The sequence below is a fragment of the Thamnophis elegans genome, chromosome 14, assembly GCF_009769535.1.
Source record: "Thamnophis elegans isolate rThaEle1 chromosome 14, rThaEle1.pri, whole genome shotgun sequence".
Lineage (NCBI taxonomy): Eukaryota > Metazoa > Chordata > Lepidosauria > Squamata > Colubridae > Thamnophis > Thamnophis elegans.
This window is the reverse complement of record NC_045554.1, coordinates 17,468,418-17,612,596: the sequence shown is the minus strand read 5'-3', so window position 1 is coordinate 17,612,596 and position 144,179 is coordinate 17,468,418. Positions and strand designations below refer to the sequence as shown.

At 44.9% G+C, this 144,179-nt stretch overlaps 1 protein-coding gene across 1 annotated transcript; it reads left to right on the top strand.

Annotated features, from left to right (window-relative positions):
• Positions 1 to 63,757: 63,757 nt before the first annotated feature.
• Positions 63,758 to 139,900, top strand: HS3ST6 (heparan sulfate-glucosamine 3-sulfotransferase 6). The gene is made up of 2 exons (XM_032231036.1): positions 63,758 to 64,146; positions 139,282 to 139,900. Exons 1-2 carry the CDS (start codon positions 63,758 to 63,760, stop codon positions 139,898 to 139,900), a joined length of 1,008 nt encoding a protein of 335 aa, XP_032086927.1.
• The last annotated feature ends 4,279 nt before the right edge of the window (positions 139,901 to 144,179 follow it).

The following is a 144,179-nucleotide window of genomic DNA, read 5'->3' as shown; positions in this document are numbered from 1 at the left end:
ATTTCCGTCAGATGGCAGTCTAGTCCCTTCTGGAAAGCCTCCAGTGATGAAGCTCCCACAACTTCTGTTCCATAGGTTGATTGTTCTCACTGTCAGAAAATATCTCCTTATTTCCAGGTTGAATCTCTCCTTGTTCAGTTTCCATCCATTATTCCTTGTCTGTTCTTTCGGTGCTTTGGAAAATAGCTTGACCCCCGCCTCTCTGTGGCAGCCCCTCAAATATTGGAAGACTGCTATCCTGTCTCCCCTAGTCCTTCTCTTCACTAGACTAGCCATGCCCAATTCCTGCAACCGTCCATCATATATTTTAGCCTCCAGTTCCCTAATCATCCTGGTTGCTCTTCTCAGCACTTTTTCTAGACTCTCAACATCTTTTCTATAGTGTGGTGACCAAAACTGGAGGCAGTATTCTAGGTGTGGTCTTTGTGATCTGACTAAGGCTTTACAGAGTGGTATTAGTACCTCACTTGATCTTGATTATATCCCTCTGTTAATGCAGTTTAGCTGGATCTTGAGCCTATCATCTAGGGCAGCGATTGTGAACATTTTTTGGCTCACGTGCCATAAGCTGGGGGAGCACAGGGGGGGTCATGCGTGGGTGTGCTGCACCCATAATGCAATGGCGAACCCTCCCCCAGCACGCATCCGTGCATGACAGGTGCAACCCCACATTTTTTTGCATTCTTTTTTTGCCCTTCCCAGGCTCCAGAAGCTTTATAGGAACCTGGAGTGGGTGAAAACAGCCTCCCCACCTCCGGAGGCCCTCCGGAGGCTTCAGGAGCTTCCGTGAAGCCTCCCAAGTGCAAAAACCGGCCCTATGGGCAAACCGGAAGTTTGGGAATGGACTTCCAGTTTGCTCATAGGGCTGGTTTAAGCCCTCCGGAGCCTTCAAGGGCCTTTCGGAGGCTTCCCTGAAGGCTCCGGAGGACGAAAAATGACCCTACAAGCAATGACGACCCTGAAAAATGACAACGTTGGGTCATTTTTCGTCCTCCGGAGCCTTCAAGAAAGCCTCCAGAAGGCTCCGGAGGGCTTAAACCAGCCCTACGAGCAAACTGGAAGTCTCCTCATGTGCAGGCTCCTATAAAGCCTCTAGAGCCTGGGGTGGGTGAAAAATGGCTTTAAAAAAGGCTGAACTCAGCTGACAGGGCAACGTCTTGTGTACCCTGACAAATGGCTCTGTATGCCACCTGTGGCACTCGTGCCATTGGTTCACCATCCCGGATCTAGAGTGTTGGTTTGTTGTTTCTTCCTGAAGAGATTTTCTCCTGCCCCCATTCTAAATGATTAGCAAAAAGCATTGAAACAAAATCTTCCAAACAAACCCCCAAAGCGAGAGCTATTCAAGCAGTCCCAGTATTGCTTTCCCTTGTAAAAAGGAATTGCAGTTAAGTGGTTTTGCATCCATCTTCATTCTTGACTCCAAGTCATTTTTCTGTCTTGGCAACTTCGTATGGAGCAATGCTTTAATTGATCCCAGATTCTCATAGTTCCTCCTGACTCCTCTTTCCAAAATTGCTTTCCCTCCTTGTCCTGACCTGCATTTAGCTCTACCTGAAGGCAGATTACCAGAGTTGGGGGGGACCTTATAGGTCATCTAGTCCAACCACCTACCCAAGCAGGAAACCCTACATCACTTCTTTTTTTATTTTTTTATTTTTAAACAAACAAAAACACATATAACCTTCTTCCATTTCATATAGCATGTTGTTTGGTTTCAATATTTTGTGCATCCTTTCCATGGTCACCACTTACAATTATATATCGAATCACAAATTGTTCATTAGATAAACATAAGTACATTATTGTTATATGTCAATTTTTCACCTGTAATTATTATTCTTTAATTTTAAACAAGATATTCTAAATGTTGAATCCACACATACAACATCATTTTGCATCAATAGTTCAACTCCAATTATTATTCCTACATTTTAAACAAAATATTCTATGTATTGAAATCATACATACAACATCATTCCATTACATCGTTCTAATCTGTTTAACAGTGCTAAACCCTTATAGTATTGCATATATCATTCTAGTATTCTTAAAATATAAAAAGTTCTTCCACTTTTTCCATTACCATGATTTTTTATCTAACCATTGATAAAACAAATCCCAAACTTTGTAAAATTGTTCACTTTCTTGTTCTCTAATTTCAAATGTCAATTTACTCATTTCCGCACATTCCATAATTTTTTGAATAATTTCCTCCTGCATTGGTATTTTCTCATTTTTCCAATTTTTTGCAAATACAATTCTAGCTGCTGCTAAAACATTTACAATCAAATATTTCAAGTCTCTATTATATATTTCTGGTATAATTCCCAATAAAAAAGTCTCTGGTTTGAAGTCTATATGTTTTTGGATCTTAGTCAAATATCTTTTAGCTTCTGTGCAAGTCCATCAAATATGCTAATATGAACCCGGTGTCTGATGACATTTCCAACACTTTTCTGATTTATTCTTGAACATTCTTGCTATTCTCGTCGGGGATAGATGCCACCTGTAAAACATCTTATACAAATTTTCTTTATATGCTGTTGACATTGTCATTTTGCAATTTTGAGACCACAATTTCTGCCACTTCTCTAATCCAATCCCATGCCCCAAATCCCCCCCCCAAGCTATCATAGTTCTTCTTTTAACAACCACTAGTAAGTGTCCATAAAGTTTTTTAATTACTTTTTCATCAGTACCCATCAAAATCTTAACTAACTCAGTCATTTTATCATAAAAAAGTTCCTCTTTACGGTCCTTGTCATATCTAGATTGTATTTGCACATATGAAAACCAGTTCATCTTTATACCTTCCTTTTCCAGTTCTTGCATAGATTTAAGTTCACCCTCTGCATTCAATATTTCACCATATCAGTTTCAGTTTCAGTTTATTAAACTTGTATGCCGCCCTATTCCCTAAGGGACTCAGGGCGGCTAACAAACCGATAGGGAAAGGGGGGAATACAAAGAAAACAAAACAAGACAACAACAAAATACACATCTAACTGTTTGTTCCTTTTTGTATATTATTGCTTATGAAAAGGCTTCAATAGTTGATAGCCAGACTGGAAATTTTAAATAATATTGTCTTTTAACCTTCTCCCAATTTAATAGCAAGGCCTCCCGTAGGTAATGTCTTCTAAAATACCCCTGTGTTTTACTTCCCTTGTACCATAAAAAGGCATGCCATCCCAGCAATAGATCACGTCCTTCAAGGGTCAATAATCTGGTATTCCTTAGTGTTATCCATTCTTTAACCCACATCAAACTTTCCGCCTGATAGTATAGTTCCCAGTTGGGCAGGCCCAGTCCTCCTCTTGTTCTTGCATCTTGTAACAGTTTTAGTTTTATTCTTGCTTTCCCCCCCTGCCATATGTACTTCAACACTATTTTATTTAAGTCATCAAAATATTCCTTCCCCAGTCTAATTGGAATCGTTTGGAACAGATATAAGATTCTAGGTAAAATGTTCATTTTAATTGTAGACATTCTCCCTATCATCTATAGTTATAGATTTTCCCATTTCTTCAGATCCATTGCAGTCTGTTGTTTAAGTTTATAGTAGTTGTTGTCTTTGAGAGCACTTCATCTTGCTGTTAAGTGTATCCCCAAATATTTAACTTTATTCGTAACTTGCATCACCAAGGTTTCCGCCAATTCTTCCTTTTGTCTTGCTAATATATTCTTCGTTAAAATCTTTGTTTTGTCTTTATTTATTTTCAATCCTGCTACTTTTCCATATTCCTCTATTATTTCTAGGAATTTAGGTGCTGTTTCTAATGGATCCTCTAGAATGAAGACCAAGTCATCTGCAAATGCTTGTTACTTATATTCTTCCTTTTTGATTTTCATTCCTTTTATTTCTTTTCCTTTTCTGACATTTCTATTTAAAACTTCTAGTGTTAAGACAAAAAGTAATGGTGATAATGGACAGCCTTGTCTCGTCCCTTTCTTTATTTCAATAGACTCTGTCAAATCTCCATTTATCATTATCTTTGCTGTTTGTTTGTAATATATAATTTGTATGGCTTGAGTAAATTTCTCACCAAAACCCATCTGTTCCAGTTGTAACAGCATGAAACGCCAACTCATGTTGTCAAATGTCTTCTGAGCATCCCAAAACTTCAAAGCCAATTGTTTTGCGGGATGTGCCTTGTAATATTCCAAAGTATCTAAGATTATCCTCATATTATCTTTAATTTGTCTCTTTGGCAGAAACTCCTACATCACTTCTGACAGATGGCAGTCCAGTCTCTTCTTCAAAGCTTCATCCAGGGATGAAGCTCCCACAACTTCCCACGTCAAGCTATCTTCCAAAGAACCCGAAGGCCAGAGAAGGAACAATGGATGGAAACTGAACAAGGAGAGATTCAACCTGGAAATAAGGAGGAATTTCCTGACAGTGAGAACAAAACCCATGGAACCTTCAGAAGTTTTGGGAACTTCATCACTGGAAGCTTTCAGGAAGAGACTGGACTGCCATCTGTCAGAAATGGTGTAGAGTCTCATGCTTGGGCATGGGGTTGGACTACAAGGTCCCTTCCTAATCTGTAATCCCAACTGTAATCTGTAATCCTGTCTTGAAACATTGCTGGGGAAGAAAAACCCACTGTCTCCCAAGGCAGCCTGTTCTACTGCTGAAGAGTTTTTATCATTAAGAGATTCTTCATAGAGTCCGCCAAAATCTTTTTCCTGGCACTCTGTCCTAGCGTTCTAAATCCATTAATTTTCTTCCCGTTTTTGGGAACAGTTTTGAACAACTCTGGCCCATCAATAGCCCTTCAGATATTTGGAGAGAGCTACCACGTCTCCCTGCAGTCTTCTCTCTTCCAGGCTAAACAAACACAATTCCTCCATCTGATATTTGTACAATTTCCTCCCATCTGGGCAGCTCAGCTGATGAGATTTTCCATCAGGCCAATGCCTGCGGAGAGCTGAAGGTAATATTCTAGGTGTGGCTTGGTTTTTTCCTATCCAAACCAGAATTTGTCCAGTTGAAATTCATTGGCCTTGTTTCTACCCATGGATCCAGCTTCTCAATACAGGTAGTCCTCAAGGTACGACCCCAACTGAGCTCAAAATTTATCTGGCTAAGTGAGAAACATGTTAAGTGAGTTTTGCCCCCATTTCGCAATTGTTAATGTTTGTTAAGCGAATCACTGCAGCTGTTAAATTAGGGACACAGTTGTTAAGTGAATGGTTTTCCCCATTGACTTTGCTCATCGGAAAGTGGCAAAAAGATGATCAGATGACCCCCAAGGCACTTCAATCGTCATAAATGTGAGTCAGTTGTCAATCATCCAAACCACGTGACCATGGGGATGCTGCAACAGTCATAAGTGTGAACAATGTGGTCCTAAGTCACTTTTTTCAGTGCCATTGAAACTTTGAATGGTCATTAAGTGAACTGTTGCAAGTTGAGGAGTACCTTCATCCTCCTGAACCTTGGTACTGTCATCTTTGCTATCCCATCCACTTTCTTCATTCATCTATAAATTTGGTCATCTTTTTTTCCATAGAACATACAATAATAGAGTTGAGAAGGACCTCAGAGGTCTTCTAGTCCAACCCCCTGCTGGAGCAAGAGATCTTGGACCATTTCTGACAAATGACTCTCCAGTCTCTTTTTGAAAGCCTCCAGTGATGGAGTCCCCACCCCCTCAACCTCTGAAGACAAGTGATTCCACTGGTTGATTGTTCTCACCATCAGGAAATTCCTCCTTAAGTTCTAGGTTGCTTCTCTCCTTGGTTTGTTTCCATCCATCGTTCCTCATCTGCCCTTTTGGTGCTTTGAAAACTAGTTTGATCCACTCATCTTTGTAGAGCCAATCCCTCACTCGTGTCATTAACAAACATTGGAACAGCATGGGGGCTTTCTCATACCACTCCACACCTCTCTCCATTTTGTCGCAGAGCCATTGATGTACACAGTGGTGGGTGCAGTGCTTCAACCAGCTTTGAATTTGGCCTAGAGAAATGATGATGATCATTTCATCACCAAGATGGTCAAAGGCCTGGAGAGTAAAACATATGAAGAACGGCTGCAGGATTTGGGTTTGGCTAGTGTAAAGGAAAGAAGAATTAGGGGTGACAGGATAGCAGTATCCCAGTATTTGAGGGGCTGCCACCAAGAAGAGGAGCCGAGGTGGCGCAGTGGTTAGAGTGCAGTACTGCAGGCCACTTCAGCTGACTGCTATCTGCAGTTCAGCGGTTCAAATCTCAGCGGCTCAAGATTGACTCAGGCTTCCATCCTTCCGAGGTGGGTGAAATGAGGACCCAGACTGTGAGGGCAATATGCTGACTCTGTAAACCGCTTAGAGAGGGCTGAAAGCCCTATGAAGCGGTATATAAGTCTAACTGCTATTGCTAAGAGGGGGCCAAATTATTTTCCAAAGCACCTGAGGGCAGGACAAGAAACAATGATTGGAAACTAACCAAAAAGAGAAGCAACCTGGAATTAAGGAGAAATTTCCCCACAGTGAGGACAATTAACCAGTGGAGCATCTTGCCTTCAGAAATCATGGGTGCTCCATCACTGGAAGTTTTTAAGAAGAGACTGAACAGTCACTTGTCTGAGATGGTGTAGGGCAGTGATGATTAACCTTTTTTGGATCGCGTACCAAAAGCGGGGGGAGCACAGGGGGGGTCATGCGGGGCATGCCCACACCCATAATGCTATGTGTGCGACCCCAGCTCGCATGTGCATGTCCCCCCACACACACACATATGCTCCCCCCATTTTTGGAACACTTTTATGCCCTCCCCAGGCTCCAGATGCTTTCTAGGAGCTTGGGGAGGGTGAAAACAGTCTCCCCGCCGGAGGCTTCAGGAGCTTCCGTGAAGCCTCCGGTGGGTGAAAATCCAGCCCTATGGGCAAACTGGAAGTTCAGGAACGGACTTCCGGTTTGCTCATAGGGCTGTTTTTTGCCCTTCAGAGCCTTCTGGAGGGTGAAAAACGACCCTACAGCCGTAAGAAGCCTCCTTCAGGAAGCCTCCTAAAGGCTCCAGAGGGCAAAAAACGGCCCTATGAGCAAAGTCCCTTCCAACACTGTTATTATTCTTAAATATTATAGATTATACACTGAGTAGGGAACTGGAAACTGATCACTCAAAACCTTTCCACCTGCATCATCTTATCATAGAAAGGGGAATCTGGTTTTAGATTTTATATATAGCAATCCCTCCAGGATGTAAGTAATAGCATTATTACCCTCAATTTAAACTCCAGTTCTGCTACATTTTTTCATAAACTCGCACACAGTGAGAACATGAATAACAACTCTGAACTATTGATGTTTCCATTCTGTCCTCACCACCAACAAGGTTTTAACAGCTGCAGAACATGTGTGTGTGTGTGCGTGCGCGTGTGTGTGTATGTGTGTGTGACTCACTATCTCTCAGCTGCATTTTACTACTGATCTGTAGTAAAGTTTGGTTTTGTTCTCCTTTTTTTCTAAAGGCACTTGCCCGTATCTTGCTACCTGTCTTGGCTTGTCATGAGGCTTCCATCTGAATCAAATCGTAAAAGCGGGCTTGTATGCAGTGATAATGCAGAGGAGGATGGAGATAGCTTTGAAGTAGGAATTGAACAGCCATTAAGTAAACACCAGCTTAGATCTGAAAGGGAGGAATAAGAAAGAGTTCAGACCGCCCCAATTTACTTCTTTTGAATTTAAGAGGGAAGGAAGAGAATCTCTGACACAGTTTCAAGGTTCTATGATTAAACCCAACACAATAAAGCCATATTATGATAGTTATTGTGCAGTCTGTCCCTTGGTCTACCTCAAAATGTTGTCAGTTAAGGATACAAGAAAAATCAAAAGTACACATATAGACTGGGAGAAACCAGGTTTAATAGCAGTGACTGTGAGAGGGATCTTGGAGTCTTAGAGGACAACCAGCTAAATAGGAGCCAACAGTGTGCAGTAGCAGCCAAAAAAGCCAATGCAATCCTAAATTGCATTAACAAAGGGATACAACCAAGATCAAGGGAGGTACTAATATCTCTCTATAAAGCGTTAGTAAGACCACACCTAGAGTACTGCATCCAGTTTTGGTCACCACACTATAAAAAAGATGTTGAGATTCTAGAAAGAGTGTAGAGAAGAGCAACCAGGATGATTAGGGGACTGAGGCTAAAACATATGATGAACGGTTGCAGGAACTGGGCATGGCTAGTCTAGTGAAGAGAAGGACCAGGGGAGACAGGATAGAAGCCTTCCAATATTTGAGGGGCTGCCCCAGAGAGGAGGGGGTCAAGCTATTCTCCAAAGCACCCGAGGGCCAGACAAGGAATAATGGATGGAAACTGACCAAGGAGAGATTCAACCTAGCAATAAGGAGGAATATTCTGACAGTGAGAGCAATCAACCCATGGAACCAAAGTTGCCCTTGGATGTTGCTGGAGCTTCATCACTTGAGACTTTCAAGAAGAGATTGGACTACCATTTGTCAGAAATAGTTTAGGGTCTCCTGCTTGAGCAGGGGGTTGGACTAGATGACCTATAAGGTCCTTTACAACTCTGTTAATCTGTTAGTAAGGATGAAGGGAGACATGATAGCAGTGTTGCAATATTTGGGCTCCTACAAAAACGAGAGGGTCAAACTGTTTTCCAAAGCACAAGAAGGCAGGACAAGAAGCAATGGACAGAAACTAAACAAGGACAGAAGCAACCTGGAATGAAGAAGAAATTTCCTGATGGTGAGAACAATAAACCAGTGGGGCTTCTTGCCTTCAGAAGTTGTGGGTGCTCCATCACTGGAGGCTTTCAAGAAGAGACTGGACAAACATTTCTCTGAAATGGCACAGGGTCTCCTGCTCGAGTGGGAAGTTTGGTTTAGAAGATTCCAAGGTTCTTTCCAACTCCATTATTTCTTTGTTCTTTTCTGCCAAAATAGGAATCAAGCACTTTTCTAAGAGAAGCTGCTCAGCTCTTCATTTCAATCAGGAAAAAGATTCACATTGGAACAGTCACCAAATTGGTGCTTATAAAAGCAAATACCGGGGCTATGCAAAGCTTTAATTTAAAATAATTTGATCCAAATTGCTGCTTTCATTCCATCCTTTAATTGAGTCACGTGACTTTAAATTGAACCAAGGATCTTTTAAGCCTTTCTACACACCTATTGATCAAATGTGATTGACCGTTCAAACCAAATTCCTTTGGTGATTTGAATCCAAACTTAGTTGATTTGTTCACCCCCTAGCCTTTTCTACAAAGTTTAAAATAAACTAGAATGCAATATTGCAGGCCTTCCTTCTTTCCCTCTGTCCCAGTGGTTAAAATGCAGTATTGCAAGTTAATTCCGCCCACTGCCAGCAGTTCAATCCTGACTGGCTGAAGGTTGACTCAGCCTCCCATCCTTTTATGGTCAGTAAAATAAGCACCCAAATTGTTGGGGGCAAGAGGCTGACTCTGTAAATCATCTAGAGAGGGTTGTAAAGCACAGTGAAGTGGTATATTTACCCACCTTCCGGGGGAGGGGGTAAAATGAGGACCCAGATTTTTGGGGGGAAAGAGGCTGACTCTGTAAACTGCTTAGAGAGGGCTGTAAAGCACTGTGAAGTGGTATAGAATCAGAATCGGAATCAGAATAGAGCTCAAAGGGGCCTTGGAGGTCTTCTAGCCCACCCCCCTGCTCAAGCAAGAGACCCTATACCATTTCAGACAAATGACTGTCCAGACTCTCCTTAAAAGCCTCCAGTGATGGAGCCCCCACAGTTTCTGGAGGCAACTTTTGTTCCACTGGTTGATTGTCCTCACTGTTAGGAAGTTTCTCCTCAATTCCAGGTTGCTTCTCTCTTTGATTAATTTCCATCCATTGTTTCTTGAGAAGACTAAGATCATGGCATCTGGCCCTCTCAACTCCTGGCAAATAGATGGGGAAGAAATAGAGGTAGTGACATATTTTACTTTCTAGGGCTCCAAGATCATCACAGGTGGAGACTGCAGCCAAGAACTTAAAAGACAGTTGCTCCTGGGGAGGAAAGCTACAGCAAATCTAGACAGCATACTAAAAAGCAGAGACATTACCCTGCCAACAAAAGTGTGTCTAGTCAAGGCTATGGTTTTCCCAGTTGCAATGGATGGCTGTGAAGAATGAAGGCCTTTGAACTCTACTGCTGAAGAAGACTCCTGAGAGTCCCTTGGACTGCAAGGCCATCTAACCGGTCAGTCCTAGAGGAGATCAATCCTGACTGCTCTTTAGAAGGCCAGATCCTGAAGAGGAAACTCAAAGACTTTGGCCACCTAATGAGAAGGAAGGACTCCCTGGAGAAGAGCCTCATGCTGGGAAAGATGGAGGGCAAAAGAAGAAGAGGATGACTGGATGGAGTCACTGAAGCAGTAGGCGTGAGCTTAAATGGACTCCAAGGGATGGTAGAGGACAGGAAGGTCTGGAGGAACATTGTCCATGGGGTCGTGATGGGTCGGACACAACTTCACAGCTAACAACAACAAATTGTTTCTTGTGCTGCTCTATATGTCTATTGCTATTGCCATGTCTCCCATTCAAAGTGTGTTTCAAAAAATCTCCAAAGTTTGGGAAATTCTGCTCTTGAGGAGTTGCTCCCAGACTCACCTCTCCCCACTCCTTTCCATGCACCTGTGGGAGAGATCAAAGCTCCCCTCTTCAATCTTCACCTGCTTCCGCAGCCAAGTCCTTCTCAGTCTCCAGGTGCTCAGGGAGATCTCTGAAATAAAGGCCATCATTCAACAGATAAAACCTCCATCTCTGGGGCTGCTAAGACTTGTTCAATCCGGGGTTGGCAGAGACAGATGTTTGCTCTTATCATGAAGGAAATGAGGCTCTTTGAAGCAAAGGCTTTGGTGACTCCCAGCAAGGTGGGCACTGAAATCAGTTATAGGAAGAGTTGAAGTCAAGACAGGTAGATCTCGGCATATGATCCCAATTGAGCCCCAAATTTCTGTGGCTAAGTGAGACATTTCTTAAGTGAATTTTGCACCATTTTCTTGCCACAGTTGTTAAGTGAATCATTTAGAATCACAGAGAGGAGGGGGTCAAGCTATTCCCCAAGGCATCCAAAGGCCAGACAAGGAATAATGGACGGAAACTGAACAAGGAGAGATTCAATCTGGAAATAAGGAGGAACTTTCTGACATTGAGAACAATCAACCCATGGAACAAAAGTTGCTTTTGAAAGTTGTGGGAGCTTCATCACTGGAGGCTTTCAAGAAGAGACTGGACTGCCATCTGTCAGAAATGTTGTAGGTCTCTTCCTTGCAACTAGATGACCTACAAGATCCCATCCAACTCTGTTAATCTGTAATGATTAATCTGGCTTCCCCGTTGACTTTGCTTGTCAGAAGGTGGCAAAAAGATGATCAGATGACCCTCCCCCCGCAAGGCATTGCAACCGTCATAAATATGGTGTCTGAATGTCTGAATTTGGATCACATGACCATAATGTTGCAATGGTTGTAAGTGTGAAAAAACGGTCATAAGTCACTTTTTTCAATGCTGTTGTAACTTTGAACCGAGACTAAATGAACTGTTGTAAATCAAGGACTACTTGTATAGGCTAGTACATAGTCATAGCACTGGCTGATAAATTGGTTTTAAATAAGTTCTGGTATCTACCGTAATTTTTGGACTATAAGACGCACCAGTGTATAAGACGCACCAAGATTTTGAAAAAGTATGTAAGAAAAAACAGTAAAAATTGGAGCGTTTTTGCCTTCCCCCAGCCCTGCTGAAGCCTACAGAGTGCTCCTAGGGGCCAGGGAAGATAAAAGCCCGTTTTTTGCCCTTTTTTCACAAAAATGGGATGCGGGGATGGGACTTTGGGGGGCCAAAAATGGCTGTATTTGGTGTATAAGACATACCAACATTTCCATGCTCTTTTAAGAGGGGGGGGGAGGTGCGGCTTATTCTCCAAAAAATACAGTACATTTCCCATCTGGTAAAAATTGGACACCCTGAGGCTGATAACCTATTTTCAGATCCATCATTTTCAGTTTGGCGTCACGCTGGCATCTTGCCATCAAAAGGCTGGCCAGGGGGAAGCATGAGAGAGAACCAAATGGGCCGCAATAAACTTGCATGCATTTTTGCATAGGAATTTCGAGGGATGGGTGACAGAGGAGGAAAAGCACATCACCATGGGACCGGTTCATACCAAGGCATTTTCAAGGCCATTTAGTGTGGAAAGTTACCAGCTGAAACACCTTGGAGTTCCCAAAACATCAAGGTGACATCGCATTGGCTGGCTTTGGACTGGTCGTTGGGAGGAGGAAGACAAACCTGAAGAGAATAGTTTTTGTCTTTTAGCATGGGAACTCAGATTCCACCTGATTTTCCTGCAATGAGCCTCTCTTAGTAAAAGTGCCTTTCACTTCAACTGAATGAAGTCGAGGGTTTTTCTTCCCTAAGGGATCGAACTGGGGCAGGTCTGACACCTATAGAGACTTTTTGCAAATTCAGCCCACCTCGTATGCCACAGTTGATTTCATAGAATTCATACATTTTAGGGGCAAGAAAATCAACACCATCTTTGACTGCTAAATGCTGACATCTTTTTGCTAAGACTTCTGACTGCTGACAGAAATTTCCACATTTTGAAGCTTTCGGTTGTGGAAAAAGATGCAATAAATGGCATGGCTGCAACCAGCTAAACCAGCAGAACTAGACATAACTTTACAAGATAGTCCAAATGTTATTATTATGATCATAGACCAGTACAAATGCTGGTTCCAGCGACCCAGGCTGCCAAACCACTACCTGTTTGGCTGAACCAGTCCAAACTGGTAGGAACCCACCACTGACAAAAGAGAACAATTGCACAGGGCTATCCTGGAGGGGAGCAGAGAGATGTGAGCAGAATGAAGTAGGTCACTCCCAACTTTCTGGAGATCCCAGAGGGGCAACTCCAAACACAACAGCTGTTCTCCTCCTGTATTTTTCTGGGAAGACCACCAAACTCAGTGGTGTTTTGAAGCAACCAGCGGTCCATTTATCATGACTGCCATAAAATCATCGTGTAGCCTGACTGATGGACTAAAAAGGACAATTAAAAGAAAAACCGTCTTTCCATTAGTACTTTCCCCCTCTCCCACTGAGCTCCCACCTGTCAAGAGTGGATCAGGAAAACCCTCAAACATCTGGATGAATTTAGCATCGCTGCTTGTCTGCATACTCTCTTTAACAACTTCATCTATCTTTGTTTCCCAGCTCAAGCACACCCAAAAGGATGTGCTCACCAAACGGGGATGGAAGGCCAGTCCACCTCACCCAGTTTCGCTTAATCAGGGGGAAATCTACTTGAAGTGTGTGTGTGTTCAAGGCAGTGAGATATTTGTTTTTATCCCACACTGTGTGTGTTAATTAGGGAGATAATGACTAGCCCGGGCCTGCTTGGAAAAAAATGTTTGCCTGAGGAAGATGGATCAGTGGTTTTTTCTCACCTAGCCCTGCGGGGCTGCAGAGATTCGGCTTTACGAGATCGTTAGAAAAATGTATTTGTTCATCCGTCATACTTTAAAAAAAAACTTCAAGGGGATGGTTAGTTGATGATCCCAGCTGCAGAATTTAACTCAAGCCATGGATGTTTTCTTGAAGGGTAAATATCTAGAAGAGTTGTGTAGGAAGTTAGCGCTCACCCCTCTCCTAGGAAAATGAGATATTTTAGGAAATATTAAAAGGGCAGAATATTTCCCCTAAAAGGGAGGCAGGAACTCACCCGCTCCCCACCTTTATCAATGGGCCATTAAGGTCTGAGCCAGTCTATTCTACATAACAAAGATCTACCTCCTTCAGGCAGAGCCATAATAGGAATTGCCCAAAGCCCTTTCATTACATCATCACCCAGCAAGAATCAATCAAACCTGGGACTCAGGACAGGCTACAGAGTTGCCCCTGCATGGCCCCATGGGAGTCTGACAACTAATCAGAATACAAGCTCAAATTCAAAAGCCTAGAGAGGGTATAAAACTCAGGCACTCTCAGCATCTCTTCCCTTTTCTTTTCTTCACCCAACATCTTCAAGTCATGTGATCCTGTCCACCATTAAACCATCTTTCCAATCATCCTCCATTGTCTTTCTCCCCACTTGGGGCAACTGAATCCAGAAGGACATTTCTCTCAACAGTTGAAGTTGCCTCATTCAAAATCCGTGCATTAAGTCCTGGTACGTCCTGGTGGCATCACAGTGACAACGGTGAGTCCCTGAACTACACTATGCATTGCTTGCTGTCAGCCTGCCATATTCAACCGGGGGGGGGGGGGGTCTGTGGGGTGGAATAAGGGAAGTGTTAGTGTGAGGAATCAAAACTATGCATCGCACCATCCCGTGAGAATCACTGGCCGTTCCAAGGTCAAGCAAATGAATGCAGAACCATCCAGCCCGCAAAGATAGGGACTGTCACCCAAACAATTTGTAGTACCTAATGGGAGTACCTTTGATAACCAGGAAGTGGATGGGAACAAGGGAAACTTAACCATATGTTTTGGGTGCGAAAACTCCAGATCCAGTTTTGCTTCTTTAGTAACCACTTGGCTTCAGTAAAGTATACCTTTGGCTAAACATGGAACTTTAAGTCTTTCTTTTCGAACTCAACAAGTTGGGAGGTTGACAAAAACAAAGTGCAGAATACAGATAATGATAGAATAGAATGGAATAGAATAAAATAGAGTCTGGAATGGAGTGGAGTAGAGTAGAGTAGAGTTGAGTTGAGTCTGGAATGGAATGGAAAGGAAGAGAAGAGAAGAGAGCTGGACCTTGGAGGACTTCTAGTTCAGCCCCCTGCTCAAACAGGAAAACCTATACCATCTCAGACAAATGATTGTCCAGTCTCTTCTTAAAAACCTCCAGTGATGGAGCATCCACTATTTCTGGAGGCAAGTTGTTCCACTGGTTAGTTGTCCTAGCTATTAGGGGGTTTGCTGTCCAGAAAGCTTCCCTCTGCTGGAATTATGCAAACAGCTGGGGAAGATGGAGTTGAATCTGGCACTTAGATTGGATTCGTGCTGGAGACATTTTTTTTTATTCAGTACGTGGATAAATACATTAACTTAGCATCAATTTGCAAGAGTTAGGTTTTCATATGCATTCCAGCCTTTCCTTGACTTTCTTAGATAACACCCTCCTCACAAACACGCACACACAGAGACTTTTGGGGATGTTGCACAAAAGATAGAAAGACACTGGGGAAAACAGCCTCTTAAGTTGTCCTCTTGAAATCCGTGATTTGTTGCTTGTAAAACCGCATTGATTCATTGCAGTTTAGCCTCTTGGTTTCATGTCTTATCATGTTTCACTTGACAACAAAAGAACATCCATCTTTTCTCCTGAAAAAAATAGACTTCAAAGCCAACAGCTCTTGCATATGAGCAGGACAAACCCTGGGCAGATATTTAAGGACAATCTGTATGGCATTAATTTCCATCAATGGAGATTTCTGGGCAGAAGTCATAGCCTTCGCCAAAAAGTGCAAAAAGCACAGAGAAGAGCAACTAAGACGTTTAAAGGTCTGGAAACTAAAACACATGACAAACGGTTGCAGGATTTGCGTTTGGCTAATCTAGAAAAAACAAGGACTAGGGTGACATGATGGCAGTATTCCAGTATTTGAAAGACAGCCACAAAGAAGGGGGGGGGGTCAATTTATTTTTTAAAGCACCAGAAGCAATGGATGGAAACTAATGGAGAAATTAAGGAGAAACATCCAGTTCTATTCTCTAATAAATATATGCACATTTTAAAATTGGGGGTTACTTGTTTTCCCTCCAAACTAATAGTTTTTATTTTGGGGAAGTTCTTCCATTAATAAAAACCAGTTTGGTATTTCTGTTAAGACATCAAGCCAGAGACTAGGAGACTAGGAGTTCTAGCCCCACCTGAGCCATGAAGCCAGCTGGGTGATCTTAGGCCAGTCATTTCTTTCAGCCCTAGGAAACAGGCAATGGAAAACCACTTCTGAAATCTTGCCAAGGACATTGCAGAGTCTAGTCCAGGTAGTTGTAGGATTCAAAACTGACTCACACAAGTCCTCCCCCACCCTTCGACTAAAATGTTGCATAATCCCAATGGTGAAATTAATCAATGAAGCTTTTGCAAAGCGATTATGAAAGAGTGAAATTGTCAAGCTGTATATTTTGTGTAACTCCCTTCTCTTCCCTAAGAGGGTCAATTTATTATCAAAAGACCAGAGGGAAGGACTAGAAAGAGTGGATGGAAACTAACCAAAGAGAAAACCAACCTAGAATTAAGGAGAAACTTCCTAACATTGAGAACAATTAATCAGTGAAATGGTTTTCCTTCAGAAGTTTCCTTCAGAAATGGTGTTTCATCATTGGAGGCATATGGAGATTCTCAGTCATCCAGGTCCTGGTTGTCCCAAAGGTGCTTTTTCAAGAAGTTTTGTTTTGGAGACATTTCGCTTCTCATCCATCTCGTCTTCAGAGCTGAAGCAGCTTCTTGGATGAGAAGCGAAACGTCTTCAAAGAAAAACCAGAAAGTCCAGTTGCCTCTTGAAAAGGTTCATCACTGGAGGTTTTTAAGAAGAGACTGGACAGCCGATTGTCTGAAATGGTATAGGGTTTGAGCAGGGGGTTGGACTAGAAGACCTCCAAGGTCCCTTCCAGCTCTCTTCTGAATTGAATTGAAGGCTGTTTTTCTCCAACCCCTTTCTTTCTTTTATAGATCAGAGATTCATCTTTCACGTGATCAATCCCTGCAGTGTCTTCTTAAAAAAACTAGCTTTTATGTATCCGAATGTTGATGGTATGACTTTAGGAGAGCTACTGAGATCCGAGCGAATGTGAATTTGTATTTTTTTTCTTTCTCAAACCAAGTTCCTCTTAAAAGCATTTAGAGCTCAGATCTGGGTTAACCACCAGGCTGAGTCAAGCCACAGAGAGGGAGCTAAATTGATCGGAAGCAGATTGTTTTTAATTGCTTCAGGGTTCATTTTGGTTTTGGTTTCTCTGCTTAGTCTTTTTATGTCCTTTCTCCTCCTCTGCCATGTTTTGTTGATGCTCTCTTTGGGCTTCAGAAAAGAGAGAGTTAGGCAGAATTAAGTGGAAAGGGACAAAGTTTGTGTCCTGATAGAAACTGTCCCAAGTCTAAAGTGCTTCTAGTAAGCTCAGCCATGGAGAGATGAAATCTGGAGACAATTTTTGCATGAGGTTCAGGGAGTTAATTTAAAACAACGAGCAGCAGGTCAGTGCAAAGCAAACAACCAAAGCATCAGAAGTCAAGACAAGAACCAATGAATGGAAATGAACCAAGGAGAAGAACAATCTAGAACTAAGGAGAAAGTTCCTTACAATGAGGGCAATCAGTCAGTTGTACAACTTGCCTTCAGACGTTGTGGGTGCTCCATCATTGGAGGCTTTTAAGAAGAGCCTGAAACTAGCCGATAACCTGGTATACCCAGGGTATTTGTTTATAGGGGGGAAATGTCTGGACCAAATGTAATTTCTAATGTTGGATTTTCCCCCTTACCAGAAGGAGCCCCCTTGTGGAGCACTGTGATGCCATTACCATGGCAACTACACTGCGTTGCACAGTAGAAGTCATTTTACAGCAGTACGGTAGAAGCCATTTTGAGGCACAACAGGCTGTATCTTAACAGAACAAACACCCCAAGGGATGTTAGGGGTGTCTTATCCCCACAGCATTTGTTTCCAGAGAGTAAGTCATCTGTGCACCAAGTTTGGTTGAAATTGCTTGAGGCGTTCCAGAGTTATGCTAGAACATACACACACACACAACCATAGGTAGGTAGGTAGGTAGGTAGGTAGGTAGGTAGGTAGGTAGGTAGGTAGGTAGATAGATGATAGATGATAGATAGATAGATAGATAGATAGATAGATAGATAGATAGATAGATAGATAGATATGGTATAAGATCTCCTGCTCATGCAGGGGTTCGACTAGAAGACATTCAAGATCCCTTCCAACTCTGTTATTCCGTAAATCAACTACAAGAAACCAAAGAATTCCTCAAAGGAAATTTATTTTGCTGGCCTTTCCAATCATTCAGTTCAAGAAAGAGCAGGATTTTTTTGGGGGGGAGGGGGAGCAGCCACCACAGTTATAGGAAGGGGGAGGAGACAAAACTCTCAGCACTTGATTTGCTTGTCAGAGGTAGACTTTGGTCACTGACATTTTCTGCTGGACCTCCATCCTGATGGCTCAAGAAGGTTGACCTCCCATGATCTAGCGACTCCAAATCTCTTAGAGCATAATCTTTAGTGGTCTTGCTGGCCAAGAAATGATGTCAATCACAGACAATGGACTGAGAAGGGAAAAAGGTCAGTTGGTCAAAGTGAAAAGCAGCAAAGGTTTGGCTCTGAACACAACAATCCCTCGGGTTGTTTCCTAAATCGAATAACTCTGTTATCTGATAACCCTCTTAGTAGTAAGAAGGACTAAGGCAATGGTGGGATTAATTTTTTTTTACTACTGGTTCTGTGGGCATGGTGTGGCTTGGTGGGTGTGGCAGGGGAGGATACTGCAAAATCCCATTTCCCTTCCCCCACCACTAATCTGCTTTCCAACTCCGTTCTCCTGTGCCGGGCAACAAAAGAAGACCCAGCTGAATAGCTGGGACTCGGGAGGCAGAGAATAGATGGGGGCAGCGCCAACCAGAGGTGGTATTTACCGGTTCTCTGAACTACTCAAAGTGTCCACTACAGGTTCATCAGAACCGGTCAGAACTGGCTGAATACCAGGGTATCTGGACCAAGGGTCAACCCTGCATCTCCAAGTTGGCCTGGTACATGCTCTGCTCTCTTGGCTATCTACAGGAAACAAATGACAACATGTTTGTGATGACATCACCATGCAAATGGCATAAATTATGGATCTGTATCAGATGTTAGAACATAGAATAATAGAGTTGGAAGGGACCAGTCCACACACACACACACCCCGCTCAAGTAAGAGATCCTATACCATTCATGAAAGCCTCCAGTGATGGAGCACCCACAACGTCTGAAGGCAAACTGTTCCACTGGTTAATTGTCCTCACTGTAAGGAAGTTTCTCCTTAGTTCTAGATTGCTTCGCTCCTTGATTAGTTTCCAACCATTGTTTCTTGTCCTGCCTTCTGGTACATATTTAATTGTAGACTTTATATGATGCATTTCACACACGCTGACATTTAGATATCATTGTACAGATATACAATGTACAATGTACAGATGACTTATTGTAAGCCGCCTGGAGTCTTTCGGGAGTGGGCGGCATACAAAACCAATAAACTCAAACTCAACTCAAACTCAGTGCCAGAGATGACAGTAGCAATATTAAAGATAAAAGTTCCCCCACACATGCATGCTAATCATTTTCCAGTAGTGGAAAACCTGGGACAATTAACGGGAGCTTACCCTGTTAGGCAGCGCTAGGGATTCGAACTGCTGAACTGCCGACCTTTCTGATCGACAAGCTCAGCGTCTTAGCCACTGAGCCATCACATCCCTGTAGCAATGTTAGGTATAACCTAATGCCTATTTAGGAGGTTACACAATGCACCCTAGTTCAGAATTAGGCAATTCTCTATCTGAAAGCACCAGATATTTCCAGTCACTTTTCTCGGTACCCATCACTTGACTTTTTAAAGCATGATCTCATTTTAAACAATAGGAAATTGCACGGCAGCATAACTGGCTTGTAGCATCGTCTGCGTTTGCAAGAGAGCCTTTTAGTGCCACAGAAATCCCAGCAAAAGTAGGCTGCTTTTTGCTTCGTTGATGTTGCATTGTTGGGCCTGGCACACTTTGTGAATGTGGGGAAGCTGCCCACATAAACATCCATAGACATTGTGGTAGCATCTAAGGGGCATCTGTTGTGTCTGCTCACAGTAGCCATTTAAGAAAAAGCAGATGCCAATGCTTTCAAACTTTCCAGTGTACTTTTGGCTCAAAAAGTGGCCTTCCTCTATTCTGTTTATGGAAAATTTATGGAAAGAAGGGAGTTGAAGGACTTCATCTTATCTTTGCAACTCTTATTCTACACACAGATACAGATTAACAGAGTTGAAATGGACCTTGTAGGTCATCTAGTCCAACCCCCACCCAAACAGGAGACCCTACATTATATCTGACAGATGGCAGTCCAGTCTCTTCTTGAAAGTTCCCACAACTTCTGAAGGCAACTTCTGTTCCATGGGTTGATTGTGCTCACTGTCAGAAAATTCCTCCTTATTTCCAGGTTGAATCTCTCCTTGGTCAGTTTCCATCCATTATTCCTTCTCTGGCCTTCAGGTGCCTTGGAGAATAGCTTGACTCCTTCCTCTCTGTGGCAGCCCCTCAAATATTGGAAGACTGCTATCATGTTTCCCCTAGTCCTTCTCTTCCCTAGACCAGCCAGGCCCAGTTCCTGCAACCGTTCTTCATATGTTTTAGCCTCGTCCCCTCATCATCCTGGCTGCTCTTCTCTGCACTCTTTCTAGAGTCTCAACATCTTATTTATAGTGTGGTGAACAGTGAGGGGGGGTGTGTGTTTTTTTAAAAAAAAAACCATAATCAGAGCAAAGTGTGAACAAAAGCACTGGCTCAAAATTGCAAGCTTCTTTGGTTCTTTGTCCAAAGCTTCTGCTCAAAAGTATTTTTGGTTGAAAACAGTGGGTTTTCTCTTCCGCTGCCTCTGGCCCACCCTCCTTTCTACAATGGATGATAAAACTCCGATTCTGGCTTGGAGCAATTCTGTGGCTGCAGAGTTATTGAAAAAAGGCCATGTCTTCTGCTGGGTCTATTAAACAAAGCGGAATGTTTTTGATCATACCAGATGACATGAGTGTAAGCTTTGGACCTGGATTTAATTAAAAAAAATATCCCTCTCAAACCGACAGCAATTAAAAACAGTAGAGGGAAGAGCAGGCCTGGCCCTTCATCTTCACACAAAGCCGAACAGTGACAATAATTTCCCCAACAGATGATTCCAGGTTGGGGGAGAGCGGAGTGTGTTTTCCATGTGTGTAGTAGGCTTGTGTCCTTATGTAAAAGTTTCCATGTTGGGGAATGGCCTGCAGGCAACTCAATAAAATCCCTCCTCTTGGGCCTTAAATTCTTTGGACAGGATCACATGCCTTGAAGTTGTTGGGTGAAGGAAAAATGGGAAGAGATGCTGAGAGTGCCTGGGTTATATGTCCTCTCTGGGCTTTTGAATTTGAGCTTGTATTCTGATTGGTTGTCAGACTCCCATGGGGCCATGCAGGGGCAACTCTGTAGGTTGTGTTTTGAGTCCCAAGTTTGGTTGAGCCTTGCTGGGTGATGATGTAATGAAAGGACTTTGAGATTCCTATTATGGCTCTGCCTGAAGGAGGTAGATCTTTGTTATGTAGAATAGAGTGGCTCAGGCCTTAATGGCCCATTGACAAAGGTGTGTGGGGGGGAGGCTGAGTTTCTGCCTCCCTTTTAGGGGAAATATTCTGCCCTTTTAATATTTCCTAAAATTTCTCACTTTTCTAGGAGAGGGGTGAGTCAGTGCTAACTTCCTACAATTCTTTTACAGATACTCTAGTAAATAATCGGTTGAATTTGGCTTCTTACAAAAGCATTCCTACTGTCAGTCAATGCAGTCCTACTGTAGGACAAGCAATTGTAAGATGAGATTATTTCTCTTCGGTTTTGATTTTTTCTTCATGTCAATTTTTTTTCTTTTCTGAAGTAACCAGGAATATTTGCATTTTATCATTATTTTGCTCTCAACTGTTCTTGGAGATGTTTTGCTACTCCTGGGAGAATTGGTGGCTTTCATTTAGTCTTCTGCAAGGTAGTCAGTATGTTTTGGAAATGATGGTAAGTATATGGGAAATATTGCAAACATATGGGATGGGATGGGATGGGATGGGATGGGATGGGATGGGGCAGAACAGAACAGAACAGAATAAAACAATCGATGGAATAGAATAGAATATTGGAATAAAGAATGGAGTGGAGTGAAACGGAAGGGAACAGAGCAGAACATTGGAGTGGAGGAGAAGAGAAGAGAAGAGAAGAGAAGAGGATTGAATTCTTTATTGGCCGAGTGTGATTAGACATAGAAGAAATTTGTCTGTGGTGCATAAGCTCTCAGTATACATACAAACAGCAAAATAATATAAGCATAAGATGATGAGGACGACGATGACGACAACAACAATAACAACAGCAGCAGCAGCAGCAACAACAACAACAACAACAACAATAATAATAATAATAATAATAATGGAAACAACAATATCCAGATTCAAATGTTAGTGAACAACGACTAGCAGATCAAAAGCGATTTATTATACGGAATAAAGTGTTTAGTGAAGTTGAACATGAGGAAATTCAGGCAAATTGCAAAACCCAAAAAACAATATCACAAGCGGAAATAACTGATATTCAAGACACAACTAAAGACATTATAGTAGAACTCCCAGAAGAAGCTCTCGGGGAGGAAATAACATCACCACCACTAGAACCAGTTATCACTGAACCAACTGATGAACTAACTCAAAAACAAAAAGAATTGAAGGATAAGATCATGGAGCATTTTCTGCTTAATGAGGAAAGGCAACGTCACTAAAAACTGTGCCTAAGAAAATTTTGGCCCCTATCATGAAAATGGTTAATGCAGTGTTTTCAACAATTGAATTGGGATCCATCTTGGAAACAAACCAGTTAATGTACAGCACAGCTGTAATAGTCACTAATGAACTAGGCATTAAAATTAAAGTACCTAGTCACACAACAGAAAAAGCATCAAAGCCAAAGTGGAAAATCCGTTTAGAACAAAAAAATCAAAAAATTAAGAGCAGATGCTAGTAACTTAAAGAACATGCATGAGCAACGGCTCAAAAACAACAAAATCATAGATCGGCTAATCAGAAGATATAGATTGGATACAAGAAACATCAATGAAGCTGTAGAGATTGTAAAACAGCAGATAACAGCAACAGCTAGAAAAATTGAAAGATATGAGGCACGAATCATCCAATATAAACAAAATCAGCAATTTCAATCAGACCAACGGCGTTTTTATCAAAGTCTTAATGTGAATGGTGACACCAAAAGTGAAAAACCAGAAAAACAGGCCACAGTTGAATTCTGGAAAGAATTGTGGGAAAATGCAAAGGACTACAACAAGGAAGCAAAGTGGATACATGACTTTGAGAAAAGCATTGGCAACAAACAAATGCAAGTATTAGAAATAACAACTGAGATGGTCAAAAATCGAGTTAAAAAGGTAAAGAATTGGACATCACCTGGAAAGGACCAATTACATGGTTTCTGGCTCAAATATCTGACCAGTTTACATGCAATATTGGCCAGGCAACTGAATGAAATTTTACAAAAGGGCCAAATTGATGAATGGTTGACAACTGGAAAAACATCCTTGATTCAGAAAGATGCAACTAAAGGAACAACACCTGAAAACTACAGACCAATAACATGCTTGCCAACAACCTTCAAATTACTCACAGGCATTATTGCAGATAACATGATGGATTATTTGGAAACAAACAACATCTTGCCAGTAGAGCAAAAAGGCAACAAAAGAAGGAGCAGGGGCACAAAAGATCAGCTTCTAATTGATAAAATGAGATTAGAAAATTGTAAGAACAGAAAAACGAACTTGAATATGGTCTGGATTGATTACAAAAAGGCATTTGACTCACTGCCACATAGTTGGATCATAAAATGCTTAGAAACAACTGGCATTAGCAAAAATATTACATCCTTTACTGAAAAGGCGATGAAACAATGGAGAACTGAGTTGGCGGTAGGGAATGAGATCTACGGAATGGTTAATATCAAGCGAGGAATTTTCCAGGGTGATTCACTTTCACCTCTACTCTTCATCATCGCAATGATCCCACTATCAGTAATTTTAAAAAAAATGAAATTAGGCTACCAAACAGCCAAAGAAGCTGAAAAAATTTCGCATTTACTATATATGGATGATTTGAAACTCTATGGAAAGTCAGAAATAGAAATCCAATCATTGACAAACACAGTCTGAGTATTCAGCACCGATATTTCAATGCAGTTTGGCATGGAAAAATGCGCCACTGTATCCATAAAAAGGGGCAAAATCATTGCATGTGAGGGAATTGAAATGCCCAATGGCCAATTAATTAAATGCAAAGAAAATGAAGCCTACAAATACTTAGGCATTCTGCAGCTGGATAACATCAAGCATGGAGAAGTAAAAACTATTGTCAGGCGAGAGTACACCAACAGAGTTAGGAAAATTTTGAAATCTAAATTGAATGGTGGAAATACAATCAAGGGCATTAATACCTGGGCAATACCAGTTATAAGATACACAGCTGGTATAGTTAACTGGACACAAGCTGATTTGGACCTTTTGGACCGAAAAACCAGGAAACTAATGACAATGCACTACAGTTTACATCCACGTGGTGATACTGATAGACTATATCTGCCCCGAAAATCAGGTGGCAGAGGATTATTACAAGTGAAGCAAACAGTTGAAGAAGAAAAACATGCACTGGCTGATTATTTAAAAGAAAGTCAAGAACATCTATTAATCGAAGTAAAGAACAAAAATCTACTGAAGGCCCAACAGACGAAACAAGAATACAGAAAAGATGTGATAAAATCAAGAATGGAGAGTTGGCAGAACAAAGCACTGCATGGCCAATTTCTGGAAAAAATAAAAGATAAAGTGGACAGTGAACAAACTTGGTTATGGTTAACAACAGGTACATTAAAGAAAGAAACAGAGTCACTAATCCTGGCTGCGCAAGAACAAGCTATCCGCACAAATGCCATTAAGGCCAAAATCGAAAAATCCTCTGATGATGCCAAATGCAGACTTTGCAAAGAAGCTGATGAAACTGTTGATCACATACTCAGCTGCTGTAAAAAAATCGCACAGACTGATTATAAATTGTGGCACAATTCAGTAGCGCAAATGATCCATTGGAATTTGTGCAAAAATTTTAATATTAAAATAGCAACAAACTGGTGGGAACATCAGCCTGAAAAAGTCACCGAAAATCAGATGGTCAAGATCTTGTGGGATTTCCATATACAAACGGACAAAATACTGGCGCATAATACACCAGACATCACACTGGTTGAGAAAAACAAGGTTACAATCATAGATATTGCAATACCAGGTGATAGCAGGGTCGCCGAGAAGGAACATGAAAAAATCGCAAAATACCAGGACTTAAAAATTGAAATTCAACGACTATGGCACAAACCAGCAGTGGTAATTCCAGTGGTAATTGGCACCCTGGGTGCTATTCCAAAAGCACTGGAATTACATTTAAAACAGTTAAAAATTGACAAAATCACCATCAGTCAAATGCAAAAAGCCGCACTGCTTGGATCTGCACGCATATTACGAAAATACGTTACGACGTCCTAGGCCCCTGAGTGGGGCCTGACTAGTAACCAATGCCAAATCCAGCGAAACAACTGGCCGCTGTGATACAATTGTATAATAATAATAATAATGCCCTACTACATGGATAAACATCCTTAGACCTAAGACAGTACTATGGGAATTAGGTGTCCAGCTGAATGATAGCATGAGGGGGGAAACCAGAGGTGGGATTCATCAGGTTCTGACCAGTTCTGGAGAATCGATAGCAGAAATCTTGAGTAGTTGGGAGAACCAGTAGATACCGCCTCTGGCTGGCCCCGCCCCCATCTATTCTCTGCCTCCCGAGTCCCAGCTGATTGGGAGGGAATGGGGATTTTGCAGTACCCTTCCCCTGCCATGCCAACCAAGCCACGCCCACCAAGCCAAGCCCACAATAGTAAAAAAAACTGACTCCCAACACTGGGGAAAACGGCACTCTCGCAAAATGGTTTTCACATGAAAAGTCTTACACATAGCCATAAATGTCTGCCATCGGAGATGTAGCCAGGCATAGGTGCCTCCATATGCAGTGGTGTTTGAATGGGAGCCAAGATGGTGACCCTGACTAGGCAGCCAAAGATGTTGCCTTGACTTTTTGATCCTTCCTTCCAGAAGGCAAATAGTTAAAATCAATCCTACCATCTCGGTTCATCTTCTCCCAAATGCTCTCTTAGTAGGCCAGTTTACTTTTGCCTTTTTAAGTGGCCAGATAGATCCATTAAATCAAACTGTTGGTCTGTAGCCAATCATCTGTTTTGGGTTGGAAGAACACCGGGGGGGGGGGGGCATAGGGGAGGCCCGTAACCTCATCTGTGTATAGATAATGCTACAGATCAGAGCTTTTTCTGTATGCTGGGTTAACACCGCTTCCCCATTTTACTAAAAAAAAAAAAGGTCAGCTCCATTAATAAAATCATTTAAAAAAAATTATGTGAGTGAACCTACGTCCTGGTAATACTGAAGTTGGGGTAGCCACTGTCTTCAGGGATATTTCGGGATATTAAAGGCTGCGAAGGTGAGGGGAAGCATGTACAACATCTGTTGGGCACAGGTTGCCCAAAAACTGAACTGGAAATAAATCTAGGCTCTCTGTCCCTCTTCATATTTGCTCTCCTTTTTCACACCGGCAAACATGTAGGCCCTTCGTTTAGATGGCTTCCAGGTAGAAAGGAGACTATACAATCATTTCAAGGTGGACTCAGCCTTCCCTCCTTCCGAGGTGGGGTAAAATGAGGACCCAGATTGTTGGAGGGGAAGAGGCTGACTCTGCAAACCACTTAGAGAGGGCTGTAAAAGTACTGGGAAGCAGTATATAAGTTAGGTGCTATTGCTATTGCTCTTCCTTCCTTCCTTCCCTCACTCCCTCCCAGGGGTTAAAATGCAGTATTGCAGGCTAATTCTGCCCACTGCCAGCAGTTCGATCCTGACCAGCTCAAGATTGACTCATCCTTCCATCCTTCCGAGGTGGGTAAATTGAGAACCCAGATTGTTGGGGGCAAGAGGCTGACTCCGTAAACTAGTCAGAGAGAGCTGCAAAGCACTGTGAAGCAGTATATAAGTCTGAGTGCTATTGCCCTTCCTTCCTTCCTTCCTTCCTTCCCTCCCAATGGTTAGAAGGCAGTACTGCAGGCTAACTCTGCCCATTGCCAACAGTTCAATCCAGACCAGCTCAAGATTGACTCAGCCTTCTCTCCTTCTGAGGTGGGAAAAATGAGAACCCAGATTGTTGTGGGCAAGAGGCTGACTCTGTAAACCGCTTAGAAAATGCTATGAAGCACCGTAAAGCGGTATATAAGTCTGGGTGCTATTTCTATTTCTTCCAAAGCCAGACCTCCTTATTCCTGGGCTGTTCCCAAGAGCACACAGAAGGCCACCCATCAATGGAACGTGTCCTTTCCAAACCCCTGTGCCACATCTCCTCTCTCAGCATGTGAGGAGTAGTCCAAAGATGGGACAGAGCATTTTGAAGGAGGGCTCTCTGCCTGTAGCCATGAAGCCATGGCTGCTGGTTCTAATGCTCATTCAAACCTGCCTGGCACTTTCAGTACACTTTCCCTCTCCTGTGAAAGAGGCACTGCTTGAGATTTTATTTCTTCATGACCAGTTCAGTAGCGGGAGCGTGCACATCTGGACATGCACAGAATCTTCTGTGCATGTGCAGAAGGTCCGTGATGATGTCAGGGTGGGTGGGCAGAGCCTAGCGGCGGCACCACTACCAGTTCACCTGAACTGGTGCGGACCGACAGCATATGACCTCTGATATACCCCCTTATCCTTCTTTTCGCTAGACTAGAGGAACCCAATTTCTGCAACCATTCTTCATAGGTTTTAACCTCTAGCCCCTCACTCTAGAAAGAATGCAAGAGAAGAGCAACCAGGATGATGAGGGGACTGGAGGCTGAAATATATGAAGAAGGGTTACAGGAACTGGGCATGGCTAGTCTAGTGAAGAGAAGGACCAGGGGAGACAGGATAGCAGTCTCCCAATATTTGAGGGGCTGCCACAGAGAGGAGGGGGTCAAGCTATTTTCCAAAGCACCTGAAGACCAAACGAAGAATAATGGATGGAAACTGACCAAGGAGAGATTCAACCTGGAAATAAGGAGGAATTTTCTGACAGTGAGGACAATCAACCCATGGAACAAAAGTTGCCTTCAGAAGTTGTGAGAGCTTCAGCACTCAAGACTTTCAAGAAGAGACTGGACTGCCATCTCTCAGGAATGGTGGAGGGGCAGGGGGTTGGACTAGATGACCTGCAAGGTCTCTTCCAACTCTGTTAATCTGTGCCTGTAGGACTCCACCTGCATGAATTTAAGACTAGAGGATGCAGGATGCAGTTTCTTAGATTCTGTCCTTTATCCCTAAACTTTGCATGGAAATACATTACACGTATTACAAACTACTTATTGTAAATACCAATAACCCATCTGTGCCGTCCTTGCTTCCCCTTCTATGCATGGCTTGACAAACGTATTAGGCAAACCAAGAAAATGACATGTCGGCAATGAAACATGTTGTGTGAACTTGGCTTCAGAGTGTTTGGAATCTGGGTCAAAGAAAAAGGCATAGAAAAATACCAAATTGGCCTATCGTCAAACTTAGCCTAAAGGACGATTTAACCTGAGACTCCCTGAGATTCCAAGTTATCTCCCATCCATGATCTCAGTCCCAGGAAGATTAGATACGACTTTAAAAGGCTGTTCCTACTTCAGCTGGATTGCTTCGTTTATTGCAGATATAAATTTGTTTGTTAATGCACTCCAAAAGTGTAGAGTTGGAAAGACCAAAAAACAAAACAAAAGGCAAAATGTAAATGCTTCAGCTGAAAAATAATTTCCACCAAATCTCCAGAGAGTTGGGGGCAAAAAAAACCAGCAGAAACATTAGAATGGCTGCATTTCCTGGTAATTTATCCATTTATCTTTACAGTAGTGATCAAGGAGAGTTTTAAAATCCTGAGATACCATGAATCAGACAAGAAGGTTTGGGGCTCTGCCTGAAATATTTTCTTCATTTCCTAAGTATAGCAAAGTCGCCAGTTGTGGTTTACTCTTATAATGCTTCTGTTTGGCTATTTTTCTGACATTTCAGGGCTTTTGCAGAGCATCATAAAGCACACTGAGGGAGGAGGGTGAAAAGAACTCCTCTACAGATGTGACAGTACTGAAAGTATTGGTATCCCTCAACGTTTCTCCAAAGAATCACAATTTGCTGTGAACTAAGTTGGGAAGAGGGACACGGTGGTCGGCAGTTCAGTGGTTCGAATCCCTAGCGCCACGTAACAGAGTGAGATCCCGTTACTTGTCCCAGCTTCTGCCAACCTAGCAGTTTGAAAGCACATAAAAATGCAAGTAGAAAAATAGGGACCACCTTTGGTGGGAAGAGAACAGCATTCCGTGGTCCTTCAGCATTTAGTCATGCTGGCCACATCACCACATGGCTCTTCGGCTTTGAAACAGAGATGAGCACCATCCCCTAGAGTCGTGAACAACTAGCACATATGTGTGAGGGGAACCTTTACCTTTTAAGTTGGGAACACAACTAAATGCGCCCACCTTCTTTATCCCATAGTTCACAGTGTGCACATATGCAGAGTTGACAGACGAAGGGAACAGCTAAAGAACAGGGGTCGACTTGAGAGTAAGGCCACAGGTGGATGGTGAATGGCCCCTCCCATAGGGAATAAAAGAGGAGCGAAAGGGGAGGGGGTGTTTGCAGGAGACAATTAGTTCATTCCTGCATTCTTGGTAATTGTGAACTATATTGAAAGACTGTGGGAGAGGAAAGACTTTGCCGGAGAGGAATTCACTCTAAATTAAATAAAAAGGGTTTATCTGCTGAACAAAACTCCACATTGGTGACAGGAAGGGCATCCAGCCAGTAAATACTTCACTAGCTCCATTCAGTTGCGCAGACGCCACTCCACAAGGGATTGTGGGGTCATGAAAACAAGATGGTATGTATATCTGTGTGTATGTGCAGGTGCATATGTATATGTGTGTTTGTGTGTGTATATAATTAATTATATTAATATAATTAATATTGGAGGGGTACCAGTACTGTAATTTTGGCTGTGTCTATATGCCCACACATTAGCAACACGTTTTTCCTATGAATCAGAGGTCAAAACCTCTTCAAACATCATCTCATTTTGCTCTGCTTTGTCAACATATGATCTGCAGACTCTGGAGGAGGTCTGAGGGCAGGTCAGATTCTCTGTCACATATTTTGAGGGTGGCTTGATGGTGGTTTTCCAAGAATGAGCATGAAAATTAGCAGCCTTTTCCGCTCTTCCTCTTCTGTTATCTATCTATACCAGGGGCGCCCAATATTTTGGGCACCAGGGACCGTTTTCGTGGTTATATGTTTCTGTGGACTGTGGGGTGCGTAGTTTCGCATGCTGCTTGCATCCCACGGATAGGGATTCGCTTGTTTGCGTGGCCTGGTTTCTGGCATGCTGCGGCCCAGTGGTGGTCTACAATCTGGGTGTTGGAAGAAATGTCCATCTGGGTTCAGTTCCAAGTGGGGGGAAAGACACGGGAAACATGGAGTCTGCTTGGAAAGATGGTTTAATGGTGGACAGGGTCACCTGGCTTGAGCTCCTGGGCAAAAAAGAGGACATGGGGGAGAGAGGGAGAGAGATGTATACCTTTTCTTGGGCCCCACCTTGGAGCTTCTTGTTCCTGTGTAAGAGATATACTCTGATTGGTTGTCAGACTCCCATGGAGCCATACAGGGGTAACTTTGTAGGTTGTCTTGAGTCCCAGGCCTGGTTGAATCTTGCTGGGTGATGATGTAATGAAGGGGCTTTGGGCAATTCCTATTATGGCTTAGTGGCTTTGTCTTGGTTTGGATCTTGAGTGAGGGCTAATCCTATCGTGTCCTGGGGGCCATGTCTTTTGTTTTGTAGATAAGCTGGGCGAGGGGGGGGGGGCAGGGAGCTGAGGCTGTGAGTTTGTCTTTAGAAACATGTTTCTTCTTTAGGGAAAATATAATATTCTGCCTTTTTAATATTTCCTAGAACATTTCATTTTCCTAGGAGAGGAGTGAGTGCTCACTTCCTACATGGGGTTTGGGGAACCAGCAAATGCCACATCTGGCTGACCCCAGAGTGGGGAGAGAATTGAGATTTTGCAGTATCACTAACCCTAACCCTGCAATGCCCACAAGCCACGCCCACCAAGCCACACCACGCCCATCAAGCCACGCCCACAGAACAGGTAGTAAAACAATTTGAATTTCACCACTGCCCTGATCTATAACCTTGGAAAGTTGGGTGGTATTATCTCCATGTAAATGCAGGACTAAAACGTGTCCACTTTGCCTTCTCATTGCTGAACACAAATTGATACCTTTGCTCGAATTGCCTAAACCAATTACTGCATCAACCCACATAATGGGCAGGAGGAATAACCTTGAGGAAGAAAAGCAACCAAGGCAATGGTCAGATAAAAGGCATCTGAGGCTAGCCACATCCTGGCATTAGAGAGGGGAGAATCAATACTTCCTTTCTTCTGAGAGGCTACAAACACACCGGACGAACTTTCTTATCCTTGGCACTCGGGCAAATGCATTAATGCAGTTTCTCAGTTCTCACGACTTCACCTCTGATTTATTCTTGAAGCATCTACTGGTTTTTGTGTTAGATCAGGACGTTATCCCCCAAACAGCTCCTTCGTAGGATTTCTCAGGCCCCGCACTGAGAGACCCAGAACAGGGGTGTCAAACTCAAGGCCTGGGGGGCCGGATCCGGCCTCCGGGTGCTTAGATCTGGCCCCTGGGACTGCCCTAGAAACAGCATAGGTGCCTCACAGTGCCTCTGCCAGCGAAAACAGAGCTCAGAAAGGCTGCCTGCAGCCCTCCTGCTCAAGCAGAAGACCCTATACCCGTCATGGCAAACCTATGGCATGCGTGCCAGAGGTGGCGTGCAGCGCCCTCTCTGTGGACACATGAGCCATTGCCCTAGCTCAGCTCTGCCGCACATGTGCATGTGCCTCCCACCAGCCAGCTGGTCTTCAGGTTTCTGCCATGCATGTGTGGGGGCGGGGCACATGCAGAGGAGCATGTATGCATTGCATTGGCGGGGGGTTGCGCATGTGTGCGCTTTGGGCACTCAGTCCGGAAAAGGTTGGCCATCACTGCACTATCCCAGGGGTCGGCAACCATAAACATTCAAAGAGCCACAAAGGTCCCAACCGGAAGCCTCCCATTCAATTTTGGAGCTGACCGGAAGTCCGGTTCCCCACCATAGTCTCCTCCTAGCACGGCGTCCTTTTTCCTCTACCTTCCCTAACCAAAAGCCCTATCAATTTTGGAGCTGACCGGAAAACCCGCCCCTTATGTGAGAGTCTTCTCCTCACGCATCATGCTTCCCAGCCACCAACCGGAAACTCCTCCCAAAATTGTGGCACCGACTGGCGACAAGGAGCCGCAGCAGAAGGATGAAAGAGCCACATGGGGCTCCAGAGCTGCAGCTTGCTAACCCCTGCCCTATACCATTCCAGACAAGTGACTGTCCAATCTCTTTTTGAAAGCCTCCAGTGATGCAGCATCCACAATTGATGAAGGCAAGACCTTCCATTGGTTGATTGCTCAGTTTCTGCTTGGGGCAGGGAAACTGGGGCTGGTTTCTGCCTCCCATAAGATTCCCCCCCCCCATTTCTCCTTTAGGGGAAATATTCTATCCTGCCTTTTTTAAAATATTCCCCCAAATATTTCATTCTCTAGGAGGGTGGGTGGGTGCTGACTTTCTCCAAATGTCACGCTGTTCAAGTGTTCTTTGCATGATCTTTACCACCTAGACCAGGGGTAAAATCCAGCAGGTTCTGACAGGTTCTGGAGAACCGGTAGTGGAAATTTTGAATAGTTTGGAGAATCGGCAAATGCCACCACTGGCTGGCCCCGCCTCCATCTATTCTCTGCCTCCCGAGTCCCAGCTGATCGGAGTCCCAGCTGATCGGGAGGGAATGGAGATTTTGCAGTATCCTTCCCCTGCCACGCCCACCAAGCCACACCAACCAAGCCAAACCATGCTCACCAAGCCACGCCCACAGAACTGGTAGTAAAAAAAATTGAATTTCACCACTGGCCCACACCCATAATGGCGAACTTATGGCATGTGTGCCAGAGGTGGTGTGCAGAGCCCTCTCTGTGGTCACGCACACTGTCGCCAGCTGCTCTTCTGGTTTCCAGCACATTCATGTAAGCCAGCCAGCTGATCGCGAATTCTGGAGTTCCAGAAACCCAAAGACCAGCTGGATGGTGTGCATGTGCATGCCGGCCACCTGTTCTTCATGTTTCTGGCACTCTGGCACCCGCTGGCAGCTTCCCGTTCTGAATTTCTATGCAGACAAGACGAAAGCAGATTGAAAGGAATCGAAAAGAAAATGGTCCTTTTTACACGAAGTGCTTTCAGGGTTGGGGGTCTCACAGCCTCGGGGACATCTTTAGGCCCTTCCTTCAGGGATGGGATGTCTGCAAGGGGCACAGAGCGAAGCTGGAAGCTGGATATGCGCAGTCAACCCTCTCCCTTGTTTTCATCTGTTTCAAATAAAGCACACACAGAAAAGGTGGAGCTTTAATTGCCCAGGTGCAACCATCCTCTGTTGTTACCCCTTCCTGCTGCTTTTCCTGCATCCATTGCAAGTTGACGTCCCCCCCCCCCTCAGTATAAAGGAACTGACCCTTCCCTGTGGGTCTTCCAGAGCAAAGCAGAAGGGAAAACTGGCTTCTCGCACAAGGAATGGAAGGCAGAGATCCTCATGCTAACACAAGTGAAAGCTAAGCGAAAGACTTCAAACGGGATTTCAGCAAAGCGCTAAGTGTCAACCCTGAAACTGGCCTGACCGAGGCCATTTTGAGGCTTCAGTGTTGCCAGACTGGAGCTGACGGTTAGAGAGGGGGAGGGAATAGAGGTAGCTGGGATTTTGTAGCCCAAACAAAATACTTTCTCTTGGGAACCAAGGACATTCTCACAGGTGGTCAGAGAGAGGAGGAGTGAAGTTATCAGGCAACCAGATGGCACCTTGATTGGACCATGTGACTGATTGTTTCGGGAAGGGAGAAAACTTTTACTTTCAATTAGGTGAAAACTGCGGGAACCTTCAGAGTCGGTTTTCACCAACCTGTGCCAATATGATTGGACAGGAAGGCACTACCGAGAGTGATTGATTTGGCACATGAAACCATCGGTTGCCCTCTAACACCACTGGATGATATTGCCAGGTCTCACTGTTTCAGAAGAGTAAGGGAGATACTTAGGGATGATTCACACCCTGGTCAGTGTCTCTTTTCACTTTTACCATCGGGCAGAAGACATTGAAGCATAGGCAGCCGGACAAACAGGTTTTCAAACAGCTTCTACCCATGGTCTGTCAGACTCCTAAACACAATCGCAATCACTCCAGGTACATATGGAAATGTATGACTAGTCCCCCCCCTCCACCACGGAGCCATTTGTTAGGGCACGTGAGGCGTTGCCCTGTCAGCTCCAGTGCGTATGCATCTGCTGGCCAGCTGATCTCGCCCTTCATTTTTGGCTGGGTTTTTTTTTTTTTTTTTTTGCCCTCCAGAGGTTTCCCTGTAGCCTCCGGAAGGCAAAAAACAACCCAAAACACAGACCAGAAGCTCGGGAACGGACATCCAGTTTATGTGTTGGGCTGTTTTTCTTCCTCCAGAGGCTTTAGGGAAGCCTCTGGGGGGCAAAAAATGGGTCCATCGCATGTCAAAAGTGGGGGGAGGGCAATGGTCACAGATGCATACGCGGGGTCGCACGCATAGAATTATGGGTGTGAGCACGCCCTCACATGATCCCCCCTACACTCCCCCGCTTTGGCACGCGATTGGGAAAAGGTTAGCCATGACTGCTCTATACCAGTGTTTTTCAACCTTTTTGTGCAAAGGCACACTTTTTTCATGAAAAAAAATCACGAGGCACACCACCATTAGAAAATGTTAAAAAAATTTAACTGTGCCTATATTGACTATATATAAAGTGTTTTTCCCACGGCACACCTTACACTATGTCACAGCACACTAGTGTGCCGCGGCACAGTGGTTGAAAAACACTGCTCTATACTATTCATGTTGTCTTGTATTTTCTGTTATGAATTGCACCAGTAGAGGCTAAACCAATTTCGTTGTATACATGATGTACAATGACAATAAAGGCGATGATGATGATGATGATGATGATGATGATACATCCAATAAAGCTGTTCTTTGAGGAATCCACCTGACTTGGAGTTCTGCTCATTATGGGTGTATTAGACGTTTTTGTATCAAGTGGTCCATGAGTCTTCCACTGTTGATATAAAACCTGTGGTTATTCTTTCTCCTTTTAAAACCCTTGCCAAAGGCCCTGGTAAACCGATAATATACTTACATCTACTCACTGTCTTTGAGCTGATGGCGGAAATGGTTTGAATGCCATCGTTTTCTTTCCATATATAACTTTTACAGATGTATTTTGAACCTGCCGTTTGTGTGTGTGTGTGTGTGTGTGTGTGTGTGTGTGTGTGTGTGTGTGTAACTGTCAGAGCCAGAGCGCTTTCATAATGGAGGATCCTGCTTCCCTCCCCTGGTTTCTGTCTTTTTTCTTAGGAATTAATGAACGGGACGATTTCCCATTAAGTAAGCCAAAACCCCTTTCAAAAGTGAATCAATAAAAAGTGATGAGTTGTTGGGGAAATAGGGGAAACCAGGCGGTTCGAATCAAGATTTTGGCAAAAGCCCTAATGGCTTGTAAGTAACTCATCATTCCTTTCGGAATTAAACAAACAGCCCAGATTCTTCTGGTTCCTCCTGTTCTGTAGAAGACCGGATTATTACAGGCAAATTAAATGCAGTTCATCTCCCAAAGCAGTGGTGGGTTCTGAGCAGTATGGCCCGGTACAGCCATACTGGTAGTAGCCAGGAGCAGCGGCTGCCGTACTAGTACAGTGGCTTGTTTGGCCCACCCGCCCGCATTACTTACCTGTTTTTGAAGCAACTGGATGAATTGCGCATGCGCGCACAGCGTGGGGTGCCTGCACGACCTCTGCCGAGAGCTGGATGTCGAAGGGCAATGGCGTGCGCATGCATGCGCAGTGCATGCCCAATGAAGATGCCCGGCTCCGTATGCAGCATACCGGTTGTGACAGGATCCAGAACCCACCACTGTTCCAAAGGTAGGAAACCTCAGCACCCAGGAAGAGACCTCTTGACAGGGGCACCAGGGCCATCCCAAAGAGCAAGTTGGCAGATGCAACTCAAAGACTGAAGCCTGCCACCTTGACCTTGTACTTTCAACTTTCAACCAGTTCGCACTGGTACGGGAGAACCGGTTGGTGAAATTTAGTGTACCTTCCCGTACCCCTTCTTCTAGAGGCCCTGTACTGGAATGCTACCTCCACCAGCCTGCCCACCCCACCCCCCGCTCACTCGCTTGCCCTACCCATCCACACCATGCTTGTCCCTCCCACCCACTTCTGAGGCTCCGAGGCTGCAGGTGGCTGTGGACGTGGGGGGGATGCTGTCCATCTGCCTGCCCCCTCCAGAAGCAGCCAGGCAGGCCCTGGGACGGTCAGCAGCCCACACACCACTGCCACGTGACTGCTCTGGGAGCGCAGCACTTGCTCAGAGGTGGCTGCAGCCGGCAACAGGATGCGAAGGAGAGGCCGTCCAGCAGAGTGTTCTGAGGTCAGTGGGTTGGCGGGGAGGTTGTGCAGGGCTGGAGGTGGCAGGGAGACAGGCCATCGAGGCCATCCTGGGCGCCTGCAATGGGATGCGGCAGCTGCTGGGCAGCTGCTCCTTTGTGCCCGGTTGCCAGCAGCAGTTGGCTTTCTCCTGCCGATCCTCCCTCTCCGGGAGTCCAGGCAGGCCCTGGGTCTGTCAGCAGCCCATGCACCACCGCCATGTGATGCTCTGGGGTGCAGCCAGGAAGGATCATTAAGAGAATGCCAACTGGGCATGTCAGTGCTGGTGGAAAGTCAATGCTCCTTTTGACTGACAAGGGGCCCATTTCCCAGGCTTCAGTTCGTTCCCTGCCTATTTTAGTACCTGCTCAGCCAGCGATCTTAATAGCTACAAAATTGAATGTATGTCCTTGTTCACTGCAATGTGAAGCTACCAATGAGTTTGGAACTCCTCGTCTGACCACTTGCTTGTGTTCCTTCAACATACAGAGTAGCCCAAAGCACACATTCCGGTAGAGAGAATTTCCCTAAGAATGGGCTCCAGCACAAGTCTGAAACTTCGGATGACTATCTAGTTCCAGTGATGGACCCAGACTGGATCCCTGCAACATTATGCTGGGACAGATACAAATCTGTAGAGATTCTTACTCTTAGATTCTCCAGGTCGTATTGTCCCAAAGGTGCTTTTTCAGGAGACAACTGGACTTTTTTTTTCTTTTGAAGACGTTTTGTTTCTCATCCAAGAAGCTTCTTCAGCTCTGACAGGATAGTGCAGACTACAGGAACCAAGAGGACCCCTTAGGTGGAGAACACAGATAAACCTCTAAGTGCTTCAACCACCCTCTAAAAGGATGCAAATGACCAGCTGTCTCCAAGGAGTATAAATCCTTCCATTCCCCACTAGCCTGTCAGAAGAAGCTTCTTGGGTCAGAAGAGAAATGTCTTCAAATGAAAAAAAACAAGAAAGTCCAGTTGCCTCCTGGAAAAAAAAGCACCTATGGGACCCGGGACAGGTATATTTGCCTTTATTTGTGACAAATATCTTTATCTCCACTCACTCTCTTTTTCTGTCCCTGTGCCTTTATGGCCCTGTGTTTCATTGAATGTGCCATTATCATTATCCTTAGCTAAACAGTCTGAGTCTCTAGCATTGTTTCTAGCAAAGGGCAGGGAGAAGCATTATGGCTGAACTGAGAGCTACCCCAGTTCCAAGTTACATTCCTAGTTGGAAGCCTGGGCTCTTAGGCCAATTGTGACTTATTGGATACAGAGTGGTGTTATGTTACACCAGGAACTGTTCCCAAGCCTGTTGGGAAGAGGGAACATGCAAACATAGATATATACCACCCCCCTTCTTCAATTTAGGAAATATACATTCCAGATGTTACTCTATTTAAGAAAGTTACCAGGTTTCTCCTTTTCTTAAATTTGAACCATTCTGGATGACAAAAAGTTCTTGGGAACTTAAAAGCTTGAAATCAATAAGCTGTAAATTGCAACTTTTTTTTTTGAAGGAAGAGGCAAAAATGAGTTTAGGATGCAATTTTATTTTACAAACTCTGCAATGGTCCCAGGTTTTGCACCCCCAAACCTCAGCCCCCTTTTTCCCCCAGTGGTACTTCTTGGAGAATAAAAACATTGTCCTGTGTTCTAATTGTGGCCTTTGTGTAACCATGACATAGAAATCTAACTGTGGCCTAACTGAGAAGGATTGTTTGTCTTGCACTAATCCAGAAAAGAACTACCATATTTTTCGGACTATAAGACAAACCAGTGTATAAGACACACCAAGATTTTGAAGAGGTAAGTAAGAAAAAAAGTTTTTGTCCTCCCCGGCCCCTAGGAGCACTCTGCAGGCTTCAGCTGGGAAATGGCAAGAATGCCCAGTTTTTGCAAAAAACAGGCAGAAAATGACCCTTTTTTTTCAAAAACGGAAGCGTTTTTGCATTCCCACAGCCCTGCTGAAGCCTACAGAGTGCTGCTGGGGGAAGGCAAAAACACCTCCATTTTTGCGAAAAACAGGCTGGTTTTCGCAAAAATGCAGGTGTGGGGCTTCAGGAGGCCAAAAATGGTTGTATTTGGTATATAAGACACACCATTTCCACGCTTCTTTAGGAGGGAAAAAATGTATCTTATACTCTGAAAAATACGGCAGTAAAGATTGGAGAATCAAGAATGGCATCAAACAAATAGTTCCTAATACTAATACTATTCCCCAGGTCAAACCCGCATAATGTCCTATCCAGAATTTCCCCATCCTTTATTGGGTGCTGATTAGTAGTTTCCTGTTTCACTACTGTAGCCACATTTCAATGCTTTTTCTGATTGTCTATGGAGATTCTCAATCATCTAAATCAGAGGTCCTCAAACTTGGCAACTTTAAGATTTGTGGACTTCAACTCCCAGAGCTGGCTGGAGAATTCTGGGAGTTGAAGTCCACAAGTCTTAAAGTTGCCAAGTTTGTGGATCCCTGATCTAAATCATGGTTATCCCAAAGCTGCTTTTCAAACAGGTGCAGCATTGCACAGACCTCCATAAGGTAGGGTGACCAGACTTCCCGCATTTGGCGGGATAGCCACGCCTTTTCATAATTTTTCCCGCGTCCCGGGGCGTTCTCAAAAGATCCCGCTTTAATTTTGGCGCCTTCTCGCTCGCTCCCCCGCCCATCCGCTGCCGCTCACATGGGCAGGGTAGTGTAGCGAGTGAGCGAGCGGATGGGCGGGGAGCGAGTGAGCTGCTCATTCATTTCCCCGCCCATCTGCTGACGCTCGCATGGGCTGGGTACTGTAGCGAGTGAGCGGGCAGATGGGCGGGGGAGTGGCTCGCCTTTCCAGCCCCACGTCCACCCGGGCAAGCCATGGGAAAGCCTCCGCCTCTCCGAAAAGAGCCACCTGTGTGTGTGGCCCTCGGTGGAGTTTGGAAGCGGAGCCTTTCCCCAAAGCATCCCTCGCGCACTTTGGGGGCCGGCGGGCGAGGCGAGCACAGCGTCCGGAGACTCCCCAGCGGGACCACTGTTCCCAAGGCAAGAAAATACCGCGCAGCACTTTTCAACTCCCGCGCAGCCGCAGTGATTTGTTGTGATGAGCATGGGGCGACTGGACTGATGGTAAGCCCCCACCATCACCAGACTAACTGCTGCTGCCTCCTCCTCCTCTAACAGCACCGCCGGATTTGCTGCCTGGCGCTGCGGCTGAGGTGAAGCCGCCAAAGCTCCCGCCGTGCTTTTGAGGAGCCTTGAGGCCACGGGAGCCAGTAGGAAGGCGGCAGAGGGGCGGGAGCAGGAAAAAAGGCCCAATGGCTCCTCAAAAGCACAGCGGCGGAGGAGGGGGCAGGGCAGGGGTAACGCGGTGCCCAGCTCAGGTGCTCCGAGCGGAGAGGGAGGAAGCACCACTGCTGCCATGGGCAGGACCTTTGGCGGCTTCACCTCAGTGCCAGGCGGCAAAAATTTTAATCAAGAACACCCCCCCCCGCCCCACCCCGCCCCACCCGCCAATGGTGTCCCGCTTTATCAATTTTAAAATCTGGTCACTTTACCATAAGGCAGCGCACCAAAAGCATTTGTCTGGTGGCCTCCATTTTGTTCCCATTCACAAATGGGCTGGACAAAATGGCAGCCATGCCCGGCGCCACATAGCCTTCCTTCCTTCCCAAATAAGTAAACCTTTAACGAATATTTCCATTCTAAATACTCAACTACTGCTCATTCTCATTCTCTTGATCTTTTAACGGGTAACAACTAATTGCTTGGTTTCAGGGGTGGGTTCCGGCCGGCACTACTGCCAGTTTGATCGTGTGTGCGCTTTGTTCCCTTTGCACAGTGCGCGTGCAATGCACTGTGGAATTAAAATTGTTCTGCACATGCACAGAACTGAAAAACAAGATGGTGGCTGTCGTGGAGCCAACCAGGGAACCAGGGAACCGGTTCCAGCAACCCAGGCCACCAAATCACTACCGGTTCAGCCAACCTGGTCCAAACTGGTTGGCTTACGTTGTTTCATTTCCTCGCTTTTTACCTGAGTTCTTGGAACTCTGAAATTTTGTCAAATGTTCAATGTATGCAAAACATATGTGCCTGATTATGAGCAATATGGAAGGATGGGTGAGAGATTTAGGAATGTTGATGTCAAGGTTTCAAGTAAAACATCCCCAACAATGAGAACTCCAAGGCAGGCATATTCCTCAAAGAACATTTTATTGGGACATATCATATTGGCACGAACTTGGTGGAAAACCGGCTCTAAGTTCCCACCGATTTTACACGCAATTAAAAGTAAAACTTTGTCACTTCCCCCAAAAGTCCCCAGTCACATGCTCCATCCTAGATTAACATGTATGCTGCATTGAAACACTGTCAATCTTCAGACTGCAACCTTTTCGAAGTTTTGTGGTGCAAACCTTGGCTGAAGAAAAACTTACAATGCTGTTTTAAAATGCCTCATTTGTAGAAAATAGTGTACAAAAATGTATGTTTTTGTATATTAATATTGATTCTTGTGCATTTTTGGAAACCAAACTTTGATACATCTTGGGAACCAGTTGATCCTGGAAATATTTCCAGAAGCTCGATCTATCTATCTATCTATCTATCTATCTATCTATCTATCTATCTATCTATCTATCTATCTATCTATCTATCTATCTATCTATCTATCTTATATCTCTATCTTATGATCATTCTATATCATCTATCTGTTATCATCTATATATCTCTATCATCTATCTGTTATCATCTATCTATCTATCTATCTATCTATCTATCTATCTATCTATCTATCTATCTACCTACCTACCTACCTACCTATCGTATCTCTGTCTATTTTATCATCTCTCTATCTCTGTCATTATCTCTCTGTTATCAACTATCTATCTATCTATCTATCTATCTATCTATCATCTATCTATCTATCATCTATCTATCTATCTATCTATCTATCTATCTATCTATCTATCTATCTTATATCTCTATCAATCTTATCTTCTCTCTATCTATCATCATCTCTCTATCTACCTGTTATTATCTGTCTGTCTGTCTATCTGTTATCATCTATCTATCTCTATCATTTATCTGTTATCATCTAGCTATCTACCTATCTCTATCTATCTCTCATCTAGCTCTCTATCTGTTATCTTCCAACTGCCTGCCTGCCTGCCTGCCTGCCTGCCTGCCTGCCTGCCTGCCTGCCTGCCTGCCTGCCTGCCTGCCTGCCTGCCTGCCTGCCTGCCTATCTATCTATCTATCTATCTATCTATCTATCTATCTATCTATCTATCTATCTATCTATCTATCTATCTACCTATCATCTATCTTTCCCTTCATCCCTCCAGAAATATATACAACTTCTGGAAATGTCCCCTAGATCAACTGTCTCCCAAGAAGTATCAAAGGTTGGTTACCAGCTGAAAAAGCATCCTTCCCACAGAAATCCATCTAATAAAGTATAACCAGACTGTCTTGCTGGGTGAAATATTATTACTGTACCACAAAAACTCATAAAGGGGGCAGACAGACTCTCAGCCATACAGAGCTGGGGATAGTTTGAAAAGTTGCCTCAGTGTGTGGGTTCAGAGGACAGAATGAGAACACATACATGAAAGCTGACCAACAGGGAGAACCTCAAACAAGGAGGTCAGTGATTATAAATGTGTGTGTCTGTGGGTAGAGCCATCACAGCTGCACAACGCTGTTCACGCTGAGCCATATTTCAAGAGGAACAAAAGGCAGGAAGGAAAGGTCCCTCCTCTGTACAACTTCTCCTGTTGCCGTTTTTCCTTGCCTGTGTTCACACAGTGTTCTAAATGCAAGTTAACACACCTTGCGTACATAAAATTACTTATGTCCCCCAAATCAAACATAATCTGATACAGCAATGGCCAAGTTTCTACCATATGCTGAGCCTCAAGAGATCCAACCCACTGGAGTTGAGTCAGAAGTGATGCTGTGCACAAAATACTGCCTACTGCATCCAGTTCTGGTCACCACAATATAAAAAAGATGTTGAGACTCCAGAAAAAATGCAGAGAAGAGCAACCAGGATGATTTGGGGGCTGGAGGCTAAAAAATATGAAGAACAGTTGCAGGAATTGAGTAAGGGTACTTTAATGAAAAGAAAGATTAGGGGGAAACAAGATAGCAGACTTCCAATGTTTGAAGAGCTCCTACAAAGTTGAGGGGGGGGGGTCAAACTATTTTCAAAAGCACCAAAAGGCCAGATGAGAAACAATGGGTGGAAAAATAACCAAGGAGAGAAGCAACCAAGAATTAAGGAGAAAATTCCTATCGGTGAGAGCAATCAACCCATGGAACAGCTTGCTTTCAGAAGTTGAGGGTGCTCCATAACTGGAGGCTTTCAAAAAGAGATTGTCTGAAATGTTACAAGGTCTCCTTCTTGAGCAGGGGGTTGGACTAGAAGACCTCCAAGGTCCCTCCTGACGCCGTTATTCTGTGATTCAAATGCCATGAATGTAGATCAGCCAAATTGAGTCAGCAACTAATAATGTCCTTCAGTATTTCATGATTCAGTCCAACATTCTCACAACATTCATTGATTTGTGAAACATCCAGTGATAGTTGGTAAAGTTATGTTCATTTGTTAAATTCCCATGCATTTTATTGTTTTTAAAAAGTTTGTATTTCTGAATAAGAAATGAACGTAGAAATAGAATAGAATAACAGAGTTGGAAGGGACCTTGGAAGTCTTCTAGTCCAACCCCCTGCTTAAGCAGGATACCCTACACCACTTCAGACAAATGGTTATTCAACATCTTCTTAAAAACTTCCAGTGTTGGAGCATTTACAACTTCTGGAGGCAAGTTGTTCCACTGATTAATTTTTGCTACATGGATCTGATAGGGGATGGGATCCAAAGCTTCAAACCATCACTAAGCAATTTGTTTTAAATCAAGGATTAACTTAATTTCTCCTCCTCCTCCTCCTCCTCCTCCTCCTCCTCCTCCTCCTCCTCCTCCTCCTCCTCCTCCTCCTCCTCCTCCTCCTCCTCCTCCTCCTCTTCTTCTTCTTCTTCTTCTTCTTCTTCTTCTTCTTCTTCTTTTTCTTTTTTGTTTAAATGGTGGTTCTTCTTCTAGCCTATGCCATGGGTTGGGATCCCATCACATGGTTGTTGATGGCAGAGGCCCTTCCCCTGAAGGCATGAGGAGTGGTCTCTGGTCTTTGTGTGCTTATGAGTTAGTTGACTGCCTTCGCCTTGACCAAAGTCTTTGTGTTGGTTAAGGTAAGAACATGGTGAAGGGGCATCTATAGGTTTAATCATCTATTCCTTTCATCCAGGGCCAGTCTTTCAAATTTAAGTGGACCTAGTTTATACTTGGAAAAGAGACCACTGTGAAATGCCCAGATAGTAGGGTAATCTGGGAAATCAAAACAGCCCATAGAAAAGAATATTTGTAGATTCAGTGGATTAAATAAACCCAGCTATTGTTTGTTTTTTTGCCTGACATGTGTAGGAGACTCTTTTACAGTTATTTGGCATAGCATAAAAAATTTTAAAAGCCTGACTCAGCCTATAGTTTTAATTCGGTTGGTTTAATTCCTGCATTCTTCCCCATTAGCCTGTTTGTTCATCTGTCAACTCCCTATGTCTGTTTTCCTGCGAACAAATATTGCAGGCTGTGTTGACCTTGGCAAGCCAAGAATTGCTTTGATTTTCCTGTTTTCTTCAGCAGCAACTCACACAGAGACAGCGTGAGCACCCTCCTCTCACCGGCAGTCTGTGACTCATGGTAGTGGCCTTTTTAAAAAGTTGTTTTTTTAAATAAAAATATCAAACCAATGCGTGAACAGTGTGGCACCTGGGCGCCGTACATTCCAACACAAACAAAATAATCAAATTGAGAATTATTATTACATTCAATCAACATGAAATTCCCATTACAGAACAGATCTATATTAGGTTACAAGCTATCATTATTCAATTATTCCACCTATTTATTATTACTCCCATTTATCAACTAAAAATGTAATACATTAATATTCCCTTTATTTCTATCTCTTACTCTAGCTTTTAATCATATCACCCTATATTTAAAAGCTTTTTTCTTTCTTTTCTGTTTGACTTCTAATCCTATCATCTAATCCTTATCTGCGCATGTGCGGGACTCGGATGGCTGCCTGTCTTCTTGTTCCACAGAAGCCAGTGACAAAATAGACGATCTTTGAGAGCCTCCGGAGTCTGTTTACAACTTCAACAAAGCCCCCTGGAGGGGCTCGGCCCGGGAACCGTGTGAGGACCGGCATTCATCTGGTAGCTGCCTTGGTTGTTTCCCCTAGCAGCGGAACTGCGGCAGCCTGGAACGGCGATTGTGGTGTGGAGGAGAAGATGGCGGCGCCGCGCTGCTGAATGCAGCGATTTGCAAATTTCCAGTGTTCCCTCCTCTCTGCCTGCTTTGACTGATCCCAGTGGTGCAGTGAGCTTGGGGACTCGGTATTGTTGTAATCCAAGAAGGCGGGGGTTGTCGGAGACTTTGCTGGAGACCTTGGGAGTGGCGGATCGGGCGGCTGGCTGTGTTTGCCGCCACCGTAGCCGCCCCTGGACGCCCCCCCCCTCTTTTCTACTCTGCTCGCCTTGTTGCCTTGTTGTTCTGCGGTCCTTTGGGGGGGGGGAAGGAAAAGATCTGGCCGTTCGTTTGCCTGGTTGTGGTGCTTGAAGTGGAGAGGAAGATGGCGCCCTGACAGCAGCGTAATCATCGTTCTGCACTTCTGATTCCGAGGAGAAGAGAGATGGATGCCCCTCCCTTTCCATCTTCTGGCCTCTTTACCATCATAGCCTTCTTCTGACATTGCTCCTTTGCCTCCCCTCCCTGGCTATTGGGGAGCCTTTACCATCTCCCTACCCATCATTGACTCTCCTCCGCCTTGGCCTGTGTTCAATTGCTCTGCCCATAACACCTGTTCTCCCCCGCCCGTCTGCCTCCTGCTATTGCCCTAGATAGTTAGATAGAAATAGGTAGAGATATAGATAGATAGATAGATAGATAGATAGATAGATAGATAGATAGATAGATAGATAGATAGATATAGGTAGATATAGGTATAGGTAGACATAGGTATAGGTAGATATAGTAATAGGTTGTAGATAGATATAGTTACTAGGGCAACGTTCCATCGGATGATGGCACCCGGACTATGGGAAGGACTGATAGAGGTTAGACTTAGGGCTAGGGTCAGGGCTTGAGATAGAGTTGGGGTTGGGATTAGGACTGAGCTAACTTTAGGATTTAGAATTAAGATTAGGATTGGTGTAGGGCTAAGATTGGGGGAGGGTTAGGGTGTGGGTTAGTGTAGATTAGATTTAAGGGTTAGGGTTAGGAGTAGGGTCAGGGTCAGGTCGGGGCTAGGAGCGATAGATGATGGCAGCCATAGGGGCGAGGACTTGGTATCGGGGAAATTGGCGCTCTCTCCCCCTCCTTCTTGAGCAGCTCGGGCCAGTCTCAGACTCTGGCCCCCCAGATTATGGACCTTGTATAATCTCAGGAGAGAGAGAGGAGCCACTCCCCTGCATGTGGTCCGTTCATCTTCTTTTGGACCTTAGAGGGTGTAAGACTGAACAGTTGCTATCTGTGAACATCAGACGTCTATGCCTTACCCTCCTCCACATATGATTGTCCTGTACACTATTGACTTCTGGTCTTGTGGCCATGGACGTCTCTCTGGGACATAGAGGAGGAGAGAGGAGCGGAGCAGCTCTCTCTTCATCTTGATACCATTGTTTGATAGCACACTACCGCAGTGCTCCGTGAATTTTAATGTATGGTGAGTGTTTGTGGTGTGATCGTGTTGAATGAATGTACCCACTTTTATCTTCATATTGCTGTATTTGTGTTTTTAAATTGCTGTGGGGATTGCCTGATTGTATGATTGTGTACGTCTGAGAAGGCTGGGACTATAACCGGGTACCTCCTACACTGTGTGCTTTGCAGAAGTGTTAGGGGGGCCTAGGTTTAACCCCATCTTTAGAATGTATGATTCGAAGGGCCTGCCGGGGACTTCGGCGGCTTTGGGGGAGGATGGGGGGGCCTATGGACACGGGAGTGGGCTGGAGCATTACGGTCCTAACTGGGAGGGGCAGATATGCCGGCGACTTTAGGGCGAGCCATTACCGGGGAAGGAGGGTTCGCTATGTTACAGAAATCCCTCCTTCCGGCCCTATTAGTCCCACTCCAAGGCCAGATGGCGCAAGTAGTCAGGGCCCTGGTCTCAGGCTGCTGTTGCTAAATGCCAGGTCTGTGGTTCACAAGGCTCCCCTCGTCCGGGACTTAATTTTAGATGAGGGGGCAGACCTGGCATGTATTACTAAAACCTGGCTGGGCCCGGAGGGAGGAGTTCCCCTCACCGAGATGTGCCCAGAGGGTTTTCAGGTGCTTCATCAGCCACGACCCCAGTAAAGGGGTGGGGGAGTGGCCATTGTTATCCGAAGGTCTCTAGTTCCTCGTAGGACCCCTGCTCCGGAGCTTGTCGGGTGTGAGTCCTTGCTGGTGAAGATGGACCCTGGGGGTCAAGTGGGCTTGCTGTTAATGTACCTGCCTCCCAACAGCGTTGCAGCAGCTCTCCCCTCGCTCCTCGAGTCAGTAGCCGAACTGGCAGTTGAGTTCCCCAGGCTTATGGTTCTGGGGGATCTTAACCTGCCTTCGCTCAGCGAGCACTCTGATGGAGTGCAGGAGTTCATGGCCTCCATGACAGCCATGGGCTTGACCCAAGTAATTCGGGATCCGACCCACTCAGCGGGTCACACGCTTGACCTCGTATTTCTCTCAGAGCAGTGGAGTTGTGATCTTGGTTTGAGGGGTATTGAGATCTTGCCCCTGTCATGGTCAGACCACTGCCTACTAAGGCTTGACTTTCGAAGGCCAATCCCCCACTGTAGGGAGGAGGAACCGATTAGGTGGTTCCACCCCAGGCGCCTTATGGACCCGTCGGGCTTTCAGACGACACTTGGTGTTATACCTGATACTCTCGCCCACAGTCCGGTTGGGGCCTTGGTCGCTGCTTGGAACTCGGTGGTGGCAGAGGCTCTTAACCGGATTGCGCCTTTACGGCCGATCCGAGGCAGTGGATCCAGGAGGGCTCCTTGGTTTACTGAGGAACTCCGGGAGATGAAGCGCCAAAAGAGACACCTAGAGCGCTGCTGGAGATCCAGCAAGTCCGAGTCAGACCGAGCACTGTTAAAATCCTGCATCAGAGCCTACCTTTGGGCAATTCGGACTTCAAAAAATACATACATTGCCACTCTGATTGCATCCACCGAGTCGCGCCCAGCCGCCTTGTTCAGGATAGCCCGCTCCCTCCTGAAGGGGAGGGATGCGGGCAATCCTTTACAAGGTAGGGCTGAGGAGTTTGTCCAATTTCTTGTGAATAAAGTTGCTCGGCTTTGGGCAAATCTGGACTCCAATTGCGCAGAGCCAGCCGAGGTACTGGGGGAGGGTCTTGAACGACATCTTTGGATTGTTTTGCAGTCTGTTACTCCTGAGGAAGTGGACAAGGCCATCGGAGCAGTGAGTGCCTCCACATGTGTACTGGACCCGTGTCCCTCTTGGCTGGTCACGAACAGCAGGGAGGTGACACGGGGATGGATCCAGGCGATAGTGACCGCCTCTCTCCAGGAAGGGTTCTTTCCCCCCCCCTCTAAAGGTGGTGGTGGTGAGACCCCTACTGAAGAAGCCAGCCTTGGATCCAGCCGTTTTAAATAACTACCGTCCAGTCTCCAACCTCCCCTTTGTTGGGAAGGTTGTTGAGAAAGTGGTGGCCTCTCAGCTTCGGCGGTCCTTGGAGGAAACCGATTATCTAGACGCCTTTCAATCTGGTTTCAGGCCTGGCTACAGCATGGAAACTGCTTTGGTCGCAGTGACTGATGATCTCTAGAGAGCCAGAGACGGGGGCCATGCCTCCGTTCTGGTGCTCCTTGACCTCTCAGCGGCCTTTGATACCATCGACCATGGTATCCTTCTGCGGCGGTTGCGGGAGGTGGGGGTGGGAGGCACCGTTCTTCGGTGGTTCTCCTCCTACCTCTCGGACAGGTCGCAGTTGGTGTTGGTTGGAGGGCAGAGGTCGACCCCTAGGCCCCTTAATTATGGGGTGCCGCAGGGGTCGGTCCTGTCCCCCCTCCTGTTTAACATCTACATGAAGCCGCTGGGAGAGATCATCTGACGGCACGGGATAAAATACCACCAGTATCCGGACGATACTCAGTTGTATCTGTCCGCCCCGTGCCAGCTCAGTGAAGTGGTTGACGTGATGTGTCAGTGCCTGGAGGATGTTAGGGTCTGGATGGGGGTGAACAAGTTGGCTCTCAATCCTGACAAGACCGAGTGGCTTGTGTTTTTCCCTCCCAAAAATTGACCATGTATTCCATCTCTCAGGCTGGGGGGTGAAATTATACGCCCCTCAGACAGGGTTTGCAATTTGGGAGTCCTCCTGGATCCACAACTGACTTTAGATCACCATTTGTCGGCTGTGACCAGGGGGGCATTTGCCCAGGTCCGCCTGGTGCACCAATTGTGTCCCTACCTGTACCGGGAGGCTCTCACAACAGTCACTCACACCTTTGTGACCTCAAGACTGGACTACTGCAATGCGCTCTACATGGGGCAGCCCTTGAAGAGTGTTCGGAGACTTCAGCTAATTATTTTTACTCACATTTTCTTTTTGTGTTTTGTCCTGCACTTCCCTCCCCTATTATTGTAAGCCGCCCTGAGTCCCCTCAGGGAAAAGGGCGGCCTATAAATGTTTAATAATAAAAAGTAAAAAAAGAATGCAGCCGCGCAAGCGATTGTGGGTGCGCCTCGGTACACGCTTCAAGGCGCTAGTCATCACTTATAAAGCCCTACATGGTGTTGGACCTGGGTACTTGAGAGACCGCCTTCTGCCAATTACCTCCCACAGACCCATTAGATCCCACAGATTAGACCTCCAAATTCCATCTGCCGGCCAATGCCAGCTGTCGACCACCTGGAGGAGGGCCTTCTCTGTGGCTGCTCCGGCCCTTTGGAACAATATCCCCGTGGAGATTCGGACCCTCGCCACCCTTCAGGCTTTCCGTAAAGCCATTAAGACCTGGCTGTTCCAGCAGGCCTGGGGCTGTTGAGTTCCACCCCTACTCGAATTGGTTGTGCTTGTTGTGACTTTTTAAATTGTTTTGTATTGTTTTGTTTCTGTTTTACTCTTTGTATTTGTTCCCCTTCCCTCCTGGTTTGTCAGCCGCCCTGAGTCCCTTTGGGAATAGGGTGGCATACAAGTCGAATAAACCACTAAACCACTGCCTACAAGAAGAGAAAGAAAAAAGAAAAAAAGGAAGATAATAAAGAAGGAGAGATAGGGAGTGGTAGTTCAACACAGCAACCATGAGCATCCTCCCATCCTCTCTTGCCCGCTTTATACTTTCATTGCTGTGCTTTAAAACAAAAGAGGGGTGTGAAAAAAAGAAGTCAAAGCAGCCATAAAGAAAAAGGAATCCTCTACCCACCATTTCTTGCCTGCTTCAATGCTTTTTTTGGACTTATCTTCCCCATTCCTCTCTTAAGTCTCCATCTATTTCTATTTTTTGGATGTCCCATCTAAATATTCCCACATCAAGTGGTAGTTGGCTTTGAATGGCTAATTTCATGGGGCCTCCACTTTGGGAAATGAGAAATTTTGACCACAAAATGAGAAGAAGCTACAACCTCATAGAAATATGCTTCCGATTAAAGAAAACGGCTTCCTTAGAATGTGGCAATCTGGACAATTCCAACCATCCTTCACAGAAACTTTCCAAGACAGACAGAAAACACAGCAGACGATGTTTACTTAACTGGAAGGGCAGAATAACCTTTTCCCTATCCTTGATTTCGAATTCCTGCATTGTTAATAAAGATCAAAGAGAAGGTGGGAGGAGAGGGGAAATCACCTTCCAGAAATAGATTTGAACCGCCTGTAGGAAGTTTGCACCCATCCCTCTCTCCTAGAAGAATGAAATATCCTAGGAAATATTGAAAAGGCAGAATATTATATTTTCCTGGGTCAGAAATGGAGAAACATGTTTTGAGGCAGGAAGCAGACTTCCTCTTAATAGCCCCCACCTTTGTCAATGGGCCATTAAAAGGCCTGAGCCAGTCTATTCTACATAACAAAGATCCCCCCCTTCAGCACCAGGGCGATGGGATTAATTCATGATAGTATTAGCCCTTTACCCATCTCACCACAGGGCACTTGGGAAAAAAGCAATGCTCAACCAAACCTGGACTCAAAACACAGCCAAGAGAGTTGCTCCTACATGGGAGGACCACATGCGGCCTGTTTGAGCCACCAGAGCCACCGCAGTCCGGTCCTTTGATATTTTCAGGCCGGGCCCCACGGGCCAGATTTAAGCATCCTGTGGGCCAGATGCGGCCAGCAGGCCCCTGCCATGGATGATAGGCTCAAGATCCAGATGGACCTTGACAGGTTTGAACAGTAGTCTATTGGACTAAATCAGAGGTTCCCAATCCCATATGGGGACTGGCACCGGTCCACGGCATGCCAAAACCCGGGCCACACAAACAAGCAAAGCCCCATCCGTGGTATGCAGGCAGCATACAAAACCACGCACCCTCTAGTCCACTGAAAAACCTTTCTCCACAAAACCAGTCTGGGGTGGGCTGCTACGGGTTTGCCCGGGTTTGGGAGAACCTGTAGCTAAAGTTATGGCTGGTTCTGAAAAACCTCCATATCCCACCCCTGGCTGCCCCGCCCCTCTCACCTCGTCCCTCCCAGGAGTCTCCATGCCGCCCATTTGGATGCAACATAAGTGCAGGGCCCATGCAGAGGCTCAGGGATGGGGAAAACTCACCTCCTGGAAGTTCCAGAAGGCCGGAACAGGCCCATTTCCAGCCTCTGGAGGGCCTTCGGGCCCGGGGGAGGCCGTTTTCGACCTTCCAGAGGCTCGAGGAAAGCCTCCGGAGCCTGGGGAAGGCGATAATGGCCCTATCATGGCGTGGTGCAGGAGGCCGACTAGGACACGCCCACCCAGCAACTGGGCAGAGAACCCGTTGCTGAAATTTGTGAAGCCCACCCCTGGAACTGGTCCCTGGTGCCCAAAGGCTTGGAGGCCGCTGGACTAGATGACCTCCAAGATCCCTTCCAACTCTGTTATTCTGTCATCTTTGTTGCAAGTTCTTGCCCGCTGTGGCTGAAGTTACATTTATTTAAACTAGTCCTTGTGGCTGCTGGAAGATATAATTGAATAAAGAAACAAGAGCTTTAAGCCCATGTTCCCAAAATCCAGCAGAGAGGAGGCTGATTTAAAAGTCTTGGAATGGAACCTTTCACTGATTCAGTCAAGAACATCTGGGAAATAGTGTGTGTGGGGGGAAGGGAATAGCATCCCTGATCAAAGTCACATTGCATCTTTTATGAGAGTTGTGACCATCATCTTAACTTTTGTGGTACTTCCTCAATATCATCTGTCTATCATCTGTTCTTCAAACAGCACAAAGCCACTCAGTGTTGCCTTCAACGTGAGGTGACCAGCAAATAAATGTGATAGATAGATGGATGGATGGATGGATGGATGGATGGATGGATGGATGGATGGATGGATGGATGGATGATGGATGGATGGATGGATAGATGGATGGATGGCTCATAATCTAAGAGAACCCTCAATCTGTGTACTGGTTCTGTTTGGGAAAATTTAGTCCCATCCAGGATGGAAGGCAGGAAATCCCCAAAATTGGGTATTTTGCTAATACCCACAGCCACACACTTTTGCTAGGGTCAAGCTCAGTGGTAAACATTTTTTACTATCGGTTCTGCAGGCGTGACTTGGTGGGCGTGACAGGGGAAGGATACTGCAAAATCCCCATTCCCACCCCATTCTGGGGCCAGTCAGAGGTGGTATTTACCAGTTTCCGAACTACTCAAAATTTCCACTACCGGTTCTCCAGAACCTGTTGGATTTCACCCCTGGTCAAGCAGCTGCTGTTTCCCATTCAAACCTCCATAGCCCTCAGACACCGGGGCAGGACGTCTACTGGGAGATACCTCAGCCCATGCCATTGATGTCCTTATCCAGCAATGTATGTAGATGTTAAAAAAGGGACAGGAGAGTGAATCAAACCTTGTGGAAACCCCACAAAGCCGGAGCCGTGGGCAGGAACTCTCCTCCCCTATCAATACTCATTGACCATGGAGAAAGGAAGAAAAACAGTGCAATACAGAGACAATCCAGAAGGATACCATGGTATCAAAAGCTATGGTATGCATCCCCCCACTGAGGAGTGTTGTGGCCTGCCAGTGGCCACCAGAGCTGGCAGCAGAGTCGGACAGTGAGGAAGTTGGGGAGGAAGATGGGCCAGTCCTGGAGTCTGGGGAAGGCTCGGATGAGGGCTCTGGGTCGGAGGCAGAGAGGGGGCCAGGGCCATCTGACAGTTATCAGCTGCCTTCAGAGTCAGATGTCAGTGAGGCAGAACAGCTGGAGCCTGTTCCCAGTGTGCGCATATGCAGAGTGGCCAGACAAAGGGAACAGCTAAAGAATAGGGGTTGACTTGAGATTAAGGCCACAGGTGGAGCGTGAGTGGCCCCTCCCAGAGGAAAGAAAAGAGGAGCGAAAGGGGAGTGGAGTTTGCAGGAGACCATTAGTTCGCTTCATTGGTTCATGACTCTCCGGGACTCCTTGCCAAGTTTTGCAGATATTGGCCTGGCAGCTCTCCAAGCCAGATAAGGTCTGTGACTGTAAATTCTCCCTTGAAAGACTTCGCCAGATATGAATGAGCAGAATTCACAGTAAATTAATAAAGGGGTTTTTTGTCGGGACAAGGATTTCGCTGCATGCTCTTGGGAAGCCTTGGTCAGAACAAGGAGCTTTTTTGTCCCGCAGGTTCTGTGAGATCTAGATCTACTTTTCAAGGGCTCCTCCACGTAAGACCTCAAGGAATTTTCCAGGAATTTTCCTCCCCTGAGAAATAGGCTGTATCATCTGTTTATCTACTCAATGTTCATGGAGATTCTCCGTCATCCAGATTATGGTTCTCCCAAAGGTGCCACCAGACTTGCTGGCACTTAAACCTCTTAAATAGAAGCAATCCCTTTATTGAGAAAGGTGTAATTTTATTAGAAGTCAAGTGTACTGCAGTAATGCATAGCCAGAACTGGGAATCGCACACCAAAATCCCTAAGTCGACTTTTTCCTCCTTCAACTGCCTCCTATCACTGACTCCCCATGACCAATCAGGTTCAAGCAAGATGTTTTCAGAATGGACATGTCAAACGTAGGTTGGTATGCAAGCTGCCTTCCTCTCCCAACTGGGTGACCTTGAAGCAGCATCTTGGGGAGATACAGAAGTACTTTCAATTTCCCCAAGCATCCCCCAAAGTTTATGGCAGACTGCCACTGCACGGTAGCATTAGTTGACAGGTGCTTCTTCAAGAGGCAACTGGGCTTTCTTTGTTTTTTTTCCTTGAAGACGTTTCATTTCTCATCGAGAAGCTTCTTCAGTTCTGGATGAGAAATGAAATGTCTTCAAGGAAAAAAAAACAATGAAAATCCAGTTGCCTCTTGAAAAAGCATCTTTGGTTAATTCATCTACTATTTTCTTGGGGTAGTTGGGAATTTCTTCCATATTTCTCTTGGTAGTTTTTCTGATCTCTCTTAGCTGGAGGCCTTCAAGTGTAGAACAGATGGTAGTTTGGCCTTCTAAGTATACACTCCCTGGCTGTTTCCACTTACTGTTCTTCAGTCCTGTGGGACAGAAGGAAAGTGTGGGAAGCAAAGAAACTGCAAACCGTTGGAAACCAAAATTGTCCAGTAAAAGGCAGGATATTCCCACACAGCCCTGGAGCATCTCATCACTAAGGAAATGCAAGGATGTTGTGCTTCTTCAGTAGGAATTTCACCCAAATGTTCTCTTCCTTTAAAAGGCAAGTCAGAAGCAGAAGTTTTCATCAGGTTTATGAGAAGGGATGGTGACAGAGAAGGAAATGGGTTTCATTGCATTTTATTATGTTTTATTTTATTTACACAGAAAAAAAATCCCCCATTGTACATTGTGAGGATTGTGCATGGCATACGACATTCTCCATCCATCCCAATAACCTGGAATGTCTCTCCTGTATCCATTGTCTCAAGGTGCAAGGAATAGTTTAGCTTCTTGTCTAATTGCATTGTTTGGAAAGAGCTGCTGCCAATCATCAGGAGAATAAGGAAAAACTTTAATCATAAAATACCCCCCCTTCCCCAGGGACAACTCCATCTTTGTTCTTCATGTATAAAATGTACTCCCTCTCTCCAGGTCCTCCCCACCAATCCCAAAATCTAGAAAAGCATAACAGAGTTGGAAGGGACCTTGGAAGTCTTCTAGTCCAACCCTCTGCTCAGGCAGGAAACCCTACACCACTTCAGACAAATGGATATCCAACATCTTCTTTAAACTTGCGGTGTTGGAGCATTTACAATCTGGAGGCAAGTTGTTCCACTGGTTCTAACTGTCAGCAATTTTCTCCTTAGTTCTAAGTTGCTTCTTTCCTTGAGTAGTTTCAACCATTGCTTCTTGTCCTTCTGCTGCTTTGGAGAAGAGCTTGACCCTCTTTTCTTTGTGGCAGCTCCTGAGATATTGGAACACTGCTATCATGTCTCCCCTAGTCCTTCTTTTCATTAAACTAGACGTACCCAGTTCCTGCAATTGTTCTTCATATGTTTTAGCCTCCAGTCCCCTAGCGCTCTTGGTTGCTCTTCTCTGCACTCTTTCTAGTGTCTCCACATCTTTTCTATATTGTGGTGACCAAAACTGAATGCAGTATTCCAACTGTGGCCTTACCAAAGCATTATAAAGCGGTATTAACACTTTGCATGATCTTCATTCTGTCCCTCTGTTTATGCAGCCTAGAACTGTGTTGGCTTTTTTGGCAGCTGCTGTACATTGTTGGCTCCTATTTAAGTGGCTCCTTCTCAAGGTCCCTCTCACAGTTACTACTATTGAGCGAGGTGCCACATATACTGTATCTGTGCATTTTGTTTTTCTTGCTACAATCCACAAAAGAGGTTTTCCTGATGGGACCAGTCTATCAGGGCAACTGGTCTATCCAATCATGGGACGGAGCGTACTGCTTCCATTTTCATCTTTCAACCCCAATCCGGGAGCCTTTGCAGGCAGCCACTTTAGTGACAAACTATTTTTGTGTTGAATTAATGTTTGACCAACAAAGAAATAAATTTGACAAAGAAATAAATTCAACACAATCCACAAAGGAATTAGGAGTAGAGGTGAATTTACTGTAGCAAAAGCCACAAGGAAATGTGTTCATTATTTTCCAGCTGACTTTTCATAGATTGTTTGGGGCAAGAGGCTGACTCTGTAAACCGCTTTGAGTGGGCTGTAAAAACACTGTGAAGCAGTATATAAGTCTAAGTGCTATTGCTATGGCTCTTCCTTTCCTCCCTCCCTCCCTCCTCCCTCCCTCCCTCCCTTCCCTCTTTCCATTGTGGCGCAGTGGTTTTAAAGTGCAGTATTGCAGGCTAACTCTGCCAACTGCCAGGAGTTCAATCCTGGCCGGCTCAAGGTTGACTCAGCCTTCCATTCTTCCAAGAATCAGTAAAATGAGGACCCAAATTGTTGGAGGCAAGAGGCTGACTCTGTAAACTACTTAGAGTGGGCTGTAAAGCTCTGTGAAGTGCCATATAAGCCTAAATGCTATGGCTAACTGGTTGCTGTATTCCGATGTTCTTTGTAAAGCAGTCCTAGAACTTCACGTGATACCAGAGGAAACAAACTGGAGGGTGACCAGGAGACAGAAATCTGAATCTGGGCAGCCTGGGCACCCTTCAGCTGCACCGTTTGTATTTCGTAACACGTCCTTCGGTTTGAAAAAAATAATAATGAAAAAAAAAATTACTCGGAGTTCTCCTAAACGAGATCCATGGCAGTGATTTCTGATTAGCCCTCCTGGATGCTGCTAGAGATCTTGATCGTGAGTCTTTCAGTTGGAATCTGGTTTATCGGGGGATCCGTGACATAATCTCCCTTGTGGCCTTTCCAGGGTTTTTGGATTCCAGTTAAATTGAGAACCCGCAGGAAGTTCTCTTGTGCAGAGCAAACCTCAGCAAATCCCAGCTGCCTTTCAAGCTCCGGCTTGCCCACTGGGGGGAGACGGTGGCTTCTCTCTCTTCAGAACTCAACACCAAAAAGGAGCTCTTGAAATGCCCTAGGATGGATTGGCCAACACATGTTTCTTAATCCTGATTGCCGTTGTTATAAATCATATTAATATCTTCTCTTACAATTTTTTTGATCCCACATTCTTAACCTGAAGTGTCTACTACTGGCATGTAAAGTCATGCAGTAAGAATCAGGAATATCAGCCAAGCTGGAGCAAGCCAACTCAAGTCAAGGAGGAGAAAAAAGCACGGCCTTTCCATCTTCATAATCCTAAATTGCATTAACAGAGGGATACAATCAAGATCAAGGGAGGTACTAGTACCACTCTATAAAGCCTTGGTAAGGCCACATCTAGAGTACTGCATCCAATTTTGGTCACCACACTACAAAAAAGATGTTGAGACTCTAGAAAGTGTCCAGAGAAGAGCAACCAGGATGCTGAGGGGACTGGAGGCTCAAACATACGATGGACGGTTGCAGGAACTGGGCCTGGCTAATCTAATGAATAGAAGGACCAGGGGAGACAGGATAGCAGTCTTCCAATACTTGAGGGGCTGCCACAGAGAGGAGGGGGGGTCAAGCTATTCTCCAAAGCACCTGAAGACCAGACAAGGAATAATGGATGGAAATTGATCAAGGAGAGATTCAGGAAATAAGGAGGAGTTTTCTGACAGTAAGAACAATCAACCAATGGAACAGAAGTTGCCTTTGGAAGTTGTGGGGGTGTAGGAAGTTAAAACTCACCCCTCTCTCCTAGAAAAATGAAATATCCTGGGAAATATTGAAAAGGTAGAATATTATATTTCCCTGGATCAGAAATGGAGAAACATGTTTTTAGGCAAGAAGCATAGTTTAGACTTAATAGTCCCCAACTTCCTCAATGAGCCATTAAAAAGCCTGGGCCAGTCTATTCTACATAACAAAGATCCCCCTTCAGCTCCAGGGTGATGGGATTAAGGCATGATAGTATTAGCCCTTTGCCCATCTCACCACAGGGCACCTGGGAAGAAGCAATGCCCAACCAAACGTGGACTCACAGCCTACAGAGTTGCCCCTGCATGGCCCCATGGGAGTCTGACAACCAATCAGAATACAAGCTCAAGATCAAAGGCCAGAGAGGGCATAAAACCAGGAACTTTTAGCATCTCTATCTTTTTTCTTCTTCTTCACCCAACATCTGGAAGCACGTGATCCCCTTCAGGAGCTCAAGCCATGTGACCCTGTCCACCATTAAACCATCTTTCCAAGCAGCCTCCATGTTTCCAGTGTCTTTTTCCCCACTTGGAACTGAACCCAGAAGGACATTTCTTCATCACTGGAGGCTTTCAAGAAGAGATTGGAATGCCATTTGTCAGAAATGGTGTAGAGTCTTCATTGAGCAGTGGGGTTTTTTGCGTGCACCAAATCAACAGTAATGCCAGCAGCAACCCATCCCTGCCTTTAACCTAAATAAAAGAGGTTTTATGGGGATGAGGAGTCGGCTCCATGATCTTGGGAAGCCTAGCTCAGAACAGCTCTGACTGGATGGTGGGGAATGGGAGGATGTAGATTTCTTGCAGACAGCTAATCATTTGCATCCTTTTAGAGGGTCGTTGAAGCACTTGGATGTTTGTGACCTGCATGATGGAGAATCTCTACAGACTTTTAGCTATGCAATTTGGGATGAACACTTCAAATGAAGTGAGACCATGAACGGATTTTCAGAAACAAATTGCAGACTGCAGGAACCAGGAGCACCAACTCAGGTGACCCCGAGGACACAGGTTAAACCTCCAAGGGCTTCAGTGGCTCTCAAACATACCGATTATACTGATATAGCAACCATCAATGGAACTTATTTATTTTTTACTCAGAATGGAGTACAGATTTGTCTAATTTGTATTAATGTAACATACCAACCCAAAGTGAGCTATTCTTTATAATTCATACTTCTCCAGATTTTGTAAAACTCGTAGTAAACAAAAACACACATATGTTTGGAAATAATGAATGACAGGGTGACCCTTTGAGAGCTGTATGCAACGAAATTTCTTTTTAATATATGCCGATTCAAAGTGACAATAAACTTATAGTAAGTTTTCAGTCTCTAATGAGTGCTTGAGCTTTATAGAGGAATACTTTGCAAAGGGTTTTGTTCCTGGTTTGCTCATTATTCTCCAATTAAATGTAAAACTATTCCTGATAATCAAGATCTCCTGGCTGGGTTCTATGTTGCACTATGGGAAGTCAGGTGCATGGATTTGCAAACTATGATTCATACTTGAAGCACAATATATGAATGCAGCCAATTATGATTTGTTTAACAAACTGTATTTAAAACACATTATGGATTAACATAATGTGGGATGCAGTGGCTCAGTGGCTAAGATGCTGAGCTTGTTGATCAAAAAGGTCGGCAGTTCGGCAGTTTGAATCCTTAGCTCCACGTAAAGGAGTGAGCTCCCGTTACTTGTCCCAGCTTCTGCCAGCCTAGCAGTTCGAAAGCACGTAAGAAATGCAAGTAGAAAAATAGGAACCACCTTTGGTGGGAAGGTAACATCATTCCTTGTTCCTTTGATGCTTAGTCATGCTGGCCACATGACCACGGAGATGTCTTTGGACAGCGTTGGCTCTTCGGCTTTGAAACAGAGATGAGCACCGCCCCCTAGAGTCGGGAACAACTAGCACCTATGTGCAAGGGGAACCTTTACCTTTACCTATGGATTAACATATTGTGTGAACCAGAAAATCTTTTAAACTTCATTTCTGGCTGATGAAGCAAAAGAAAGAAAGAATCCATATTGATGTTCGTGAACATAACAACTCAGCTACATAAAAATCTGTAGTTCTTTAATTAAAACTGACAATCGCAAGCATTAATTGTTTGGCATGTGGCTAGCACCAAATTAATTGCTGTTTATTTATAATATGTTTCCCTTTTTTAATTTAAAAATTCAGCAGAAAAGAAGTGGATTTTCCCTGCAAATCCCTTCTCATGATAGAAATTGTGGCAAACAGTAATTAAGGCTTGAAAAATTATGGGGGAGGGGAAATTCAGTTGCAAAAATTATTAATTGAATGTGTGCTATCAACCATCATCTCCTCCCCTCTCACTCACTTAACCTACCACTTCCGTTCCCAAATGTTGTTTGATCTTTCTTTAATTCCAGTTCTATATATATGCAGGTCTTGGTGTATTTGGGTCTTTTCCTGTGTAAGATTGAGAGTATTTTGGCAATGTTTCTATGAGGTCCCACTCACCATCTTCAGGCTGGTGCCTTCGGCTTCGTGCTTGTGCAAGCAAAGCATGATCGGAGCTGCCGTCACTCTATAAATACTGGTGGGGGTGTGTGGAGTGCTGGCTTTGTTGCTGTAAGCGGGTTGGTTGGCTGTGTTGTTACATCTTGATTAGTTGATGGGAGTTGATGTATGCAGATTAGTCGGCTGTTTCGTAACATCCTGTGTGGCTGAGGTACTGGCTGTGTGCCCATTAGTCTTTTGTGTTGTAACAACCTGGGTATTGGGCTGTGTGATGACCTCCTGAGCTCTAATGTAGTGATATCCTGAGTTATGGGTACAAGACCTGCATACCTGTACCTGTGAAAATCTACAAAAACTATATATATGTGTATTATTTATCAGCACAAATATAACATATATATATGTATGTATGTATGTATGTATGTATGTATGTGTATATATATATGTGTGTGTGTGTGTGTGTGTATGTATGTATGTGTGTGTGTATATATATATTCTCTCCCTCCCTCTCTCTCTCTCTCTCTCTCTCTCTAGGAATTCAAGCCACCCCTACCCCACCCACAGTCAAGGAAGTCTCAAACGATGGTGTTTCATGCAAATGTACAAAAAGCTCTAATAATGGAAATCGACTGCAGGTAGTCCACAATTGAGCCCAAAATTTCCACTGTTGAGACATTTGTTAAGCAAATTTCTGCCTCATTTTACAACCTTTGTTGCCACCCTTGTTAAGTGAATCGCTGCAGTGGATAAGTTAGTAATCTGGCTTCCCCCCTTGACTTTGCTTTTCAGAAGGTCACAAAAGGGGAATGACATGATGTCGGGACACTGCAACCGTCATAAGTATGAACCATTTGCCAAGCAACTGAATTTTCATCACGTGACTGTGGGGATGCTACAATGGTCATGAGTGTGAAAAATGGTCATAAGTCAGTTGTAATTTTGAACGGTCACTAAATGAGCTGCCGTAAGATGAAGACTACCTGTATTGCAGGATGTAGGAATCCAGCTATACTTATACCAGAGGTACATTCTACCTGTTTCTCCCAACCTTAAGTGGCCACAGGGGTTACAGATTACAGATCTAAAAAGTTGGAAGGGACCTTGTAGTCCAACCCCCCCACCCCACCCCACCCAAGCAGCAGACCCTACACCATTTCTGACAGATGACAGAATCTCTTCTTGAACATCTCAACTTCCGAAGGGAACTTTTGTTCCATGGGTCGATTGTTCTCACTGCCAGAAAATGTCTCCTTATTTCCAGGTTGAATCTCTCCTTGTTCACTTTCCATCCATTGTTCCTTGTCTGGCCTTCAGGTGCTTTGGAAAATAGCTTGACTCTCTGTGGCAGTCCCTCAAATATTGGAAAATGCTATCCTGTTTCCCCTGGTCCTTCTCTTCACTAGACTAGCCATGCCCAGTTCCTGCAATTGTTCATCGTATGTTTTAGCCTCCAGTCCCCTCATCATCCTGGTTGCTCTTCTCTGCCCTCTTTCTAGAGTCTCAACATCTTTTTTTATAGTCTGGTGACCAAAACTGGATGCAGGATTCTAGGTGTGGTCTTACTAGGGCTTTATAGAGTGGTGTTAGTACCTCATTTGCTATTGACTGTACCCCTCTGTTAATGCAAGTTAGGGTTGCATTGACTTTTTTGGCTGCCGCTGCACACTCCTGATTCATATTTAGCTGGTTGTCCACTAAGACTCCAAGATCCCTTTCACAGTCACTGCTATTAAGCCAGTCTATTTGTGTACTTTTGGTTTTTCTTGCTTAAGTGCAAGACTACTTTTCTCTACCTTGAATTTAATTGCTGTTCCTTTTCTGGCCCCATATCTGTCAAACCCTGCCTGGCTGAGCTCTCTGGTTTTACCCCTCCTCTCTTCCTCCTCCTACCCCCACAGGTCGTGTCCCAAGTTTGAGGGGCTCACCTTTTAAATGTGGGGCTCACAACGGAGCAAATGTTCCAGCTGCAGTTTGACTAGTGAGAGAGCAGCAATGGGACAATTATTTGCCTGAATTTGGCTTTATATTACTCAAGAATAGCAGTTTTTTAACAATTGCATCATAATACTCTCATTTCCAAAGTCTATAGGCCAAACCAGAGATGGCATTCAGCAGGTTCTGAGCAGTTCTGGAGAACCAGTAACGGAAATTTTGAGTAGTTCGGAGAAATGGTAAATACCACCTCTGGCTGGCCCGGCCCAATCTAATCGCTGTCTCCCAGTTGATAGGGAGGAAATGGGGATTTTGCAGTATCCTTCCCCTGCCATGCCCACCAAGCCACGCCCACCAAACCACACCATGCTTACCAAGCCATGCCCACAGAACCGGTAGTAAAAAAAAATGAATCCCTCCATTGGGCCAAACTGCAATGACATCATAATCTTTTCACATCCTAATATCTGATACAAGTGTATAAATTGAGCATTAATTCTTAAAATAGGCTTTGAGTGTCTGTGAATATTAATTTGTGTTCACTGTCTGCAATGGAATATATTTTTTCATCCAATAAGGATCTTCAGAATTCTATTTTAAACGTGTATAACTACACACAGAGAGAGACACAGACACAGACACACACACACCTCCTTTGTCTGTTTCTCACCTTCATTAACTTTGAAACAGGCACAAGAAGGTATTTTCCAGACAAGGGGGAGGCGGAGTGAAATTAGTTTTTAAAAACAAATTAATTAAGAAGCAGAAAAGGGAGCAGTCGCTTCCCAGGGAAGGCTCCGCTTAGTGAGGAAGCCACACCACACAGAATAGGGACATATCTATCAAAAGTAGCTCAGCAGGCCATAAGATTCTAGGAGAGATTCCTTACTAAATCGCCCTCTGCCCCCCACTTGGGCCATCGTGCTAAAACGTAAATAGGGTCGAAGGTTTGCAAGTTGTGTGAACAAGGGAGTCGATTTTCCTGGTTTTCTTTAGGAAAACGTCGTTATGGATGATAGTCATTTAAGGGCAGGTCAATTTTTCAACTCCGATCAGTTTTTTCCCCCTCTCGGGAGAGGCTGCCTGGAAGCGCTCAGAAGCGGCGGCCGTCGAGGATCCAGCTGGGTGGTGGGAAAGGGCTCAGCGCATGTCCGCCGCCTTGCAGAGGATCGTTGCCCACCCCCACCCCCAGGGCAAGCCCTCACCCCCGCAACTCATGAGGTTGGAAGGGGCGAAGCGCACGTCCACCGTTTTGCAGAGAATCGCCCCCTCCCCAGGGGAAGCCCCCATCCTCGCATCCCGGGAGCGCGCGGCTTGGGCTGGAGACCCTCGAAAGCGCAAGCGGTTGCGCCCGGCGGGAGAGAGAGAAAGCAGCGAAGCCGGACAGCCCCGCTGCGCGTCTCCCCGGGTGGCAGCTCCTCTGAGCGCTGCTCCCCAAGGCCCCTGGCCCGGGGTAGCGCCGGCGGGGCTCTCCGCCTTCCCAGGGAAGGCTCCGTCCGTGGGAAAGCGGGGCGCCTGCCAGATGGCGAGCCTGGCCGGGAACCCGGCGGGGCAGGAAGGTGCGTCTCTCCAGCCCCGCCTCGCCGCGCCCCGCCCCGCCTGGTCTGAATGCTGGGCTGGCGAGCGGAGGAGAAGAAGAAGAAGAAGCCGGTCGGGGCTCCCGCCTCCGCGCCGGGAGGGCAAGTGGGGGCGGCGCCGAAGGGAGCCCGGGGAGCAGCAGAGGCGCTGAAAGGCGCCCGGGGCAGCGAGGATCGAACCTGAGGGAAGAGACGCCTGGCCGGCTGGGCTGCTTAAGGAGCGGCCAGGGGACGGCCCGGCCCGCGCCCGCCGGGGGAGCGATGCCCTCGCCGGGCCAGCCCGCCGCCGGGTCTCCGCTTTGTCCGGGGGCGCCCACTGCCCATGGGATGTAGCCGCGGCGGGCCGCTGGGGGGTCTCCCGCGCGCCCCGCTCGCCCTGGCCATGCTGCTGCTCTGCACTTACTTCTTCTACTGCCTGACCGGCCCCTGCCAGCCCCTGCGACGGCCCGGCCCGCCCAGCTGGCCCCCCCAGGCCCGTCCGCCCCCCCGGGCGCCCCTCTTCCCCCAGCGCCCTCCCGAGCCCCCCGGGGAGGAAGAGGAAGATGAGGAGGAAGACGAGGAGGGGGCGCCCCCCGATGCTCCTGCTGGGGCTCTGCCCGTGGCCAGCGGCTCCGGCCAGAAGAAGTTCCCGCAGGCCATCATCGTCGGCGTGAAGAAGGGCGGGACTCGCGCGCTGCTCGAGTTCCTGCGCGTTCACCCGGACGTGCGAGCCGTCGGGGCCGAGCCGCATTTCTTCGACCGCTGCTACGAGAAGGGGTTACTCTGGTACAGGTAAGAGGGCTCCGTCCCGGCCAAGGAGGATGCGCTCCACTCGGCGCAGCTGCCCCTCGCCCCGTTGCCCCTTTTGGATCCAGCGCTGTGCTCGCTGGGAGCTCCTGCGCCCCTCTGCCCCGGCCACGGCGCTTCTGCGGGTTGGGAAATATCCCCAAAGGTATATTGGGGGGGGGGTATGTGTGTGTGCGTGGTGGTTGTTCTTGTTTTGCTTGAAGACGTTTCGCTTCCAGGTCAAAAGCCCAATTATCCATCAGGCCACCCTGCAGAGAGCTTAAGAGCCCCCAAGGCAGTCCATTCCGGCTGTGCCCTCTCCCTCTCCCGAATGCGTCCTGTCCCTCCTGGAATTCGCATCTTTTACCTCTCGGGTTTTTATTTATTGATTTTGTTTGTTTGTTTGTTTGTTTTGTCAAGCATATATAACAGATAACAGATAAAAGTATAAACATGATTTTGACTACATGAAAAGGATACGAATAAAAAGGGACATTAGGACAGGGACGGTAGGCACGTTGGTGCGCTTACTTCGTGCCGCTTAATTACTTACTTCTCCTTCCTTCCTTCCTTCCTTCCTTCCTTCCTTCCTTCCTTCCTTCCTTCCTTCCTTCCTTCCTTCCTTCCTTCCTTCCTTCCTTCCTTCCTTCCTTCCTTCTTTGCTTACTTGCTTCGTGCCACTACCTTACGCTAAATAAATAAACCTAACTTCTTGCCGCTGCCTGCTGCTGAAAATAAACGCTGCCCGAATCATTTGGGCTGGAACACCCCCCCCCACACACACACACACCATCCCTTTCTCCAATGGAGTTGTCCCCCTGCTTTCCCCGGTTGCTTCTCTGATTCCTCCTGTTGCTGTTTTTTTTTTCCTTCAGTAAAGTTTTGCTTAGAAGAGGCGCAAATCACTCAGGTGAGGAACTCTTGGGTTCTCTCTTGAAATTCAGCAGCCACTGCTACAAACTGGGAGGTTTTATAATGATTTGGTGTATTTCTCCTAGCCAGACCCTTCCCTTCCTATCCTGTTAGGACAGGGGTTGGCAACCTTAAACATTCAAAGTTTCATTTGGACCCACAGAAAAGAAAACACCAGGAGCCAAAAAACCCTTCTGACATCTACAATGAAGATAGCACTGCTCAAGCAATCTCATTGTGCATATGTTGTGCACTGACAAATAAATAATCAAATTAAATTAAAATTTATGAAATCAATGAACAGCTACAGAGAAAGGAAATTTTTATTTCTGCATGCAACAAAAACATTTTGAATTTGGGGAGGGGGGAGAGATGGGTCGAAAACCACAATAAATTGTGTGCCAGCGGGTATTGGCAGGCATGAGCCACAGCAGAGGGATGAAAGAGCCAGCCACATGAGGCTCCAGAGCTGCAGGTTGCAGACCCCTGTGTTAGGAGATCCTAAGAGGGGTCAACCATTCTGGTTTTTACATGGCAAAGGCTGACAGCAGCCAGGAGTTGAAAAGTTTTTTTTTTCCTGCTGGTGTAGACAAGACTTTGTTGCTAGAAACTGTGGTGACTCTGAACGAGGAGCCCACCTCTGCTCCCACAATGGATGAAAAGCCTGGGCTGCTGCTTTTTCCTGCCTTCCTTCTCTGTACTTTTTATAATAGTTTCTATTATGGGATCAGGTACGAAAGAAATGCTGACTTTCCAAGGCTGAAAGCTTGTCTGCTTTTGAAGTCTGTGTCTGCTTTTGTGACTTCAAAGTGGGTCTAGATTTCACAAAGCCACAAAGTTAACAAAAGCTGACTGCCTATGAAAACCCCTTTTAAAGTTAATAAAAAAACCCAAATGATGAATTGAGGGTTCAGGTATTGTCCCTGGGTGTCTTGCTCTGCGGATCTGAGCCGCTTGTTCTTCTTCAGGAAGTTTCTGTTCTTATAGCCCCTTCCTCTCAGAGATCCAACCCCACCATCTTGATAGTAAAGTCAGGACGGTGATCCCATTTTCAGCCTTCTGGTCGTCCTTATTTCCCCATCTTTTTCTTCTCCTTCTTCTCTATTCCTTCTCTTCCCTTGCATGAATTATAATTTCCTGAATACCATCCCAAGAAAACATAAACTGAGATTTGAAAGAGACACCTATAACAGCAGAAAAAGAAAGGGAGAAAGGAGGAGAAAATGAGAGGAAGAGGAGGGAAGGAAGAAAGAGGTAAGGAGAGGAGGGTGGAAGAGAGAGAAAGAGAAGAGTAGGAAGAAGAAGAGTAGGAGTAGGGGAGAGGTAAGGGAAGGAGGAAGGAAGAAAGTAGAGAAGGCAGGGAGGGAGCAAAGAGAGTAAAGAAAGGGAAAATAAGGTGGTGTTACAACAGGCAGAAGGGATGGTAAATAAAGCAACCTAAACTGTATATTATAATGTATTAAATGGAATAACAAATGTATAAGAATGACAAATGTAAAGAAGAATAACAATTATGTGAATGTATACTTAAAATGGTATGTAAGAAAATAAAAAAATAAAAAAATTTGGCAAAAAATAAAAAAAATCCTGCAAATTTGGCTTTACTTCCACCTTGTTGAAAGTAAAGTCGGGACAATTGATGCTGCGATCCTATGTTCAGCCTTCTAGTTGTCCTTATTTCCCCATCCCCATCCTCCTCCTCCTCCTCCTCCTACATTCCTTCTCTTCTCTTGTGTGAATGATAATTTCCTGCAAATTTGGGTTCTCCTGAATGCAAGCAGTGAGATTTGAAATCAGGGTCTAAATCTCTTGGGGCTTTGTCTCCATTTTGAGCAGCCCTTAAAAAAAAAGGATCATTTCACAGTCAGATCCTTGCAAATGTCTTGACAATAAACGTTGTATGGTGGTATTTTGTTAACCAAATCAGAATGTTGTCTGGTAGCATTTATTAGCTAAATCAAAAGTGCTGCTTTTATGCAGGGTGGGGCAGGAATAAGTACTATATGGAAGAGAAAGTTTGCCTTCAATCTTTGGCTTCTGCTTCTTGGTTGCCTTCTGCAGTTTCTTCCCCAATTAACTATTTTACAACTCATTGGATTAACGGTTGGCAAACTGGCTAGTAGTTCTTGATGTCAAGGGTGTAGATACCTTGCTGTACATAATAAATAAATGGCCCTCTGGAATGAGTGTTTGCCATGCATAAATGGCCTCAAGTCTATTGCAAATTCGATTTAAACAGAATAATAAAAATCTTCTCGTTGTTTTTTGTTTTCTTTTGTATTGGTCTCGAGAGCCTCTCTTGGGGATTCGGGGTTTTGTTTTGTTGCTCCTGGGATCGTGCCGGGCCTCCAAGCTCCTTGCGATGAATGCTTCCAAAAAAATCAATAAAAACATTTAGAGTTTAAGGACTGGGATCCTTCATTTCAATCCATTTGATATGCATTATCTCTGGCATAACAGCAGGATAAAGAAGCTTCTGTGTCCCATCATTCCCTCCCAAGAAATTGTGCTACTTCTTAAGTTTGAGCAAAATATATAAGCAAAAAGAAGGAGGGGGGACAATTGGAAGAATTGTAGAAAACTGCTCCCTTTGCAAACTGACCTTTGTGCCTTCTTAATTGACTGGACAAAGAGTTTCTTGGTGAGAAGCAGTGGAAAGACTGAGGTTTCTTCTCATAATGGCACGAGAGTCTTTTGGGGATGTTACAATCCTCCTCTAATTTCAGAATGGAAGGGAGGCACGGCACTGTTTCACTGTTCAAATCCTGTGGCCAGAGCGATCATCAGGCCCTCGAAAGCAGCTGATCTTATCAGATCCCATCAGACGCCATGCGGGGATCCGAGCAAAACAGTTGGAGTTGTTTGCAACTTCTGTTTTCCCCTTTTTTTTAAAAAAAAAAATCTTTTTAAGTTCAGTGTAAAATGTTTGCAAATTGGCCTTGGCGTTAAAAAAAAATCACATTTTGCAAAAGTTTAATTTCCTGTTATGAGAGCACAATGCTGTGGAGGCTCATTTCTGGAGGGGAGACAACAGCCAGGCCCCCACCACGAGGCTAAAATTTGAAAAGTTTATGGCTCAATAGGTTATAGAAACACATCAGCACCTAAGTGTGTGCAATGATCTAGGTTGTTTCATAAATGAATATCCCAGTGTGTTTGTTTGGTATTATAAGGCAGGTAGGCACAATAATTGTACTTTTTAAAATTATTATTCTAGGATTTTAAAATGCTGTGGAATGCATCCCCCATGAAATAAAGATTGCAGTGCAGCAAGAACAATTATGTATAGATAGGCTGGCTTCCCTTCCTGTATAGATCGAATGCCCAAAATCTGGAGAATTATAGAAATTATTTGCAACATTGAAACTTTCTTCCTCATTAAAATATTTGACTACTTAGACTTGCAAATCACTTTTCAGCTCCATTTCTTTGTACTATAAGTATAACTTCTATTCTTCTTCAGGTGTAGATTAGTGGGAAAGTCGATTGAAAATGATTTGCACCTGCATAAAAATATCTTTTTTTAAAAAAAAAATCTCCCGAGAGAATCTTTGAATAGCTGTTTTCGTAGTACTGCTAGTACTGAATATTATGGCACTTTCTGTGAGTACAGAAAATGTAGGATTAAAATTGATCAGAATCTCTATATGACTGTAGTGCAGTGAAAATTCATTCTGGGGTGAGATATTCTTTTAATATAAAAGCACTCTGGGTGGCCTGAGTTTGAAGGAGCCGAACCACAATATATGTGCCTAATAATAAACATTGTATCTTGGCCAATCATTACAGGTAGTCCTCAACTTACAACAGTTGTTGAAACAATATCATTCAAAGTTACAATGGTACTTTAAAAGTGACTTATGACCACTTTTCACACTTATGCCCATTACAAGATCCCCCTGGTCACTTGGCAACTGACTCACATTTATGACGCTTGCGATGTCCTGGGGTCACGTGTGACCCTTTCACGAGCAAAGCCAATGGGGAAGCCAGATTCACTTAACAACGGTGGGACTAACTTAACATCTGCAGTGATTCCCTTAACAAATGTGGCAAGAAAAAGGAGCAAAAATCACTTAACAAATTTCTCACTTAGCGGCATGAATTTTGGGCTCTGTTGTGGTTCAGCAACACCTATATAATTTTGGAAAAGGTAAAAGAGAAGAGGATGACCAACAGAGGATGAACTCAATAGTGTGTTGATGTGGACATGTTCAGAGTCCCAAAGGACCAGGCTGAGAACAAAACCTTCTGGAGAAAGTCTACTATTTGGTCAGTAAAATGCAGTGCCAACTGGATGATGTGGTACCTTTCTTCTTATCTGGTAAAAAAAGTGAGGATTTTAAAATGGCTTTTTAATTTCTAAGATTTTGGGGAATTTTACCATCAGTCAGAATTTTCAAGTCTACCATTCGCTTGTCCAGGAAAATGAATTGTCAGGGGTCCAAGTAATACACCATAGCAAACAAAACTCTGAGGCAGATGTATTCCTCAAACAATAGCTTTATTGGGTATATCGTATTGGCACAGTTCTGGCGAAAACCAACTCTGAGGTTTTCACCTAATTAAAAGTAAAAGTTTGTCACTTTCTCAAAACAGTCAGTCACATGGTCCAATCACAGAGCTTTCTGGTTGCCTGGTGACATCACTCCGCCTTCCTCTGACCAAGTATGAGAATGACCTTGGTTCCCAAGAGAAAGTATTTTGTTTCGGCTACAAAACTCCAGCTACCTCAAATCCCCCCTTCCTATCCCTCAGCTCTAGTGTGACAACACGGAAGCATCCAAGATGCCTTTGGTTAGGTCAGTTTCAGGGTTGACATTTATCTTTAATTATATGTTAGCTTTTAACACTTTGTTTTTTATTTTTTCTTCTTTCCACTGTTACCTTTTAATGCTGCCTCCTGATGGGAAACTTCAAAAAATACTGATTTTTTTAATCCAATCTGTTTATTTTGAAGAAAATCAACTTTCATTAAGTCAGTTTGGTTGGTGAGTTCTAATCCTGCCTTAGGCATGAAAGCCAGTGGGTGATTTGGGGTCAGATGCTCTCTCTCAGCCCAACCTACCTCATAAAGTTGTTGTTGTGGGAAAAATAGGAGGAAGGAATGTTAGGTATGTTCCCCACCTTGAGTTATTTATAGAAATGATAAAGATGAGACTATATTAAATAATTAAGTAAACAAGTGTCAAGCCCCATGGAAATCAGGAGATCCAGGCAGTTCAAGTGAGCATAAAGATTTATTGCAAGTTTAAGCTTTCTACAAGAATCTGACCAACTGACCATTAAGGAAAATGAGCAGGAGATAAGAAAAGCATTCGAGGTAGGCTGAACTCAGATCTCTTTTGGTTCCGCAGGCACTCATGACTTATGACACATTTGACCCCTCCCTCAAGCTCAACCTGATCATCTTCTACAAGTAAAGAAGTAGTTCCAATAAGAACAATCGAATATATCAAAATTAGTCATAAAGGACATTCTACTATGTACTTAATGGGATATTGCTGATATTTTAATACGGTCCTTCTAAGGGAATTTCATCTAGTTAGTAAATAAGTCTTGTGATCTCTACTGCTATCCCTTTTTTAAAAAAAAATACATGAGAGATTTTCACTAATCAGGTGTCTGTGAGAAGAGGTGACCTAGTTTGTTGGGCTTCTTAAAACATGTCATTTCTCAGTAAAGTCTGTTGTGTCTAAATTCAGAAAATTGTGATGGGGTGGAAAACTTTAAGGTCCCTAGTAAATATTGTCTTAATGTTGGAGATCAGAAATGGTGTCTCTGATTTATTCTTTATGTGCTGTACCTCTATCCCACCTTCCATGAGCTATTTAGATGGAGCATATGGTAGGTTCTTTCAGTTTAGGCCCATCATAACTCTTACGGTAAGCTAAGAAAAAGTCACCTTCTAAACTACCTGTAGATTTCACCTTGGGTCTTTTCAATCTGGGTCCTTCTCAGAATAACAGATTTGGAAAGGACCCTGGAGGTCTTCTAGTCTAACCCCCTGCTCAAGCACGAGACCCTATACCAGTGGTTCTCAACCTGTGGGTCGGGACCCCTTTGGGGGTCAAACGACCATTTCAAAGGGGTTGCTTAAGACCATCGGAAAAAACATATTTTCAAAAAAATATGGAAAACATAAAATAATTTTATGGTTGAAGGTCACCACAACATGAGGAACTGTATTAAAGGGTCATGGCATTAGGAAGGTTGAGACCCACTGCTCTATACCATTCCAGATAAGTGGCTGTCCAGTCTCTTCTTGAATGCTTCCAATGATGGAGTATCCATAAATTCTGTTCTGTTGGTTGATTGTTCTCACTGTCAGGAAATTTCTCCTTGGTTCTAGTTTACTTCTCTTCATTGTAATTCCAAACAGTACCTGTATACTTTGAAACTCTGTCATAACAAGTAGGGATGTCCTTGCAATGGGTTAATTAAAATAGCCAAGATGGCAGCCCATGATCATGTGATCTAAGCTCCTCCCTTTTTCAAATTCATCTCAGATGTAACATAGGTTAAGTAGATAAAAAAGCCAAATCATTTAGGTTCAACACATCATTGATGCCCAGGCGTTGCCTTAACAGGCAGTCATTATGCTTTATGAACTGGGGTAATCCCATTTCATGTCAACATAACGTGTATTTTAAAATACTCATAACATGTGTGAACCTAATCTTAAATTTGCCATTTCAGTTAAGTTCAACAAGTGGTAAGGTAGGTTCACTGATGTAATTAACAGATTAACAGAGTTGGAAAGGATCTTGTGGATCATCTAGTCCAACCCCACTCCCCAAGCAGGACACCCTACACCATTTCTGACAGAGGGCAGTCCAGTCTCTTCTTGAAAGCCTCCAGTGATGAAGCTCCCTCAATTTACGAAGGAAACTTCTGTTCCATTGGTTGATTGTTCTCACTGTCTTATTTCCAGGTTGACTCTCTCCTTGGTCAGTTTCCGTTCCTTGTTTGGCCTTCAGGTGCTTTGGAGAATAGCTTGACCCCTTCCTGTGGCAGCCCCTCAAATTTTAGAAGACTGCTATCCTGTCTCCCCTGGTCCTTCTCTTCACTAAACTAGCCATGCCCAGTTCCTGCAACCATCCATCGTACGTTTTGGCCTCCAATAATAAGTTAAAAACAAGCAGTAATCTTGTGTCATCATTATAGAAATAGTTTATGGTGGCTGGAGAATTCTGGAATTGAAGTCCACACATCTTCAAAATGCCAAGATTGAACAACAACAACAAAAAAACACTATTCTAATCCAAGGTCCTGAAATTTCCTGGTGGTTACTCAGGACCAACCCAGAGTAAATCCTGCTCGGCTTTAGAATTAGACAGGTTTAACAATGTGTTGTCATCTGCTGAGAGACCCAGTCAAATCCTGGCAAGGTTTACTTCAGTCTAACCATGCTGGAGATTAAATGGTACACCTCCCCGTGGTTTTCAAGAGAAGAGTTAAACACCTGCTCAGTTCCCAAGCCTTAACTGCAGCTCCATCATAATCTCTTGATCGGTGTAAAAAGTAGGAACTAAACCTACCGGCTTTAACGATATCTTTTCGTTCCCCTCCCTTTCTTGTTTGTAAGCTTGTTAAACTTATGTCTGTTTCTTTTTCTTCTTTTCTTTTTGGCAGAGAAAGTGGGTTCAGGTGTATTTAAGATCGCTTACGGTTGCAGGGGGATGGAGATATTTCAATCTGGGTGTGGAGATGCGCTTGGGGGTTGGAGAAAGAATTTTAAAGGTAGAGCTTTCTCGCTCCTGGGGAAATCTTTGAAAGTAGTGTCAACATTTCTGAAATAGTTGACTAAGCCGAGAAATTCCAAATTGTGCCAAAAGCTTTTAATTGCCAGCAAGTTGACCCCACCTCCTGCACCTGTGGGATTGTTCGATTTAAATGGCTTTTTTTTAAAAAAGGAAGACACTATTTTGAGCCACCAAGTCCTTCTGCACGACACAAGTTTCTTTCTGTTTTCCCACCACAGTGTTTAATCCTTAATGCAGGTTTGTGGATGCAGCTTGAATATTTCATAGATGGCCTCTGATCAGATTTGGCTTTCCTTAAAGAAAGAAGTTCTTTTGCTTTATAAATATATTATGCAACACAACAAAAGGCAAAGGTAGCGTTTTTTCCTGGAGTGGTTTTTTTAATACATTTCTTGGCCCTACCTTTTTTCTGCAACTTGGTCCCTTTGTTAATAACAAAAGAAACCTTCAGTTAGAAAGCCATGAGTAATTCTCCAGATTGCCTAAACCCTTTTAACCCTTCAGTGCAGGGCAGGAGAAGACTGTCCGATTCAATAGAAAGGGCAGGATGCAAATTGGATCAGTAAGTGAATAAAACAAGACGTAGAACAGCTTTCCTTGCTTGCACAACTACATTTATGACTGTCCAGGACTTAAGGAAATCATTAATTCAAACCAGCAGAGGGGCCTAAAGAAGGGCAAGATTGCAGCTGCAAAACTGCCTCTGTAGCCTCCTCTACAAGAAGCAATGGGTGGAAGCTAATCAAGGAGAGAAGCAACCTAGAAATTTCCTGGCAGTTAGAAGAATTCATCAGTGGAACAACTTGCCTCCAGAAGTTGTAAATGCTCCAACACTGGAGGTTTATAAGAAGAGTTTGACTGAAGTGGTGGAGGGTTTCCTGCCTAAGCAGGGAGTTGGGCTAGAATATCTCCAGGGTCCCTTTCAACTCTGTTATTCTATTCTATTCTACTCTATTCTATTCTATTCTATTATATTATATGTGCATTGTGTTGTGCTAGTGTGACTATCATGTATTTGCTGTTGGGTTTTGCTACAAACACACTGTGATGCCCCTAATCTAAACACTTAAAAGGTTTGGGTTATATGTTGCCCTAGGCCTAGGCTAAACCTTAACTTTAGAAAAAGGAGTTTTAGTTATTCCTTGCAGCTGTAAACAGCTGTGCAACAAGCTGAATTCAGACAAGCACAAGGAAGTTTTTGCAAACCCCACCTGTCCAGGCATGGCTAGACTGATGCGTTCTAGCTACGGTGGAAAAGGGGCGATGTTGCAACAGGTAAGCAAGCAATAACTATCCCTCTTAATGATTTCTTGCCACAATTAAATTCAGCAAAGAAGCAAAGTGCAGTTTCAAAACATGTTTTGGCTAAGTCAAGAAGACAAGTTTTTCTTGGCAATAGGGAGGCTAAATATATTTAATTTTTTCTGAGAGCAGCCCAAAGTTCCTGAGTTTATTCCCATGTCCAGATCAATAGGGCTTCGTCAACTGCTTAATCAGATAGCACAGGCTAACCTTCTCTCCCTCGTGGGATTAATATGTGCAAGTAGTCCTTGATTTACAATGATTCATTTAGAGACTGTTCAAAATTGCAACAGCACTGAAAAAGCAATTGAGGATTATTTTCCACAGTTATGACCTTTGCAGAATCCCCATGTACAGTAGAACCTCTGGTCACGAACGCTTCTGACCACAACCGAATTGGGGTTTTTTGTAAGCGCCAAATTTCCTGTCATTTGTTTACAAACAACAGCGACCCACATGTGGCTGCGGCATTAATTTTGGTTAGGTTTGGGTCACGACTAAATTGGGTTGTGGCCAAAGTTATGGAATGAATTATGGCTGTGACCTGAGGGTCTACTGCATATCAAAATTCAGATGCTGGTTTCATACTTATGGCTGCTGCATGATGTGACCCCCTTTTGCAACCTTCTGATGAGCAAAGACAATGGGGGAAACCAGAGTCACTTGCCAACCACATTATGACTGGGACAAGGAAGGTCGTAAAATGGGGCAAACCTCACCTAACAAATGTCCCGCTTAACAATGGGTCGTAAGTCAAGGACCACCTCTATTCATGCAGGTGGTTAGGCTATCCTTCTAATTTAATATTAATTTTCTGGGCGCTGGGTGGAGCCCCTGTTCTCACCGCAGTCTTTGAAGGAAGGCACTGCCTGGAGGCAGGATAAGAGTCCGTTTTGTTCATTTTCAATGTTTATTTTGTTTTCTTCTTTTAGTAAATGGTATGCTGTTTTCATACTCATACTAAGCCCCAGTATGTTTTAATCATAGTTAACAGACTCGGTTTTATGAGTCAGAGAAATAATCTTGGCTTGGCCGATTCTTGGTCCGCTGTCCTTCCTTTCTATCTTCTCTTTTTCTGAGTTGGCTGGACTTGGAGGATGGAGACCAGCAGATAATTGGGATGTAAGCGTAGCCTTAAAACTCAAATCATGCAGCCATCAGAATATCTGCAACGCTCTCCAGAATTCAATCAGGGGTTTGTTTGTTCTTCTCCATGCTAGATTTCTATGGCTAATAATAATAGCAATAGCTTCAGATGGCGTAGGAATGGTTCCTTTTTATGCAGAAAAGAGGCACAGAAAAACATTTCGTGGTTGTGGTTGATAAATGATTTATGGCAGCAGTGGCCGCTGCCCCCATTACTACCGGCTCAGTGTGCGCACACCTCAAGAGTGCGCAGATGGGCAAAAATAGATCTGCATATGTGCAGAACATTTAAAAAGGCAGAAAAACATGCCGCGTTGACCGGAGAACTGGTTCGGAGGTGTGGCAGGCTTGGGTTGCTGCCGGTTTTGGCAACCCAGGCCGGCAAACCACTACCAGTTCAGCTGAACCGGTCCAAACTGGTAAGAACCCACCTCTGATTTATGGCCACTTGCCTGGCCTTTGCCAAGACTCAGTTCTTTTTCCTCTCCCTTGTCCCATTCGGTATTTTAATGACCTCCTCACCCCATCATCATGAAACCTTTCGAAAGAGTAGCCTGGGTGAGATGAGAAAAAAGTGTTTATTCATTTCGTCTGCAAACAAGCAGTGTGTATTTACAACTCTTTCTGAACAAGCAGGCGTGCCGGATTGCTTCAGGGTTTTGGGAGAACTTTACATGTATAAGGGTGTAACCGTGTAGCCCAGGAGTCGGTAGCATGTCACACACCAGGAACTGCCATGCTCTTCCCCCATCAAAATATGACAGATTGCTCCGAGTATCACAGTTTTTTATTTATTTTATTTTAGTTAGTTAACTTGTCGAACATGTACGAGATAACAGGTATAAGTATAAACATGGACATGAACAAAGGAAATGAGTACAGATAAATGGGGACAGTAGGACAGAGACGGAAGGCACACTGGTGCGCTTATGCACGCCCCCTTTACGGACCTCTTAGGAATGGGGTGAGGTCCACGGTAGACAGTTTAAGGTTAAAGTTTTTGGGGTTTGAGGATGTAACAACAGAGTCAGGTAGAGCATTCCAGGCATTGACCATTCTGTTGCTGAAGTCGTATTTTCTGCAATCAAGTTTGGAGCGGTTTACCTTGTGTTTGTATCTATTGTTTGCCCGTGTATTATTGCAATTGAGGCAGACAATTTTGTAGCAGACAATTTTGCGTACTATATTTAGGTCAGACCGTAGGCGGTATAGTTCCAGGTTGTCCAAGCCTAAAATTTCATCCCTTGACCCATAAGGTATTTTTTTGTGAGCAGAGGAGTGGAGGACTCTTCTCGTGAAATGCCTCTGGACCTGCTCGATTGTATTAATGTCTGATATACAGTATGGATTCCAGGCAGAAAATCTGTATTCAAGGATTGGTCTGGCAAAGGTTTTGTATGCCCTAGTTAGCAGTACAGGGTTACTGGAGAAAAGGCTTCTTAATGCCTTTTTGGCAATGCTGTACAATGAGCTCAGGGGCTTAGATCATTTGAGATGAGTACTCCAAGGTCTTTGACTGAGTGAGGGCCATCTACGAGGTTGTATCCACCCAGCTTGTATTTTGTGTTCTGATTTTTGTTGCTACCCAGACTCATTGCTGAAACCTCACACATTTTCCCACCAGAACTCATCTGATCTCACTTCAGGACGCCAAAACTTTTTGATCTTAGCAATCACTTGAGTCATGGGAGGTGGGGATTAATTTTGAGAATTGAAACTGCGGACAGTTTAGGATGTTCACGAATAGGGCAAGTCAGAAAAATCAAGATGGCAAATGTGATCACACAATCAGAGTGCCGCTTCTTTTAAAAAAAACTAGTGCTGGTCATGTCGGGAAATGGCTTTGCTCACACAATCACAGGTGCCATATTTACCCTCCTATGGATCCCCTCTAATTCATAGGGAATATGCATCAGATTTGGGAGGGGTCCTACTCATTCCTCTGTTCCTTTGGAGCAGAGGTGGGGGGTTTCGGCCCCCTTTGTGACTTATGGCCTTCAACTCTCAATTGTCAACCCTGAAGCTGATCTGGCCAAAGCCATTCTTGACAGCTTCAGTGTTGCCACACTGGAGCTGAGGGATCAGGAGGGGGGGAATAGAGCCAAATAGAGGGGGGATTTTGTAGCCAAAACAAAATACTTTCTCTTGGGAACCAAGGACATTCTCGCACCTGGTCAGAGGAAGGAGGGGTGATGTCACCAGGCAACCAGACAGAGGTTTGATTGGACCATGTGACTAATTATTTTGAGTTGAGGGAAAACTTTTACTTTTAATTAAGTGAAAACCATGGGAACCTTCGGAGTCGGTTTTCACCCGATCTGTGCCAATATGATATTTCCAATAAAACTATTCTTTGAGGAATTCATCTGCCTTGGAGTTTTGCTTGTTATGGGTGTATTACTTGGAACCCTGACACCAGAATTCCTGAGCCAGCTGACTCGGAAATTCTGGGAGTTGAAGTCCACAAGTCATAAAGGGGGCTGTAGTTCCCCACCTCTGCTTTAGAGTATCTTTCAAGGCCTAATAAAATTTATTTTGTGTTGAGTTTGACTTCCATGACCTCCTGGTTACATATAGTTTCCATTCAGCAACCAGTTGTGCCAAAGCAAAATGTTGTGCTACTGCAATGATGATAAGGAAAAACTAGGTAAAGAACTAAAGATCCTTCTTTGTATTGATACTTTCTTAGTTATTTACCATATTTTTGAGTATAAGATGCACCTTTTCCCCCCTAAAAGAGGGTGAAAATTTGGGTGCGTCTTATACACTGAATGTAGCCCCACCCACCCATCGGCTCCCACCCTTTGACCTCTGCCTCCCAGCAATTTACCTCTTTGCAGGAAACAGGGGGCTTGCTGAGGCTTCAATAAGCTATAGCAATCCCTGCAGCCTGAAACAGCTGATGATCTGGAGAAATTGAAAGTTAAACTTGCTGTTTGCTCCACATGGCAAATTGCTGGGAGGCAGATTTTTTTTTCTTTGTGCTAATCAGGCTGTTGCTGCAAGGAGGTAAGTCAAAAACTATAAATGCCTATAGAATGTTCAAATAATTGGACTTATTTTTTAAAGACTGCTTTATTATTGTCCTAGACAACTTAACAAAATGAAGAAGCTTTTTAAAATAAATGCTTGATCTGAAGAGGCCCTGTGCTATTGTTTTAAAAAGTACTATTCTTGTAAAAAGCAGAGAATAACTATACTTCCAGAAAGCACATCAATTTTAACAGCATCTGTACAAGTATAGTCTGAAATATAACACTACAAACAGTGTATATTGTCTGTACTGTTTGTTGCAAGGAGGCAAATTGCTGAGAAGCAGAGGCAGATATTTTTCCCTTGTTTTCCTCCCCAGAATCTAGGTGCATCTTATACTTTGGAGTGTCTTATACTCCGAAAAATACGGTACTAATAATTTTTAGAAAACAGATATTTTGATGTACACTTTTATGGTACGAGTCTTATTCATGTTGAATGGGTGGACAGGGTATTGTTATGGTGGCTGTTTGGAGTGTACCATATTTGATTTTTATTCTGAAGTTGCAATAAAATAAAATTTCATATAGATTCCTTGGCAACAATGCAGAAACAATTTGCCTTTGTCCTCCAAACATGCTTGTTCGTCTTTCCAATCTAGGATATAAGACTTGGGTCTCCCATTCAAATACTAATCAAATCAGAGACTGCTTAGTTTTTGAGATGAGACTGTCTAAAATCAAAGAGATGCTACTTTATCAATCCTGACAATTTTAAGATGCGTGGACTTCAACTCCAAGAATATCCTAGCTAACATGGTCCTTCAAGCCAAATGCACTGACTGGGCTCACTTTGTTCATTAAGCCCTGGATTGTTTTAACTATGGTTTATTGAATCAGTCTCCCTTGCCTGGGTTCATGCAACATGTTGGGCCACACAACCCCAGTCGCAGAGTCAACATAACATAACCTTGTGCTAAGTTAGAGTTGGTTTAATGTGCTAGAGAATTGTGTGTTTTTACAAGATAAACCACGATTAAGCAAGCAGTAGATTAGAGTGTGGTGCATGTGTGCTTTTCTAGTGTGTCTTACTGGTGGAGGATATGTGTGACAGTGACTCCCTGGGAACTGTGTAAAAGTGCAGAATTGTCTGGACTGAGCAGCTGAAGTTTTGAGTGTCAACAGAGATTTTACATCTTTCCCAACTTTTGCAAACAAAGATAACACTGCTTGGCAAGTTGGCATTCTTTTGGTTAGCAAAGATAGTATCTATCTGTAACTCTCCCTTGGTTTAAACTTTGTTTGAGAATTGAAGTACCAGTGAGTTATGGGAAGATGATTAAAAAGTCTGCTATCTGTGTTGTTTTTCCGGTAACAAATGTTCATGATGTGGGATTCCTCCTGCCAGCGTATAGATTTCCAGGGGCGATAATAGGCAATTGAACCGTTATCTGCCTTACAGCAAAAGCCAAATCAGGTTCTTTGTGTGCAAACCCTCCGAATGCGGCCAATGGAATTCTAGTCAAAGGAAATTGACTCAACCTGGAAAACAGGTGTGTGTTCCCAGGCAAGGACAGAGATATAAAGTAAAGGTAAAGATTCCCCTCACACTTATGTGCTAGTCGTTCCCAACTCTAGGGAGCATTGCTCATCTCTGTTTCAAAGCCAAAGAGCCAGCGCTGTCCGAAGACGTCTCTATGGTCATGCGGCTGACATGACTCAACGCCAAAGGCACATGGAACGCTGTTACCTTCCCACCAAAGGTTGTCCCTATTTTTCTACTTGCATTTTTTATGTGCTTTCGAACTGCTAGGTTGGCAGAAGCTGGGACAAGCAACGGGAGCTCACTCCATTACACGGCGTTAGGGATTCGAACTGCAGAACTGCCGACCTTTCTGATCAACAAGCTCAGCGTCTTAGCCACTGAGCCAGAGATGATGAGGGTGCAAACAAACAAACCAAAAACCCTTTGAGGGGGGGGGGAACCTTACTCTGAAATGTCAGATTCTGATTTTGGAGAAGCTCTTCAGGGTCAGAACGAACACTTCAGAATTTCAACCTTTCAACCTCAGAATGTTTTGTTCTTTTCTCAGGGAAACATTTTGATTATTATCATTTTTAAAGGAAGCTTCGTCACCCTTCTGATTTTGCAGAGCCCTTTGTGGGAAGGGGTTTAATAGGACGCCTATGTCTGTTTGCCACAGCCAACTTGCCATGGACAACTCATCGCAGCCAACTCATTATGGCCAACGCGCTGTGGCACAATGTAACAATTCTATTTCATTATTTAAAATCAACAAAAATATTTTAAATTTTGCCATTCGCATTTTATTCTGTCCCTCCTTTTGCATCCTTCCTTTAATGATTCTATTCCACAATTTCTTCCATCTTACAGTAACCCTTGTCCGGCAGCGAGTTGGCTGTGGCAAGTTGATCATGGTGAGTGGTGAATTGTCATAGACCCTCCTAGGATGCCCCAATAAATCAGCCCAGGGCTGCCATCCTCTTCTCCTCCAGCACTTGGGGGAAGGACCAGTTCCTCATGCAAAATTCCCAGGGGTTCTATGGGGAAGTAGCTGCTATGGGAAAGGCATACTTCCTAGGGCCTACTAGATGGCAATATTTAAGGGAGAGGAATCTGAAAATGCCCCCATCTGGTGGGCAGGCGGCAGTGGTGGGATTCAGCCAGTTCGCACCTATTCGGGAGAACCGGTTGGTAACTTTCTAAGCAGTTCAGAGACCTGGTTGTTGGAAGAAATCTTATTTTCTTTTTTTCCACTTTGCAGGGCTAATTCTGTAAGGAAGGCAGGAAGGAAACATTCTGGTGTTGTTTCTAGCCTAATCTTTATTGCCCTGCTTACAGAAACTGCTTCTCCGGTTAACTAAAGTGAAGCGCCCATCGACGTGAGTGATGTTGAGTTGGCCATGCCCACCCAGTCACATGACCACTGAGCCCCGCCTACCCAGCTGGTCATTAGGGCAGAGAACCGGTTGTTGAATTATTTGAATCCCACCACTGGCAGGCGGGAACCCAACCTCAAGGCAAGGCAAGTGATCTGGCCCCATGCCACGTAGAGCTCTCTAGGTGGTGCCCGCACCTTAGATTGCACCCAGAAGGAAATTGGAAGCCGGTGCAGCTCATGCATCAGTGGTGTCACAGGGGCAAGCCAAGGGGTGCCCAACAACATGTGCATCACCGCATTCTGAACCAATATGAATTTCTAGGTCAGTGATGGCGAATCTCTTCAGCACTGAGTGCGTCAAAGGTTGCGTGGAAACATTGCATGCCTGCACGCAAGCTCATCAGTGCCATGCTCTGGAAAAGCCGAACTTCCAGGTTCTAGGACGCATGCATGCCCGATGATCTACTGGCCGGCGCGCAAGCGGTTTTCAGCACTGCCGCACATGCAAAGGGATCACACTCTGGAAAAGCTGGACTTACGGGTTCTGGCACGCCTTCACACCCAACAATCAGCTGGCCGGCATGCATAAGCTCACCAGTTTCAGCACTGCTGTGCGCATGAAGGACGGCTGGTTGTTGTGCGCATATGCATGCCAGAAATCCAGAAGGCAAACAGGCAAGGCCACACATGCCGGGTGACATGGCTTCGCATGCCATTTTGGGCACACATGCCGAAGGTTCGCCCTCACGATTCTGGGTGGTTCTCACTGCCAGGGTAGTTATGGAAGCTTCATCACTTGAGACTTTCAAGAAGAGCCTGGACTGCCATTTGTCAGAAATGGTGTAGGGTCTCCTGCTTGAATGGGGGGTTGGACTAGATGACCTATAAGGTCCCTTCCAACGCGTTAATCTGAAAATCTGTTAATCAGAGTGCATTGCCATAGTCCAACTGAGAAGTGAGCAAGTCCTCCGTATTCATCCATTCTCCAGGGATGCTGTTGAAATTTTAAAAGGATAAAGATTTCCCTGTCTGTTGTGTCCTACTCTAGGACATGGTGCTCATCTCCGTTTCTTGGCTGAGGGAGCCAGCATTGCCCAAAGACAATTCCCATGGTCATGTAGCCAGCCTGGCTCTATGCCAAAGACTTACAGAACACTGTTATCTTCCCACTGAAGTGATACCTATTAATCTACTCGCATTTGCATGCTTTCGAATCGCTAGGAGGGCAGGAGCTGCAACAAGTAACAGGAGCTTCCCCCCCTCCCCGCCACCATTGTGCAGAGCACAAGTCTCGAACCTGGACTGTCAGCTCTCCAGCTGACAAGCTCAGTGTCTTTAACCACTGAGCCATCACACCCCATTGTAATTGTACCCAATGTGAAATGCAGAAGGCATTCCAAAAAGTTTTGAGAAATTGCAGACTGTTGTCACAGCTTCTCATGTTTTCCAAATTACACCAGTAAAGAAGATAAATAATCCACAATAAAGTGTAAATGAGAGTCCCATAAGGCTTGATTTTTGCGCTGTGGTTTGCGATCCCATACTAAAGCATAAAAGCCCAGGTCCTAACCGTAATGACAGGATTCACACAAACACAACTAAGTTAAAGCCCCAAAAAGCACGTTAAGCCCCGGCATTCTGTCTGAATTTAGTCCTCATGAGCCTCGGTTTGTATTCCAGGTTTTATTGTAGTGAATTAACAACCTGGCAAATTTACAATAAGGATCTTGTGCAACTGATGAGGTTTTTAAAACTATGGATGAAATACCAGTGTGATTTCAGCGTTGAGAGACGTGGGGGAATCCGGTCATCTCCCTGGCAAAGGCAGCCCAATTGTTGCAATCCAGGGACGGTTCTTCTCTCTGTCTGCCCCCCACCCCTCACCCCATTCTGCAGCTTTGAGGCGGGGGCAAGAAAGAAAAGCAGAGAGCAAAGCTAAATGTGGGCTGGTTCTGGCTGAGCAAATGGGAAAGAGCTGTTTTGCCCCAAAGTCTCCCCCGGTGTCTCTCACCCCAGCAGCAACAGCAGTCCCGAGAAGGAAGCTACTCCGAGGGGGAAGTGGGCGAGCGAGGCATTCCACTTGTTTGGGGAGCAGGCTTAAAAGCTTATGGCTGACCCTTTTGTGAAGCAGGGAAGGGGAGCTTGAACGTTTTCACAGTCTTAAACTGGGTGGGGATTGCAAAGCGAGCTAATGAAAGCCTGGCATTGATAGCAGGATTTAAGCTCCTAAGTGGCTTTTCAAAGCACTTTCAGTGTCAGCAAAGGAGATTCATCACCTCTAAGTTAGAGTTGTCTTTCTTTCTTTTCTTTCTTTCCTCTGTTTCTTTTTCTTTCTTTTCTCTTTCTTTCTTTCCTCTCTCTGTTTCTTTTTCTTTCTTTCCTTCCATTCTTTCCTTTTTCCTTCCTTCCCTTTATTTTTTCTTTCTCTGTCTTTCTCCTCTGTCTCTTTCCTTTGTCTCCTTCTTTCCTTTTTCTTTCGCCTGTCTCATTTCTTTCTTTCTACTCTTTCTCTGTCTCTTTCTTTTTTCTCTTCTATTCTCTCTCTGTGTGTGTTTTCTCTTCTTTCTTCTTTCTTTCTCTTCTTTTCTTATCTCTTTTCTTTCTTACTCTTCTTCTCTTCTTTCTTCTTTTCCTTCTTCCATCTTCCTTTTCCTTCCTTCCTTTCTCCTTCCCTTCAATTTTCTTTCTTTTTCTCTGTCTCTTTCTCTTTATCTCTTTCCTCTTTCTTTCTTTTGCCTTATTCTTTCTTTCTTTTCTTTCTCTCTGTCCTCCTTTTTTTTTTTTTTTCGCTCTAATCTGTCCTCTTTCTCTGTTGTGTTCTCTTTCTTTCTTTCTTTCTTGTCTTTTTTCTTTTTCTTCTTCTTTTCCTTTTTCTTTCTCTTTCTTTTTTCTTTTCTTTCTTTCTTCCTTTCTTTCTTCTTTTCCTTCATTTCTTTCTTTTTCTCTGTCTCTTTCTGTTTATCTTTCTTTGTGTCTCCTTCTTTCTTTCTGTCTCTTTCTTTATCTCTGTCTCATTTCTTTCTTACTCTTTCTCACTGTCACTTACTTTGTTTCCTTCTCTCTGTCTCTTTCTTTTTTCTCTGTCTCTTTCTCTCCCTGTTTTCCTTCCTTCCTTCTTTTCTTTTTTCCCCAATTAAAAAATAGAGATCACTTCCAAAAGCTGGAATTGGTACCCAAAAGACACATCACCTCCTTGTTCTCTCACTTTTAAGAACAGAGAGAGGGAAGCAAGGATCCACTTTCAGATCGAATTGGGAAGTTTGGAAATGGAATGATTAGGGGAGCCTCACTGGTTACAAAGGGTGGGGGGGCTTCTCTTGCTTTACAAAGGACCAGCCTTAGTCAGAAAGCTTTTCTCAATCTATCTGATGGATGAATTGACAAAAGTAGCAGAGAGAAATATCTTATCTTGGCAACCCCAGGACCCTTGACTCTGATGGCCATTATGATTAGTCATTGTCACTCGCATTTTGTGATTCTTGGAATTGGATGTATTGCAAAAATAATAATAATAGGGGACTGCATGGCTCCCATATCTGGGCTGCTAACTCTGGATGGCCAGCAGAAGTCAGTTGAGAAACATAGCCATGTTCCTCTTGCTCACTCCCTAGTGGTAGCTGGGATTACTACAGCCCTCATTATGTTTTGTCTTTATTTCCAAGAATTCTCTGGTGCTCAAAAGACTTTCCGAGAAGATAAAAATGACAGAGAACTGCTGTCTGAGGCTTGCTTGGGAAATGTTCTTCCAGCACAGAATGAAAGTATCATCTGGACACATTATTGGCAGTTCAAAAAGGTGGGGACGAGCTGCCTTGCCTGATGGCCTTGTTGTTATTTGATGTTTTTATTACCTCTGCTCAGTATGATGGCCCTGATGTGAATCAGTAATTTCTACCGCTCATGGCAACCATTTGGGGAGCACCACAACATGCCAAAATACCAAAAATGATGCTCGCTCAGCTGTGGTTTAAAGAGAAGAAATTCAAAACAGAGAAAAGGAAGAGTTAAGTGTGGAATTCAGTTAAGTTAAGTTTAAGTTAACTGGAGGCTAAAACATATGATGGACAGTTGCAGGAACTGGGCATGGCAAGTCTAGTAAAGAGAAGAACCAGGGGAGACATGATATCAGTCTTCCAATATTTGAGGGGCTGCCACAGAGAGGAGGGGGTCAAGCTATTTTCCAAGGCATCCGAAGGCCATACAAGGAATGGAATGGAAACTGATCAAGGAGAGATTCATCCTAGAAATAAGGAGGAACTTTCTGACAGTGAGAACAATCAAACTATGGAACAGAAGTTGCCTTCGGAAGGTGTGGGAGCTTCATCCCTGGAAACTTTCAAGAAGAGACTGGACTGCTACCTGTCAAAAATGATGTAGGGTCTCTTGCTTAGACTGGGGGTTGGACTAGATGGCCTATAAGGTCCCTTCCAACGCTGTTAATCTGAAAATCTGAAAATTGATGGTTGAGGCATAGCATCTGGACCATGGGGCAGCCAGGTGGAATACCCAATTCCCCACTAGGGGGCACTACATTCTATTTAATGATTTGAACGGTGTAATGATTACCCAATTTGCATCAATGCATCTGAATGATCCCTCCCATATTGCATGCAGCCTTCATTCTTTTTTCTTTTTTTCTTTTTGGTTTGGTGATAGGACGGTGCAAAATGTTTCAAGTTCAGAGAAAAAACAACAAGAGTCTTGGAGGTTTGTCAAGGGTGATATGCCAATTTCAAGGGTTGCCCTCCAGATTTGTCAACTGAGTTGGAAAAACCATAAGAACACAAAAGAAAAAGCCTTGCTGGTTATTCCTAGTAGAGGTAACTACTTGCTGCTGGTGCTTTACCCTAAGGTCAGCAACCTGTGGCTCTGGAGCTGCATATGGCTCTTTCATCCCTCTGCTGTGGCGACAGGCCAGTAGGCTCCACAATTGATAGGGCTTTCAGTTAGGACAGGTAGAGGAAAAAGGATGCTACGCTAGGAGGAAACTCTATGGTGGGGGAACTGGACTTCCGGTTGGCTTCAGAGTTGAACGAGGGGCTTCCGATTTGAACCTTTGTGGTTCTTTGAGTGCGTAAGGTTGCCGACCCCTGGCCTAAATACTATGCCCCTAGTACTAATACTATCACCCCCCTTCTTCGGAGATAATCTCGTTTAAAAGCTATCTCAAGTAACTATCCAGGTCTGTCTCAACTACAGCAGCAAAGTCCACAATGTTTTTGATCAGCCAATCAGAGCTGGAAGGGACCTTGGAGGTCTTCTAGTCCAACCCCTGCTCAAGCAGGAGACTCTGTACCATCTCAGACAAGTGGCTCTCCAGGGTTTTCTTAAAAACCTCCAGTGATGGAATGCCCACCACTTCTTAAAGACAAGTGGTTCCATTGTTAATTGTCCTCACTGTCAGGAAGTTTCTCCTTAATTCCAGCTTGCTTTTCTCCTTGATGAGTTTCCATTCGTTGTCTCTTGTCTTGCTCTTTGGTGCTTTGGAGAATAAACTGACACACACACACACTCTTCTTTGGGGCAGCCCCTCAATTTTTTGCATGGAAAAAGAATCCACATGACTGGAAGCATAGCATTCTTGAAGCAAATTTCCACTCTTCACTTCTGCCCTTAACATGTTTGCAGAATTCCTGCTTCATACGAAAAAGACTCAGTCAGATGAAGAAGAAGGAGGAGGAGGAAGAGGAGGAGGAGGAAGCAGAGGAGGAAGTGGAGGAGGAAGCGGAGTTAAAGTGTACCAGTGAATTGGTCTTTCCTTGGGTAGATAAGAAGTCAGCTGTTCTCTCTTTTCAGCAGTCATTGCATTCCAGTTCTTCCATTTGATCTCTCTTGAGATTGCTTTTCCAAATATTCATAGAATCTATTTATCAGTCATTAAAACAATTAGGCTTATTGCCTAAATAACCCCAGGCCAATTATAATCTATGCCAATTTTGGATATAATCCATTGCTGTTTGGGCAGCTGTGGGTTGGTGAAGCCAAACATAACTGCAGGCTACCAAATTGTAAAGATATAGTGGCTCTTTGCTGGTGAAAAACAAGATTCATTCTGTGAAAGGTTATCATTTAGACAGTGGTGGGTTTCAATTTATTCTACTACCGGTTCGCTCATGTGACGCTTCTGTGCATGTGCACAAGTGTCTGGGCAGGTGGGCAGAGCCTCCCACCGCAGCCACTACCAGTTCAACCAATCTGGGCCGAACCGGCAGAAACCCACCTCTGCATTTAGACTTCGTCTGCCTACAAGTTACTTAGGTGCCCAAAATATGAAGATTCTCTGACCTGATACTCCCATTTTGCCTCCTGTGTTGCCATCCATTAAAAATGATTTTCCAAGAAGATCATATCCGTTATCGGACATTGGCAATCCTATTTTTATCTACAGCCGCACGAAAAAGGGCTGCTGAGTTTTGTCCAATTTGGTCCCTTGGATTTTGAAGCCCTGAAGTTCTTCTTCTGTCTGGACCTCCTTTGCCTTCAATCTTAACCTGGAGGATTAAGTGAAGGATGCCGTGTTTTTTTCCAGGTGTCACATCACATGTTTCACTAGACTAGACAAACCTAATTCTGTTCTTTGTATGTTTTAGTCTTAGTAGAAAGAGAGAAGGAAAGAGACAGACAGAGAGAAGGAGAGAAATCCCTGGAGGTTAAGTGAAGGATGCCACATTTTTTTCTGGGTGTCGCATCAATAGCACTTAGATTTATATACCACTTTACAGTGCTTTTACAACCCTCTCTAAATGGTTTACAGAATCAGCCTCTTGACCCCAACAATCTGGGTCCTCATTTTACTGACCTCAGAAGAATGGAAGGCTGAGTCAACCTTGAGCCTAGTGAGATTTGATCTGCCAAACTGCTGGCAGTACCAGAAGTAGCCTGCAGTACAGCGTCACTGCAACTCACATGTCCAAAATATTCTAACATTTGCTTTTTTGTGGTTTTGATGATTTCCCTGGATTTCCCAGGCTTTTTCAGATCTTTGCTCCTCAATATTTCCCCACTTGGGACATGATTGCACTGTTACGACATTTGAGGGGCTGCTACAAAAGACGTGTGTGTGTGTGTGTGTGTGTGTGTGTGTGTGTGTTTTGAGTTATATTCCAAAGCACCAAAAAGCAGGGCAAAAAGTAATGGATGGAAACTAATCAAGGAGACAAGCAACCTAGAACTAAGGAGAAACTTCCTGACAGTGAGAACAATCAACCAGTGCAACAGAAGTTGCCTTCAGAAGTTGTGGGTGCTCCATCACTGGAGGCTTTCAAGAAGAGACTGGACATCCCCTTGTCTGTAATGGTACAGGGTCTCCTGCTTGAGCAGGGGGTTGACTAGAAGACCTCCAAGGTCCCTTCCAGCTCTATTCTGTTGGATTGATTGAATTACAAACAGAAAAGAATGGCATTAATATTTTCATTTGTCACTCAGCAACATACCTATAATCTCTTCCCATTAATCTGCAGAAAATATGGAGGCGACCTTGTTAAGGCTCCCTGCAGGTGAGAGGAAGCTTCACCTGGCTGCTATTGATTTATAGCCCTGAAACCATAAATGCCCTCTTGGCACACGGCCTGCATTCCAGCATAGTGGGAGCAGCCTGGATCAGAAACAAGCTGGGCCCTAATTTGCCCTTATGGGAGCTGGATGGGTGACTCAGCAAAGGCCGCTGGAGTTGCCTTCTTGAAAGGCATGGCAGAATTTGGAAAGAAATACCTGCATTGTTTCTGGCTTGTAACTTGTTGCTTAGGTATATAGTAGGAAGGGAATATTGGTGCCCAGAAATCTAAAGGGAACACCCATGAATAGTAAAAGCAAGAGCACTTAGACTTATATGCTGCTTCACAATGCTTTACAGCCCTCTCTGAGCATTTTACAGTCAGCCTATTGCCCCCAACAATCTGGGTCCTCATTTTACCCACCTCGGGAAGATGGAAGGAATATGAGGTTAAATGATGGTTCTGAATTCCCAGCAGGGCACTTATGGACATTACCGCACCCAAGAGATTCTTCAGTCTCCACCAGCTAATTTTAGGGTGGGTTTTTTTTTACTAGATGTGTTCAATGGAAGGCAAGTGAAAAGATCCTCAGTTTAAACCAGCCTGTGCCAATCAGAAGCAGCGTTAGAGCAGAATCAATGAGCCTGATTTGGAAACTGCACTTAGGATAAGAAGAACGGTTGCAGGAATTGGGCATGTCTAGTTTAATGAAAAGAAGGACTAGGGGTGGATAGGATAGAAGTATTTGCCTTCAGAAATTGTGGGTGCTCCATCACTGGAGGTTTTAAGAAAACACTGGACAGTCACTTGTCTGAGATTGTATAGGTTCTCCCGTTTGAGCAGGGGGCTCGACTAGAAGACCTCCAAGGTTCCTTCCAGATTCTATTCTGTTCTGTTCTAGTCTAGTCTAGTCTGTGGAATGTAACCTGGTGTTACTGATTCCACAAAACGTAAGAAGAACGAGAGAGTTGGTTAGTGCTTGGATGAAATCTCCCGGTAGAAAGCAGTGACTAAATTCCTTATGGGAACAGAGGGTTAAAATAGTGAGGCTACTTCAACGGCAAAAAAGACTTGTTTGCATTTCACTCCTGCTAAAATGTTTGCAGTTTGTCTTTTTTCCCCACCCGCTTCTTGGCTCCAGGCTGCCTGCCAGTCTCTGGGACAGATGCTCAGCTCCAACTTCAGGTCCACCGATATGCTGACAGGACTCCTGTCCCTGCAGCCAACTGGCTTCCTTGCTTCGGAATGCAGGAAACTTGGCTCTAGAGCCAAAATCTTTCCCTTTTCCACCAGGAATCTCTCCAGCCCATCTCATGGGCATCTTCCTAAAATGAAAATGTGATGTGGAATGGAAAGGCCTTGGTGGGGGGAGGCGGAGGGGGCTGACTTTCTGAGTTTAAAGCTAATCCTTTTGCTGAATAGATCTTTTACAAAATCATTAGCGCATCGCGTGATACTTTGGTTACTTAGCAGGCTAGAAATGCAGGGCTCCTGCAACTTTGGCGGTCCTGGGAGAAAACGATGCCCCGAGAGCAGCTTCGGTAGAAGATTTTGCCTATTTAATGCAGACCCCTTGGATGGACCCATTTCGGAGTCCAATTTATATGGAGAGGCCCCTGCTGAGTGAAATGAAGCAAAGTTCTTGGAAGGAAGAAGCAGCACCACAGGTACTGAGGTACTAATACTCTTTCTAGAGTCTCCACATCTTTTTTATAGTGTGGTGACCAAACTGGATGCAGTATTCTAGGTGTGGTTTTACTAAAGCTTTATATATATAGTTCAACCCACCCCCTTGCCCAAGAAGGAGACCCTACATCATTCATGACAGATGGCAGTCCAGTCTCTTCTTGAAAGTTTCCAGGGATGAAGCTCCCACAACTTCTGAAGGCAACTTCTGTTCCATGGGTTGATTGTTAATTTCTCCTTATTTCCAGGTTGAATCTCTCCTTGTTCAGTTTCCATCCATTATTCTTTGTCCGGCCTTCACGTGCTTTGGAAAATAGCTTGACCCCCCTCCTCTCTGTGGCAGCCCTTCAAATATTGGAAGACTGCTATCATGTCTCCCCTGGTTCTTCTCTTCACTAGACTAGCCATGCCCAGTTCCTGCAACCGTTCTTCATACATTTTAGTCTCCAATCATCTTGGTTGCTCTTCTCTGCACTCTTTCTAGGGTATCAACATCTTTTTTATCGTGTGGTGGCTAGATGCAAGATTCTAGGTGTGGTTTTACTAAGGCTTTATATATAGAGCCCTGCCCAAGCAGGAGAATCTACACAATTTCCGACCAATGTCAGTCCAGTCCCTTTTTTAAAGCCGCCAGTGATGAAGGCCCCAGAACCTCTGAAGGCAACTTTATGAGAGCTAATCAAAGGTTGTCTCTCATAAAATTTCTCCTTATTTCTAGGTTAAATCTCTCCTTGGTCAGTTTCTGTCCATTATTTCTTGTCTGACCTTCTGGTGCTTTGGAAAATGTTGACTTCCTCTTCTTTGAGGCAGCCCCTCAAATATTGGAATACTGCCTCCCCTGGTCCTTCTCTTCCCTAGACTAGCCAGGCCCAGTTCCTGCAACCATCCATTGTATGTTTTAGCCTCCAGTCCCCTCATCATCCTGGTTGCTCTTCTCTGCACTCTTTCCAGAATCTCAACTTCTTTCCTATAGTGTGAGGACCAAAACTGGACGCAGTACTCTAGGTGTTACAATTCTTCCATTTTCTCCTCCGTAGGCAGAGGTGGGTTTCTGCCGTTTTGGCCCAGATTGGGTGATAGTGGCGGTGGTGGGAGGCTCCACCCACTCACCTGGACACTTCTGCACATGAGCAAACTGGTAGTAAAAAGGAAACTGTCCATCAGGGTGTGAGTATGCGTGGTTGGGGGAAGTAGGGGAAAGGGGAAGAAAAGAATAGGAAATAGAGTCACAAATGATGTGATCTCAAGGCCTTAGCCTTATGGCTGACTTCAAAAACAATAAAGACTGCTGAAGGGAAAAAATTAGCTGCAAACGGAGAGTAATAGCAAACATTTTAAATATAATTCCAGGGTTTTAAGGTGGTGATCCACACAGCTCTGTAGCTACATTGCAAAGGGCACAACCTTTTAGCCAACTGAGGTCTGTGCTTGGTAATTGAGGTCACACTCTAAACCATCAAGCCAGGACAAAATCTGATTCGATTCTGTGTAACTCACTTAAAGTATAATTAATAGAGTGTGATCACCTCCCTTTATGCAATCATTTTCCTCCTGTGTTACATAAAAGTTATTATTCTGCGCATGTGTAAGATTAGAGATGGCTGCCAGGCGTTTTCGCTCTGAACTAATCAGGCGAAAAACGCTGAAAAGCTTTTAGAAAACAACCTTGTACCTTCGGAAAAGGGTCTCTGGGGATGTCCGGAATTCAGGGGACCCGAGGAATCCAGACCTTTGTGGGGGTCGCCACTTCTGGGCGGCCCTGGACCATACAATTTTTGGAGACTTTTGTGCTGCCTGTGCTGTTCGGCGGTGGGGGAGGCGGTGCCACGCCGGCAGCAGCGGCAGCATTTTTCAGCAATTTCAGCGATTTCACTCGATCTGCTGAGCTTTGGGGGCTTCGTTCGACTACCATCGCCCCGGAGAGGGGGTGAGCGAGCTGGACTATTACTGGGACTGGACAAATTGGGCAGCTGGCTTTGCCTGGCGCTGCAGCAGCCCTTCCGGACGGCCCCCCCTCCCTGTTTGGCCCCGCTTCCTTGCTGACGCTGCCTCTTTCCTCCTCCATTCCTTGCCTGGCCTGGCTGCTCTCCTGGAGCGATTTCTCCTCTGCCCGCCCTCGCTGCTGTGGGGTCTCCTCCTGTGTCTTCTGCCTGGCATCTGGCTCTCCCCTGCTTTGGCCTCTCAACACCTGGCCTCCCCTGGCCACGGCCTCTGGGCTCCTGGACTCGCTGGTGCAGCCCCATCTGGCTTTGACTATTACCATCATTACCATCATTACCACCCGCCATTGCCCCTGGGGTATCATCTTGGATAGAGCCCACTAAAGTCATCTCATTGCGGCACGCTGGACTCTGGATGGGTGGGGGCACTTACAACGAGTGCGGAGGCCCTCAGACTTGCCGGTAACATCTATAGTCTGCTCCTTGGTTTGCTCCTTGGTACATCTGTCCAACGGAGGGAGCGACGGAAGATGGCAGAACTACGAGGGGGGACTTAATGTTTCTAATGTATCCCCCCTCTTTCACGATCCACCTCAGCCACCCCGGACTTTAGACTCTGGACCCTTTGTTATATCTTTCCAAGAACCAGGTATACCACCTGCCTACCACCTGTATACCACCTGTATACCACCATTGGTGCTCAGCTATCTCAAACTTTAAGAACTATTTGCACATTTATTAATCTATACTTGCGCAGTGCGCCATAAATTTTAGGAATGCGGTGTGAATGGTATGCCTGATTGATGACTGTACCCACTTTTTAACTTTATTATTGTTGTATTTTTTGTCTTTTAATTGACCTATGTGGGGAATGCATGGATGAGTGGCTGTGTTTGTGTGAGAGGATTGAGAGTACAGCCCGGTGCCTCCTCCACTGAGTGCCATTGCAGAAGTGGTAGGGGGCCCAGGCCTACCTCCCGTCCTGGAATGAGTGACAAAAATCACCTGCTGGATGGTGCGGAGGCTGTGGGAGGGGATATGGGGTCTACGGGTGTGGGGGTGGGCCGGAGCATTACGATCACTATGGGGAGAGGCAGGTACGATGGGAACTTCAGGGCTAGCCATTACCGGGGAAGGAGGGTTCGCTACGTCACAGAGATCCCTCCTTCCGGCCCTTTTAGTTCCACTCCAGGGCCAGATGGCGAGAACTGTCAGGGCCCTGGTCTCAGGCTGTTGTTGCTAAATGCCAGGTCTGTGGTTCACAAAGCTCCCCTTGTCCGGGACCTAATTTTAGATGAGGGGGCAGACCTGGCATGTATTACTGAAACCTGGCTGGGCCCGGAGGGAGGAGTCCCCCTCACTGAAATGTGCCCAGAAGGATTTCAGGTGCTTCATCAGCCGTGACCCTACAGAAGGGGTGGGGGAGTGGCTGTCATCGTCCGAAGGTCTTTAGTTCCTCGTAGGATCCCTGCTCCAGAGCTTGTCGGGTGTGAGTCCCTGTTGATGAAGTTGGACCTTGGTGGTCAAGTGGGTTTGTTGCTAACGTACCTACCTCCCAACAGCATTGCAACAGCCCTCCCCTCGCTCCTCGAGGCAGTAGCCAAGTTGGCGTAGAGTTCCCCAGGCTTATGGTTCTGGGGGATTTCAACCTGCCTACACTTGGTGAACTCTCTGACGGGGCGCAGGAGTTCATGGCTTCCATGACAGCCATGGACTTGACCCAAGTAATTCGGGGTTCGACTCATTCAGCGGGTCACACGCTTGACCTCGTATTCCTTTCGGAGCAGTGGAGATGTGATCTAGAGTTGAAGGGCATTAAAACCTTGCCCTTGTCATGGTCTAATCACTTCCTACTGAGGCTTGACTTTCAGAAACCAATCCCCCACTGTAGGGAGGGGGAACTGATTAGGTGGTTCTGCCCCAGGCGCCTGATGGACCCTATGGGATTTCAGACGGCGCTTGGAGAAATACCTGACACTATCGTCCACAATCTGGTGGAATCCTTAGTCGCTGCCTGAAATACAGCGGCAGCAGGGGCTCTAAACCGGATTGCGCCTTTGCGACCTCTCCAAGGCAGTGGATCCAGGAGGGCGCCTTGGTTTACTGAGGAACTCCGGGAGATGAAGCGCCAAAAGAGACGCCTAGAGCGCCGCTGGAGGGCCAGTAAATCTGAGTCAGACCGAGCACTGATGAGAGCCTTTATCAGAGCCTATCTTGTGGCAATATGGGCGGCGAAATGCTTGCATTTTGCCGCCCTTATTGCATCCGCTGAATCGTGCCCAGCCACCTTGTTTAGAATAACCCGCTCCCCCTTGAAAGGGAGGGATGCGGATGACCCTTTACAAGGTAGAGCTGAGGAATTTGTTCAGTATTTAATGGATAAAGTCGCTCGGATTCGGACAGAGCTGGACTCCAATTGCACGGTACCAGCCGAGGTACCGGGGGAAGGTCTTGAGCATACTTTATGGATTCAGTTTCAACTTGATTCTCCTGAGGAAGTGGACAAGGCCATGGGAGCGGTGAGTGCCTCAACTTGTATACTGGACCCATGCCCCTCCTGGCTGGTCTCGACCAGCAGAGAGGTGACAGGTGGCTGGATCCGGACGATAGTTAACACCTCTCTCCGGGAGGGAATCTTCCCGCCCCTCCTAAAGGATGCGGTGGTGAGACTCCACCTGAAGAAACCGTCTCTGGACCCAGCCATTTTGAGCAACTATCATCCAGTCTCCAACCTGCCCTTTGTTGGGAAGGTTGTTGAGAAAGTGGTGGCCTCTCAACTTCGACAGTCCTTGGATGAAACCGATTATCTAGATTCCTATCAATCGGGTTTCAGGCCTGGTTACAGCACGGAAACTGCTTTGGTCGCGCTGATCGATGATCTCTGGTGAGCCAGGGATAGGGGTCACCCCTCTATCCTTGTGCTCCTTGACCTCTCAGTGGCCTTCGATACCATCGACCATGGTATCCTTCTGCGACGTGGGAGTGGGAGGCACCGTTCTCTGGTGGTTCTCCTCCTACCTCTCGGGCAGATCGCAGTCGGTGTTGGTCGGAGGGCAGAGGTCGACCCCAAGGCCCCTCAACTATGGGGTGCCGCAGGGCTTGGTCCTGTCCCCCCTCCTATTTAATATCTACATGTAGCCGCTGGGTGAGATCATATGCCGGCACGGGATTAAGTACCACCAATATGCGGATGATACGCAGCTGTATCTGTCCGTCCCGTGCCAACTCAGCGAAGCAGTAGAAGTGATGTGCCAGTGCCTGGAGGCTGTTAGGGTCTGGATGGGAGCAAACAAGTTGGCACTCAATCCAGACAAGACCGAGTGGCTTCTGATGTTCCCTCCCAAAGATTGGCCAACTATTCCATCTCTCAGGCTGGGAAGTGAAATTATACGCCCCTCAGAGAGGGTCCGCAATTTGGGAGTCCTCCTGGATCCTCAGCTGACTTTAGAACACCATTTGTCGGCTGTGACCAGGGGGACCTTTGCCCAGGTTCGCCTGGTGCACCAATTGCGACCCTACCTGGATCGGGAGGCCTTTCAGACAGTCACTCACACCCTTGTGACCTCAAGACTGGACTACTGTAACGCGCTCTACATGGGGCTGCCCTTGAAGAGTGTTCGAAGACTTCAGTTAGTCCAGAATGCAGCCGCGCGAACGATTGTGGGTGCACCCAGGTACACCCACGTCACACCTATCCTCCGTGAGCTGCACTGGCTACCCATTAGTCTCCAGACCCGCTTCAAGGTGCTGGTCATTACCTATAAAGCTCTACATGGCATCGGACCTGGGTACCTGAGAGACCGCCTCCTGCCGATTATCTCTCATAGACCGATTAGATCTCACAGGTTAGGTCTCCTCCGGATTCCATCTGCCAGCCAATGCCGGCTGGCGACTCCCCGGGATAGAGCCTTCTCTGTTGCAGCTCCAGCCCTCTGGAATGACCTCCCTGTGGAGATCCGGACCCTTACTACCCTCCCGGCCTTCTGCAAAGCCACCAAGTCCTGGCTGCTCCAGCAGGCCGGGGGGCTTGTGAAACATCCAGCCCCACGGAAATTGTAAATGTTGCGTCTTTTTTTTAAGTGTTGTCTTTGTCTATTTATCCCCCTTCCCTTGTCTGTTGTGAGCCGCCCGGAGTCCTCCGGGAGTGGGCGGCATACAAGACAAATAAAATGAAATGAAATGTAATTCGAGGCTACCAGACTGAGGGGTGCTTTCAGATTGCACCCAGGATAATTGGGGGGAGGGGGCACTGCGTGGTGTTTCCATTTTTAAAAAAATTACTTTTAATTAAATGCATATATACGTGTGTGTGTGTGTGTGTGTGTGTGTGTGTGTGTGGTGGGTTTCGGATCCCGTTGCCATAAGTACGGTGCAACGAGGTTGGGTGTCCCACCACAGGCACGTGCACGGCACGTGCAAATCATGCGCATGAATATGGTAAGCACCGCCCACGACGCTCCAGCTGCTCAGCAGAGCATCGCGCAGGCATCGTATGCTCCATAGAGCTCCCGCTGCCTTAAGAAAGTTCAAAACGTCCTTAAAGATCCATCTCATCCTGAGCACCCCCCCCCTTTTTTTAACTATTACCAACTGGCAGATGGTACAGGACAATAAAAACAGGGACAAATAGGCTGAAAAACAGCTTCTATCCCAGAGCAGTAACTATATTGAATTCCACTGTATAGCGCAATATTAATGTGATTTCAGGGGTTTTCAATTCAATTGTATAGAATGTGAAGGATGTGTGTTTTTGTTTTATTTTTATAGTTTTCTTACTTAAGAATGTAAATGGAAGAGGGCATTTCATTTCGTTGTACAAGGTGCAGTGACAATAAAGTAAACTAACTCTTTCTTTAATGATTCTATTCCACTATTTTTTCGACATTAGTGTAACTCTTGTTCCGTGGCGAGCTGTCGCATGGTGAATTGGCTGTAGCTAGTTGACCGGAGCAAATTGGCTGTGGCAAGTTGGCCCTAGCGAATTCTCCTAGACCCCTGAAAAAAGCCCACCTTGGGTTTATTGCTTGATCTTAGGCCCCTTGGCTGGGAGTGAAGAGACATAAAGAGATGAACCTTCATTTAGGACTTGTCTGTTTGTTCTTGAAAAAGGGAGAGAGGGTCATTTCCTCACCCTGGAAACAATTGCCAACAGATAATTTCCTATTCTTTTTAGGGGACGCGGTGGCCCAGTGGCTAAGATGCTGAACTAGTTGATCGGAAAGATTGGCAGTTCGGCGGTTTGAATCCCTAGTGCGGCCTAAAGGAGTGAGCTTCCGTGACTTGTCCCAGCTTCTGCCAACCTAGCAGTTTGAAAGCATGTAAAAAATGCAAGTAGAAAAATCTTTGGTGGGAAGGTAACAGTGTTCCGTGTGCCTTCGGCGTTGAGTCATGCCGGCCACATGACCACGGAGACGTCTTCGGACAGTGCTAGCTCTTCGGCTTTGAAACAGAGATGAGTACTGCCCCCTAGAGTGGGGAACGACTAACACATTTTTGTGAGGGAAAGCCTATTCTTTTTATTCCCAAGAAGGAAGGTTTTTGCTTGCTTGTTTAAATATGATACTGTTTGTTTAACTTTTTGCCAAGGTGAAGCTATTCAGCTTTTGAAACATTCACCAGTACTGATTGATTCTGACACATAATTTGCATGCAAGTGCCAATTTCCCTTCAAGTCTGATGGAAAGTGGAGAGCAAGAGAATAGAATTGGAGGGATCTTGATTGATTGATTGATTGATTGATTGATTGATTGATTGATTATCAAAGTGTGCTATGAGTGGTAAGTGACACTAGGGCATTGCTGGTGGGGCACAGATGGCATTTCCAGTAGTTTCCTCTCCTTTTCCTTGTTTGGGGCTTTATGCTGAAGAGGTACATGGATTCTTTGTGACCTACCATCTAGAAGTTGTCCTTGAGTTACAACAGTTCATTTAAGGACCATTCAAAGTTACAACAGCACTTTAAAAAGTGACTTACCTCTCTTTTTTACACTTACGACGGTTGCGGTATCCCTATGGCCATGTGATCAAAATTCAGGCACTTGGCAACTGACTCCATTTATGACCGTCGCAGTATCCTGGGACCTTGGAGGTCTTCTAGTCCAACGCCCTGCTCAAGCAGAAGACCCTAGGCCATTTCAATCAATCAATCAACCAACCAATCAACGTAGAGCTGGAAGGGACCTTGGAGATCTAGTCCAACCCCCTGCTCAAGCAGAGGACCCTAGGCCATTTCAATCAATCAATCAATCAATCAATCAATCAGCATAGAGCTGGAAGGGACCTTGGAGGTCTTCTAGTCCAACCCTCTGCTCAAGCAGAGGACCCTGCTTGAGTATGTTCTCTGCACTTGCAGTTCCCTGCCCACAGAGCTGGAGCCACTCCCATGTGGCATCTTTTTCAGGCAAAGCTCCTCCTTCTGCCAGCTGAATCAGCTGCCCACTGAGCCTGCCTTGTGAGCTGCGTGTGACCAGCAGCCTTGCCTTGTTGCCACTGCTCTGCTAAACTAGACTGTTGCCCGACCGTTCTGGGAAAGAAGGAAGGACTCCTTTGAGCTGCCCTTCCCTTTCTCCCTCTCCCCCCAGAACACCAGCAGATAAGCTCTCATTTAACATTTAACGGAGTAGCAGAGTTGGAAGGGACCTTGGAGGTCTTCTAGTCCAACCCCTTGCTCAAGCAGGACACCCTATACCCGGGATGGCGAACTTATGGCACGCGTGCCGCAGGTGGCACACGGAGCCATTTGTCAAGGCATGCGAGGCGTTGCCCTGTCAGCTAATCAGTGTGCATGCGCGCGCTGGTCAGCTGAGTTCAGCCTTTGTTAAAACCATTTTCACCCTCCCCAGGCTCCAGAGGCTTTATAGGAGCCTGGGGAGGGCAAAAACAGCTTCCCTCCTTCCCCGGAGGCCCTCCGGAGGCTTCAGGAGCTTCCCTGAAGCCCCTGGAGAACAAAAAAACCAGCCCTACGGGCAAACCGGAAGTTCAGGAGCGGACTTCCGGTTTGCTCGTAGGGCCAGTTTAAGCCCTTCGGAGGCTTCCCTGAAGGCTCCGGAGGACTAAAAATGACCCTACGTTCCGTTTCTGAACTTCCGGTTTGCCCATAGGGCCAGTTTTTTGCACTCCGGGGGCTTCACGGAAGCTATTGAAGCCTCCGGAGGGCCTCTGGGGGGCGGGGTGGGGGAAGCTGTTTTCGCCCTCCCCAGCCTCCTATAAAGCCTCTGGAGCTTGGGGAGGGCGAAAAAAGCATGCAAAAAATGGGGGGTTGCGCCTGGCATGCGTGCATGTGTGCTGAGGGGGGTCACACATTACATTATGGGTGTGGTACACTCGTGCACAATCCCCCTGCACTCCCCCCGCTTATGGCACGCGAGCCAAAAAAAGTTCGCCATCACTGCCCTATACCATTCTAGACAAGTGGGTGTCCGGTCTCTTTTTGAAAGCCTCCAGTGATGGAGCACCCACAACTTCTGAAGGCAACTTCTCTTCCACTGGCTGATTGTTCTCGCTGTTAGGAAATTTCTCCTTAGTTCTAAGTTGCTTCTCTCCTTAATTAGTTTCCACCTGTTGCTTCTTGTCCTATCCCCAGGTGCTTTGGAGAATAGCGTGACTCCCTCTTCTTTGTGACAGTCCCTGAGATATTGGAAGACTGCTATTATGTCTCCCCTGGTCCTTCTTTTCATTAAACTAGACTTGCCCAGTTCCTGCAACCGTTCTTCATATGTTTTAGTCTCCAGTCCCCTAATCACCTTTGTTGCTCTTTTCCACACTTTTCCACACTCAATATTTGAGGAGCTGCCACAAAGCTAAGGGGGTCCACCTATTTTCCAAAGCACCTGCAGGCAGGACAAGAAGCAATGGATGGAAACTAAGCAAGGAGACAAGCAACCTAGAGCTAAGGAGAAATGTCCTAACAGGGAGAACAATTAATCAGTGGAATAGTTTGCCTCCAGAAATCATGGGTGCTCCCATTGGAGGTTTTTAAAAAGAGACTGGACACCACTTGTCTGAAATAGCATAGGGCCTCCTGCTTGAACAGAGGGTTGGACTAGATGGCCTCTGAGGTACCCTTCCAACTCTATTACTCTATATTTTGCATACTTTTTGCTTATTTATAAATGAATAAACCCAGAGGAGCATTTCTCCATTTTCCAGCCAACCGTTTGCCCAACTTAGGAGATGAGATTTGAGGGAGCCCCAGCCCTTATCTTCCCCTCCTGCAACGCAAGGCTGAAAACAGATGCGGTGCATGAAAACAAATAGGCTTGTGATACAAATCCATATGACAGGAAATACAGTCTTAAGGATTAAAGCTTTCCTTTGTTATAAGGCCCATCAGATTGCAAAATATGCTTGGAAGATGAGCCATGCTCCCGGCTGTCCAGGGGCCAATAATGTCCGATACATCATAGCATCTTGTGAATGATGCAAATTATGTAATCCCAGGAAAGGAAAAAAATGTATTAAAACATTGCATGCCCTGGCATTCTTCTTTTATACGTTGCATTCCATATTTTTTTTTAATATTGATATGTTTCATTTGTTTCAGTGACTGATTTAAAGCAGATTTTTTCCCCAGTGTTGATTTAAACCCAGCTCTTTGGCGGTGGGCTCCTCATTCCTCGATTAATAAAATAGAATGATATGAATTTTCCCAGAGAGTCGGCTTCACATGTGGTCGCTTCATGCTTCTTGCAATGGTTTCGCTTGTTCGTCATGGATGCCTGTACCTCAGATATGGTGTGTGTGTGTGTGTGTTTGTGTTTGTGTCTGTGTCTGTGTGTGTGTGTGTGTGTGTGTGTGTGTTTTTAGAACTTTCTTTTAATTCTGGATTTTTTGGCTACTGCCATTTTGTCGGTGTCTGGTGTGGGAGGTAGACCTCCATTCCTCTTTCTCTTGGCTCAATGCTCAGTCTGGAGAGATGCTTTTCCTGGCCAATTCGGCCAAGCCCATCGCAGCATCATTAACCCAAAACAGGGCCCGAAGCCACAAACATCTCCTCAAATCACCGACTGTAATTTTACTCAGAGAGCATTTTTTTCCCTGCCAAATTCGCCAATGGAGCAGGCCCAAAACACATGGAAGCATTTTTCCCGCTGATAAATTTAGGATGGAGAAAACACCAAAGGAGGTTTTTAAAAGGGCCTATTTTCCCTCTGGGGTGTAGGAAATAATGATTTGTCAAAGAGCTGAATTTCCTAGAATTGTCCTAATTACCCTTTTTAAAAAAATATAAATTTAACAAGGGCGTTTTTATATTTGTTGGTAAGAAAGTGCAGGCTTTCAAGCAAGGCATAAGGTGGGGGTATTGCCCCTGGCCACCCACATGTAAAGAGATTCATTGCTTGAAATGACTAGATGGGCTGAGAATTATAATACACGGCAGTAAAACACATCAGTTAAAATTAAAACCTCAACAGTTATTAGTCCATTCACTCTGGGTCATGTATCATTGGCATAACAGCCGATGAAATCGAAATAAAACCAGCAGTGAACGAGAGATATAATGGTTTTATTTGGAGAAATTTATAATAGCAGGGGAAGGAAGGAAAGAAGAAGGAAGGAAGGAAGGAAGGAAGGAAGGAAGGAAGGAAGGAAGGGGGAGGGGGGGAGGAAAGGAAGGAAAGAGAAAAGAAGGAAGGAAGGAAGAGGAAGGAAGGAAGGAAGGAAAGAAAGAGGAAGGAAGGAAGGAATGGAAGGAAGGAAGGAAGGAAGGAAGGAAAGAAAGAAAAAAAGAAAGAAAGATAGATAGATTAAATTTCCCAGCGCTCGGTCACAGCCTCCCTTCAAGATCCCCTCTTCATAGGGACTGCTTGCATCTCTCTCTCTCTCTCTCTCTCTCTCTCTCCCTCCCTCCCTCCCTCTCCCCCTCCCTCCTCTTTCTCTTCCTCCCTCCCCCTCTCTCTTCCCCCCTGTCTCTCTCTCTTTCCCTCCCTCCCTATCTCTCTCTCTTTCCCTCCGCCCTCTCTCTTTCCCTCCCTCCTTCTCTTTCCCTCCCTCCCTCATTCTCTTTCCCCCTGTCCCTCCCTCTCTCTCTCTTTCCCTCCCTCCCTCTCCCTCCCTCTCTCTTTCTCTCTCTCTCAGTTTTAAAAACACCCAGAGCTCTTTGGGCCCACATGCCAAGTTCTTCTCTCAACTCCAGCAGTTTTATGACAGCTCTGGGGGCGTCTTCACAATCCGAGCTTCCTTTCTGGGTGTCCATCAGCTGCTGCTGAAGAAGTTGCAAGCTCGCCCTTCCCACCGAAGGAGCCCTGGGCAGGCCAGCTTCGAATTAGCAACGGCAGCTCAGGAAGCTCTCCCAGGTGGATTGCGGCCTGCGCCGGCTAATCTGCCCCCTGTTTAAAATTCCTTAAACAAGTTTTGACCCAACAAAAGCTTTGATTTCCCCATTGTGGCTGAAAGGGAACAGATGTTGTGGCTGGAGACCCTGAGTGTGTCGGTTGCAGTCAAAGCCCCCCGCTCCACCCCCTGTGATGGGTGGGTGGACAGACAGAGGGGGGGGCTGCCTTCTGCATTCTAATGGATGCTATTTGCATGAATCCCCCAGGAGTTCTAGGAGAAACACCTGCAGAGGAAAAGTGACAGGTGTCCTCCCCTTCCTCAGCCATCCTTAAAAAAATAACAGAAAAGAAAGGAATCTATTTCAAAATTGTGTGTGTGTGTGTGTGTGTGTGTGTGTGTGAGAGAGAGAGAGAGAGAGAGGGAGGGAGGGAGGGAGGGAGGTGGGGGGGGTTCCTACCAGTTTGGACCGGTTCGGCTGAACTAGTAGTGGTTTGGCAGCTTGGGTCATTGGAACAGGCAGTGATCCAGGCCTGCCACATCCCAGAACTGGTTCTCCTACGGGGCCACCATCTTGATTTTCCTGTTCTACGCTTGCGCAGAACAATTGTAATTGCACAAATGTATTTTTTATGTTTTTAACGTTTTGCGCATGCGCAAACCTATTTTTGTGCGAATGCGGACGTGTGGGGAGCAAACGTTTTGCGCACACTGAAACAGCAATAATGCCCACCCCTGGTGTGTGGGTGTGTGGGTGTGTTTTCACTCTCTTTGTTATGATGGCTAGGTTGTTCCTGTCCAGAGGCTCAAAAAAGATTATTTTTTTAAAAAATAAAATATTAATTTTCAATCAGATATTGTTGAACTCCAGTGAAAAACTGACTAAGAAACTATATAACTTTCTATTAAATTTGAAGATGGAAGATGAACATGTAAAAGAAACAATAATGCAGTGGGCCAACAACTTTGGATAAAATATAGAATTAGAGAAATGGCAAACTATATGGGAAAGAAATTATAAAGTAACAAAAAGGAATTTTTTAAAGCATAGTTAAAATGTAAAATGAAAAGGTTAGCTGTTGGCTGTGCAATCCACTGGACCGGGGTGGGTTGCTGCTTGCATTACTGCCAGTTCGTGTGCATGCACAGTTGCCCATAAACAGGTCTGCGAATGCAAAGTACATTAAAAAATGGGGGGAAATGCCGCATCAACCGGGGAATGTGGCAGGCCTGGGGTCTCTGCCGTTTCCGGCAACTCAGGTCTGAAAACCACTACCAAACCGGTCCAAACCGGTAGGAACCCACCTCTGCACTGGACCTTTTCAAAACTGGGTGAACGCAATCTGCATCTTTTCTGAAAGTAGATTGGTACAGAGGTGGCATTCAGCAGGTTCTGACCAGTTCTGGAGAGCCGGTAGCGGAAATTTTGAGTAGTTTGGAGAACCGGCAAATGCCACCTCTGGCTGGCCCCGCCCCTTCTATTCTCTGCCTCCCAAGTCCTAAATGATCGGGAGGGAATGGGGTTTTTACAGTATCCTTTCCTTGCCATGCCGATCAAGCTACACCCACCAAGCAGAGGTGGGCTGAACCAGTAGTAACTTGGTGGCCCAAGTCATTGGACCCAGACCTGCTACGCCCCTGAATCGGCTCTCCTCTGGCGGTGCCATCCTGATTTTCAGTTCTGCCCATGCGCAGAACAATTTTCATTGCAGAAATGTAATTTTCTTTTCTGATGTTTTGCACGCTGAACCGGCAGTAATGCCAGAAGCAACCCACCCCTGCTACTAAGCCATGCCACGCCCACCAAGTCACGCCCACCGAACTGGTAGAAAAAAAAATTGAATCGCATCCCTGAATTGGTAGCAAAATGTCTGGGAGAAACCCATGGGAAATGCCTGCATTCCAGTCATTGTATTATCAGGTTTTTCTCATCTGCATTTTTTCCTTTCCAGCACAAAACATCTGGTAGCATTCATTGGGTGGGTTCACACATCATATTTAACAGGGTTGGCTGAAAGTGTACAAGCTTCCAAGTCTGGGTTGTGTTAACCTTGGGTTAGTTTCTAATAAGGTGTGGGATAAGCCCTGCCTATTTGCTCAGTTTATAATTATGATGTTGTATGAACGCAGAAATTTAGACATTAGCACATTGGAGCTTGTACAGTCTTTAAGGTCTGAAGCAGAGGAGAAACTGTCCATTCTCTCCAATCCTAGAGCTATTGAGATATGGGATTTATTAGAATTATATTTTGTGTTTTGCACAGGTAGTCCTCCACTTACAACCACAACTGATTTAGGTTGCTAAGTGAGAAAATTGTTAAGTGAATTTTAGCTTGTTTTATGACTTTTCTTGCATGGAGTGGAGTGAAATGGAATAGAATAGGATAGAATAGGATAGAATAGAATAGAATAGAATAGAATAGAATATCAAATGGAATGGAATAGAATAGGAATATAGAATAGAATAGAATAAAATAGAATAGAGAATCAGGAATGGAATAGAATAGAATAGAATAGGAATATAAAATAGAATAGAATAGAACAGAATAGAGAATCAGCAATGGAATAGAATAGAATAGAATAGAGAATCAGGAATGGAGTGGAATAGAATAGGAATAGAATAGAACAGAACAACAGAATAGAGAATCAGGAATGGAATAGAATAGAATAGAATAGAATAGAATAGAATAGAATAGAATAGTTGGAAGGGACCTTGGAGGTCTTCTAGTCCAACCCCCTGCTCAAGCACCAAACCCTATACCAGTGACGGTGAACCTTGTCAGTACCAAGTGCCAGAAAGGGAGCACCTGCATGTGCTTTGCATATGCACTTGTCTGGGATGTGACCGGGAAGAGGAGCTGCTCAGGGGGCATGCGCATGCCAGAAAATGCACTTCCGGTTTCTGGTAGTCACATGCGCCGGCCAGCTAGACTTAGGTTTGGACTAGGAGACCTCCAAAGTCCCTTCCAGCCCTGTAATTCTTTCAAAAGGAAGGAAGGAAGGAAGGAAGGAAGGAAGGAAGGAAGGAAGGAAGGAAGGAAGGAAGGAATAGTCATTCAGTACAAAAGAACTTCACACATTGTAGTAAGTCTTGCAAAGTTTAAGCCGCTCTCCTCTACTACGGCGTCATAACCAACATAAAGTGTTTTGACTGCAACAAATCCTTATTGGGCCATGTGCTTTTTTTCGCCTCCTGTGACTGCAAGCCGTTGCGATGGAAATGCCTTCAGGTCCACAACTTTGTTAGTGTTTCTTGCCCCCCCCCCCGCCCCTCCCCAGCACTGCAGGGTTTACAAGCTGTTGCAATCCCCAGTGCTGCTCTTGAATTTTTTTCAACACCCCCCCCCCCCCGCCCCGGAGGGTCTGATGAAAGGCAGATCACAGTTTCTCTGCTCTGGCTTGCATTAGAGGCTCCCCTTCAGCGGTGGGTCTGTTTTCTGAAGTGGGCTTGCGAGAAAGAATGTTTAATGGAGAACAGAAGTGCTAAGTGGCTTAAATGGCACATACAGCAAATGTACACTTAAGCTATCAACAGTTCCGTCATTCCTTCCAGATTGGAACCACCAGAGGCTGAGCTTCTAACCTCTCCCATCTTGGAGCTCCGTCTATGAGAAGATGATGTGTTCGAAGATCTGGAACTTTTTTTTTTTAAAGTAGGGATTTTGAATGACCATGATCACCTGCAACTTGGACAATCTGGAACTGCGCGGTCCGATCTAAACACAGTACACAAAATTGCCTGCTTCAATGTCTTGCCTGTCAATGACTTCTTCAGCTTCAACCACAATAATATACGTGTCAGGGTTCCAAATAGCATCCGAAAGTAAATCAGAGTCCAAGGCAAAGAATTCTTCAAAGTTCCAATTTATTAAGAGAGCCATGTTGGCACATCTGGGAAAACCCGAATATGAAAGCTTCCTGCCCCCCCCCCAATCCATCCCATGGTCCAATAGTCTACTGCCATACAGGCAGTTCCACCCATCCAGTTCCGGTCAGGTGCAGAGGTGCAAAGACAAAGGATGACCTTGGCTTTCTAGAAAGACTTTTGTTATGGCTACATAGCATCTCACTCCGTACAATCCCCCCTCCCATTTGCCCACAATAGAAAATGCATAGTACAATAATAGAAAGTGTGGCAGGCCAAAGATACAAAAGAAAAGATGGCTGCAGGCCTGACAACATGGGCAAACGATCGATACAAACTAAAGGTAAACCTCTTCAAATGCGATTGCAGAAAATACAGCTTCAACAACAGAGTGGTCAATGCCTGGAATGCTCTACCCGACTCCATTGTTACATCTTCAAACCCCCAAAACTTTAACCTTAAACTGTCTAGCGTGGACTCACCCCATTCCTAAGAGGTCCGTAAAGGGAGCCTGCATAGGCGCACCAGCATGCCTTCCGTCCCTGTCCCACTGTCCCCACTTATCTGCACTCACTTCCTTTGTTCATGTCCATGTTCATACCTATACTTTTTTTCTTGTACATGTTTGACAAACAAATAAATACATAAAATAAATAAATAAATACTTTTAGTGGAATATCAATCACAGCCCAGCAAGCACATGAATATCACATCTGGAATACTGTATCCAGCTATGGATGCCACCATGTAAAAAAGATGTTGATAACTTTGGCAAAAAGTGCAGAGAAAAGCAACTAAGATGATCAAAGGCCTGGAGACAAAAACATATGCAGAACAGCTGCAGGATTTGGGTATGGCTAGTCTAGAGAAAAGAAGGACTAGGGCAGTGATGGTGAACCTATGGCACTCGTGCCACAGGTGGCACACGGAGCCATTTGTCAGGGCAGCTGAGTTCACCCTTTTTAAAAGCAATTTTTTACCCTCCTCAGGCTCCAGAGGCTTTATAGGAGCCTGGGGAGGGCGAAAATAGCCTCCCTGCCCCCGAGGCCCTCCGGAGGCTTCATGAGCTTTCATGAAGCCTCCGGAGCGCAAAAAAAACGGCCCAAAGGGCAAACCGGAAGTTCGGGAACGGACTTCCAGTTTGCTTGGAGGGTCGTTTTGACTGCTCCGCAGGCTTCAGGGAAGCCTCCTGAAGGTCCCTGAAGCCTCCAGAGGGCGTCCGGGAGGGGGGGAGGCTGTTTTCGCCCTCCCCAGGCTCCTATAAAGCCTCTGGAGTCTGGGGAGGGCTGAGTTACTACCTACTCAGCTGAACCGGTCCGAACCAGTAGGAACTCACATCTGGTGCATCCGCAGAACTATTTACAGTGAACTGTGCATGCGCAGTCACTAAAATCCAAAATGGCGGTTGCCAAGCGGCAGCGAGGGAACTGGTTCTGCGGCGTGGCAGGCCTGGGTCGCTACCGGTTCTGTGACCCAGGCCTGAATTCCACGACTGGTTTGGCTGAACCAACAGCAACCCAACTCTGGCTGAGACCTTGGAAAAAGTGCAGAGAAGAGCAACTAAGATGATGGAGACTAAAACATATGAAGAACGGTTGCAGGAACTGAGTATGTCTAGTTTGATGCAAAGAAGGACCAGGGGAGACATGATAGCAGCCTTCCAATATCTCAGGGGCTGCCACAAAGAAGAGGGAGTCAAAATATTCTCCAAAGCACCTGAGGGCAGGACAAGAAGCAATGGGTGGAAACTAATCTAGGAGAAATTCTTTCTCTCCTTATTTCCTTATTTCTCTCCTTGCTTCCTTCCTTCTCTCATTCCCCCTCCCTCCCTCCTCTCCTTCCTTTCCACCTTCCTTCCTTCCAATATCTCAGGGGTTGCCACAAAGAAGTGAGGGTCAAGCTATTCTCCAAGGCACCTGAGGGCAGGACAAGAAGCAATGGGTGGAAATTAATCTAGGAGGAGAACTAAGAAGAAATTTTCTAACAGAACAATTAACCAGTGGAACGGCTTGTCTTCAGAAGTTGTGGGTGCCCCATCACTGGAGGCTTTTAAGAAAAGACAACCCCTTGTATGTAATGGGTTTCCTGCTTGAGCAAGGGGCTGGACTAGAAGACCTCCAAGGTTCCTTCTAGCTCTATTCTGAAACCAGCCTTGATTTCCCTTGGTGAATGGAACCTGTAGGGGATTATCTGAGAGATGGGAGGGTAATTTTAGATTAGTTTTTAGGACTCAGGACTGCTTTTGATTTTGATTATATAGCAACTGGAACATTAAATAGCACAAGTTACGTTTACAGGCCTGGGATCATGACAAAGGGTCGATGCCTTTTCATTTTACTCCAGTGTGTAGATGGGAGACAAAACCTACAGACTTCTTTGTGGTAGTGCTTGAAGGACCCTCATGAAACATTATTTTCTTTTTTTAAAACCTAGATCTCATATCCATCTTTGCCTGAATTTGGGGCAAAATCACTGGAGGCTTTCAAGAAGAGACTGGATGGCCATCTGTCAGAAATGGTGTAGGGTCTCCTGCTTGTTCGGGGGGTTGGACTAGATGACCTACAAGTCCCTTCCAACTCTGTTAGTCTGTCTGTCTGCCTGCCTTTTGCCAGAAATGGTGTAGGGTCTCCTGCTTGGAAGGGCGGGTGGTGGTGGATTAGATGACCTACAAGGCCCCTTCCAACTTTGTTAATCTGTTAAGAAAGGGCCACCTGTAAGCAAATACAAATCACCAAAGGCTAAATGTGACAGATTCCTTGTTTGCCTGCTGAATTTGGGTGGCTTGATAGGGCGGGCTTGCTTCATGATTTGTGTATTTAAATATTCCCTTAAAAAAAACCAGAATCCTGATCTTCATACAAAAACGGCAGCCAAAACAACCTACAATTACCAGTAGATACAAGAGGCCTCACCCTCAGGCTCCAAAGCTATATGACATGTCGAGATAGTCAATTCTGACAGCAAGAGAAATGATTAAAAAGGAAATTAAAAAAGGCTACAATCTGATACAACCGGCTTACCTAGGAGGGAACCTCTGGTTTCATTCATTCAGACTCCACCCGGTTTTAAATATTCCTCTCATCTCTCTGATACGCATTCCCAAGGCTTACAAAATTACTCTTGGCACTGGGAGTTATTAAAAATATGATACATGTTAAAAGGACCCTCACAGAAAATTTGGAGGCAAAGGTGTTAGGACAGCCTTCTTCTCACTGGGAATTTTTGAAGTAGTTTTCCCAAAGCAATCTGGATGTTGGCCATGTCGGGAGCCATCATACTGGGAAGTTGACAATTGGAGATGTGATCATTTTATAATGTGACAGCAAAAGTCTATCGTGATGATAACAATCTCAAGGCTAATAGTGCACAGCTCAATAGAGCCACTTTGGGTTGCCCTGGTTCCACTGATCTTCTTGCATGCTGGAGTGCGTGGTCCCTTCCCCTTCCAGGGTGCTGGGATTCCATTATGTCTTTCTTGAAATGTCAGTTTCAGCAAAGAACTCTCTGCACACTAAGAGACTTTTCAATATCCAGAAGTTGCAATCTACAGTATTTTTCTTCTTTCTTTCTTTCTTTCTTTCTTTCTTTCTTTCTTTCTTTCTTTCTTTCTTTCTTTCTTTCTTTCTTTCTTTCTTCTGTCTGTCTCTTTGTCTCTCTATCATCAATCTGTCTGTCTATCTATCAACTGTCTCTGTCTCTGCCTCTGTCTGTCTGTATCTCTCTCTGTGTCTGTCTGTCTGTCTCTGTGTGTCTGTCGAACTGGCAGTAATACTGGTGGCAACCAATCCCTGGCATGCATGCAAAACAATTTATATTAAACAGTGCAAGCAAGCTTGCTGCGCGGGGGTTGCGTAACTGGCAGTAATGCTGGTAGCAACCCACCCCTGGTCTCAACATCAAACTGGATGCAGCGTTCCAGGCATGGTCTTACTAAGAGTTTATAAAGCGCTACTAATACGTCACGTGATTTTGATTCTATGGCTCAGTTCATACAACCAGGGATTGCATTATCTTTTTTGACTGCTGCCGTACATGCCTAACAAAAAAAACAGGGGGGGGGGGGCTAACACCATTTATTCCAGCCCTTTGCCAAAATCTTATCTCTTAGTTTCTCGGGAGTTTTCATCCTCCGCAAAAAAGCCTTGATACTTTCCAGGATACCTGAGAAGGTGCCTTTTAGCTTATGGACTTGGACTTTGGACTTAATCTTCGTAAATGTCAACGTCCACAAGGCAGTGACCGTTGCATTGTGAAGGCCAAAGGCAGAACGTCACGGATTACAGAGTTGTTTATCCGTGTGTTGTCCTGCCATTGGGTTCTCAGCTTGTTTCACCACGAGAATCAACACTCCCCATTTATCCGGGCTTGTGACCGGCTATGGTTTCCCATAGGCTGGGTTTTTAGCTTATGGTTCCGTGTAATGTTTCTGAGAATGGAGGTGAATGCTGGGGAAGGCAGAGGGGCTGCTTCAGCTGTGGGTAGCATTTTCTTTTTCACCTTTTCATCTTCTGAAGCCGCCCTCTGCCGCTCCCTCCTCCCCACCCCCATTGGAAAAAGACCTTTGGGATTCAATTAAAGTTTCCAGAAGGATGTTGACCTGCGTCTGTTTATCGTCTCTCGGCGTTCCAAAAGGATTTTCTTCCTCCAAGTCCTAGTTTTAACGGATTCTCCTGGGGGAGAAAGGAGGAGGTGAAAACATGACAAAGAAAGTAAGGAGAAGGTGACTAACAGCCTCTGTACAGGTAGTCCTTGACTTACAACAGTTCATTCAATGACCGTTTGACCAGTGTTGGGATTCAATTTTTTTTTTACTATCGCATCTGTGGGCATGGCTTGGTGGGTGTGGCAGGGGAAGGTTGCTGCAAAAACCCCATTTCCTCCCAATCAGCTGGGACTCCAGAAGCAGAAAATAGATGGGGGCAGGGCCAGCCAGAGGTGGTATTTGACGGTTCTCCAGAACTGGTCAGAATCTGCTGAACACCACCTCTGTGTTTGATGTTACAACAGTGCTGAGAAAGTGACACAACCATTGTTCACACACATGGCCACTGCAGCATCTCCATTGTCATGTGCTCATAAATTGGGATCCGTTAGAAGAAATATCTATCTAGTTCAGTTCCAAGCTGGAAACATGGAGGCGGATTGGAAAGAAGGTTTAATGATGAAGCAGAACCATGTTGGTTTTGACCCCCATGGAGTTGAGAGTGAGGGGTTTGTTATACCTTCTCTTGGGCTTTGCCTTTGAGCTTCCTGTTCCTGTTTAAGACCATGTATTCTATTGGCTGTCGTAGGGGTCATAGCTGGCTCTGTAGGTTGCCTGAGCTATGTTTGGTTGAAGTTTGGAGGGTGATGCAATGTCTTTAGGAGTTTATGCAATGTGGTGAGCTCTGCTGCTAGTGAATTAATCCTAATTTGGGGAAAAACTCACTTAAGAACAGAAATTTGGGGCTCCGTTGGAGGATTATCTGCCTTGAAAAATCACAATTTGGAACCTGTTTATAATGGCCATGCTGGGAGACAGGCCTGGGGGTGGGCAGAGGATGGAATCAGGGGCGGCACCCGGGGACAGGTTTCCTGCCCATGTCTTAGGTCAGTTTTAGGCTGCGATTGCTAGGGACCATTCCATCCAAAGCTAAAAACAGCTAGAGGCCATTCTGGGTCCAGCCAGCTAAGGAGGGAGCCTGCGGGTAAAAGGTTCACTTCTCCCATTCAAAGACTTTACTACTGCCTCGGTCAGCCTCTGCCGCACACAATTAAAACTGGGAAGATGGGAGAGGGGGCTTGTTATCACAACAGTCGGCTTTCTTGCTTTCCTGGCAAAGGAAAAGAGCAACTAACAAGCTTATGCAGGTGCTTGTCCCAGATCCCTGCTGTCTCAGAGTAGGGGGAGGGGGCAAGCGGCGATGGGAGGGGAAGGGGGGGTCTTCCGCAGCATGCAAAACCAGTGGGATTTAGTAACAGTAGCATCACAAGCTCCCTGGTTTAGAAGAGGGCAAGACAATGGCCATACACACACACCCCTCTGAAATAAAATACACTCCCTGTAGACTAGTATCTTATACCGAGGACAACTCCCCCACCCCCACCACAAGATAGCAGTTGAAATATCTTCAAGGAAACACAAAGCCCAGTTGCCTTTGGAAAAAGCAACTTCGGGATCTGCCAATATGAATTCTCTATTTTCTAAGTGACAATAATGGTTTTGTATACAGCTAACTTCAGCCTCGCTACATCTAGCTAAGTGATATAAACCATCCCCAAGAACACAGTAGTTCTTGACTTACAACCGGTCACTTAGCAACTGTTCAAAGTTACGATAAAGTAAAGGTAAAGGTTCTGCTCACACATATGTGCTAGTCATTCCAGAGTCTAAGGGGTGGTGCTCATATCCATTTCAAAGCCGAAGACCCAGCGCTGTCCGAAGACGTCTCCGTGGTCATGTGGCCGGCCTGACTCAACGCCAAAGGTGCACAGAACACTGTTATCTTCCCCCCAAAGGTGGTTCCTATTTTTCTACTTGCATTTTTTACATGCTTTTGAACTGCTAGGTTGGCAGAAGTTGGGACAAGTAACGGAAGCTCACTCTATTACACGTTTATAACATTGCATAAATAACATTGCATAAATAACATTGCATAAATCTGAGCCTGGTAAGCCACAATAACACATTTTGTCCCCCTCCCCATCATCTGAAGTGGTTGAGTTTGGGGGGGCTTCTTCCAGTGATGGAATTCAAATTTTTTTATTACCGGTTCAGTGGGCGTGGCTTGGTGGGTGTGGCAGGGGAAGGATACTGCAAAATCCCCATTCCCTCCCCACTTTGGGGCCAGCCGGAGGTCGTGTTTGCCGGTTCTCCGAACTACTCAAAATTTCCGCTACCGGTTCTCCAGAACCTGTCAGAACCTGCTGGATTTCACCCCTGGCTTCTTCCCACCATCAAATTTGCATCGGTTATGTTTTTTTGTGCATAAATGAGTCTGTACATTGGTGTTTTTCAAACTTGGCCATTTTAAGATGGGTGAAATAAATGCATCATAAACCTGCAAGTTTGAAAAAAAAGCACTCCTATATGTCCTATATAGCACAATGAGATACTAGAATTCCAGGATTCGGGAGACTGGTAGCACTTTTTCAAACCTATCCATGTTATTAAAAAGCATAATTTTTAATCAGCTACAGCCTCATCCCATCCAACACAAATATATGTTTTTCCCTTTAAAAAGTTTTACAGTAAAAATCTGCAAAATTGCTGCTGTCCAGTTTAGATTTAGAACATAGAATCCCAGGGCTGGAACAGACCTCAGAAATCTTTTACACCTGTGATGGTGAACCTATGGCACAGGTGGCATGCAGAGCCCCAGCTCAGCTACATCGCACATGCATGTGTACATCCCACTGGCCAGCTGGTTTTCAGGTCTCTGCCACACGTGTGGAGGGGTGGGGTGCATGTGGGAGATGCGCATGTATGCACGGGAGTGGGGAGCATGTGTGGGGTCATGCACGCATGCAGGGGGCTGCACATGCAGGGGGTCACATGTGCACATGTGGGGAGAGCGCAGGGGGGGTCACATGTGCTTTGTATTATGTGTGCACATGTGCGCACATTTTTAGCATGCAGCAGCAAAAAGGCCATCACTGTTCTACATCAACCCCATGCTCAAGCATTAGAGACCCAACACCATTCTGGACAAATGGCAGTCCAATCTCTTCTTAAAAACTTCCAGTGTTAGAGGGCCCACAACATCTGGAGGGAAGTCGTTCCGCTGGTTAATTGTTCTCACTGTCAAGAATTATTTCAGTTCTAGGTTGGATCTCTTCTTTGATAAATTTCCACCAATTACTCCACCTATTCTTTATTTGTGAATTTGGTTCTTCTTGCCTAAGTGCAGGATCTTACTTTTCTCACCACTGGATTGCATTTTGTTAGATAGGGCCCTGGGTTCAAGTCTCTCAAGATCCTTCTAAACCTTGAGCCCATTTTCCAAAGTGTTCACTATCCCCCTCCCCCCCCCCAGCTTGTTGTTGTCTGCACATTTGATGAGTTCCTCTTCCATTGTTGTTGTTACTTGTAAAGTCGTGTCCAACCCATCGCGACCCCATGGACAACATTCCTCCAGGCCTTCCTGTCCTCTACCATCTCCTGGAGTCTATTGAAGCTCATGCCGACTGCTTCAGTGACTCCATCCAGCAACCTCCTTCTCTGTCGTCCCCTTCTTCTTCTGGCCTCCATCTTTCCCAGCATGAGGCTCTTCTCCAGGGAGTCCTTCCTTCTCATCAGGTGGCCAAAGTCTTTGAGTTTCCTCCTCAGGATCTGGCCTTCTAAAGAGCAGTCAGGGTTTAATCTCCTCTAGGACTGACCTGTTGGATCACCTTGCAGTCCAAGGGACTCAATGCAGGAGTCAACTTGGCCCAATGGCCCAACTTTTATAGCCATACATTGCAACTGGGAAAACAGTAGCCTTGACTACACAAACTTTTGTTGGCAGGGTGATATCTCTGCTTTTTAGTATGCTGTCTAGATTTGCCATAGCTTTCCTCCCCAGGAGAAAGCGTCTTTTAGTTTCTTGGCTGCCTTCCTCTTCTATCCCCTCATCTAAATCATTCATGAAGACCTAAGACATAACCTTGAGGTATCCTATTGCATACTTCCCTCCCTGTAGATGTAGTCCCATTAAGGATTGCCCACTGAGTGCAGTCAAACAGCCAGTTGCGAATCCATCAGGTAGTAGTCCTGTCTATCCCACATTGTTCTGTCTTACCAAGAAGTGGGCAGTTTACATTTGATAATGCTCTTCTGCCCATAAGCAGCTTCTTGCCAATTGAAAGATGTAAGCAGAGTCTCTTTCTGCTTCTTTCCTTACGTGGATGATTAGTGATGCAAAGGCCATCCCAACACTTTCTCTATTCTGTCCACACATTTAATGATTTCCAGTCATAGAACACTCAACAACACTCAAACCTGCCCCAGTCTTGTAGAAGTCCCTTCATGTTACCCACCGTTTAAAAAAGATACAATTATGCCTATTATTTTGCTCCTATTTGGGTTTAAGTCAACTGCTTTCACCTCATTCTCCCACGATACAATAAGTAGCACCCTCTCTGGATTTGGCTCCATTGTTGTGAGATGTTTAAAGTAAATTGAGTTTAAGTAAAATCAGGGAGAGGTTGCTTTGGCAAGGCATGTTGGAGTTTCAGATCTGCATCTTAAGAATTGAGCTGTATGGACGATTCCTTCTAGTTTCTGATAATGATGTGGAAGAGTTTTGCTCTTGCCCTCTCTTGGGATGTATTTATAATCTAATAGAGGAATAGGATAATAAAGGGATAGAATCTAATAGAGGGGTAGAATCAAGATCAAATAGAGGGATATAATTTAATAGAGGGATAGACTCAAGATCTAATAAAGGGATAGAATCCAATACAGGAATAAAGATCTAATAAAGGGATAGAATCAAATAGAGGAATAAAGATCTAATAAAGGGATAGAATCCAATACAGGAATAAAGATCTAATAAAGGGATAGAATCCAATAGAGGAATAAAGATCTAATAAAGGGATAGAATCTAATAGAGGAATAAAGATCCAATAAAGGGATAGAATCCAATAGAGGAATAAAGATCTAATAAAGGGATAGAATCCAATACAGGAATAAAGATCTAATAAAGGGATAGAATCCAATAGAGGAATAAAGATCCAATAAAGGGATAGAATCCAATAGAGGAATAAAGATCTAATAAAGGGATAGAATCTAATAGAGGAATAAAGATCTAATAAAGGGATAGAATCCAATAGAGGAATAAAGATCTAATAAAGGGATAGAATCCAATAGAGGAATAAAGATCCAATAAAGGGATAAAATCCAATAGAGGAATAAAGATCCAATAAAGGGATAGAATCTAATAGAGGAATAAAGATCCAATAAAGGGATAGAATCCAATAGAGGAATAAAGATCCAATAAAGGGATAGAATCTAATAGAGGAATAAAGATCCAATAAAGGGATAGAATCCAATAGAGGAATAAAGATCCAATAAAGGGATAGAATCTAATAGAGGAATAAAGATCTAATAAAGGGATAGAATCCAATAGAGGAATAAAGATCCAATAAAGGGATAGAATCTAATAGAGGAATAAAGATCCAATAAAGGGATAGAATCTAATAGAGGAATAAAGATCCAATAAAGGGATAGAATCTAATAGAGGAATAAAGGTCTAATAAAGGGATAGAATCCAATAGAGGAATAAAGAGCTAATAAAGGGGTAGAATCTAATAGAGGAATAGAATCAAGATCTAATAGAGGGATTAGATTCACTATTGTTTCCGGTGTCTTTCTCCCAACTTGGAACTGAACCCAGATGGGCATTTCTTCCAGCAAAAGCTTTCAGTTAAAATTCAGCAGCTATGTTGTTTTTCCAAAATTCAGGAAGTGTTCCTTAACAGACGCATACATACTGCCACACCAACCCAAGCAAGTTGGGACTTCTGTGCGACTGTGATTGTGAGACATCATTGTTCATTCGAAGCACTTTTAACCACCAGTCTTGATTAACAGAAACCAAGATGAAATGGAGATCACAAAACCTCTTGATTGAACTCGTGTACATATCATGACTGATTAGCAAGGTTTCCTTTTGTCTTCTGACTTAATTTTATCTGTCAGTTCCAAGTAAGAGGAGAACTGAAGGCCTGTGTTTATAATCAGTTTCTCTAGTTAATGCCAGAGATGTTCGTGGTATCTTTCTCCCCTGCAGAGTTGGTGCAAAAAAAAAAAACCAAAATCACCTACGCCAGTATGTTGTTTGACCACATCAGAATAACAGGGAAGATTCATTTTAACACAAGCACAGTTAAGGGCGATTGAAATCAGAGTTAGGAACATGCAAGTTTTTTTAAGAAAAAGGTGGATTTAGACACAAGGAAGAATAGCAGGCCACAATTCTTCTGCACCAACAGCTTGCAAAACAAAATACAGAATAACAGACTTGAAAAGGGACCTTGGAGGTCTTCTAGTCCAACCCAAAGCGTGAGCTCACATTTGCGAACTGGAAGTGAAGGTAAGTTGATTTGCCCCTGCTTAGTTGTGGTTGTAAGTCAAGGACTACTGTGACCCTGGGGAATTAAGCAATGCTGTGGATGGGAATTAAGCTGGAGACTTTGGGGACCCAGATGGAGAGCAACCGATGTTACTGAATCCTGATGAGATTGGGTGACTGGGTTTTGAGCTCCTCTTGATTCTGGGACATTACCATTTTTGGTACGGGATGAAGGGACACTGCTCCAGATAGACCCCGTCCACATTTTGCAAGTTCTCCTGGACTCACAATGCCTACTCAAGAAGCGGGTGGGAGCTTGCGGTCATGAGCACCTTGGCACAATGATGTCTGTGCGCCATTTTTGATTCTAATTGTCTGTTCCTGGACAATGAGACTGTGCTTAAAATGATTAAAGGCCTGGGGATTAAAACTACCTTCTCCAAGGAAAGAGTCTTGGCTTCTTGGCTTACGTGGGTGATTAGTGATGCAAAGTATCCTACTGCATGCTTCTCTCCCTGTAGATGTAGTCCCGTTAAGGATTGCCCACTGAGTGCAGTCAAACAGCCAGTTGCGAATCCATCAGGTAGTAGTCCTGTCTATCCCACATTGTTCTGTCTTACCAAGAAGTGGGCAGTTTACATTTGATAATGCTCTTCTGCCCATAAGCAGCTTCTTGCCAATTGAAAGATGTAAGCAGAGTCTCTTTCTGCTTCTTTCCTTACGTCGATGATTAGTGATGCAAAGGCCATCCCAACACTTTCTCTATTCTGTCCACACATTTAATGATTTCCAGTCATAGAACACTCAACAACACTCAAACCTGCCCCAGCCTTGTAGAAGTTCCTTCATGTTACCCACCATTTAAAAAAGATACAATTATGCCTATTATTTTGCTCCTATTTGGGTTTAAGTCAACTGCTTTCACCTCGTTCTCCCACGATACAATAAGTAGCACCCTCTCTGGCTTTGGCTCCATTGTTGTGAGATGCTTAAAGTAAATTCAGTTTAAGTAAAATCAGGGAGAGGTTGCTTTGGCAAGGCATGTTGGAGTTTCAGATCTGCATCTTAAGAATTGAGCTGTATGGACGATTCCTTCTAGTTTCTGATAATGATGTGGAAGAGTTTTGCTCTTGCCCTCTCTTGGGATATATTTTGGGACTTGGTCTCTCATCCAAGTGTTAACCAAACATGTCTCTTCATAGCTTCTGGAGACCATAGAGGGATTGACTTAAGATCTAATAGAGGGATAGGATCTAATGGATAGAATCTAATAGAGGGGTAGAATCAAGATCTAATAGAGGGATAAAATCAAGATCTAATAAAGAGACAAAATCTAATAGAGGGATAGAATCAAGAGCTAATAAAGGGATAAAATCTAATAGAGGGATAGATGATAGATTCTGATAGAGGGGTAGAATCTAATAGAGGGATAGAATCAAGATCTAACAGAGGGGTAGGATCAAGATCTTAAAAAGGGATAAAATCTAATAGAGGGCTAGACAATAGAATCTAATAGAGGGATAGAATCAAGATCTAAAAAAGGGATAAAATCTAATAGAGGGATAGATGATAGAATCTAATAGAGGGATAGAATCAAGATCTAAAAGAGGGATGAAGAACGGTTGCAGAAACAGGGCATGGCTAGTCAAGAGAAAAAAAAGGACTAGGTGGGACATGAGAGCAGTGTTCCAATATCTCAGGGGCTGCCACAAAGAAGGGGGGGTCAAATTATTTTCCAAAGCACTGGAAGGCAGGACAAGAAATAATGGATGGAAACTAATCAAGGAAAAAAGCAACCTACAACTAATTTTCTAACAGAACATTTAACCAGTGGGATGGTTTCCCTCCAAACGTTGTGAATGTTCCAAAACTGGAGGTTTTTAAGAAGAGGTTGGACAACCATTTGTATGAAATGGTGCAGGGTTTCCTGCTTGAGCATGGGGCTGGACTAGAAGACCTTCGGGGGTCCCTTCCAACTCTATTATTCTGTATTCATTGCAAAATGTTTTATGGCAAGACTGTAACCCTGGTATAGCCTCTAACCTATATTAGAATAGCAGTGTTCCAATATTTGAGGGGCTGCACAAAGAAGAGGGGGTCCACCTATTTTCCAAAGCACCAGAGGGCAGGACAAGGAACAATGGATGCAAACTAATCAAGGAGAGAAGCAACCTGGAATTAAGGTTCTCACTTCTCAACAAGTGAGAACAATTAACCAGTGGAACAGAAGTTGCCTTCAGAAATCATGGGTAGCTTTTCATCACTGGAGGTTTTTATGAAGAGACTGGACAGCCAGCTATCTGAGACAGGATAGGATCTCCTGCTTGAGCAGGGGGTTGGACTAGAAGACCTCCAAGGTCCCTTCCAGCTCTGTTCTGGATTGATTAATTGATTGATTGATTGATTGATTGATTGATTGATTGCTCACATTACTCACCCTCTGGTTACCTCCCCAATACACTATTTTTTTGCTGGATCTTGCATGAAATCTGGCATGAATGAGTTCCCTGGTCCTTGGCTCTGCTTGCCCCTTGGAATGCCGGCTTTGTCTCTGCCTTCCAAAACATCCTCTGCTTCCAAAGGTTGATTGTTTAGCCTGTTGGTTTTTGAGTTGTTTTACATGCAGGAAGGAAAAGCACAGCCGATCTTCCCCTTTCTTGCATCAAAGTCTAATTAGGGAGAGAAGGCAGATGATCGGATTGGCAGAAGGGGAGGGGAAGGACCATTCATACATTTCTTCCCCTTGTTGTGAGTGGTCCTTCTTGAGGCAGGAAAAGGGAGGGCAGTTTTTCTGCCAAAGGGGACATCATCACCTCATTTCGGTCCCCATTAACACAGTTGGGTTCAGCCCCTTCAAGCCAATTAGCTTGTGGCCTGAGCTGACTTGGAAACCTTCTGGCCTCATTGGGGGTTGGGGGCTTGGAAGAATGACCCAGTCCTTTCCTCTGGGGCTGCTTTTCTGAAAAGGCTCAAGGGAAACACTGGGAGATCCCAGGGCTGGTGGGTGGGTGGGAGAGAAAGGAAGCAATTAGGAGAGAGAACGGGTTTCCTGTGCGTGAAGGATGGGCTACGCCTGCTTGAAAGGGAGCTGTGGGGACCGTGCACTATACAATACACCACAAAACAATAGACAAGTAGACCCAGTATTCTAGTTATTCCTAGAATATCAAGGAATTCTCCTTCTTACTACGGTTATTGCCATTCATGGAATAGAATGTGCTGGAAGGGACCTTAGAGGTCTTCTAGTCCAGCCCCCTGCTCAAGCAGGTGAACCTATACCATTTCAGATACGTGACTGGCCAGTCTCTTCTTAAAAACATCCAACATGGTTTTTAAACTGATGTTGGCCTTCAAATAGAATGGAATGGAACGGAACGGAACAGAACAGAACAGAATAGATCAGGTCTGGAAGGGACTTTGAAGGTCTTCTAGTCCAGCCCCCTGCTCAAGCAGGAGAACCTATACCATTTCAGATAAGTGACTGGCCAGTCTTTTCTTAAAAACATCCAGTGATGGGTGCTCATGATTTCTGGAGACAAGCTGTTCCACTGGTTAATTGTCCTCACTGTTAAATTTCTCCTTAATTCCAGGTTGCTTCTCTCTTGGATTAGTTTCCATCCATTGTTTCTTGTCTTGCCTTCTGGTGCTTTGGAGAATAATTTGACCTTCAAATACTGGAATACTGCTATCATGTCAACTCTTCTTTTCTTCTTCTTCAATACATTTTATTTATTTCATTTCATTTTCATTTTATACAATCACTTATATACTGTGCGTAAAAAAAAAGAGAAAAAAAAACCCCAACATGACACTTCATTCCCCCATACACCCTCTCTTCTCCCCCTCCAACTTTCATTTCACCCCTCCAGCATTCCCCTCTTCTACTTCCCTTCCCCCTCAGACATCTCCCCCTCCCTCCATCTCACCCTCCTTACATTCCCTCTCACTCCCTCTTTACTTCTCCCTCCTCTTTCCCTCTTCTCCTCGCTTTGGTGTATCCATACATTTCAGTTTGTTTTTTTTTTTAAAAAAAAATAAATAAATAAAAGAGAAAAAGAAAAAAAGAAAAAAGAAAAACGAGCCACAGTATACAAGTGAATTCTTATTGTTCTAAGAATTGAAACTGTAATTCCCCCCTCCCCCCTCCCCCCTATAATCCCCCCTCCCTAACCCCCTTACGGCTTCGCAGGTCCCATACCCGGCATAATTCTTTAACAAGCATTTGAGTATAATAAGGCCAGCTAACTTTAAAATTAAAAAAATAAAATAAAAGTAAAGCCAAAGAAAAAAAAAAGAGAATAGTAAAAAATACAAAATAAAAAAAAACACACACACACACACAAAAAGAAAGGAGAAACAAGAAGGGTCAATAAACCCACTACGTTAACACAGCTTCCCATTATCTGTAAATCTTAAACAATGTAGCTCATTCCAAATTTCGGTTATTTTACTACTTGCAGGGTTTCAAACTGTATTAGAGCCAGGTAAGTTGATCAATTAGGATTCCCCAACTAAAAGTCTCATTGCTTTGTCTATCTATTCAGACCTTTAATTTATCTCTTTTTTATCCGAATATCCAAACCTTTCTATAAAACCATTAAACTCAAGTACTTCTTTCATTTTTCATTTCCAACACCTCCCTTTCTATCCTTACCCACCTCCACATGTAAATTTTTTTACCTTCCACCCTGCCTTTATCCATATCCACATATATATTTTATCCGCATCCATTGCTCCTCCCATATTTACTCCACTTTCCTGAAGACTCTCCGACCAATCTTTCTTGACCTTATATTGAAATAGCAACTCAAACAAACATCAGCTTGCATTCTAGCCCCAGGTAGTCTAATTAAGCTTTCGCTACCCTTCCCTCTCCCACGCGCCTCCCAACTCCGTTCGTCCCAGACCACAACTCAAAAAGATCGCAATCTCCGCTCTCCTCGCCTAGGAAAATAATTCATGTGCAATTTGAGTTAGAGTTCAGACAAATCTTATATACAATATGTGTCCACAATCAGCAACGCTTCTTTCAGTCTCCATGTCTCATCATCGATATACAACTTTCCCATTTTATCCCAGACGAAAATCATAAAGCTTTAAGAACATCACTAAGTCTTTATTCTTTAGTCTTCTGCCCTTCCGGAAGAGGAAAGCAACACCCTCCGCCTTGTAGCCACGTGTCTCGCTGTTTGTCTTCTCCTTCTCCTTGTCTCTCTCCAGGTCCGGATGAATCAGGAAGTCCCGCCTTCAGGGTCTCGTAGTAAAATTCTCGGGCTTCACAGACAGAATTAATGCGGTGTTTTTGGTTGCCAAATGTAACTGTAATACCAGCTGGGACTTCCCATTTGTATGGAATCTGAGAATTTCTGAGTTCTTCGGTTAAGAAAGCGTACTCTCTCCTTGTTCTTAATATTTGAGATGGTATCTCTTTAAAAACAATCAAGTCCTGTCCATCAATTCTCAACCTCTTGCTGTAAAGCCTCTGTATTATCTCATTTCTGGATTCCCTTGTGGTAAAGTATATAATTATGTCCCTCGGAAGCTGTCGCTGTTTTGCTACCCACGAATTCTGGCGGTAAATTCTTTGAATCTGCCAATCAAAGTTAAATCCCGGACTTCCCACCAAGCGGCTGATAGCCTCAAAGAAGATCTGTTTCAAATTCTCCTGTTGGTTTTCACGCAATCCTCTAACTCTAATTGCAAAGGCAGTCTTATTATAATTTATCATGACAAGTTGTTTTTGAGCATTTTCAATTTCCTGTTGTAACGTTTGAATTTTGGATATCAAATTAAGATTAGTTTCTTCCAAAAGTTCCAATTTGTCCTCCGTTTCAGCAATATAATCTGTCATGACTGTCATTACTCCGATCATATCCTTCTTTGCCTGAGCAATTTTAGCATCAAATTGATCATATAAATCCGATATCAGTTGATTAATTTCCTGTCTGAAATCATTAAGCGTTTTGAGAAGAAATTCTTGTGTTAACAAATCTCCCGTGGAGGGTGTAGGAGGCAAGGGTAGCGGCTTCATAGCAGTTTTTGGAGATATGTTATTAAGGAAGCGCTTCTGTTTAGATTTGGGAGCCATTCCAGAGTAAAAATAAAAGACAAGCAATCAAGCGAGCCAAAAATCAAAGTCTCTGCTCCCCTCAGTTAATCTTTTAGCAATTAGTACGGAGAAGCCTTCAGGAGGGTAGGGCTGACTAAGTACGTCACATCAAACACAAAAGCTACGAGATCGCCATCTTGTGACGCAGCTAAAAAAGAAAGGGAGCCTTTTGCGAAATTGAAGCTGGTATTTTAGATAGTAATAGAAGAAATTCCTCAGGAATGGTCCCCGCCCGGATTGACTTTTAAATAGCTTAGCTTTGTCCTGGGGGGGGGGGGCAATCTGCCTAGGGCTGCAAAAAAGGCAGCGCGGAAAACTGGCCGGAGTAAAGGCTCAGCTAATGTTGAACCTCTTCTCCATTCACAGCAAAAAAAATTACAAAGAGATCCTAACGACTGACCTTCTCCCTGCCCCTTTCTGCCAGAAAGGGGAGATATCTATAGATCTTATAAGACCTTGGTCCCCAACCCCCGGTCCGCGGACCGGTGCCGGTCCGCGGAGTACCTGGCACCGGGCCGCGCAGCGGCCGGGGGCCATGATCACTGCAGCTGGGCGCCGTGGCTCTCCTGCTGCGCCAGCCGCTCCTCTTCCAGCCGCTCGCCCAGCGCGCAAAGCTCCCGGCAGCGGCGCCACAGCTCCTCGAGGCGCCGGCGGCTCTCCTGCTGCGCCAGCCGCTCCTCTTCCAGCCGCTCGCCCAGCGCGCAAAGCTCCCGGCAGCGGCGCCACAGCTCCTCGAGGCGCCGGCGGCTCTCCTGCTGCGCCAGCCGCTCCTCTTCCAGCCGCTCGCCCAGCGCGCAAAGCTCCCGGCAGCGGCGCCACAGCTCCTCGAGGCGCCGGCGGCTCTCCTGGTTCTGCGCGAGCAGCTTGCGCAGGTCCTGTTGGCCCAGGCAGCCCCCTTCCAGCTCCTGCAGCACCCACAACTCGGCCTCGTATCGCTCCAGGCTCTGCGCGCAGCTCCAGCTCAGCACCAGCGCGTAGTCGGAGGCCAGCTGCCGCTTCTCGGAGCGCCCGGCTTGTGCGCTTCCTGCAGCCCTTCGTGCTCGGCCAGGAGCTGCTCCAGCAGCGCCTCCAGAGCGGCGCAATCGGCCCACAGCCCCTCCAGCTGCTGCTGCCGCCGGGCCAGCTCGGGCTCCAGGCGGCGGAGATGTAGCTCTCCAAGTTGCGCGCTCAGCCTCTCCAAGCTCTCCAACTCGTGGCGCAGCGCGTCCCGCTCCAGCTCGCCTTGAGGTGATCTCAAAAAATAAGCTAGGTTGGATATGACTGGGATAAGATTTCCAGATGTTGACTTGGCTCAAGTCCTTTTTCTTGCTGAATGAAAACTCCTGCATCATGGTTGTATGTAGGATGTATTTAGAAAAATTCTAAATAGTAGTAGGCTGGCTTGAATGCACTTACTAAGAAAGGATTCACAGTGAATTCAATGAATAACATTTTTGGGTGATCATCAATCTGATGGGAGCTATATATCTATTGCAGCATTTACCTGCAAATTTAAAGGAAGTCCAGAAAGCGATTGCAATCTATTTGGCATATATTTACAAATACATATTGAAAATAATGCAACATCTAACATTTTCTGATCATGGTGCTGTCATTGGTGTACTATCCTGGTAATTAAAAATGGTGTTAAAATTAAAAACATTTTTTGGGGGAGGAGGGCAAGCTGATGTTTTGCAACAATCAATGTGTCGTCGCGAACAACGCCCCCCCACCCCTGCGCGCACTCAGCGGGCCACGGTAAAATTATCACAGGCTGACTGGTCCGCGGCGATAAAAAGGTTGGGGACCACTGTTATAAGATATACGAACCAGAATCCTGACAGGAGCTTCGTTGAGCTCCCGACGGCGGCAGGCTCCTCCCCCCGAAGCCTCCAACTCTTCTTTTCTCTAGACTAGCGAAACATATTTCCTGCAACTATTTTTCATATGTTTTAGTCTCCAGGCCTTTCATCATCTTAGTTGCTCTTCTTTGAACTTTTCCCAAAGTCTCAACATCTTTTTGTAGTAGGGTGATAAAGCCTATTTCATTCAATAAAATAGAAAACAGGCGGTCCTCAACTTTCAACTACCCAAACTTTATGTTTCTACGCGAGACCGTTGTTAAGTGAGTTTTACCTCATTTTATGACCTTTCTTGACACCGCTGTTAAATGAATCACGGCAGTTGAAAAGTTAGTAAGTTGGTTGTTAAGTGAGTCTGGCTTCCCCAATGATGTTGTTTGTTAGAAGGACGCAAAACAGGATCATGTGATCTTGTTGGGACACAGCAACGGTCATAAATATGAACCAGATTTGGATCACTTGAACAGGAGGATGATCCAATGGACATAATGGTGAAAAAAACATTCATGAGTCACATGGTTCAATGCCGTTGTAAGTTTGAATGGTCACTAAGGGAACTGTTGTAAGTCAAGGATTGCCTGTACCATCCTAGCAGGAAGGTGGACTTCAGCAGTCTTGCCCCAGCTGTTGTTGTGTCCCAGTAGTGGCCAGCGTAGCTGCCAGCAGATTCGGACAGTGAGGAGGTTGGGGAGAAACATGGGCCAGTCCTGGAGTCTGTGGAAGGCTCTGTGTCAGAGGCAAAGAGAGGGCCAGAGCAGTATGCCAGTTATCAGCTGCCTTCGGAGTCAGAGATCAGTGGGGCAGAAGAACAGCTGGAGCCTGTTCCCAGTGTGCGCATGCACAGAGCTGCCAGACGAAGGGAACAACTAAAGAACAGGGGTCGACTTGGGAGTAAGGCCACAGGTGGACGATGAATTGCCCCTTCCAGAGGAAATAAAAAAGGAGTGAAAGGGGAGTGGAGTTTGCAGGAGACAATTAGTTTGCTTAATTGGTTCGTGACTCTCCGAGACTCCTTGCCAAGTTCTGCAGATATCAGCCTGGCAGCTCTCCAAGCCAGCGAAAGTCTGTAACTGTAAATCCTCCCTCGAAAGACTTTGCTGGATGTGAATGAGCAGAATTCACAGTCAATTAATAAAAGAGGTTTTGTCGGGATAAGGAGTTTGCTTCAGGCTCTCGGTCAAAACAGCTGCTAAGGGACAGCATCATTTTGGGCCATATAGTGCAATCTGGAGAAAGCCCATTTTAGCTTCATTGGAGCATTGCAGAAAGTGATTTTCCTGGGTCCACAAAGGCTGTCTTGTTTCCGCAGACCTCCTCCCTGTCTGTATCTTGCAATTGATATGCTGATGTGGGGACTTTTCTGTTTCCAGGGGGAGGGAGTAGCAGGATGAAACTGCCCACATCTCTCTGGCCTTTGCCCAACCTCTTTTCAAATGGATCCCATTCCCTAGCCTGGTTTACATTTTTGGTACAAAAAAGGTTCTATCCCAATTAATCTTGAGTTCTGCTTTTGGAAAACATGCTGCTTCTAGATGGAGAACGTAACCCTCGGGGTGGACACAACTGTGTGAAAATGGTGGCAGGAGGCTAGTCATTGAGGCCTCAAAACTGAAGCAAATGTTTGTCTCTGTAGGGTTTCAGTGAAGGCTTCTGTTTTCTTGTTTGTGAATAGAGTAGAGTAGAGTAGAGTAGAGTAGAGTAGAGTAGAGTAGAGTAGAGTAGAGTAGAGTAGAGTTCTGTTCTGTTCTGTTCAGAGCAGAACAGAACAGAACAGAACAGAACTTTGAACTTCCCTGAGGCTGGTGATTAGAGCTGTTTTCTACAAAGGGGGAGTCAGAGAGACAAAGAGTGGCCCGCGCACCTTTCATATATCTATAAACCAAAATAGCAATAATACATTCTGGATTAGTGCGCTTGAGATTGTGATTTTATTTTATTTCAAAATGACCGGCTTAGTTCAATGTAATAGCTGTTTTGCACCTGTCCTTCACAGTACTCTTTTCAAATTTGGATACTGTCCCCTTTGTAAACAAATTACTAGTCTACATAGACAGATTACCTATCTAGAATCTCTAATCTGTGCTCTCCAAGCAGAAATTAGGTGCCCAATTCGGCCATTCCACTCTACGGAGATGCCACGCTATCAGCCCCCTCTGCTGCAAATATCCTGCAGGAGAAGAGCAGTCTAGACAACCGTGGGATCTGGCAGGGTGAGAGCTGTGAACCATAAACACAAAGCTTTTGCTGTGACCCAGCATAACAGATATAGCACCCTTGCTGACCTTAAAGGGGACACTAAAGAGACAGGTCAAGGTAGTTGTGATAATGATGACTCAAATAAGCAGGGGATCATGGTCCAAAATTAAGAACTTTCTTTGGAAAGGGGAAATGGGGACCCAGATATTACACATCATTCGCACAAGAAGATCAAGGTATGCAAAAGGAAAAGTCACCTTCTGGTTGGTGATTCAATCGTAAGGGATGTAAATTTAGGAAAGGATATGGAGGTTTTAAAAGAGGTCAGGTGTCTGCCAGGTGCTACTGCCAGCAGAGACAAGAGGCGTATTCTTAAGATAGTTAGAATGAAAGTAAGGACTGTGACGTTGATGCTATTATACAACTTGGCACAAATGATCCGTCCCAAAAAGATGTACTTTCTGTGAAGAATGATTTCCAGATCTTGGGGTATGAATTTAGTAGTGTAGGTTGTAGGCTTATCTTTTCAGAGGTTTTACCAGTATATAAGGAACAAAAAGGGAAGGGCCAGCGTGTAGCAGAGTTTAATGTGTGGCTAAAGGAATGGTGTAAATGGGAAGGCTTTGGTTTTATTAGTCATGATGCCTGCAGCTGGTCCAATGAAAAACTTTACAAAAGATATTGTTTGCACCCATTCAAGAAAGGGACTGAGTTACTTGACATTAAATTTACAGATTTTCTAGATAAACATTTAAACTGAACAGCGGGGACAGAGAATTAATTGATACAGAACATTTCTGTCCCCAGCAGTCTAAAAGTCATAAATCATCTATGTGCATGTAACATAGATGTTTGTGTGGGTAAGATTATCACTCCTGCTGTCAAGCAAAACCAAGCATTTAATAGCATTTAATCCAACTCTGCTATTGTATTGTATTGTAGAACTAAGAATAGGATAGGATAGGATAAGATAGGATAAGATAGAGCAGAACAGAACACAGCAGAACTAAGAATAGAATAAAAAAGATCTAGGAACAGAATAAAACAGAACAGAACAGAACAGTACATGGAAGGGACCTTGGAGGTCTTCTAGTCCAACCCCCTGCCTAGGCAGGAAATCCTACACTACTTCAGACAAATGGTTGTCCAACATCTTCTTAAAAATTTCCAGTGTTGGAGCATTCACAACCTCTGGAGGCAAGTTGCTCCATTGATTAATTGTTCTAACTGTCAGGAAATTACTCTTATATTGTAAGAGCTTTGAAAGGCAACAATTAATAATCAAAAGACATGATTTTTGCGGATTTATTTTATTTTTGTTGTTGTTCCTTCAAAGCAGAAAAAAACCAACCCAAATGCAGGTAGTCCTGGACTGACAACATTTAGTAACCATTTGAAGTTTCAACAGCACTGGAAAAAAGTGACTTACGAGTCCGTTTTTCACACCACTTACGACCATGGCAGCCTCCTTTGGTCACGTGATGGAAGTTCCGGTGCTTGTCAAACAGTTTCATATTAATGACAGTCACAGTGATCCCCTTTGGTGACTTTCTGATAAGCAAAGTCAACGGGGAAGCCAAATTCACTTAACAACCGTGTGACTAACTTAGCAAAGCCCACGGTTCACTTAACCAAGGGGGCAAGGAAGATCGTAAAACAAGGCGCAATTCACTTAACCAATGTCTCACTTAACAACAGCAGGGTTGGGCTCAGTTGTGTTCGTAAGCCGAGGAGGACATTTTCTAGTGATTCAGTGCAGGTGGACAGAGCCAAATGATAGCAACAACGGGTGAGTCTCTCTTCGTCCGTCTGTTTACAATGCTGCTTGTTCTGACCATCCGTTCTCGGTTAACTCTGAGCTTTTAAAAAGAGAACAATAGAAATTGTGCAGATTCTGCTGTGAAAATCTTGCTTCCTCCCTCCTAATTGGTTCTTCCTGTGGAATTGGAAATAAATGCAGATGCTCCAGCCACATGAAACCAAGTTGGGAGGAAGGATTTGAGGAAGGGTTTTTTAAAAAACAAGCAAACAAACTTTCTGTAAAAATCAGTAAAATGCTGTGAGGCTGGCTATGGTAGAGGTTATATCTACAGAAAGTCCTCAGATTACGACCTTAATGGAGCCCTACATCAACAACGGAAAGGAGGAAGGATGAGGAAAAGGAAGAAAGGGTAAAGCAGAGAAAGTAAGGGTGGGGAATTAAGACTAGGAGAGAGGGTAAGAAGGAGAAGAAGGGAAAGAGAAGGGAAGAAGAAGGCAGAGAAGGGAGGTTGAGAAGATAGAAGGAGTAAGGTTGTTGCGAAATAAGATGGAAGCATGGGGTGGCAAGAAAGTGACCCAGACTGGTGAGTGTGTGTGTGAGTGTGTGTGTGTGTGTGTGTGTGTGTGTGTGTGTGTGTGTAAAATGAGTATAGAGGTTAATGATGAATAGATAAATGTTAAATAGCAATTATAAGAATGCACATCTATGAATGAATTTGAAAGGGAAAAAATAAAAAAAAAGTATTTGCTTGGAATGGAGCCCAACATTTCTGTTGCTAAGTGAGATGTTTGTTAAGCGGATTTGGCTCCCCATCCACTTTGCTTGTCGAAAGGTCGCAAAAGGGATCGCATCACACACACACACATGGGACACTGCAATATGAACCAGCGGCCAAGGCTCTGGATTTTGATCGCCTGACTGACCTGGGGATGCTGCAACGGTCGTAAGTGTGAAAAACGGCCACAGGTCGCTTGTTTCAGTGCTGTTGTAACTTCAAACGGTCACTAAATGAACTGTTGTAATTCGAGGACCACCTGTAAGAGCAAACTTTAATCTGAAGTATTTAGGGGACCACCATTTCCCCCCAGGGGTGTAATTTGAGTTCTTTTTCAGGGGGGCCTTGATGTGACAGGAAACATTCCCAGAGGTGTTTCTGGCACTCCCTTCCTTCCTTCCTTCCTTCCTTCCTTCCTTCCTTCCTTCCTTCCTTCCTTCCTTCCTTCCTTCCTTCCTTCCTTCCTTTCCTTTCCTTTCCTTTCCTTTCCTTTCCTTTCCCTTTCCTTTCCTTTCCTTTCCTTTCCTTTCCTTTCCTTTCCTTTTATTTGGTCAATTAACCCTTTGTTCTTTATTGACCTCAGGTTGATTTAACTAGGCTTGCAATATTTAAAATATTCATCGGATTAATCCATTAGATCAGCGAAAATGTTGGTGGTCTGCAGAAAAATTATTTGCATTTTTTATATGGCACTAAATCAGGGGTCCTCAAACTACGGCCCCTGGGCCGGATACATGCAATGAATGCTTGTGTTGCTGCAGAGAGTCTCCCCCTTCGGGGTTTTTTTGTGTGGACTGGGAGGGCAGAAATTCTGACTTGGGGTCTGCTTCAGCCTCCTGGTGCAGGGCTTTGGGCGAAGGCTGGAGGGAAGCACTGCTGGTTGCGAAAAGCCAGAGGGCCTTGTTCCAGTGGGGCTGCATCATGGCCTGGAAGTGGCTGACCATCTCAGCCCGCTGAGCCTCCAGGTGCCAGTATCTGGACTTGCCCTCCCGCAGGTCTTTCCTCTGCTTGAAAAGCCTATGCTGATAATCCTCAGTGAGGTGCTTCTCCTGAGCCTCTTTCTCAGTCAGATCCAATTTGAACTGAGCTGTTTTGCCAACTCTTTCTCGTGGTGGCTGCTTAGCTCCAGCAACTGCTTCCTGTTGGGACCCTAAGGAGCCCGGGAGGACAGGCGAGGAGTGGATGGGAAGGGAGGGGCGAGTAGGGGCCAGCGAGGCATCCCTTGGCATGTGACCTTGAGTTGGCCATGCCCACTCAGTCACATGACCACCTAGCCACACCCACCCACCCAATCATTAGGCAGATCATATTAGTGGTCCGTGGGATTTAAAATTATGAATTCAGTGGTCCCTGAGGTTCAAAAGGTTGGTGCATTAGACAGTGTCAAGGACCCTAAGACAACAACTCCATCACAATTAATATCAGATCTGGCTCTGCAAACTAGAGGCCATTCTTTGGGCCCTAAAAAAAGATGGTTATTTCTCATTTTTGGCAGTCTAATTCTTTGTGCTTTCAGCTGTCGAATCCTTTACCCGTGACGATTGACTGTGGCTCATTCATCTATTTCTCTTAGATTCTGACATGTTTTTGGCCTGCTGTGTCTAGCTCGGGATGTTCATGGATCCGTTGATTATTGGCTGATTCAATTCCAACAGATACTAACTGGGTGGTTAATATGGGGGCGGGGGTGGAGGGGGAAGCAAGCCTGCAAAAGAAAACAACCAAAGTCACAGGTACCCCTGTTGCTTTCCCAGAGACGGTGGAAAGCCACGGTCCAGAGAGTTAAGCAACCGTTCTCAAATATCATGGAAAATTGAAATGCAGCAAAAGAAGGAACCCTGGGAAGAAATGAATGGGCTGAAAATATAATCAGGGTATTGTTATTTTCATGGTGTCAGTATTAAATCTTTAATAAGAGCGATGAGCCATCCCAGTCAAATGCTCTTCCAATCTATTTTTGAAAACCTCCAGTGATGAGGCATCCACGACTTCTGAAGGGAAGCCGTTCCACTGATGAATATTTTCACATTCAGGAGATTTCTCTTTAGTTTCTGCTTCTCTCTTTGATTAGTTTCCACCCATTGCTTCTTGTCCTGCCTTTAGTTGCTTTGGAGAATAGGTTGACCCTCTCTTGTTTGCAGTAGCTGCTCAAGGACTAGAAGACTGATATCATATCACCCTTAGTCCTTCTCTTCGGTGGGATTAGGCATACCCTGCAATGGTTCATCATATGGTTTAGCCTCCAGACCTTTTATCAGAGCCGTGGTGCCAAAGTGGTTAGAACGCAGTACTGCAGGCTACTTCTGCTGATTGCCAGCCGCCGACAGTTTGATTCTCACCAACTCAAACTTGACTCAGCCTTCCATCCTTCCGAAGTTAGTAAAATGAGGAGGACCCAGTTTGTTGAGGGCAATAGGCCACTGCTTTAGTGCCAGGGAAGCAAGGACTGGCAGCCCCAAGATATCTTAGAATATCGAGAGAAGCTACTTAAAACTCTTTCCAAGTGATTTAATAAATGTTAATTCAATTTCGCATGACAACTGGAAAATACAAGATAAATAGCAATTGCAACTTAGACTTGTATACCACTTCATAGTGCTTTACAGGATTCTCCTAAGTGTTTCTGAGGTCTGCCAGGTATGGCTTGGCGCTTCGTAGGAATCCTGCCATCAAAGCTGGTGGGGGAGAGTTGGATACATGGGCAATAAAGCTGTGTGTATATGTGATGGGAAATAGAGGAGGGTAGACAGTGGTGAAATTCAAATATTTTTACTACTGGGTCTGTAGGCATGGCTTGGTGGGTGTGGCAGGGGAAGGATACTGCAAAATCCCCATTTCCTTCCCACTCCTGGGGGAAGGATACTGCAAAATCTCAATTTCTTCCCCACTCCTGGGGGAAAGATTCTGCAAAATCTCCATTTCCTTCCCACTCCTGAGGGAAGGATACTGCAAAATCTCCATTCCCTCCCCACTCCGGGGAAAAGGACACTGCAAAATCTGGGGCCAGCCAGCGGTGATATTTGCCGATTCTCCAAACTACTCAAAATTTCTGCTACCGGTTCTCCAGAACCTGTCAGAACTTGCTGAATTTCACCCCTGGGGGGAGATGACAGGAAGACCATTGAAGCTCAGCACCAGTTTGCTCCGGAATCCAAAGCCAGACATCCTAAGAAAGGATGCCTATTATTCCAAAACATCTCTGTTTTCTCATAATTTCTCGGCAAGTTCAGATTGGCTGAAGACGGACTGGTCATGGGAGGAGGGCTGGGAGGAGGGGAAACCTTTCTGTATCTGTGGCAGGCAAAATCCAGAGCTAACCTGACTTTACTGCAGTGCGCATCCTTTTAGTAAAATAAATTTTCATTTCAACCCATTGAAGTCCAGGGTCTTTCTTTCCTGAGGGTTCAGATTGGGGCAGGCCTTTGCCCCCTTGGGGCAACCATGACCTGGATGACTGCGGCCAGTCAGCTCCAGCACGTATACGTGCACTAGCCTGCTAATTTTTGGCCTTGGTTTTCAGCTGTGTTTCAACCTCAGCCGTTTTTTGCCTCCGGAGGGAGAAAAACGGCCCAAGAGGCAACCTGGAAGTCTCTTCCCAAACTTCCGGTTTGCTCATTGGGCTGTTTTTCGCCCTTCAGCGGCTTCAGGAAAGCCTCCTGAAGACTCCGGAGGGAAAAAAACAGCCCATCGGGTAACCCGGAAGTTGGAAATGGGCCATTTCCAGCCTCTGGAGGGCCTCCGGGGGGCAGGGAAGGCCGTTTTCGCTCTCCCTAGTTTAGTTTTAGTTTTTTTTTTTAGTTTTATTTATTATTTATAGGCCGCCCTTTTCCCTGAGGGGACTCAGGGCGGCTTACAATTCATGGGAGGGGGTGTGCAAGACAAAACATAAGACAGTACGTGAATAAAAAAATAAACAATAAAACACAACTTTCATTCAACATTCGGGTGGGGCGGATTAAAATCTTTATCCCCAGGCCTGACGGGATAGCCAGATCTTAAGGGCTGTGCGGAAGGTCTGGACGGTGGTGAGGGTGCGAATCTCCACGGGGAGATCGTTCCAAAGGGTCGGAGCTACTACTGAAAAGGCTCTCCTCCGCGTAGTCACCAGTCGGCACTGACTGGCGGATGGAACTCAGAGGAGGCCTAATCTGTGCGATCTAATAGGTCGAAGGGAGGTAATTGGCAGGAGGCGGTCTCTCAAGTACTCAGATCCACTACCATGGAGGGCTTTATGGGTGGTAAGTAGCACCTTGAAGCGCACCCGGAGATCAACAGGTAGCCAGCGCAGCTCGCGGAGGATAGGTGTTATGTGGGCGAACCGCGGTGCGCCCACAATCACTCGCGCAGCCGCATTCTGGACTAGCTGAAGTCGCCGGATGCTCTTCAAGGGCAGCCCCATGTAGAGCACATTGCAGTATTCCAGCCTAGAGGTCACAAGGGCTCGAGTGACTGTTGTGAGGGCCTCCCGATTCAGGTAGGGTCGCAACTGGCGCACCAGGCAAACCTGGGCAAATGCCCCCCTGGTCACAGCCGACAGGTGATGGTCAAAAGTCAGCTGTGGGTCCAGTTGGACTCCCAAGTTGCGAACCCTATCTGAGGGGTATAAAATTTGACCCCCCAGCCTGAGCGATGGAACACTGGCCAAATTATTGGGAGGGAAACACAACAGCCACTCGGTCTTGTCCGGGTTGAGTACCAGTTTGTTAGCTCTCATCCAGTTCTTAACGGCCTCAAGACCCCGGTTCATCACGTCCACCGCTTCATTGAGTTGGCACGGGGCGGACAGATACAACTGAGTGTCGTCCGCGTATTGGTGGTATTTTATCCCGTGCCTCCGAATGATCTTGCCCAGCGGTTTCATGTAGATGTTAAATAGTAGGGGGGATAAGACCGAACCCTGCGGCACCCCATATGTTAGGGGCCTAGGGGACGATCTCTGCCCCCCAACCAACACCGACTGCGACCTGTCTGAGAGGTAGAAGGAGAACCACTGCAAAACAGTGCCTCCCACCCCATCTCCCGCAGTCGTCGCAGAAGGATACCATGGTCGATGGTATCGAAAGCCGCCGAGAGGTCGAGGAGAACCAGGATAGACGCATGGCCTCCATCCCTGGCTCTCCAGAGATCATCGGTCAATGCGACCAAAGCGGTTTCTGTGCTGTAACCAGGTCTGAAGCCGGACTGGAAGGGGTCAAGGTAGCTAGCTTCCTCCAAGGACCGTTGGAGCTGGAAGGCCACCACCAGGCTCCTAGAAAGCCTCTGGAGCCTGGGGAAGGTGAAAAATGGACCTACCGGGCCCACCAGAAGTCTTAAAATGGGCCGGAGGGGCAGGGGTGGCCATTTTTGCCCTCTCCAGGCTCCAAGAAAGCCGTACGCACATGCGCAGGGCAGCAGGGAGGGGGGGTCACACATGCAATAGGGCGCACATGCGTCCATTTGGCACCTGAGGCGAAAAAGGGTTGCCATCACCACCGAGAGGAGGCTTCCATTTTTAATCCTTTTCTCCTGACTTTAAGGAAAAAGAGAAAGTGGTTACAGAGCAAAAAGTGATCACATGACCTTGGGGCACAGCAACGGTCATAAGTATGAATCTGAATTTTGATCACGTGATCATGGGGACGCTGCAAAGTTGTAAGATAGAAAATGGTCATAAGTCACTTTTTTTCAGTTGTAACTTTGAAGGGTCACTAAATGAACTGTTGTAAGTCGAGGACTACCTGTATTTAAAAGGCGGTGAAACTTTAATCACATATGCATTATAAATGCAAATATCAAAAAGATTATTTAGGGCAGAGTTTCTGCAGCCCTGATCCCCGCCTAACTTCCTTTTGTCCTTCTTCCCTAATCCTCCTCTCTAGATTTCTCTCCTACATCTCTCTTTCAAGTAGGGATGCAGTGAAGAGATGTCATAAAAAGTATAAATGTAAACACTTAAAAGAAAGTTTGCTGGGAATTCTGGAAAATGTCCTTTCGAAAACCAGGAAAGAGAACATTGCTTTAGGAAAAAAATGGTTTTATACACCCTTTTAAAAAGCTGCTACAGGACAGAGGCAAGTTGACAAACTGCTCTGGTTTTAATTTTTCCTTTTATGGTTTTTTTTAAATTATCCCTGCTTGGGGGGAGGAATGTGGATTGAGAATGAGCATGAAGCAATTTAGACCTTTTAAAAAAAAAGATGAGAGAGGACAGCTAACCTCTTTAAAACCAAGAGGATTTTTCTTACATCTTTCAAATGCATATAAAGCTTGTCTTATTTAATTCCATAAAATTGTCCTAATTTCTGGCCTCTAACTTCCATTAGGCTAATTGGCACAACACTTCCTGGGATATCTTTTTTTTAAAAAGCATGCACATGCACACAAAGAGAGGGGGAGGAAGAGGGGGGAGAGAGAAGAGAAGGGGAGAGAAGAGAGGGGGGAGAGAGAAGAGAAGGGGAGAGGAGAGAGGGGGGAGAGGGGGAAGAGGAAAAGGGAGGAGTAGAGAGCGGGGAGAGGGCGAGAAAGGGGAGAGAGGGGGAGGAGGAGGGGAGAGAGAAGGGGAGAGAAGAGAGGGAGGGAGAGGGAGAGAGAATAGAGGGAGAGCGAGGAGAAAAGAGGGCGAGAGAGAGAAGAGGAGAGAGGGGGAGAATGTGGGGGAGAGAGGAGAAGGGGAGAGAAGAGAGAGGGAGAGGGAGGGAGCGGAGAGAGGAGAGGGAGAGAAGTGAGAGTGTGGGGGAGAGTGAGAGGGGAGAGAGGAGAGAGAGGGAGGGAAAAGGAGAGAGGAGAGAGGGGGAGAGGGAAAGAAAGAGAGAGAGGAGAGAGTGAAAGAGAGAGAACTGTATTTGTCCATAAAAACTTGCTGAAGGTGTTGACAGCTGTCCCGCCCAGTGGAAATGGTCACCCTGTGTCCAAAGCCTGGAAATAAGCGCACAAATGTTTGTCATGTAGAACCTGTGGGCACAACATGATGGGAAGAAGGGAGAGACAAAAGTGGCACCTAATTTCTTCAAGAATCTAAGTATGTATGTATGGAGAATAGGATCTTCAACAGATATTAGCTGAAGGAGATGCAGCTTCAAAATATCCATTCAAAACAAACTTGAATTTAGTCATCCCAGAAAATGAGTTCTCTACTCTTATCTGTTGCTTCTGCCTTTCTCTGCAGCTGCTCTGCTGTAACCCCTGCTAGCTGGTGTGTTGTGAAGTCGTGGCTTGTTTGGGGCATTTAGTTCCTTCTGTGGGATGGAGTTGCCAGTAGAAGCCAGACACTATCTTGAATTTGACTATTCAGTTCAAGACACTATCTTGAATTGAATAATTCAATGCAATTGAATAAGTGCAATGACTAATAATTATGCAATTGAATAATAATGGAATAATATCCAATTATCCAATTGAATTCAATTATTCAAGTCAAGACACTATCTTGAACTAAATAATTCAATTCAAATGAATAAATGCATTGGAAGAAGAATTATGCAATTGAATAATAATGGAATAATACCCAATTATTCAATTGAATTCAATTATTCAAGTCAAGACACTATCTTGAACTGAATAAGGCAAGACGAGAAACAATGGATGTAAACCAATCTAGCAGAGAAACAACCTAGAACTAAGGAGAAATTTCCTGATAGTTAAAACAATTCATCAGCTTCTGCGGGCAACTATTCATCCTGGAACAACTCTGCTATGCATGAGACCAAGGATAGACTTTTTGTGGTCCCTCCTTATCTCATGAGTTTTTTAATCCTCTAAGATTGGTTTCCATCCATTGCTTCTTGTCCTGCCTTCAAGTGCTTTGGAGAATAGGTTGGCCCCCTCTGAAGTATGGGAAGACTGCTATCATGTTACTCTTAGTACAGAAAAATACAGATATTTTTAAAGGAAGAAACCTTTTAATAATTACTTGGCTGAACTATTTAAAACACAAACCAAATGTGAATAAAGCCATGCGTAATTAAAAAGACTCTTCAAGGCTCTTTGCTGCTGGGCTCAATTTTCTGTGTCTACATTTTAAAATACATTTCTACATCTTCTTTCTACGTTTTTAAATACCAATTGATCCAAATAAAGATGGACTTTAATATCCAGTCTTTGGCCATAATAAACCTGAACAACAAAGCTTAAATTTGTTCTTTTTGTTTGCAACGTTGTTGAATGTCCTTAGAAAAATAGACAATAAAATCAAACTATTTTTGATTTTTGCTACCAACAAATTGTTGGTAACAATTGCTACCAACCTGCCTTCTATGGAGGACCTGTATAATGTCTTCTCTTCTCTTCTCTTCTCTCCTATCCTATCCTATCCTATCCTATTCCATATTCTATTCCATTCCATTTTGTATTCCATTCCATTTCATTCTCTATTCAATTCTATTCCATTCTATTCCATATTCTATTCTATTCCATTCTATATTTATTCTATTCTATATTCTATTCTAGCAACATTTATTAAAAATGGTTCTATTTCCGTTTTTTTTTAAAAAAAACTTTCATTAAATCATTTTTTGACAAAATTAAACCTATCCCATCAGGAGAGACCCTGCCTAGGTATCAACAAGCATCATTTAAGCAAGGCTTTGATGAGATTTCTCAAAAAGAAAAGAAATGCAAGGTTTAAAATTCCAAGTTGCTTTTAAGAAAACCAGAACTAGAGCAACACCAAAGGTCTTGTCCCAAAAAAGTTGCTTAAATGGGGAAGGGTTTATTTGGAGCTCCCAGTTCCAGAGGTGGTGTGTGTGTTTGTGTGTGTGTGTGGCTGTGGCTGTGGCTGTGTATGTGTGGCTGTCTGTGTGTCTATGTATGTTCTAGCATAACTCTGGAAGACCTCAAGCAATTTCAACCAAACTTGGTGCACAGATTACTTACCCTGTGGAAACAAATAATGTGGGAATAAGACACCCCTAACACCCCTTTGGTGGGGTGTGTTCTGTTAAGATACAGCCTGTTGTGCCTTAAAATGGCTTCTATGTGCTGCCGTAAAATGGCTTCTGGTAAGGAGAAAAAACCAACATGAGAAATTACGTTTAATCTGGACATTTTCCCTCTATTAATAAATATCCAGGCAACGCTGGGTTATCATCTAGTTTTCCTATAAAAAAATCAATGCTCCTGCAGTTATCGTGTTCTGACAAACCAATGGAACGTGTTTATTTGAGGGCATCTGTGTGGCTTTTATCCCTGCAGAAACCTGATGCCAAGGACCTTGGAAGGACAGATCACCATGGAGAAAACGCCAAGTTATTTTGTGACCAAGGAAGCCCCGCGGCGCATTTACAACATGTCCAGAGACACCAAGTTGATCGTGGTGGTTCGCAACCCTGTGACTCGGGCTATTTCAGACTACACACAGACCCTTTCCAAGAATCCCACCATCCCCAGCTTCCAAAACTTGGCCTTCAAGAACCTGAGCCTGGGCCTCATCGATACCACCTGGAGTGCAGTGAAGATCGGCCTTTACGCAAAACATCTGGACCGCTGGTTGCGCTACTTCCCTCTCTCCAAATTTCTGTTTGTCAGCGGGGAGAGGTTGGTGAGTGACCCAGCTGGGGAAATGGGCCGGGTCCAAGACTTCCTGGGCCTCAAGCGCGTGGTGACGGACAAGCATTTCTACTTCAACGAAACCAAGGGTTTTCCTTGCTTGAAGAAACCGGAAGGGAGCAGCCGGCCACGGTGTTTGGGGAAGTCCAAAGGACGGCCGCACCCCAAAATCGACCTGCAGGTTGTCCAACGCCTGCAGGAATTCTACAGGCCCTTCAACTTAAAGTTCTATCAAATGACAGGGCAGGACTTTGGGTGGGACTGAGAGATCTCCTGGCACCAAGGAGGCAGACGGAGGCAATGGGAGGCCTTCTCCAAGGTCACGTATTTCTGCTGGGCAAAGGTGCATCTGAAATGCCACATCTGAGGAACATTTTCTGACCCCTTACTAATTTATATAATTTCCTTCCAATAAGAGAGGATTGTTATGCTTACGGTGTACAGAGAAAAAGCCTTTGAGCCTTCCCCAGCTGAAGAGCAAAGGACAGGAAGCATAGATTGATTGAAATATTATGCTAAATAAATCTGGCCAAAAAGGATAAGATTTCTGAATTCGTGTTGGGTGAGAGAAAATAAGTCAAAAAGAGCTTTCCTTGGGTCTGAAGTGTCATCCAGTCAGTTTTCCTCTTACCTATGTGATTGATTGTACAGGTAGTCCTCGACGTACGACCATAATTGAGCCCAAAATTTATGTTGCTAAGTGAGACATTTAAGTGAATTTTGCCACGTTTTACAATCTTTCTGACCACAGTTGTTAATTGAGTCACAAACACCTGAACCAGTTCCCAAGCCACCCCTGGGCCACCGCCATTTTGGTTTTTAGTTACTGCACGTCACTAAACATTTATATATATTTTATGTGCGAAGAGCAATTTATATTGAACAGGGCAGGCACGTGCAGCATTGCGCATGGGTTGCAAACCGGTAGTAAAACCAGCAGCAATCCACCCCTGGACCATGTGGAGACCACAACGGTTGTAAAGCTGAAAAACTTTACACTTTAAAGTAAATCACTTTATCAGTGCTGTTGTAACTTCAAAAAGTAAATCACTTTATCAGTGCTGCTGTAATTTCAAAAAGTCGCTAAGCGAACTGTCATAAGTCAAGGACTAGCTTTATTTCATGTGGATGATGTAAAGAAGTCAGGTTACAGTTTCACTCCAAATCAAATGACTGGCCTTCATGGTGGGTGGTGGATAGGACAACACCAACGTAGAATTTACTGAAATTAGTCGATGTGCTTAAAGTCTATATTCATTTTGGGAAAACTCTCATTGTGCTAACAATTTTGTGAGAACTTCTTGGTATGTCCCTGTTCTGACCTAGGCTTCCCCAGCAGCACGAAGCCGAGTCTTCATCCCGATAAACCCCTTTTATTTTATTTTATTTTATTTACTGTGAATTCTTCTCCAGCAAAGTCTTTCCTCCCCCACAGTCTTTCAAGATAGTACACAATTACCGACCTTTATCAGGCATGGAGAGTGGCCAGGCTGATATCTTTCAGACGCCGCAATACTTGGCAAGAATGCAGGAATGAACTAATTGTCTCCTGCAAACTCCCCTCCCCTTTCGCTCCTCTTTTATTCCCTATGGGAGGGGCCATTCACCATCCATCTGTGATCTCACTCCCAAGTCGACCCTTGTTCCTTAGCTGTTCCCTTCGTCTGGCAACTCTGTGCATGCGCACACTGGGAATAGGCTCCAGCTGTTCGTCTGCCTCACTGATGTCCGCCTCTGAAGGCAGCTGATAACTGGCATATGGCCCTGACTCCCTCTCTGCCTCCGACACAGAGCCCTTACCAGACTCTTCCCCAGACTCCAGGACTGGCCCAGGTTCCTCCCCCCCCACCCAACCTCCTCACTGTCTGACTCTGCTGCCAACTCCATTGGTGGGCCACAACAATCCCAAAACTTTCTGGTTTACAAAGAACCAAGATTAGTATGTTAATGCACAACATTTCAATTTGCACAGCACACATTGCATGCCCAGCATATGTTTGTGTGCAGTGTGAGAAAGCACAACTACCTATTCAGAATCCTCACACTAAAGTGAAATAAGGTGCTGCCACTTTCCCAAGGTCTAGGCTGCATGTAAAGAATTAATAATCTCCATTTAGCTAAAGTAACCACTGGTCAAAGGAAAATCAAGAGTGCATTTTGTACAGCAAAAACACAGGCTGCGGGACAGTATTTCATTGGCGCTTTCAGCTTGTGACAATTTTAGCTTTTTTGAAATTTAAAATTCATAATTTCCAGCCATTATGCTGGAAGATGCCACAAGAAGATGTGCTTAAATGTACAACTGTTAGTTGCACGCTATCTGAAAATCAAGGGGTCATTTTTTTCCCACTGAGATTTATGGGAAGCTACATTGAAGTCTCAGTGGCTAACATGCTGAGCTTGTCAATCAGAAAGGTCAGCAGTTCAGCGGTTTGAATCCCGAGCACTGCGTAACAGAGTGAGCTCCTGTTACTTGTCCCAGCTTCTGCCAATCTAGCAGTTCGAAAGCGTGTAAAAAGGCAAGTAGAAAAATAGGAACCACCTTTGGTGGGAAGGAAACAGCGTTCTGTGCTCCTTCGGTGTTGAGTCATGCTGGCCACATGACCACGGAGACATTTTCTGACAGCGCTGGCTCTTCGGCTTAGAAATGGAGATGAGCACTGCCCCCTAGAGTTGGGAACCACTAGCACATATTTGCGAGGAGAACCTTTACTTTTACATTACAGGTCTGTGGAGATTCTCAGTCATCTGCTTTTGCAAAAGGCAAACTGGACTGTTTTTTTTTTTGTTTTTTTTTTTTTTTGAGGAAGAAGAACAAAACATTTTGTTTCTCATCCAAGAAACTTCATCACTACTCATGAAGTGGATGAGGAAACAAAATGTTTTGTGATCTCCAAAGTGCTTTTTCGAAAGACAGCTGGACTGTTGGAAGAAATGTCCATCTGGGTTCAGTTCAAAGTAAGGAGAAAGACACTGGAAACACGGAGGCTGCTTGGAAAGGTGGTTTTAATGGTGGACAGGATCCCATGCCTTGAAGATCTTGGGTGAAGGAAGAAAAAAGGGAAGAGATGCTGAGAGTGCCTGGTTATATGCCCTCTCTGGGCTTTTGAATTTGAGCTTGTGATCTGATTGGTTGTCAGACTCCCATGGGGCCATGCAGGGGCAACTCTGTAGGCTGACCTGAGTCCCAAGCTTGGTTGAGCCTTGCTGGGTGATGATGCAATGGAAGGGCTTTGGGCAATTCCTACTATGGCTCTTCCTGAAGGAGGTAGATCTTTGTTATGTAGAATAGACTAGCCCAGGCCTTAATGGCCCATTGACAAAGGTGGGGGTGGCTTGGTTTCTCCTCCCTTTTAGGAGAAATATTCTACCCTTTTAATATTTCCTAGAATGTTTCATTCTTCTAGGAAAGGGATGAGTGCTATCTTCCTACAAGAGGCAACAGCCAACATAACAAACAGTTTGGACAAGAGGCAGAGATTCTGTTGTTATTTTTTTAGGATCGTTTTTTGGTAAAGGTAACTCAAAGGTTCAGTAGAACTTCAACAAGGGTTCCTGTAGTAACTCTGAGCCGTAGCTAGTAAAAAAAAAAGAAAATAACAAAAGTGTCTCTGTTTCACTCTCCAAATGTTTTCGACTGGTTTTTCTTGTTCATACATTTACAGGGCTGTGCCGCATGGATTTACAAAGCCAAAAACAATAGCAATGCTCTATTTTATACATCTGATAGCACAGAGATGAGCAAGATTTAAAAGAAGAAGAAGAAGAAGGATGGAGCAAAATTTAGAGATTTACCAGATTTTGCTTTTTTAAATTTCTTCATGGGTTGCAATTTGTGCACAAGTGATGATTTGGCGATCATAAAACATGCCACAAAGAATTGACACGTACACCTAGAGGACTGCATCCAGTTTTGGTCACCATACTATAAAAAAGATGTTGAGACTCTAGAAAGAGTGCAGAGAAGAGCAACCAGGATGATTAAGGGACTGGAGACTAAAACATACGATGAACAGTTGCAGGAACTGGGCATGGCTAGTCTAGTGACGAGAAGGACCAGGGGAGACAGGAGAGCAGTCTTCCAGTATTTGAGGGGCTACCACAGAGAGGAGGGGGTCAAGCTATTCTCCAAAGCACCTGAAGGCCAGACAAGGAATAATGGATGGAAACTGTACGAGGAGAGATTCAACCTGGAAATAAGGAGGAACTTTCTGAGAGTGAGAACAATCAACCAATGGAACAGAAGTTGCCTTCGGAAGTTGTGGGAGCTTCATCACTAGTAATGCTTTATAAAACCCTAGTAAGACCACACCTGGAATACTGCAACCAATTTTGGTCTCCATACTACAAAAAAGATGTTGAGACTTTGGAAAAAGTTCTGCGAAGAGCAACTAAACTGATTAAAGACCTGGAGACAAAAACATACAAAGAATGGCTATAGGATTTGGGTCTGGTTAGTCTAAAGAAAAGAAGAATTAGGGGTGACATGATAGCAGTATTCTGGTATTGGAGGGGCTGCCACAAAGAAGAGGGGGTCAAATTAT

Excerpts from the sequence above, each read along its gene's own strand:
- HS3ST6 (XM_032231036.1), top strand. The coding sequence starts at position 63,758 with ATGCTGCTGCTCTGCACTTACTTCTTCTACTGCCTGACCGGCCCCTGC. Across the intron at positions 64,147-139,281 it reads AAGGGGTTACTCTGGTACAG|AAACCTGATGCCAAGGACCT; the intron begins GTAAGAGGGCTC and ends TTATCCCTGCAG.